Here is a 144179-nt window from a genome sequence, read left to right as displayed (position 1 = left end):
TACGTTTATTTTTCTTAATCTATAAAGTGCAGCTTAGATTACTATATACTGCATTTCTATTTCCTAATTCATTGTCATTTACAGAATTTCTGTTTCCTGGTTGATAAATATTTATTGTCAAAATAATACATATTAAGAAATAATGATAACATCTGTTTAAAAAAGCATCTGTATAAAATGTAACATCTGAGGGCCAGGAGTTGAGGAGAAAGGATTTCATGAAGAGCAACATATATTTGTATATGTCTTCCCCACCCACTCATTATCTCCTGAATGGATCCTTAGAGTACTGGAACTATTGTAAGGCAAACAATACTAATGGACTTGTGTTTGATAAAGTGGTAAAACTGCCAAGCAATGGGTGGGATTTTATTTTTTTATTATTTTTTGGTCAAAGCATCATACTGAATTTACTACATTCTGTTCTCAGTGCTTCATCAATGTCAGAGAACAGCAAAGGTAACTTAGCTTCTTGTCACTTTTATGAGTTCTGTTTATTAAGAAAGATCAGTACTTCCTCATGCTAGCTAATATGAACAAGAAAGTATGTTCTTTGTGCTGCAGTAGGGATTGATTGCTGGAATGGTAAGATGGGTTAGTATCACATATAGGAAAAAAAACAAGAATGAATATTTTTTTAAAAATCAGGCAGACAAATAGAATGTGCAAGAGGGAGTTGCTGATAATTAAGTGAACACAAATAAACATTGAAATGTTGATAAATCTTTCATAAATAGAATTTTGTCAGCGTTCCAGAAAACCCCAACTTTTACTAAAAATTCCTAACAGACAATTTCTCAAAGTTCCCATTTATTAGAGTAGGCTAGAGGTGAGATTCACAGGTTCTGAGCAGTTCTAGAGAACCAGTAGCAGAAATTTTGAGTAGTTCAAGAGAACCAGTAACTACCACCACTGACTGGCCCCACACCCATCTATTTTCTGCCTCCCGATTTCCAGCTGATTGGGACAAAATTGCAATTTTGCAGTAACTACTTTAATGGGAGGGAATGAAGATTTTACAATATCCTGCCCCTGGAATGGGATAGGAATGGAGATTTTATAGTCTGCAATGTCCACCAAGCCATGTCCACCAAGCCACACCCACCAAGCGACACCACGTCCACCAAGCGACACCACGTCCACCAAGCTGTAGTAAAATAATCTGGTAGTTCCAGATCTTCTCTCAGTAAATCAAAACCCCAAATCCAACCCCTGCACCCAACAGTCCATCACAGTGATGGACTGTTGGGTGCAGGGGTTGGATTTGGGGTTTTGATTTACTGAGAGAAGATCCAGTCAACATCTGTCCCAACCAGAGCCATCCTCTCAACCACTCCTCCTCTAGGTGTGGGAATACCATAACCTTGACTGAAAAAAAGAACGCTATTGTGTCTAACTACATTCCCTCTACTAAATCCCCCTTCCTAATTTCCCAAGCAGAAGGCAGTGTGGAAGCTTCTGATACTAATATGGCTCCCAAAACTTACAAATTTCTTGAGTATTGTAGAAAATACACAAATATATTCATCCTCTTAATATTACAGATTCAATTATTTCTTCCTAAGGTGTCATTTGAGATCAGGTTTGATACAGTGATTAAGGCACCAGGTAAAACCAGTTCTGCTGCCTTTTTGGGCATTAATCCAGCTAGGTGATCTTGAGACAATCCTTCTTTCTCAGACTGAGAAAGGAAACAAAGCAATCCACTTCTGAAAAACCTTGCTATGAAAACTCCAGGAGACAACTCTGACTCAAAGGAGCACAAATATAAAAAAGTTTCATGTCTGCAACTTGTTGGTGGCAATTAGGTCCAGGACACTAGAATTCATGGAATTTGAATAAATGTAGTTGTCCGTAAGAGAAAACAAAATTTTAGCAGAGTTGACTCTTTGTAATGTGTTTCCCAGCAGATGCCAGAATAATTTAAATTCCCCATTTTTATCTGGGTTAGGGTTAGGGATAGGGTGCATTCAACAGGATTTCTGTACTTCAATAATTAGATTAGAATTATTCAAAAATTCTGTGCAATTTATGAAGGACCTGTGATGGCATTGTCCAACTTTTTCTTAGGGACAAAATTTACATGTGGTTGACTTCCAGGAACTTGTTTTCTTCTGCACCATGACCTCCTTGGAAGGATTTATTCAAAACAAAAATATGTGATCCATATTCATTCTTCTTGTCCAAGACTTTACAGTCTTCAGAGATTCTTTAAAGGTTCATGTGAATAAAGGAAAATGGATATTTGTTGTTGGGTTTCAGTAATCATAATTTTTTTTAAAAAAAAAAATCTTCTCTTTGATCCTCCTGTTGAACTCCATTGCCAACTTTCATTGCTTTCTTTGTTCAGGATTAAAGCTGGACGGTATCATTTTGTAGGTTGCTTATAAGAACAGATACTACTTGTTACAAAGAAAAAGAGAAAAATACTATTCAATTTCCTATCAAAAATATTTTTTATAAAGTAATTAAAGTACAGTTTATCACTGTACTGTACTGTACATCTAATATGTAAGACAAAGACTATTAACCAACTACTAGAGTAATGATATTGGGTTTGTCTAATAAATAATCTCTTTAAAATGGTACTTAATAGAATGCATGATTTGTATTAACTGAATAATTTCAACAATGATATCAGTAAGGTGGAAAAAAGCAAAACAAGTATATATATTTAAGATAAATAGCCATAGTAATTAATATGTTGATAGAAAGAGCCTTAAGAAAACCTGATGGGATAAAATGTAAATTATTAATATATTAATTAATGATGTAATGTTTTAACAAAGTATATGTGTTTTTGTTATTGTTTTGTTCATGTTGTTATTGTTTTGTTTTTCTCTTTTTTGTATTGTTTTTAATGTATATAAATTAATACAAATTATTTTTTTAAAAAAATATAGGTCTTCAAATTTATCATTTTGGCAGGTTTATACATTCAATTGATTTTAATTATGCAATGTTTGATTGATCTACTTTACATTGAGTTCTGTTTACAGTCTTCTTTTCTGCACTGTAAATAATAATCATCCTATAATTGCAATTTTTATACAAATCCCAGTGATTACACAATTTTGATTATACAATTATCTTGATGAACACCAATATTTTGGTTTCCTTTGAATGGACATAGCATAGTAGTAAACCAAGTTCAACAGAGTTTAGGAGATATTAGGTAGGTTTTGATGAAGATCAGAATTGTAAATGATCATTGATATTTATGCTACTGAAGATGCAAGGTTTCAGAATTAGAGGAAGTTATACATTGATACTTTTCTGTTTTGAAAGTAAAGTTCTGAATCCATTATCTTTGGATTTGAAAAGAATAGGAAAAATAAAAGAGAGAGATGTAAGTAGTGGCACAAAAGAACACAAAGTGGCAACAATTCCCACAGCCGACTTACCGGCCGGTGGGGTTTGCGGCGATCGGCGGGGGATGGAGGCCGCCATGTTGGGGGGCGGAGTCACGGCACCCACGTCGGGTGCCGTGACCACGTGGTGCGGTGCGTGGGCACCGATTGGCCGGGCGAGTGGAGGCAGCCCTATAAGAGAGGGCTGTCTTGTGGCGCAGCAGTCTCGCCCGGAGCAGCGTGAGGCGAGGCTGCTGCGGTCTTTCCCCCCAGCGAGCTGCGTCACAGGCCTGAAGGCCTGGTGCGCAGCCGAGGAGCGCCGGAGCGTCAGGCCTTCGAGGCCAGAGGAGCCGCGAGCGGCGGCTGGAGCCTTAGTTCGCTTCGGCGACACCCCCCACAGGGTTTGGAGGCGCATTGGAACAGGGAGGCATGGCGGGGGGCGGACGTGGTCGCTCGGGGGCACGGCGGCGGGCCTCGGGGGGGCAGGCCGGAGGGCTGGGCCCCCCCCCCCACGGAGCCCCGCCGCACCGGAAGAAGGAGGGCGCCCAAGCGGGCGTGGAGCGAGGCCCCAGGGGCAGGGTCTGCCGGGAGGCAGGATAGCGAGGATGGCCCCAGGGGGGTGGCGACCCCCAGGGGGCGCTCGAGGGGCCGTAGGGGAGCTGCAGTTGGGGCGAGGGGGCCCCGCCAGGGCCGGGCCCCGCCCGTGGATCCACTGGGGGCCCCAGGGGAGTTTTCCAGCGCTGAGGAGGGGCCTCTCAGTGGTAGGGAATCAGGTTTCTCTGAAGCAGAGGCTTCTGCTTCACGGCCTGCCAGAAGGGGGCAGGGGGCGAGGGATTCGCTTTCTGTTTCCTCACGTATACTGTCTTCATTACTCGAGAAACTGGAAGAGAGGCCAAAGAAGCGGGGCAGGTCTCGTCGGGGCCGGGCCACGCCAGCTGCCGGCGCGGATGGGGCTCGGAGCTCATCGGAGTCGGCTGGGAGCCCGCAGAGATCCCACGAGGACCGGCATGCGCAGTCAAAAACCAAGCGGAGGAAGGCCAGCAGGATGGTATCCGGCTCTGAGGAGGCGGATGACGACTCCTCTCACTGGGGTGAGTGCCCTATGCCTAGGCACCGGTGGTCCCTCCCAAGAGGGCCTCGTGGCCGGCTACGGGCTTCAAAACGCACAACACAGGGGGGTCAGAGGACCAGGCGCTCCCGCACAGCTGCGCAGGTCTGGAGGAGGGGGCGTAGAAGGACAGTGGCTAGGAGGCACAAACGGAAGAGGGATACCTCGAGGGACAGCTCTGGGTCAACTACCTCGGGGTCTACCAGTACTTCTTTTGACAGTGATAATCCTTTCGCGCCGGGCCTACCAGACACTCCGCTCAGTATGCACATGTCCCAGTCCCTCAAGCGTAAAATTTGGCGGGGCGCTTACGTGGACATGTTTCAGATTTTGCTACCGGCAAAGTCTAAGAAGGAGAAGGATAAAGAGGGCAAGAAGGGGTCGGAGGACCCGAAAGGCACCAAAATGGACAAGGGAATTTTGTCGTGGGCGTATGCATTTTTGGCCTACCACTCTGTGGTGGTGGAAGATGATGTCCATAAGACGCATGAGCTCATCTTGTACATGAACATGATTCTGAGAGCGTATCAGGAGTTTGGGGGGGAGGCTTGGAAGCGATATGACGAGGATTTTCGCAGGTTCGCCGCCCACAACAGGCACTGGCCGTGGGATATGCGGCATAACGATTTGTGGCTTCAGGCCACGCAACAAGCGTCAACTCCGGCCAGTGGGCGAACACCCACAGGTCATTTGCTCTTAACAACGGGCAAGGAGGCTACTCTTCCCCGCCCGGCGGTGGGGACGGGGACCCCGGCCTCCGGCCAACGCAGCACGGCTGGGTCGTCCTTTCGAGGCCAGCCGTACTGTTACGAGTACGGCGCTAGAGGGGCCTGTTCCAGGGCAGATTGTCGCTTTCGCCACGCCTGCGCCTTGTGTAGTGGCAGACACCCGACCTCCGCTTGTTACAGGGGGTGCGGTGGGGCCGGCTCCAAGGACGCTGGGACCCTCGCCAAACCCCAGCCTGGGGGGAGCTCAAGGTAAGGGGCCCAACCCCCGTTAGATTGGACAGGTTGCAGCATTGGCTCACCGGGTACCGCCCCAAGAAGGGTGCGGATTTCCTGCTCGCGGGGTTTACCGCGGGTTTCGGGATCCCGTGTGGGGGGCCGCGCAGGGCCTGCATGGCGGACAATTTGAGGTCTGTGGCAGGTATGGGCCACGTAGTGCGGGACAAAATTATGAAGGAGGTGCGCGAGGGCCGGGTTTTGGGCTCCCTTTTCGGGGCTCCCCCTGCCCTTACTGCAGGTGTCCCCACTCGGTGTGGCGCCCAAGAGGGCCGCGGGTGAGTTTAGGCTTGTACATCGCCTGTTGTTCCCCCCGGGTGAATCGGTGAACGACCACATTCCCGAGGAGCTCTGCTCGGTGCGCTACACACCATTCGAGACGGCTGTCGCGATGGTCCGGGCGTGCGGAGTGGGGGCGTTGATGGGGAAGTGTGATATCAAATCGGCCTTCCGGCTTTTGCCCATTCACCCGGGGGATTTCGACTTGTTGGGTTTCCAGTTCAAGGGCGGGTTCTTTGTTGATAGGGCCTTGCCAATGGGTTGTTCTATATCCTGCTCGTTGCTTGAGAAGTTTAGTTCAATTTTGGAGGGGGCCCACGTTAAAAGTACGGGCTTTGTGTCTGTAGTACATTATTTGGATGATTTTCTATTCGCGGGGCCGGCGGGCGCTGTCGATTGTCAGCAGGGAATGTTGGGTTTCCAGGCTTTATGCGCGGATTTAGGCGTACCTTTGGCTCATGAAAAGACCGAGGGGCCTTCGACCAAACTGACAATTTTGGGCATCGAGGCGGACTCCGTTGCATAAACGTGTAGGCCACCCGATGATAAACTGACTAGACTCAAGGAAGCGGTGGGTGTCGCACGAGCCGCAAAGAAGGTGACTTTGAGTCAGGTGCAGGAGCTGGCTGGCCTGTTGAATTTTGCTCGTCGTGTGATTGCGCCAGGAAGGGTCTTCATGTTTAGACTGTACAGGGCAACGGTTGGCGTGTCAAATACCGCACCACAGGATCAGGTCATTGAGGAGTGTTAGGGAGGACCTCGTGGTGTGGCAAGGGTTTCTGGACGGGTACAACGGTGTGTCATTGTGGAGGCAGGATATGCTGCTGAAAGCGGACTTCCAAGTGAGGTCCGATGCGGCGGGCACGTCCGGCTTTGGAGTGGTGTGGCAAAGCAAATGGTTCCGGGCTGACTGGCCGCAGGAGTGGCGCGGCGGGGCCATCTGTAGGGATTTGACATTTTTGGAGCTATTCCCAATAGTAGTGGCCATTGAGTTGTGGGCATCCAGTTTTGCCGATAGGACAGTCCAATTTTGGTGTGACAATATGGCGGTTGTACACGTAGTGCATACTCTTTCATCTAGGAACGAGCCCAGGAGAGCATATCAGCGGGCAGGTAGGGAATTTTGGGCTTTTCGTCATGATGGGAGATACGATCAGCTCTGGCCGGCCCCGGTCGAACACCTGCTTGAATTTCGCGCCTTGCCCGCCGCTGTGGGTTGTCTGCCCGGACGATTAGGGGCAAGTTGGCAGGCCTGGCCTTCGTAGCCAAGTCTCGGGGCCTTGCGGACACCACAGGGGATTTCAGGATTAGACAGACATTAGAGGGTTGGATCAGGGAGAAAGGTCAGGCCCAGGGTGACAGCAGGCGTCCCCTAAAGCTCACCCACTTGATGGGGCTTTACGAGCTGTGGGGTCGGCTCTGCCGCTCTGCTTATGAGGCGGCGCTGTACCACGCCGCGGCGGTGACCTTGTTTTTCGGGGCTTTTCGGGTTAGCGAGGTTCTAGCAGCTTCCAGAGCCGATAGCTCCGGCCAGGCGTTCACCACTAGGGATATCAAGTTAGGTCGTAGCTCGGTGTCCTTGAGGTTGCGACGGTCCAAGACCGACCAGAGGGGTAGAGGTGTGACGGTCCAAGTTTCCCGGGCCAACAACCGGCGGGTATGCCCGGTGGCCGCGCTGGGGGCGTATTGGGCCCACAGGGTGTAGAGCTGGGTTTTTTGTTTTGGCATGTGTCCGGGGAACCCCTGACCAGGTACCAGTTCTGGGCTGTCACGTCCAAGGCGCTGGCAAGGCTGGGCTTGGACCCCAGACGTTACGGGACTCACTCATTCAGAATAGGTGCAGCGTCGTTGGCAGCAGTCGAAGGTTTCAGCAGGCTGGATATAAAGACAGTGGGCCGCTGGAGATCTGGGGCCTTCCGGACGTACGACCGCCCCTAGGTGAGTGGGGCGGGGCGGGGGGGGAGGCGCCGGGCCGCCAATCTGATGCTGCTCTGCTTCCTCCCTTTCTCTAGCCCGACGACTTGACTGGCGCCGCAGAATCCTGATATGTGGCCACAGCATGGTGTACTGGGCCGAGCGGAGGGCCCGTGAGACGACGCCCGGCACGAGTTTGGAGATCGATCGAGTGGTGGCTCAGTGGCTGGGCCGACGAGGCCTATGTTGGCGGGAAGTTCTTCCACTGCTGTTCGACAGTGGAAGGGTGCGAAGGGTGCCGGGCTGTTTGGTATTGCACGTTGGTGGGAGCGATCTGAGAGCGATGACAGGTGTGGAGCGGCTGTGGCACATTTGGGAGAGTTTGCAGGTGATCTGGGAGCGGTGGCCAGATACGTGTGTGTGGTGGTCCAACATCCTGCCCAGGAGGAGTTGGCGGCAGGCCAGAAGCCCTAGCGCAGTGGATAAGGCTCGAAAGAGGGTAAACAGAGTGGTTAAGAAGTGGGTGATTCAGGCTGGGGGTGGAGTGATAGATCATCCAGACATCAGGGCATCCCTCATAGACTTGCACAGGCAGGACGGTGTACACTTGACCGATAGTGGGAACGATAAAATTATAGCCGACCTGCAGAGGTGCCTGCACATATATGTGCAGGGGGGGGAGCAGGGGGAATAAATTAAAATTTCACCCCCTGCTGTGGCCGATAGGGGGCGGAAAATAAAATAAATAGCAACTGGTGAGCTCCTTTTGGGGCACCTCTACTGAGGTGAGGGGCGAGCTCCTTCTCGGATTACAGGGCTCGACCGGCCTGGGTCCGGGGAGTGAGTCGCTCCTGTGGCTCGCTGGCTGGAGTTTAACGTAGACCAGTAGCGAGCCATCCCACACGCCAGGTGTGGCGTAGTAAGGGTGCAGGGGGTAGGTGTAGTTTAACATGACCCGCACCCAGTTTCAAGGAGTTTTCGCCCCAGGGTTGCTGTCTGAATTGGGCATGTTATTCCGCCCCCATTTGATTTTGCACCCTGCAGGTCATGTGGGGTTAATGGTTTAAATAAGTTAATAAGTTAAGAATTAAGTTGTTGAATAAAAGTGACCCCGTTATACCCACACCTTGTGTCCGACTATTACTCCGCCTGCGCCGCAATTCCCACAGCCGACTTACCGGCCGGTGGGGTTTGCGGCGATCGGCGGGGGATGGAGGCCGCCATGTTGGGGGGCGGAGTCACGGCACCCACATCGGGTGCCGTGACCACGTGGTGCGGTGCGTGGGCACCGATTGGCCGGGCGAGTGGAGGCAGCCCTATAAGAGAGGGCTGTCTTGTGGCGCAGCAGTCTCGCCCGGAGCAGCGTGAGGCACCCACCCACCCTCCCTCTGTTACAAGGTGCATATGATGGGTCGCCCTTCGGGGGGCCGAGTAGGAATTTTTGCAGTCGCAGCAGAATTGGACGAGCTGCGATTGTTTTTCGCCTACTCCACTCTGTGCGTGGGAGTGTGGTTAGGGGGTGGCCCCACCATCTAGTGCCCCCCCCCCCTTAGGGTCACTGGGGGAGGGGAGGGGTGGCCGATAGGGGGCGGAAAATAAAATAAATAGCAACTGGTGAGCTCCTTTTGGGGCACCTCTACTGAGGTGAGGGGCGAGCTCCTTCTCGGATTACAGGGCTCGACCGGCCTGGGTCCGGGGAGTGAGTCGCTCCTGTGGCTCGCTGGCTGGAGTTTAACGTAGACCAGTAGCGAGCCATCCCACACGCCAGGTGTGGCGTAGTAAGGGTGCAGGGGGTAGGTGTAGTTTAACATGACCCGCACCCAGTTTCAAGGAGTTTTCGCCCCAGGGTTGCTGTCTGAATTGGGCATGTTATTCCGCCCCCATTTGATTTTGCACCCTGCAGGTCATGTGGGGTTAATGGTTTAAATAAGTTAATAAGTTAAGAATTAAGTTGTTGAATAAAAGTGACCCCGTTATACCCACACCTTGTGTCCGACTATTACTCCGCCTGCGCCGCAATTGAAGTAAGAAAAAGAAGTAATGTGGGAAGAGGAAAGAAAGTGGTATTTTTTAGAATAAATTTAATATAGATGAATTTAAAATAGTTTCAAAAATAGTTAACAGATACAAGATAAACCTTATATTTCTTATTTGAATGTTACTCTTACTATCCTTTCATCCATGTGAATATATTAGCTAAGTAACAAATGCATGATGACATCTTTATGGCAGCTACAAGCCATTCGTAGACAAGAACAAAATCATACACTGTTTTGTCCCATAATGACTTAGCTTATATTTCTTTGTCCCGTCAACTTCCCCCCCCAATCTCACACTCAGTTTGCAAATGCCTAATCATAACCTTTAAAAGTGCTGTTATACAAAACAAAACAAACTTATAACTATGCTCTTGATCTTCCTGAAATACCCACAGCTGTCAGTAACCTCACTCTTTCTCTTTTAGTGTGGACTCTGCCTAACAATAAATTTAAAAATATTTTCTAAACAAATCACCATCATCCTCTCCCCCACACAGCTATTTTGTGGACTGTTCTTTGATCTAATACTATTATGGTAAAAGCTGCAGTAAAACATTCAGATGTTTTCCAGTCTCATTCTGAGATCCCTTGTAAAACGGCAATCTTGTTGGCCCTATTTATCTTGTCTCTGCAGGTTTAACGATTTTCAGGAAAGAAGCCTATCTGCTGTAAAGCCAAAGTCCAATCAGACAACTATTGTTTGGAAGCAACTACACAGTCAGAAAAAGCAAAATGTCTGATTCTGTTTCATAGAATCATTACATATGAACACACAAAAGTCCTGCTGAAACACAGATCAGTGATCAACTGATCAATCTATTTGGCTTACTAAAGAGTAAGAAGAATACAGTAGTCCCTCGCTATACCGCGCTTCACCTACTGCGGCTTCACTTCATCGCGGGTTTTCAAGAAATGTTAATGAGAAAAATCATTCGCGGATCTTCGCTGGTTCGCAGGTTTCTGAGGAAGTCGATCGGCAGATTTAAACAGCCCGCCGAACTCGATCGGCAGGTTTTTCAAAAAATATATATCTAAAATTGTAAATACTGTATTTAAATACTGTATCTAAAATAAATACTGTGTGGGAAGGGTTTATAAACATTTACAACAATGAAAACTTACCAAACAATTACAATATAAATACTTAAATAAGTACTATCAGTCGATAAATTCCCCATCGCGGATTTTACCTATCGCGGCCGGGTTTGGAACGTAACACCAGTGATAGGTGAAGTCTTACTGTAAACCAAAACTACCAATTCTCAGGAACTGGTCTTAATTGGCAGCAACCAACCACTAGTGGTGTTGGCAGCAACCGACCACTAGTGGTCTTGGCAGCAACTGACCACTAGTGGTGTTGGCAGCAACCGACCACTAGTGGGGTTGGCAGCAACCGACCACTTGTGGGGTTGGCAGCAACCGACCACTAGTGGGGTTGGCAGCAACCGACCACTAGTGGGGTTGTTATTTAGATCAGCAGGGGTTGGAAGATTTAAGACTCAAAGAGTATTTGTAGAATCGTAAACACTAATTTCACCCTTTTCTCTAAAAAGTCTCCTGCTCAAAACATTCCCAATTTTTTTGTTTTCATTTACTGGGTTGTGTGATAAAACAAAGAAGCTACTGAATTTGCACAGCTGATGTTATACAAAATTGGCGCCAGAAATCTCTTATCTTTTTTTGCCAAAGATGCAGAAAATTATGTGTATTTGTATGGGAAGGGGGTGTTGTGGTTTCGGGTTTTGGCCTAAGAAGGTTCTATAGGAAGAATTGTAAGACAGTCTTGGGAAACCTGTTTTTTTAGCAATTGTGTACATGGTAGAACCCTTGGTGATTTCCCCAAAATTCAGAGCATTCAATTAAAATTTAATGACATTTAGTATTTGAAAGGTAACATACAATTGTCATTTGATGGATTATAAGAATTTATATCTGAAGAATGTCATATATTTTATGTTAGAAATATTTCATGTTTGATTAATTTTGAATTTTTTTTATTAAAAAGTTTGCTGAAACTGGAAGAACTATGAAATAAAAGCTGTAGATCATTCAAAGCAGCTCCATTTCTGGATTTAATATCTGCAGCGTAATGGTACACAATAATTTCCTGTAGGTATTAATTATATTACAAAGTTATAAAACACGTCGTATTTGATCAAGTAGTTTTGCTAATTTATAGCATAGTTTTATATAGTCCTTAAATGCCAAGTTAATTAAAATTAAAATTATCTTAATTTAGTTTGAATTCATGAGACTAGAGAAAGTTTAAAGGATTAAAGTTTAAATGATTAATGTAAGTGACAAAGTTGGATAGAATTTGAGGTGTGTGTAAGTGATTACACAATAGTGTTTTATAGTATCTTTCCAGGGGCTGACTGTTGAGAGATGCAATTCAGCAGTATATAAATGGCCAGTGGTTTTCCAAAACCATTCCACAGATACATAATAAATAGAATGGTCGACTAGTATGTCAGAGGAACAATAAAAATAAAAAATGGAGAAAATCTTTTTATTATATGTTGAGATCACAGAAATGTTATCAGTAGTTGTAAAATGTTAATAAAAAACACATCAAGAATTCGAAACTTTTGAATAAGCTTTCGAAAAAGAAATCTACTTTTCCTAATTAAAAGCAAACATAATGCATTAAGAATTTTCCATGTCTTCCAATCAATTTTTTCATGTACTTTCACCCATCTTTTAAATTGGTCATACAAATACAGATCTGGTCCATCACTCATTCACAGAATAGTTAATTTTTAAAAAGGCAATAATTGTATTTAAAAATATATTTTTTCTATTCAGGAATCTTTTCAGACATTCAACCTGATACATACATTAAATCTGTATTTTTAAAAGCCTAGATGTTCAAATAAGTTGTTTTTTAAAAGTTCCTTATCATTAGTTTAAAAATGACTTGAGAAACTTTTTTTTCTTTTGATGAATTTACCAGAAGTTATTACTATTCCACTTTTGAACATTGTGTAAAGATCAAATCAATATTCAATTCACTAAAAATATGTCAGTAAGCATTAGCTCCTGTGATTATAATTGAATAGATGTGATTGTAAAAATCCTATTTGAATTGTTGAATAGCAAAATTTTCAAAAATTCCAATGAAATTTAAATATTATTGCTCTGCTACCCAACCAGGTTAATCATTTTAAGATTTCATAGAGACTGCAGCACAAATCATACAAATATACATTTGGTATTACAGTAATACCTCATCTTACGAACCTAATTGGTTCCGGAAGGAGGTTCATCAGGCGAAAAGGTTGTAACACGAAACAATGTTTCCCATAGGAAACAATGTAAAAGTGATTAATGCGTGCAAGGGGGAAAAAATTGCAAAATGGCGCTCTGCTGGGCGCCGCCGCCCGGCTGTCACCTTTTAAAACAGCCGGGGGGCTTCTCGGCGTTCTCCCGAACCCAAACCCAAACTTTTCGGGTTCGGGAGGCCGCCGAGAAGCGCTGCCGCCTGGCTGTCACCTTCTGAAACAGCCGGGGGGCTTCTCAGCGTTCTTCCAAACGCCGAACCCAGAACTTCAGCAAAAGTTCAGGTTTGGGTTCCGGAGGCTGCTGAGAAGCGCCCTGCTGTTTCAGAAGGTTACAGCCAGGCGACGATGCCCGGCAGAGCGCCGTTTTTGCAATCTGCAGTGGCGTTTTCAGCCGATCTAGAAGCTGAAACGGAGGTGGGGAATCCCAATAGGGAATTCCATGGGCGGAGCTTTGACGTCACGAAGACGTCCTTCCTGGAGGCCACATTGTCTCTTTATATATCTTGTGAACTCGGGGTGGTTCACAACATATATAAAGAGACAATAGTAAAATCAATCCAATTAATACACAAAAACAATCCTTAAAAATCTACTTTAAAAACTTCCATTACCATTCATTCAAAAATCTTTGAATTGTTTTAAAACATAAATATATCAAAATCATGCAAGAACAGCAACAAATACCAAAAGGATTTTTTAATTTATTAATTTGGCTATTATTTATAATTAATTATATTCTAAATTGTGATGTTGTCTTAATTTTGTTTATAGTTAACATTGTATTTTTCTTTACACTTACTTGAGTATGTATTTTTTTAATTTTAACTTACAATACAGTACAATAAATTAAAAAGTAGCATAATAAGGGCGCGGGGTGGGACAAAAAGGACCAATAATTATTATGCCCATAGAGTGCTACAGCAGAATATGTTGTCTGAATTTCTGCTAATGAATAAGAACAAAGAAGCTGTCAACCTACAAACGATATGCAGAGGAAACTCAAAGAACTATGACAGTAAGTATCTCCTTTCATAAAAACAAAGAATGTTGTCCAGTCATTTCTAAAGAATTTGGCATATATGCTAAATATCTTGCCCAGTGAATAAACTGAACATCTCCAATAACAATTAGCTTTAAAAAAAAAACACCTTGGAGTTTCACAGCCTTTCAAGGTCAAAAATAATGATTAAAAAACCTGAATCTCAATTTCTAGGGAAAGTACATAACAACTCAGTCAAAACATTTGTATGACGTGTAACAATTATCTATCAACCTTTTAATCGAATATAAAAAATAAAACATGTCAGAACAGAATGCATGGTATTTGAGGGATGGGGGGAGATCTTAAGAAACAAACCAGGGTTTATTTAGGGGGGTTTGTTTGTTTATTCATACATGATATCCATGGTCAATACTATTTGCCAGATTTATTGTTAGATTTTTCAATAGGGGCAGGAGTTTAGTTTTGAGAATAACAAGTTGTAAGTAGATTCAAATTTTGAAGAAATATGTACAATTTTGAAATTAGATACTGTTAACTTGAAGCAAAATAAGAGTAAGTGTAAGTAGAAATTCAAGAGCTGCTGTAGAGTTAACTTAAGTGATTAGGGCAAGAACTAAAGGAAATATATTTGGACTAAGATGGAAAAATATCTAGAAAAGCAGAACCCCAAAGCCAGTGCCATAGCACCTGAAGTGGACATGGCTAAATCCCAATAAGAGATCTATCCTTTGCTGCCAGGCATGGGGAAATTGAGATATCTCCCCCGGGCCTATACAATTTATGTATGGTGTATATGTCTGCTTAATAACGGGTTTTTAAAAATGTTTTTAAATTATTAGATTTGTCATGAATTGTTTTATTTCTGTTGTGAGCCGCCCCGAGTCTACGGAGAGGGACGGCATACAAATCTAATTAATAATAATAATAATAATAATAATAATAATAATAATAATAATAGAGCTTACACAGCAGCAATAGAATGGTAAAGCAACAGTTTTTCTGTGAGTTAATTGCTTATCAGTTTTATGTCTTCGAACCTTCTTCAGGTGAGCTAGACCCTTTTGGGTAAGAATAAACAAATCAAACCCCTGCAGTCATCAAGGATAAATATGCAGATTGGAGAGATAACGTAGCTGGCATCTGTTCTGGGTTGGACAGTAATTTGACAGAGTGGGAGGGCTTCATATGATATACAGTATCTTGGGATATATATATATATATATATATTCAGTCTATGGATCTGAGTGATAGAATATTCCATAGTTTCAATTTTGCATCTGTCTAGGAGTGATTCACATCCTCTTGCCTGTTACAAGTAGCTAAATAAGTCTTAATATCTGGGTCTGAGAGATAATGTTTCATTGAGAGAAGCATGTCACCTGCTTTGAAAGTGGTAGTGCATTTGCTTTTGAAGAACCTTACCATGGAGACCGACATGTTTTGTAACGTTCACACTCCAGTTTTCCATTTTTAGGGAAGATTATAGTCAATGTGCTGGGAACCCAGCTACAGAAGATCCTAGAGTAAATACATTATTTTAATTTGATCCTATCCAGCTCAAGTTTGATTTAGCCTTCATCCTTCTGAAGTCAGTAAAATGAAGATTATTAGTGGGGAAAGCCTGATTTGTACACCTTTTAAAGAGTGCAGTAAGGAACTAGGAAATGGTATAAAAGTCTAAGTGCTATTGCTATTTGGACCTTTTCCAGGCCAAAAACATCAAATAAAATTTTACTAGTGTCAAATATAGTCTGATCAGCCAAAGCAGCTGCTGAAAGATGTCTGTTCCTGAGGTCAGTAAGGAGCATGCATAAGCGCATCAGCGTGCCTCCTGTCCTTGACCAATTGTGCCTCTTTTCAGTACCCATCTTATGTATATAAACAATGTTATATCTATGTATATTACAAAAGTGTCCTTGACAAAACAAACGAACAAACAAACAAATAAATACTTGAAGTGAGTTATATGGCAGGTTTCTTATGTTATGATATTCATATGTTCTATGAATATCATCCTTCAGAGTTATGCATGGCATAACATTTCCGTAGAAAGATTTTCTAACAAATATTTGTTCCCAATTTACTAGGCACATTTATCTTGGGTTGCTTTTCGGGTTTTGATCCTGTTGTGATTTGTGGGTGTATTTTTATTTTTATTTTCTATGTCATCAAGTGTTGTACAGGATTGAGATGGGGTATTAGACATATACACATGCACATACAGAAAAACAAAAAAATAGATTATCAAACTTGTCTTTCTTGATATTTATAAAATTCAAGAAGGTCAAATTTAGTTATTATTTGGATTGAAGATCCCTAGGAAATGTTAGAACTATACGCCAGACCGAGAAGTCAACTATCAATAGTACATACTAAAAAATGGCAATGGCAAATCACTTCTATGTTGCCACCAAATAACCTCTATGGAAAGCAAATCATAAATCAAGTATGTATTAGGATTGTTTATTATAACAGCAGTTTTGCTGAACTCTACATGAAACTAAGTAGTCATATGGGGAGTTACTTTTGTTACAGGATTTATTATATCTGTTATTATGACAGAAAATTTACTGACACTTAAATGTAACTAAAATTGTGTAACTTACTTTGTTTATGATTCATTACAAGTAGTCTTCAATTTATGACCACAACTAAGCCCAAAATTTCTGTTAGTGAGACATTTGTGAAGTGAGTTTTGTTCCATTTTAAGGGAGCAACATTCTAGTAAAATGGTATCTCCATTTTGGAGTAAAATGCTCCAGTATCTTTCTTGTAATAGTTGAAGTGAATCACTGAAGTTGATAAATTAGTAACACGGTTGTTAAATGAATCTGGCTACTCATTTGATCTTACTTATCAAAAGTTGCAAAAGGTGATCACATGACCTTGGGACCCAGCAATGGTCATAAATATGAAGAGGTTTTCAAGCATCTGAATTTTAATCATGTGACCATAGGAATACCCAGTGGTGGGCTATGAGCAGGAATGCTAAATTGAGCTCGCCGCCGCAGCTTGTAAGTTCTTGCGGGGCCAGCGTGATTTTACTTCCGCACCTGTGGAGGTGCACAGATTCCTCAGGTGCGCTCATGTTTTGGCATGTGCAGAAGCAAAAAACCTTGCTGAAGCACGGGCGCACCTGCAGCTCCGTGTGATTTTGCTACCTCCACACGTGCAGAAGCAAAATCTCAATAGCCCTACAAGCACTTGCAAGCAGCGGCAGTGAGCCCAATTTAGCGTTCCAGCTCGTAGCCCACCGCTGGGAATAGCTCAGTGGTTCTAAGTATGAAAAATGGTCTTAAGTCACTTTTTCAGTGCCATTGAACAGTAGGTAAATGAGCTGCAGTAACTTGTACCTGTAGTAGAAAAAAGTGGTTTCCTTTTTGTAAATTGTTGTAATTGTTATCATCCTTTTTTTAATATTAGAAATGTAGAGTGACAGCTGTCTGGCTATTAATTTGTTAACAAAAGATCTGTAATATTCCTCTTGAATCTCAGACCATCTGGTTTTTATTATTTCTTTTCTCATGCTTTTATATATTGTCATTTTTAATACAAAGTCTGTGTGGGATCAGATTGTTTCATACCTGCCTGCAATTGTTTTATTAATGTGAATTTATTTTCTTTTTTATTCATAATCTCCATAATCACAGGTTTCAAGATTTCTTAAATGATCCTATAATAGAGCAGAAACTCATATAACCAAAAAAACCTGCTTCAAATCCTACTACGGAGAATATAGTTGCTGTGACATATTTATTTTATGAGAAGTCATCATAGACCAGTTGACCAAACTGAAATAGCTAATTTTCATAATAATCAGTTGTTGGAAAGAATGAAATGATTCACTCGACCCTTTAATTTCATGTTGGAAAATTACTTTTGGTAATTTCTAGTTTATTGTACCCAGGACATCTCCTGTCAATCTCAATATCTAGTTCAGTGCAAGCATTCACACCACTTAATGCTGTTAGCAAAAATATAGTTTTAATGCTTTTTTAAATATCAGAAAAGACTTTACTAAACTGACTAAAATAGGACAAAAGAGAGACATCACTGGAAGAAAGATGAACAACATTATTAAAAGGACAGAGAATTTTGTCATTGTTATCATCATCAATTACATTCTCAAAATCAATATTTTCAATATCAAAGTCAAAGAGCTTTCCAATACAAACAATAATGTAGATAATTAGCATGGTTAGTCCTAAAAGAAGCAACCTTTGGTTTTCCCAGCTTTAAATGCTTTATGTTCATAACAGCAGCATAATAGAGCTAGCAGGGTGAGGTGCCAAACAGCTGACCAGAATGCCAGGCATCACAGCTCAGTTCTGTTTTCAATTTTTCAAAAATGTAACAATTGGCCCTTATGAGCCAGTGCAAGTCAATTCCAACATACTCCCTGGTTTAGGAAAAATTTTCACGTCCTCTGGCACTAAAGTTGCAGCAGACATCGACTGTAGCTGCAGAGATGGCAACTAAACTCAGCAACTGTTTACCTTTTGTCTTACAAAGTTCATGTGATCAGTAAAATTTACTATAGCCATCATGGTAACCTCACAACAGGTGCAAGTCTGTGATCCAGTCCCTTTACCGTTCTTTCTGGAAACTATTTGCCAGAAGTCCCTATTATGTAGAGGCCAAATACTTCTGGATCATCATCAACATTGCCTTATCATCAAGGGCACCACAGCCAGCTCATATCCTGCTGTGGTTATCATAAGTCAGCTGGCCATTACCTCTCCACCAGTTGTTACTGTTTCAATCATCAGAGTAAAGGAGATGACTTTGATAGAAGTGCTATCCTCAAACTAAACAAACCAAGAAAGTTTGCGGCGCAGGCGGAGTAACAGTCGGACAACAGTAATGGGTATAAATAGGGTCACTTTTATTAACTCAACTTAATTAACTAATTAACCAAATAAGCCCACGTGACCTGCAGTGGTGCATAAACTCAAATGGGGGCGGAATTAACTTCAACACAAAACTCAACTGAGCAACTTCAGGGCGAAAGCTCCATGCCTGGGTGCAGGGTCATGGTAAAATTACACCTGCGCCCTGCCCCTGGCTACGCCCCCTTGGCGTGTGGGATGGCTCGCCACTGGTCACTGATAATATCCATGCAGCGAGCCACAGGAGAAACCCCCCTCAACGAACCCAGGCCGGTCGAGCCCTGTAATCCGCGAGGAAGATCCCCCCTTCACCTCAGTAGAGGTGACCCTAAAGGAGATCACCGTTGCTGCTTACGCCCATTTCCGCCCCCTATCGGCCAACCCCCCCCCCAGTGACCTTGAGGGGGGGGGCACTAGTCGGTGAGACCACCCCCTAACCACAACTCCAACGTACAGAGTAGAGCAGGCGAAAAAACAACCAGAGCTGGGCCAATTTGCTGTGGTTGCAAAAAATTCCTACTCGGCCCCCACCGTGGGCGACCCATCATATGTACCCTGTAGCAGAGGGAGGGTGGGCGGGTGTCTCCAAACTGCCGGGCGAGGGTAACTGCGCCACGAGGCAGCCCCTTTTATAGGGCTGCCTCACCCTCGCCCGGCCAATGGGTGGCCCGCGCCACCAAACTTCGTCACTGCGGCCCCTAGGGATGACGAGGGGCCGCAGGCTCCGCCCCAAACATGGCGGCCTCCTTTCCCGGTCCCACGCCGCAACCCCGCGCCGGCTGGTGAGTCGCCGGCGGCATTGCGGCGCAGGCGGAGTAACAGTCGGACAACAGTAATGGGTATAAATAGGGTCACTTTTATTAACTCAACTTAATTAACTAATTAACCAAATAAGCCCACGTGACCTGCAGTGGTGCATAAACTCAAATGGGGGCGGAATTAACTTCAACACAAAACTCAACTGAGCAACTTCAGGGCGAAAGCTCCATGCCTGGGTGCAGGGTCATGGTAAAATTACACCTGCGCCCTGCCCCTGGCTACGCCCCCTTGGCGTGTGGGATGGCTCGCCACTGGTCACTGATAATATCCATGCAGCGAGCCACAGGAGAAACCCCCCTCAACGAACCCAGGCCGGTCGAGCCCTGTAATCCGCGAGGAAGATCCCCCCTTCACCTCAGTAGAGGTGACCCTAAAGGAGATCACCGTTGCTGCTTACGCCCATTTCCGCCCCCTATCGGCCACAGCAGGGGGTGAAATTTTAATTTATTCCCCCTGCTCCCCCCCCCTGCACATGAATGTGCAGGCACCTCTGCAGGTCCGCTAGAAATTTGTCATTACCCCTTTCTGACAGATGAACTCCGTCCTGCCTATATAAGTCCCGGAGGGATGCCCTAATGTCGGGGTGGTCTATCACCCCACCCCCTTCACGGAGTAACCATTTCCTGACTGCTCGATTGACCCTCTTCCTAGCCCCGTCGACAGCCCTGGGATTTCTAGCATGTCTCCAAACCCTACGGGGCAAAATGTTGGACCAGAGGATGCGGGTGTCCGGCCACCGCTTCCAAATAACTTGCAAACCATCCCAAATGTGCCACAGCAAGTCAACGCCCGTAATAGCACCCAGGTCGTTGCCTCCCAAATGCAAGACCAACCATCCCGGCACCCCCTGCACCTTCCCGCTGTTGAACAGCAAGGGAAGTAGCCCCGACCATCGTAGGCCTCTACGACCCAGCCATTGCACCCTAAAATGCCGGTCCAGCTGCAACTGCGTGCCTGGCGTTGTCTCCTGGGCCCGCCGCTCGGCCCAGTATACCATGCTGTGGCCACAGATCAGGACTCTACCGGCCCCCTGCACGTCATCTAAAAAGGGGGGGGGGGAAGAGACAAAAACAAAGTAGCATTAGAATCGGCCACCTGGGCCGCGCCCTGTCCCGCCCCTACTCACCTAAGGACGGATGTAGGCCCGGAAAGCCGTAGAACGCCAACGGCCCACCGCGCGTATGTCTGGCGTGCTGAAACCAACTTCGGCTGCAAAAGAGGCTGCGCCAATCCTGAAAGAGTGCGTCCCGTAACGCCTGGGGTCCAGGCCCATCCGGGCCAGGGCCTTGGTTGCCACAGCCCAGAACTGGTACCTAGTGAGAGGGTCCCCGGATGCATGGCAGAAAAGCGGGCCGGGGTAGCTTCCCCGGATGCCCCAATACGATGAGATTGCCCCCACCGGGCACACCTTCCTCTGGCTGGTCTTGGAAAGCTGGACCGTCACGCCCCGGCCCCTCTGATCTGTTTTGGAGCAGCGCAGACGAAGGAAAACTGAGCCCCGCCGAAATCGAATGTCCCTAGCTGTAAAGGCGCGGCCAGAGTGATCGAACTTGGAAGCCGCCAAAACCTCGCTTATACGAAACGCACCAAAAAACAACGTAACCGCAACCGCGCGGTAAAGGGCTGCCTCATACTGGGAGCGACACAGCTTGTCCCACAAGTCACCTAAAACCCGTAAATGGGCCAACTTGAGGGGGCGTCTCCTATCACCCCGGGGCGGGCCCCTCTCCCTGACCCACCCCTCCAATGCCTTTCTAATCCTGAAGTCACCTGTGTTATCCACGAAACCCCTGGACTTGGCTATGAAAGCCAGGCCGGCCAGTTTGCCCCGAATTGTGCGGGCCGACAACCCCCGGCGTTTACTAAGAGAACAGAACTCCAGCAAGTGCTCCACCGGGGCCGGCCAAAGCTGGTCGTACCGCTTATCCTGACGAAAAACCCAAAATTCCCTACCTGCCCGCTGGTAGGACCTCCTGGTACTTGCTGCTATGGACAGGTCGATTGCCCTGTTCACGTCGGCTCTCCAATCTGCCACAGGAGCGGGGGGGGTGCCTCCGGTTGTTCCGCGGCCTGTGGGGCAAGCAGCCGGAACCTAGCCAACTGCCCCCTTGACAAGGCGTCTGCTACCCCATTCCTGATCCCCGGGACATGGTGTGCCCGGAAAAGCATGTTCCGGGCCAAGCACCTAACCACCATGTGACGCACCAAACCCATCACTCTCTCGTTCTTGGAAGAAAGTGTGTTGACGACATGTACAACCGCCATGTTGTCGCACCAAAAATGTATCGTCTTATCGGTGAAGCTAGGGGACCATAGCTCGATAGCCACGACAATTGGGAACAGTTCCAAAAACGTCAAGTCCCTGCACACTGCGGTGCCCTGCCACTCTTGAGGCCAGTCTGCCCTAAACCACCTATCCTTCCAGACCACCCCAAAACCAACTGCTCCGGCTGCGTCGGATTTCACTTGGAAGTCACCTTTCAACATCATGTCCTGTCTCCAGAAGGAGACCCCATTATACATCCGCAAAAATTCCTGCCACACCCCCAGGTCCTTCCTTACGCTAGCTGTCAAGCGGATTCTGTGGTGCGGCTTGGAGAGGCCGGCCGTTGCCTGGTAAAGCCTAAACATAAATGCCCTACCTGGCGCTATTACCCTGCAAGCGAAGTTCAACATACCCGCCAGTTCCTGTAGCTGCCTAAGGGTCACCCTTCTTGCGGCCCTAACAACCCTAACTGTGTCCCGCAGCTTCGCTAGTTTGTCGTCCGGAAGCCGGCAGGTCTGGGCAACCGAGTCCACCTCAATGCCCAGGAATGTAAGCCTGGTGGTGGGCCCCTCGGTCTTCTCCTGCGCCAGAGGCACGCCGAGGTCCCCGCACAAACCCTGAAAACCTGCCATTCCCCGCTGGCATTCGTCAGAGCCCGCCGGCCCCGCGAAAAGAAAATCGTCTAAGTAATGGACCACTGACCGAATCCCAGAACTCCTCACGTGGGCCCATTCTAGGAAGGAACTAAACTTCTCGAACAATGAACAAGAAACTGAACAACCCATCGGGAGGGCCCGATCAACAAAGAACCCTCCCTCAAACTGAAAACCTAAGAGGTCGAAATCCTCGGGGTGAATCGGCAAGAGCCGGAAGGCCGACTTGACATCGCACTTACCCATCAGGGCCCCCGGACCGCACTCTCGAACCACCGAGACCGCCGTATCAAAGGAGGTATAGCGCACCGAACACAGGTCATCAGGAATATGATCGTTAACTGAGTTGCCCGGAGGAAAAGACAGGTGGTGAATAAGCCGGAACTCCCCCGCCGCACGTTTGGGCACCACTCCCAGGGGGGATACTTGCAGAGAAGGCAGGGGCGGCTCCGTAAAGGGGCCTAGCACCCGGCCCTCCCGCACCTCCTTCATAATTTTCTCCCGCACCACGTGTTCCATTCCGGAAACTGACCTAAGGTTCTTAGCCAGGCAAGCAATCCTGGGCCCCCTGTACGGAATTCTAAAACCCTCCGAAAAACCTGTAAACAAGAACTCGGCCTCTTTCTTAGGGCGAAAACCCCCAAGCCTGTCTTTCAACCTATCCAATTTAATGGGGGTTGGCCCCCTTGCCCTGAGCTCCAGGCACCTGGGCCTTAGCCAGGCCAACTGCTGGTTTGTTGCCACCTCCCCCCCTGCCCCTATAGCAGGCTGATATCGGGTGTCTGCCATTACACAACGAGCAGGCATGGCGAAAGCGGCAAGCTGGCCTGGCACAGGCCCCTCTGGCGCCGTACTCGTAACAGTACAGCTGGATCCGAAAGGGCGAACCCGTCGCACCCCGCTGCGCCGAGCCCTGGGTCCCCGAGACCGCCCCCGGGCGGGGGAGGGTAGCCTCTTTTCCCTGGGTCAACAGCAGGTGGCCTGTAGGCGTCCGCCCGCTAGCCGGGGTGGCGGGTTGCTGTGTGGCTTGAAGCCACAAATCGTTGTGCCGCATGTCCCACGGCCAGTGCCTATTGTGTGCGGCAAACCTCCTAAAATCCTCATCGTATTGCTTCCACGCCTCCCCACCAAACTCCTGGTAAGCCCGTAATATCATGTTCATATATAGGATAAGCTCATGGGTCTTGTGAACATCGTCTTCGACAACCACTGAATGATATGCCAGAAAGGCGTATGCCCATGATAAAATTCCTTTATCCATCTTGACATCCTTTGACTCCACAGCCCCCTTCTTACCTTCCATGTCCTTGTCCTTCTTAGATTTTTTTGGCAACAGAATCTTAAATATATCGACATAGGCCCCGCGCCAAATCTTTCACTTAAGGGCCTGTGACATGTGCATGCTAAGCGGAGTGTCAGGGAGGCCAGGGGCAAAAGGGTTGTCGCTGTCGACAGTGGAGGTATCAGTGGACTCTGTGGTCGAGGACTCAGAGCTATCCCTTGAGGGGTCCCTCTTTTTCCTGCCCCTCTTTGTCCTCCCGTGTTGTCGGCCCCTCCCCCATACCTGGGCCGCCGTGCGCGAACGCCATGTGCTATGTGATTTATGTGACTTGCGTTTGACCGCCCGTACCCTGCCTCGTGGTCCCCGTGGCCGGGACCAACGATGCCCGGGCACCGGGCACTCACCCCAATGTGAAGAGTCGTCATCAGCCTCTTCCGAGGCAGAAGCGGCCCTGCTTCCACGTCTCCTCTTGCGCCTTTTCTTGGCGCGCCGGTCGGAGCGCACCCTCTGAGATCTTTCTTCAGATTCCGATGAGCTTCGGGTCCCCTCTGCGCTCATGGCACCCCTGGCGTCCTCGTGCCGGGATCGGCCCCTCTTCCTTGGCCCTTCATCCAATTTTTCAAGTAAGGCAGAAAGTAGGTGTGAAGATACAGAGACTGACTCCTCCCCTGTACCCTCATTCGCAACTGCCCGAGCCATGGGGGACCCCTCATCAGACCCACTCGTTTCAAATGGGCTGGGTTCCCCCTCCCCAGGGTCAGTAAACTCCCTCCTGTTGCCACGTGGCCCTCTGGATGGGGCCCTCCCCTGGCGGCGGCCTGCTGCCCTAGGGGTTACCCCCCGGCGCCTTGTGGCCCGCCCCCTAATGGTTTCCTCCCCCCTGGAGCTGACCTCCCCACCTGGCCTAATGGCCTGCCCAGCCCCGGGGGCCTCCCCCCAAGTCCTCTTGGGGGCCCTTCTCCTACCCGTACGGCGGGGCTCAATGGGGGGGGTGCCCTGAGCGCCGGCCTGCCCCCCCGCTGCCCGCCGCCGGGTCCCAAATTTAGCCCTGCTGCCCCTCGCCATGTTTTCACCCTCCTCCAAACCGGGAGAGGCCCGACAAACAGCCGATGCCTCTGACGCTGTCGGCCCGGGCCTCCGAATGCCGCCCACGCGACCGCTTAGGCCTCCGGGCCTATCCGCGCTGTCTTCGCCGGGCGCCGCCGGTCTGAGCCTCGAACTGCCGCCCCAAGCGAGCACGCCGGCCTCTCGGCTTGCCGGGCTCCACACACAAAGCGGGCTGCTGGCCCGAGCCGCGCTCGCCGCCCATGCGCTCCGCCGCTTTCAGGCCTTCTTCCGACGTCCGGGAGCAGCAGGGCTGTCTCCAAACTGCCGGGCGAGGGTAACTGCGCCACGAGGCAGCCCCTTTTATAGGGCTGCCTCACCCTCGCCCGGCCAATGGGTGGCCCGCGCCACCAAACTTCGTCACTGCGGCCCCTAGGGATGACGAGGGGCCGCAGGCTCCGCCCCAAACATGGCGGCCTCCTTTCCCGGTCCCACGCCGCAACCCCGCGCCGGCTGGTGAGTCGCCGGCGGCATTATACTGGGTTTTTAATATAATATAATTAAAAGGAGACAAATAATTTGTTTAATGTAATGTCTGCATATGTACTAATTTTCTGAAAATAATCTACCATACCTCTTTGAATTGTTTCAGTGAATTGTCTTCACTTTACTAGATACAAGGACACTCAGTGGTCTGGGAAATCGCATTTTAATCTTTTTTCTCATGACAAATTTATATTGTGGAGTAATCAAATCTTTTAAATGTATGTTTGAATTACATATCTTCTGCACAAAATAGATGGCTGTATAATGGAATGAATTATCTGTGCCATTTCTCTTGCTAAAAAAAATTGGTTGTGGGCATTTTAAAGATAAATTTGTGGGCAATAGCATGAGGTTGTTTATAGAGTATGTGCTAACTTTATAATGAAATATGGTGATCATTTATTGAAACATTTATGTAAGACTCTGTATACATGCATACTGCTACTGTTTGTGTGTGTGTGTTTAACAAATAAAATAAAAATGGGTGGGAATTTGATTTCATACTCATATCTGCCATTTTGTCTTTATTAACACATGCATGTTTATGCAGCAAATATCTATTTGTTTAATTTTATAATAAAATTACTGGTAGTACTTGTTTTATAAAATTGTAGCCAACTTCCCATTCAAAATAATCTTGGAAGGATTTCTATCAGTAAAATGTGTGGTTCAGACTGACATTTTATTTGGAATCTATCCACATTATCAGTTACTTTTTTAATTAAAAGAAACAAAACAAAACAAAATGGAGCCTTGGGTCACACATTAGTGCCTTTCATAAGTCACGTGTATAAATGTAACATATTTAAACAAATGTTTTAAAATATCTTAAAATGTTATTGTGATATTCAGCTGGTTACTTTGTTGTAGAGCTTTTATTTGCTTTCCTTTGGAAGTTAAAAGCCAACCCAGTATTCACATTACATTATAATTAAATAAATAAATTATTTTGTTAGATATGTATCATTAGTTTATTCACTCTGTAACTGAGAATAGCTGCTAACAATTTATAGCAATTATGATTGCATTACATGAACTCCAAAATATATCAAATGTACTCAAATGTTTTTATTATTTTGATTTATATTTTGATATAGTTCATCCATGAAAGCTAATGTACATCACCTTTTGTCCTGTTTCAGACCTAAAAGTGACAGTATAACAGAGTTGGAAAGGACCTTGGAGGTCTTTTGATCCAACTCCCTGACCCTATTGTCCCTTCTCGTGTTCTCTCTCTCTCTCATTCTCTCTCTCTCTTTCTCTTTCTCTTTCTCTTTCTCTATATCTGTCTCTCACACACACAGTTTCTAGGGTGTACTTGGTTTTGAGAATTACAACAGTACCAGGCCAAAGTTTATAATACAATGTTCAAAAATTGCAGTAAGTAGAGCAATTGTTCAAAGCAAAGAATTACTTTCTAGCAGTAAAATAGAGCCCAACATGGTGCAGGCAATTATTGACATTCAAAAGGAGTCATGTGATCTCTTTCTTTGTGCTTTTCACTCAACCCTATATGTCCTAGACTGATAGAAGCAGTCCTCACCATAGATCACATGATTGCATGGCAGGCATTCAGAAACCAGCCTGTATTGTCAGCTATTTGCAACATTCTGCAGACACACGAATACACTTTATAATTTTTTAAAATTGTTTTTATTACATTTATATGCTACCCATCTTATTGTCTTGAGTGACTCCAGGCAACTTATAACATTTATTTTCAGATTTTGGACAAAATGATCCACTATTGGTTTGCTTTTGACTGTGGCATTAATTCTGCAACTTTGATTTTTATTTAACTATTGTTATAAAGCAAACTGCCCCAAAAAATGTCTTTAAAATTAATTCAGTTATATGGTCATATTAGAGGACTATCTGTAGTTGTATCTCATTTATATTATATGTAGTGGTCATATTTCTAACACGAATCCCAGCGACCGATTAGGTCCCACAGAGTTGGCCTTCTCTGGGTCCCGTCGACAAAACAATGTTGTCTGGGTGGACCAAGGGGAAGAGCCTTCTCTGTGGTGGCCCTGGTCCTCTGGAATCAACTCCCCTTGGAGATTAGGACTGCCCCCACCCTCCTTGCCTTTCGCAAACTTCTGAAAACCCATCTATATTGCCAGGCATGGGGAAATTGACATACCCCTAGCTGTTTCAACTTACGTATGGTTTGTCTGGATTGTATGATTGTTTTTTATAAGGGTTTTTTAAAATTGTTTTTAATATTGGATTTGTATATGTATTGCTTGTTGTGAGCTGCTCCAAGTCCTCGGAGAGGGGCAGCATACAAATCTAATAAATTATTATTATTATTATTATTATTATTATTATTATTATTATTATTATTATTACTATTATTATTATTATTTCCATTAAATGTGTTAGAGACATAATTTTTAGTCAACAAACTGTGACACCCATAGTCCATTTAAAGACATATAGAGAAAAGATGAAAAAATTAAAACGCTAACGCAACTTTAAATTTTTCTATCCTTTTCATTTCCTAGCACACATAGCAAAAGTTTTAGGTGATGTATTTACAAATCACACTGTCCTCATGGAGCAAGACCTGTAGTTAAAGATCCATCCTTTTGCTTTTTAAGTGTTGTGAAATAAAATGACAGTTTTTAAGTCCACTTCAAAAGCATAACATTAGGGTGGTCTAAGGTCATAATAGCAGGCTTCTTGTTAGAGCAGTTAAATGAATTTCTATAGCTGTTGTCTGTTAAACCTCAGTTATGTGAATTAAATAACTATAGAAAGCTCAGAAAAATAAGTAAACAAACATAAGAGACTGGATCTGGATGCTATTGTATTTCAAGCCACCTTAGCTCTCCTGTAAAAGAACTACTGCAGACATATACAAAGGATAATATGAATACAGCTGGAGCCATCTACCTACAGCACAGAAATGTGATCTTTACTGTTCAAATGTGGTTGAAATTTGCTGGAACTGGAGAACAGATTAGTTTTTCTTAAAAGAGCATCTCATGAATTTTTTCTGCCTATTGCTTCTAAGCAATTGGAGGTGTAGTTGAATAGAAATATTTTCTCTTCACCAATTTAATGCCTTTAACATTCTTCCTCCTGGTGAGCATGATTTTTTTTTTGTCACAAATATATTTTAAAGAAAAAAAAGTATAGTAATGAAAGAAAAATAATATTCATCTGGATTCTCTCATGCACAATGCCCAAAGATAAGTTTCAAGACAAGAGTATGGTAGCTTTAATTCACTGAAGTTACAAAAGCTCTTAAATTCTTTATTTTTAGCATCTTTTATTAAAACTAATTTGTGAATTGTGTTAAACAGTATAACTTTAGCAATTAAAGTCTTAAGCAAAGATATACTTTAATCTCTCGTTCTTTCTGAGGACAAAACAATAAGAAAATAAACATGAAAAATTAAAAACCCTGCTCATTTTGATAATAATCTAAACTAAATGTGTATTCCTACCTGAACCTTTCTGAATTTTTCTCAGAATTTTCATAGTTATAATTATACAAGATGTGAGTGCAGTTCTAGGTTTATGAGCCATATGAGTTTTAATTCATTTTTTTTTAAAAAAAGAATTATTTTAGTATGAGAAATCAAAAGTATAGTTTGATTGACTGCTGAGCATGAGAAAACAAAGGTGAGCATTAATGTCTAGCACCAAAATAGGCATAGTAGAAAAACACTGTAGGTCTTATTTGCATTATTTTTTCTTTGCAAGTTTTGATTGATCCTGGCCTTGAACCACTTGATTGAAGCATGTACCATAGATCTGCCTGCATCAGAAATTAATGGACATTTGCAATAGCCAAAACTGTAGATGGATAGGCCAAGATATTCTACTATAAAGGCCATTACAGCAATTCAATCCTTCTGCTGCACGAACCCTAGCGACCAATTAGGTCCCACAGAGTTGGCCTTTTCCAGGTCCCGTCGACTAAACAATGTTGTCTGGCAAGGCCCAGGGGGAGAGCCTTCTCTATGGTGGCCCCGACCCTCTGGAACCAGCTCCCTCCGGAGATTAGGATTGCCCCCACCCTCCTTGTCTTTCGAAAATGTCTTAAAATCCACCTCTGCCGTCAGGCATGGGGGAAATGAGCCATCTCCCTGGCCTATATAATTTATGCTTGGTATGTTTGTCTGAATGTATTGTTTTAAATAAGGATTTTTAGATATCTTAATTATTAAATTTGCCATTGTATGTTGTTTTTTATTATTGCTGTGAACCGCCCCGAGTCTGCGGAGAGGGGCGGCATACAGATCTAATAAATTGAATTGAATTGAATTGAATGAAGCTGTGGATTATAATTGCTAAATTGCATTTAAAAGAAAAGTGACAGCTTTTACTATGTCTATATTGATGGTTGAGTAATATGGTCTCCAAGTTGCTGGGATAAACTCAATACTACAGTGATCCCTCGATTTTCGCGATCTCGATCTTCGCGAAACGCTATATCGCGATTTTTCAAAAAACATTAATTAAAAATATTTTCCCACCCGATGACGTCACTCTCTTCCTTTCTCATCTTTCTTTCTCTCTCTTTCTCTCTCTTGCTTCTTCCTCTCTCACACTCTCTTCCTCCCTCTCTCATCTCTTTCTTTCCTTCTCTCTCTTTCTCTATCTCTCCCCCTCTTGCTCTCAAGCGGCGGGCGAGCGGCGGGGGGGCAGCAGCGGGGAGCCGAAGATCGGGGTTTCCCCTTTGCGTGGGCGGCGGGGAAACCCCGATCTTCGTCTCCTCGCTGCTGCGGCGCTGCCGAGCAGATCAGCTGCTGGGCGGCCGAAGGAACCTTCCCTGGGTCTTCCCCGCCGCCCACGCAAAGGGGAAACCCCGATCTTCGGCTCCTCGCTGCTGCGGTGCTGCCGAGCAGATCAGCTGCTGGGCGGCGGAAGGAACCTTCCCTGGGTCTTCCCAGGTGCGGAAGTAAAAACATCATCTGCGCATGCACAGCCATGGAAAAAAGGGCGTGCATGCGCAGATGGTGTTTTTACTTCCGCACCACTATATCGCGAAAAATCGATTATCGCGAGGGGTCTTGGAACGGAACCCTCGCGATAATCGAGGGATCACTGTATTCCAAAAATTGTGGGGAAATTATAGTACAGAAGGCTCTGAATGGAATTATATGTAGTTAGACATCAACTTTCTGGGTAATTTTTGAAGTACAGTGATGCCTTGTCTTAAATACTTAATTGGTTCTAGGATGAGGTTCTTAAGGTGAAAAGTTTGTAAGACGAAACAATGTTTCCCATAGGAATCAATGGAAAAGCGATTAATGCGTAGAAGCCCAAAATTCACCCCTTTTGCCAGCCGAAATGCCCGTTTTTGTGCTGCTGGGATTCCCTTGAGGCTCCCCTCCATGGGAAACCCCACCTCCGGACTTCTGTGTTTTTGTGATGCTGCGATTTCACTGAGGCTCCCCTCGCTTGGAAACCCCACCTCCAGACTTCCTTTGCCAGCGAATCACCCGTTTTTGCACTGCTGGTATTCCCTTGCTGGGATTCCGCTGGAGCATCACAAAAACATGGAAGCCTGGAGGTGGGGTTTTCCCATGGAGAGGAGCCTCAGGGGAATCCCAGCAGCACAAAAATGGGTGCTTTGCTGGCAACGGAAGTCCGGAGGCGGGGCATCCCAGCAGCGGCGGTGGGTTTGTAAGGTGAATATAGTTTGTAAGAAGAGGCAAAAAAATCTTAAACCCCGGGTTTGTATCTCGAAAAGTTTGTATGACGAGGCGTTTGTAGGACGAGGTATCACTGTATAAGCATATATCAAGTAAAATTATTTAAACTTTGTTTTTTATAATTCCATTTAATGATATTTAATATAATATAATATATATTGTCTCAATAAAACTACAAAATAAATACAAATACAAATAATTAACATAAATATCAGAAAAAATAAGTGTCACAAAAATCAAAACTGAACATCAACAATCAAAACACCATAGATGATTTTTTTTTTTGGAAACTACAGTTAGTACAGAATGCAGAAGTGTGATTCAAGACAAATCTACATAAACCTACTCATATTTTAATCCTTTTTCTAATCATTGTACGTCTAATATTTTACCAGGTGACTAAAGTGGCAGGATGCTAGTACTGATTATTTAATTTTAATATCTGGAATTATGTCCAAATTTAGTATCCAGGCAAAACAGAATACACACACACACACAAACATGATACATGATACAATACAAACACACACACACACAAAATTCCCCACTAAAATATGGCTTGAAGATGAGGTACTTGCTTTCTTCTATAGTTTTTAAATTAGCACTGTGGTTTAAAGAAAAATAAAGTAATTGTTCAAGTATATTATAAGAACAGACGAAATCTGACAGCTGGCATTAATATTATAAATTACATAATTATATTTAAGATGAATTGCATGGCCTTGCTAAAATAAATCATAGAAATTGTTTCCAATCACTTTTATAATATGAATAGACTTAACAAGGAATATGAATCTTACATAAAGTATTGAAAGTCAAATTCCTGTTTGTTTATATATCAAGTCTGGGTTGTTATAGCTGAGTTTGAGCCCGTTCCAAAAGTGTTTAGCTCTTAGTATGGGTTGTATTATATAAATGTTAGTATTTAAAATTAACATGTCTTCAAGGTTTTAGAAAAATAAAATCCTTCTCTAAAGACAAGTATTGTAAGTATTGTATATAATCATTAAGAAAAAATGTGTTTTGAAAATTTTGACAACTTTTTTAAAAAAACATTTAGAAAGAAAAAGCTAGGAAGATCGGTTTTTCATATTATAATGACAAAAAAAACCAAATCCCTTTTATTAATGTATCCAAAGTAATATGATTTAGGAAGCTATCCTACTATTCAGTAAGTCTTGGAATTTTCTTTTCTTTTATAATGTGCTTATCTTCATAATGAAGTTAACTAACATTTTTTTAAAAAAAACATGAGGTCAAAGGATGAAGATAAAACCTGAAATATTTTATGAGTGAAGGATGTATGGAAATCCCACAAAGCAAGGATTCTTTTGCAACAGGAGTTCCATTCCAGTACGGGTAGGCAGTATAACCCTACTTGCTGTCAGCTTCATTCTGTTGGCCTTTTATATTCACTCTTTTCATGAAAGCACAAGAACCAAAGCATGGAACTATATGCATATTGCCTTCTATGTGACCAGACGCTGCATCAGTGATGGGCTCCTACAGTGATGGGCTCCTACAGGTACAGTCAGGCACGCAGAACCGAAAATTTTGGTCACGTATGCAGAACCGGTAGAATTTTTTTTCTTTTTTTCCTCTTCTGGGTTCTGGGTATGCTTTTCCTATTGCAGTAAATGAGGTTGAATGTGTATAATTTTAGAAGAACTGTGTGTGTGTGTGTGTGTACAAACACATACTGTACAATTTATATAATATATAATGTATATTTTTGTGTGCGTGTGGAATATGTACAGTATGTACACATATGGCATATATACATAGAATTAAATTGTATATTTTGGAAGTTCAGTAATAGTCCACGGAGAGGGGCGGCATACAAGTCCAAACAAACAAACAAACAAATAAACAAACAAACAAACAAATAAATAAATAAATAGTAAATGGATAGGGAAATTGTATCTCTTTGAGGAGAGTGGAGGCTAGGCACCCTAATCCCAACCCTTGACGTGAGTGGCTTTCAGTTGGCCACCTTTAAGCCAATCACATGAGCTTTAAGCCACCCCCTGGTTACATGATCATCAAACCACTCCCACCTGATCACATGGCTAGCAAGTCACACCCACAAAATAAGCCTGGCCCACAGTATGGTAGTAAACATTTTTGCAGCCCTTCACTGCTCTGCATTGTCTGTGCCCTTCATCATAAGGCTTTCTTTTCTGCAGAAATAATATTATTATTATTATTATTATTATTATTATTATTATTATTATTAATAATAATAATTTATTCATTCATTCATTCATTTATTTATTTATTAGATTTGTATGCTGCCCCTCTCCGCAGACTTGGGGCAGCTCACAATAATAATAAAACAATGTACAGAGAACAAATCTAATATTTAAAAATATCTAAAAACCCATTATTTAAAAGAACATATAACACAAGCATACCATACATAAAACTATATAGGCCTGGGGGAGATGTCTCAATTCTCCCATGCCTGACGGCAGAGGTGGGTTTTAAGGAGTATGTGAAAGATAAGGAGAGTGAGAACTGATAACATTTGGATACTGAACTTCATCATGAGTCCTTTGGGAGTAGGTGGCATAGAACACATATTAAGTAAGCAAGCAAGCAAACAAACAAACAAACAAACAAATAAATAAACATATATGTTGAATGCTTCATATTGATAATATCTGAATGGGGTTAAGATAAGACTACTTTAAAAGAGAAGGGGCTTCCCATAGATAGAAAAGCAAAAATAGCCACTTCGTCTGACTCAGTGTTTATCTATTATTTATCTAGCAGGATAGGTTTGCTTAAATGGCAAAGATAGTTAGAAAGTATAGGAAGCCCATGACTTATTATATAAAAGGAAAGCACACTAATTTCCAAATTTAATCTGAATACTTTTTTCCTTCCTAAGGGATTGCCAATCTTTTGAAATAATGAAGCAATCTAATGACTTGTTTAGATATTACTCTTCTTTTCTAATCAATGGCTAAGAATTACATGTTGTTAATTATCTGTTTAACATTCAAGGTTATCTGGTAATTAAAACTGTTACCCAGAAATATCTGCTGAATCAATCAGTAAAATTCAAGCTTATTATGGGACTTGAAAAGGGGGGGAAAGAGACCAAGATTTGAATAATATTTCATACTTGATGTGATTTAAACAGAAGACAAGTGAACTTAATTCAAAGTTTTAAAATATTTTTGTCTAATTAGAATACCAGATTTAAACATTAGAGGAATGGTAAATTTAGATGGTAAATGGTAAATTTAGTTATTTATCAATGATTTGTTTGAGATGCTGTTACATGCTTTCATAGAACATTGGTTAAAAACTATTTGATTTAAATTCTTACTATAAAAACATGCTTACTACTTCAAGACCATTTTTAATGCTATTTCCACATTATATCTTGCACTTTTATCATATCGTCGCTTTATTTTGCAAACATGAAAATAAGAGATGATAAGTTTGCAGATTTGTTTTCTATTCTGATTCTTTTCAGACATTGATTTCATTCAAACAGCAATTTTTAAATTGATTGCACTTTCTATTTACATTGAAAGTTCAATCATTCACATTTTACAATTGAGTCCTTTCACATTTTACAATTGAGTCCATGAAATTTATTAATTATAGCTCTCTAGGAAGCTTAAATTATATTATTAGTCAAGTTATACTACAAATATCCTGGAAACCAAATATACAATTTTAACAACTGTGAATCTGAAGGTTAGGTAACTGGATAGGGAATTGTACCAGGCCACTTAAGAATTAAGGAATTTGACTCAAATGGATGTTATGAAAGGATATGTTTGTATACATAGCCTGATCACTCAGGGAGGGAAAATATCTGCATTGCTTTAATCGGCTACTTGGTAAGAAAGAAAAGCAAATTTGATCTTTTCTAATCAATCAACAGCGGAATGTCTATTGCTGTGATGGGCACAGTTTAGCATTGCAAACTACCACATTATTACTGCTTGTCAGCATGGATTGGTTCCTGATTTACCAGTTATTGCTGCTGGGAAAATATGAGAAGGCCTCATGATAGCAGAATCAGTTTATTCTGGCAATCTAGTGTGGCACTGGTGTTTCACTTCCACGTATGATCAGATATGCTGAAATATTTCCTCTAATAAAGTGGCAAAATCCAACCCTAAGGGGCTTCTTCAGTTTAGAAGCATGCATTCTTCAGCTGCGGTAGCATGCATTCCTCCACGCTTTGAGTCAATAGAAAAGCATGGCAGTAGAATTAAGAGGCAGTGTAATTCAGTAAATAATCCTAAAATGTGTTGGGGAAAGATGAAAAACAATACTTTGTATTTAGACTACCTCTGGAGCATGTTGAATATGTGACAAAAGTAGCATAATGAGGATATTACCTTTTAAAACATGCAGGCAACTTATGTCATAGCCCTATGAGCTGAAAGAAAGAAAGAAAGAAAGAAAGAAAGAAAGAAAGAAAGAAAGAAAGAAAGACAGGAGGAAAGAAAGGAGGAAAGAAAGGAGGAAAGGAGGGAGGGAGGAAGAGAAGAGAAGAGAAAAAAGAAGGGAAGGGAAAATAAAAGAAAATAAAAGGGGGGAAAAAAAGAAAAGCAATCCTATTTATTAGGACTACTATGTCTGGGCAGCAAAAATTTAGACCATACTAGATGATAGCAAAGAAAGTTTCCTGCAGCCCACCCTTTTAAAAAATAATTGTTACTGCTTTGAATATGAGATCATGGATTAAGAGACTAATTATATTAACATACTGAAAAATTGTGTTTCCCTCTTTGTCCTGACCTTTGGAATTATATGTAGTTATAAAGGTCTCCAAGGCTATGATGTCCTGCTTATGGAATGTTCTTCCCCTGAAGGCCTGGCTGGCATTTCAGTGCCAAATAAACTGCAGGATAATTGTAATAGAATAGAACTTACAGTATGTGAGGGCCAATATTACATAATGAAATGTGCAAACTTTTATAAGTCAAAGCTTTTATTTATTACATTTAACAAGTACAAAATGATATAATGTAACAATTATGAAAGACGGTATAAGATACCGAATCCAAGTCAGTTTCTAGAAAAACCTGGTATCCAACTATTTATTTATTATTATTATTTTTATTAATTGGACTTGTATGCCGCCCCTCTCTGTGGACTCGGGGCGGCTAGCAACACATAGCACCTGAATTCATCTTATATAATTTTATCTAAAAACAGTGTTTTCTGTATATGTTAATGCCTTCTCTCATATGGAAACCCTTATTTTTTATTATAACTGTTCTTTATTTAGTAAGTTTAAGCTATTCAATAAATTCAAACTGTTGTGGGTTTGTTTTTTTTTGTTTTTTCTGGGTTGAATTTACTCAGAGTTGATAGGGAGAAGTAATCCAATCTTTGGGTCCTGTTATGGGGAGTACTGTATGGTTTTACTGCTTTTTTTCTACATGAAACATCAGATTGGGTTGAGTTATTATCAGTATAATGATAAGACTTAGATTTAAAATAACTTTATTGATACTTTGAGTGTACACTAAACAGCATACATTTCATTGCATACAGGTTCCAAAGGGTCTCCCCTCTAATTTTCACTACACACATGACAAAATATATAGGTCCAGTTATATACTGTATTTGCACACAAGTTCATATGAATAATACCATGGAATCCTATTTCAGTATGTGAAGGCCATGGAGGTCTGGATAGGAAATGAAGGGCTTCACCAAAACACTAGTAGGAATGAATGGTTTACTGTTTACTGTTCAACTCAAGGCCAATGAACCATGCCAATTCCAATTCAAGATGGTGTACAGATTTTATAGACAGGTTTGATATCTTCTGGACTCAGGGCTCTTACTTAAAGTGGCAGCCATGGTCAGAGTGCATTAATGCAACATTGTGATCTATGCCAGTTGCACCTGATCCTGAATCAAGAGGTCCTGCTCAAAATCACTCATGTTTTAGATACCTCTAAAGAGAGCTATTGGCGTGGCCAAGAAGCAAAACATTCTAAAGTGTGTTAGAGCCACACTTTATAAATTAATTCCCCCCACATACCCCAAAAAATTGGTCTTGGTCTGACCCTGCTAGGTTTTTGGCTTTGTTATCAAGTCCCTATAACATAACGGAGCCATTGCTTCATTTGGTTATGCTAACTGGCTTTTCAGCTATTATTTTATGTTATTTCTGCTGTATTTATTTTTTATTACTATTTTGCTTTTAAATTGTTAGTTGCCCAAAGCTGCATATATGAGATTAGAATCTGTATAAATTAAAATAAACCAGTAAAACTTCTGGCATCAAGATACTCTAATACAGTGAATATAAAGGAACTTAAATTGCAATTTAAAACCCTCTTTAAAATTAAAGTTTGATTTCTTTCCTGTATCTCCCCCCAACCTTTTTTTTATTTTTTGCTTCAGCAGTGGAAGTGAGATAGATCATGCAAAACCTGATGTCAGATGCCTACAGATGACTTACAGATGGTGGGCATCATATGGAAAGATTCTCCAAGACATTTTCATGGCTAGCATTCATTGAAAGAATCTTGCTATTACAGTGATCCCTCGAGTTTCGCTATCTCGATCTTCGCGAAACGCTATATCGCAATTTTTTAAAAAATATTAATTAAAAAAAAACCACTTCCGCGTTTGGCTTCGGGAGTCAGCTGGGAAGCGGCGTGGCTGTTTTGAAAGGTCGCAGCCGGCCTGGGGGGCTTCCCAGCCCCCCCAAACCCCCAACCCGGGTTCGGGGGGGTGCTGGGAAGCCCCCCAGGCCGGCTGCGACCTTTTAAAACAGCCGCACCGCTTCCCAGCTGAGTCCTGAAGCCAAATGCCAAAGGTGAACTTCCGCGTTTGGCTTCAGGACTCAGCTGGGAAGCGGCGCGGCTGTTTTAAAAGGTCGCAGCCGGCCTGGGGGGCTTCCCAGCACCCCCCCCGAACCCGGGTGGCCGGGTGAGCAGCGAGCAAACGGTGGGTGGCCGGGCGAACGGCGGGCGAACGGCGGGCGAACGGCGGGCGAGCGGGTGCTGGGGGGGCGGGGGCAGCCGACATTCAAAGCAATCTGTCGGCTTCCGCACTTTCATCGCTCCCCACTCCACCATCTGTGCATGCGCGGCCATGAAGAAAAAAAGGCGCACATGCGCAGATGGTGTTTTTACTTCCGCAATCCTACATTGCGAAAAATCGATTATCGCGAGGGGTCTTGGAACGGAACCCTCGCGATAATCGAGGGATCACTGTATATTGAAGCATATGTACATTTTTTGATCTGTCTGCCCTTTTGTGCAAGTGTAGAACTGTGCATCAGGCTTCTCAGTAATCTTCCTGATCTTCCTAGGCACCCTTTTAGCTCCAATCTCCTCACTGCATACCAATATTATTTAACAAATGTTTTAGAATATCTACATATGTCTGACCATAGAAGTTGATGATTTTCCTGCACATACTTGGGGGGGGGGGAATTATTCAATCCATAGTCATAAGTACACAGCAGAAATAACTGCTGAAAAAAGTGGCAACATTTCTCACAAAGTCTTACTCTTCAGGAAGAAAGCGAAGTTGCTGCACATGTTGGTCTATTGATGTAATGCCCCGTTGCATGGTATTACCTCAATAGATCCACTACATAAAGAAAAACACAATTTTCTTAGGTCACAGAAAAGAGTAGTTTTGGAACTACAGGAGTAGTTTTGGAACAGAGAAATGACAATTATAGAAATCGATGAAACTACATCTTCTACTGTAGCTACAAAGGATATGAACTATGATCCAATTAATTCTGCAATAAAGCTTTTATTTATAATGCAGACAGTACCATTCAGGGTTGCCACACAAAAAATAATTGCTGTAAATATTCACATGTTCATCATAAATAATTATCACTAAAACACATGTGTATGTACTGTATATGTATGTACTGTATATGTACTGTATATGTATAGGTGTATGCAGGGGTGGGCAGGTGTATAGGTGTATGCAGGGGTGGGCAGCAGATCCAGCTGACCGGTGTCAGTCACTTCCTGGATTACCAGTCTCAGCTCACCTCTCTTTTTTCCCCCTCCTCTTTTCCCCCTTGCAAATCCCTCACTCCGCCTGCAACTGAGATGAAAAGGCATCTTGCAGCAATAATAACCTTGTGACTCTCCCTCAGCTTTCCAATATTTTTAAATCCCGTCCTCCCGTCCTCCTTGTCCTCCTCGGATAGCCGCAGGAAGACCAGCACTGAGATCCTTTTCCTCCCCCATCTTTTCTCACCAGCTGATCGGCACCCATTTGCCTAGCTACCCAGCCTGAGGCGGGGGGTGACCCAGAAAATAGAGGGTGGGAAACGCGAAGCAAATTGTCACCCCAGCGAGTGACACTGGTGAGGTTGTAAGTCGAGGACTTAACAGTTCACTTGAACGATGATGATCATTCAAGCCACTCCCACCTGGTCACATGGTTGGCAAACCACTCCTACCCAGTCACATGACCATCAAACCTTACCCACAAAATAAGCCAAACCCACAGTGTGGCAGTAAAAATTTTGGCTGCCCATTACTGGGTGTATGTATGTATGTATGTATGTATCTATGTATGTTCATATATATAATTCATAGAGGCTTACGCCTGTTTAACCCTATATATAAAACCCTTTTCCTTCAGACTCAGGTCCTCTTGTATTGGTCTCTATTGTATTTTTAAAAGTTTCATAAATAATTTTAGTTATTTGAAATTGGAAAATAAAACTATAAAGTCATCATTCTTCAGTTTAAGGAATTTTTATTTTCAAGAATGCTTGAGAAGGGTTGATAGAAAATGAGTAGTTAGTTCAGTGGATTTTCAAGCATTCTTGAAAATAAGATTATGCTTGATAATGACACCTTTATTTGTAGCCTGATGGCTTTATATAGATTTCAGAAAAATCTGAGAAAATAAACCTGACAGGGCTGTGACAGAATTGACTTTAGAGAATTGTCTTTGGCATGCTCCCAACTCTCAAGAAAGGCATAAGCTGATTTAGGCAAGGGCAATATGGAGCTAGAAGGATGAAGAACAATTTTACCAGCTCTCTTTCTAGTAAAAGAGTATATGATAGCATTTTCTGTATGTATATGCTAATGATGTTATCTCAAAAATCTATATAGATCCAATCGTGAAGGAAAGTTAGAGCCCTCATATGTTGAGTCTAAAGACATGAACGCTCTTGGCAGGATCAATGCCACATGCAAAATAGGTTGAGAACACAATTAAACCCTAGCTTGCTTGAATGAGTTTAGTGATTAGTAATCTGAATAGAGTTAATGGCTAAATAAGTGTACAGGTACTGCAGTTTGTTGTCAAGATAATCTTTGAATGGAACATTACTTGAATCCTTATATGAGGACTAAACTGTATATTCTTATTTATGTATAGCTGACTTTTTGTTCAATGATTTATTTTACATTTAAAATGTATCATGAGTCAGACTGTGGTGGCAGTAACTTTTTAGGACATTTCAAACAGTAACTTTATAGAGTTTTTTTTAAAGGAAAGATCATATGCATTGGATATATAAAAATATATTTCCAAATTCTCTTGAAAGTATAAATATTGAGAAAGTTATTGAGGAGTTAAGATGTAAAACAATAAGTTTTAAAATGTGTTATTTTAAAATAAGATATAAAATGGTTTAAGAATTATTTATATTTCATCAATATGATGAATAAAATGCTTATGCTTATCTTCAAAATTCTCATTTTTAAGATCAATTTGATAAGATCAATGACTTTTAAACCATAACAGTTGAGTTAAAAGAAAAAATCTTATAACTACTGGAAGATGCAAGGTGATTATGTAGTCATTTAAATGTTCTGTTTCTTGTAAAAAAAGAATTATTTTTCTATTTCTTGTACCTAGGACCATCTCTGGTTGAAACTCAGTGCATATAAAACACTATCATATGTACACCTTAATGAGAAAATGAAATGTAATGTTTGAGGATTCCTTGTTTAGTCCGAAAAGTATAAATCACGGTGGATTCAGCAGTATTTGATACCAATAAACACAAAGGTTGACTGTCACTTGTTAAAAATGTATTCCATGTTTGTACAGTTGTTGCATAATAATGTAGCAGTTACAGAAAATTTGTATTTGTTATATGTCAAGTAAAGCATACACAGAACATCGTTCAATTTTAAATAATCACAGTGTTAAAAATTACTTTTTTTCTACTAGTTAAATATTTAGGTTTATATTTCCACTAGTTTTGTTCTTGAATTAATGTAATTATCTAAATCTAATTCCTCCAAATTATGTGTTTTTGGTTTTTTAAAAGCAATGTTGAAAAGCTTCTAAAATAATTCAAAGCTTCTTACCGGTAGTACCATTTGCATTATTTAATGTTATGGGTGTCTCCAATAAACATGTGGATCTACCAGCTGTTGTTCTGAAACAGCATTCAAACAACATTTGCACATTCATGGATACCACTTTAATCCTTTTTCATAATAGGGATATTTTTTATTAGAAATATCATACTTGCATTCCAACAATTAATTCCATTAATTCAATCAAGAAATTAGTTACCTTTAACATGTTGTAGTTCCAGCTACTTCCTAAATTCCCGTCTCTTCCTACATGCTTTTCTTTTTTTGCCCTGCAATCTATGTAGATTTACATAAAAGTTCAAAACCCTATTAAGCCCCTTATTCTAGATTATTGAAGAGGAGAGAAAATGAGTTATTATTTATAATATAGTCCAATTAGTATTTCAGGAATCATATTCACATTACATGGTAATTTAATCAAACAAGTGTTTTGTGTAAGAATACACAAAATTTAGCTGCAGCTGAGCTCTAATTGATATTTTTGAAATTGGATAAAAAGAATCTATTTAGCTTTTTTTCCTGGTCCATTCATTTTGAAACATGTTAGTAGTAACATCACTGATTTATTACAGGGTCAAGTTTTTGTGTACATTTGGAAAGAAACCTCAGAATCTTTCAGATAAGCAACTTGATTCACACATTCTGTTAAGCAATTTATCTGCTTCAAGTTAATGTTTTATGAAGCCTGCCATTTTGTTCTGTAATCCCTGGCATATGGCTTGGTGCTTCATTTGCTGTATTTATTCAGCACACTAAGTTATCTTCTTCAATCTATGCATTAAAGGTTGCATACTCCCAACAATGCCATATTGCTTCAATAATGCATTTCATTGTTCTCCTGACTGTCTATGATATTCTCAAAAGTCCCTTCCCACACCAAAGTTGAAAAGCATCAACACTTTTTTTTTTCAAAGTCCAACTTTTGCTTCCATAAAGTGTTACAGGTTTCAGGGTTCTAATCTCTGTTGGTACAGACATATCATGGTATCTGAATATCTTTTTAAAGACCTTCAGGGCTGCTCTACCAATGTTAGTCTCTTATGTATTTCTTGACTGCCTATTCCTTGATATTTGATGATTTATTTACTGACCCCTCACATTCTGGACACAAATTGTTTCAACTCCTGCCCTCAAAACGTCGCTACAGAGCACTGCACACCAAGACAACAAGACACAAGAACAGTTTTTTTCCGAACGCCATCACTCTACTAAACAAATAATTCCCTCAACACTGTCAGACTTTGTACTAAATCTGCACTTCTATTCTACTAGTTTTTCTCATCATTCCTTTCACCCATTTCCTCCCATGTTGACTGTATGACTGTAACTTGTTGCTTATATCCTAAGATTTTTATTAATATTGCTTCTTCATTGCTTATTTGACCCCTGTGACAATCATTAAGTGTTGTACCACATGATTCTTGACAAATGTATATTTTATTTTATGTACGCTGAGAGCATATGCACCAAGACAAATTCCTTATGTGTCCAATCACACTTGGCCAATAAAAATTCTATTCTATTCTATTCTATTATAAAAGGCAGAAGCTACGTATCTATCACTTCACTATATCATTAGCTCTGAGGCTTGTTGTACCTGATAGCATTGCTTTGATCTTGTTTATAGTTAATTTTAGTCCCATTTGTTTCACTTCTTGAATTTTATACTGGAGCATATAGGTTCTTTGAAATTTGGACTAGTGTAATTACCCAGCATGCATCAGAAGGCAGATTAGTAATCATTTTAAGCAATGTTTAAGCTTATTTAATCAGGATTTATGTAATGAAATTATACTTATTTAACTTATTAGTGACATTTTATAATAGCAATTAACACTGAATTGTGCAATGCCCCATATTGAAAAAAAAATCATTATTATAACAAAAGAAAACAATGTCAGAATAAATCTAGCAACACATCTAATATAAAGATATGAAAAATGTAAAACCTTTTAAAAAAATCTCTTAACTCCATACAAATAAGGATTTCACTTTGTACTAAAAAAACCAGCATGTTTTATTTTCTTTTGCATGCAGATATTTGAGAATTTGTTCATCTTACTGATAAAGATAAAACCCCTAAAGACCCCATGATTTGCTTTGTGGGGGATTAAGTACTTCTATAAAATAAAAGGTAAAATTGAATTTAGTCTTGTTTAAAAATGCACAATATAACTACTAGACGTATATTTGAATAACCTGAATATGATTTGAAATTCCAGTTGCTATTTAGTCACTTTTGCTATGTGTTCCCAGAAGGTTCCAAAATATCTTTCGGTGTTAAGATTGTTATCATAATATGCAAGCACTTGTAAGATAGATGTTAACAAAAGGCCATTTCTTAGTGTACCTTAAATTGTACTGTCATTTATCTACAATTTACGAAGGATCAGATTGTCAGGTCTGTCATGGCCTTATCCACCATCATAGTAGGCACCATCTGTTCTGCCTGTGTGTGCTAACCGCCCTTAATTACAGGTTAATTAATCCAAGCAAACACACACGATAGAAGGAAAATAAATGTTCTTTATCAACAGAAGAGAAGAAAAAACTCCCTTTTAAACTTCAAAGGGATTTTTTGTAGCAACAAGGCACAGTTGAAATACAGTACAAGAACGAAGTCCAATTATTAACTCAGTAACTGTGAAATTGGGTCAAACAGTGATAAACACTCACAATGAAGTATAATCCAAAGTCCAGGAATCCAAACACAGTCTTGAATACAATCAGGAAACAACAATTCACCTTGACAAACTACAACAGCCAAGCCAGCACGCTGCTATTTTTATCAGCAGCTCTAGTTACTGGAGCCCTACCCAAACACAGGTGGCCTCTCTTATCTCCTGTAATATTTCTTAAGTTGTTCTCTCCTATGCATAACTCTATGCATGCGTGGGTCAGTCATACATTCCTGATCTGAATCCAGCGAAAATAAAGATGATTGATCTCCTGAATTGTCTGCCAAAACCGCCTCTTCCATGTCACCCACACTTCCTTCGTCAGAGGATAATTCGCTGGCAGATTCTGTCAGGAGCAAAACAGGCTTATGGCATGTGGATGTTTCCCCCACATCCACCTCCACATTCCTTGGGGCAGAGCTAACCGCAGCACCATCTATAGTCTATATTAATGATAATGCTATCTCAATATTTTAGGAGCCTAAAGAACTAAATCAAGTAGGGAGATATGCGGTGAAGCTCCTGGAGTAAGAATGATAGAATATTCTAGGAAGCTTTTGCTTTTGTATTAATATTGTACAGCTCTTTGAGATGATACTTCAAGGAAAGTTCAAGAGAAACATCCCTTAAAATAGTAATGTAAAATATAACCTCTGATTACGTTCCCCCCCCCCCAAAACCGATGTCTTATCTGCAGCATCACCCAGCACTTTCAATAGCCAGTCCAAGTTTCTGCAATGCACTAAAATCTCTATCATGTCTTTCAGCTTCTAGAGGCTTCTAGAGAAGATTGCAAAGTGACACATCAGGTCAAAATTGTTGCTTTGTAGGTAGCAAAATAAATCATAAGCTTCACAAATGACTGCATTTTGCTGATTCAGATTACTTTTTTATAAACATAACAAAAGATTATTACAATACTACATGTTCTTTCACAGAAAACCATGGCAAGAAATGTTTTCACAACAAAATATAAGGGAGAACTGACTAAAGCATGACTTTCCACTTCCTCAGTTTTCTGGACATGCTCAGTAAGCACTTCACTATGATTGGCTGACTGAGTCACCAGACAGGATTCATTGATTAACCATGTTCTGATTGTCTCTCCCAGTCAGGAACAAATCTCAACAAAATTGTACTCCTTTTCCTCAGTGAGTTGTACTACATTACCTTTGTGAAAATAAGAAAGTTAAATCTGGTGCAGCAGGTTGAGTGAAGTACTGCAGGCCACTAAAAGCTTCAAGCAGTGGTTCAGATCTCATCACCAGCTCCAGGTTGACTTAGCTTTCCATCCTTCTGAGGTGGGTAAAATGGGGGCAATATGCTGGCTCTGTAAAAAAGTGCTATTGTTAACATGTTGTAAGCCACCCTGAGTCTAAAGAGAAGGTCGGGATAAAAAAACCAAATAAAATAAATATAGCACTAGCTATTTTAAGCCAAACATAACCCTGGATTCCAATTTTTTTTTAAACTAGCAGATTTTTTTAACCAAAAGATACAGCATAAATAAATGAAACAAATGTGGTAGATAGCAGACATTTTACATTAAAATAGAGATGCCTTGTCTTTATATGAATCCAGCATATTATTTGTCTATTGGATGTTAAAAAGGGAAATGCAATAAGCAATTAAATTTAACACTTGCGATATATTAGTGTTAAGGTTGCTCTACAAATATTTCTCCAATTTGGTTTTGTATATTGCTCAGAATATGTCATTATGGAATATTTTAGCAGTGAAAGAAAATGTTATAAATAGATCTTTTTATATATAAATTTATCTGGACCTCCAAGCAAAAGTTTGGTTTGATGTAATCTTTCCTAATCTTCTACTGTCGAGATATATTTAAAACACAATGTCCATAGTTCCTAAACTGGATAAACTGGAGATACGTTTTGCAACATACAAGTAATATCAGTGTTTTTCAATCTTGGCAACCTGGAAACAATACTGATATAGATCAGTGTTTGTCAACTTGAAGATGTGTGGACTTCAACTGCTAAGGGAATTCTAATAGTTAAAGTCCACACATTTTCAAGACAGGCATGGCTGAGAATCACTGTTTTATATCAATATTCCTCAACCGGTAAATAGATCATATATACACATATATCCCAAAAACATGTCCATTAAGTTAAGGAATTAGAGTACTGGGATAGGGTTGAAAGCATAGCATGGCTTGTTAGTTTCTTGGGGGAAGGACATTTAAAAATAAGTACAATAGAAAAACATGTTTTATCTCCTTTTAATATCAATTTTAACATTTGATTTGTCAGCCAATGCAGTAGATATGTGTTTTCTTTTATGTATCTAATTAAATGTATGTCTAGTTCTTGTTGGTATAAATCAACTGATCCTATTAACAGTTTCTTTGCCACCCAACCTAATATAAATGTCAGAAAATCAATAGTGTGATTATTAAAAATGGCTCTAGGAACAACTATTGGGTTCATAAAAATAACTGCAGCCATTTAGAGAGAGTGTTCAATTTTAGCAGACACAAATTATTTCCTCTTTATATATAATTACTTTTATTCTAAAAAGCAAATACAAAAGAGTTACCGTATTTTTCGCTCTATAAGACGCACCTGCTGATAAGACGCACCTAGATTTTAGAGGAGGAAAATAGAAAAAAAATATTTTGAGCCAAAAAGTGGGCTAAAATATTTATTACAATAACAGAATAACTTAACATGAACAATAGCCAACAGCAGCATTAAGAACCATCATTACTGTAAAAGATAAGGTCTCTAGTCATTGGGAAATCCCAAAAATTCCTCACAACTGTCCGAACTTGTCACGCTCAGTGGCTCACTATCACTGGTGTCAGGGTCTTCATAAAGGACATCATCCTCTGAACCATCCAAGGCATTACTGATGCCACATTTCCTGAAGGAACTTACAACCGTTTCATCCTTCACGGCTTGCCATGACGTTTTCACCCACTCACAAACTTGAGTGATGGTGGGCCTTTTCATTCTTCCAGTGGGTGTCAGGTCATGATTCCCAGCAGCCATCCACTTGTTCCACTCCTCTCGCATGAACACTTTAAATGGCTTGTTAAGTGAAACATCCAGAGGTTGCAACTGGCTAGTAAGCCCCCCAGGAATGACAGCTAGATGGGTCTTTGCTAATTTAAAGATTTTTTTTGTGTTGTCACTGATATGTGCCCTAAACTGGTCAAGTACTAGTAGGGCAGGTTTCTTCAGAAGCCCTCCAGGGCGTTTGGACCACACTTTTTCTATCCATATTTTCATTCCACCTTCATCCATCCATCCTTTCTCATGAACATGGACAATAACTCCACGTGGGATCACCTCTTTCGGCATGGTTTTTCTTTTGAAAATTATCATTGGAGGCAACTTGGTGCCATCCGCGCAGCAGGACAACACAACAGTATAATGGGTTTTCTCATGTCCTGAGGTCTTCACAGTTACAGTTTTTGCACCTTTCACATCAACAGTCCTGTTTGATGGAACATCAAAGGTTAATGGGACTTCATCCATATTTCCAATCTGCCCTATTTCAAAGCCATTTTTCTTTCTTGCATCAATAACAAATTTATGGAAAGACAGAATCTTGGATTCATATTCTTTAGGCATTTTTTGCGCAATTCTAGTTTTGGTGCGCATAGCAAGGCCAGATCTTCTCATGAACCTGTAGCACCATGATGCTGATCCAGTAAAGTCGTCAATGCCTTTCTCTGCAGCAAGACGCTTGGCTTCATATCTTATCATTTTCGTGGAGACTGATAATCCATTGTTCCTGTGATGTATGATCCACTCTTTCATTTCCACATCTATCTGTGGCCATTTTGCAGTATGCCCACGAAAAGTGTGTTTGCTTTTATCTGCTTTTTGCAGTGCTTCCTCCTGTTTCCTCCATTCCCGTATCATTTTTTCAGTTGGAGGTGGCCCAAACTGTCTTTCAGCTGCCCTGTTTCCATGTTCTTTGGCGTATTTTACTACCTCCAGTTTAAATGGGATTTTATAGCTTAGCCTTTTCTGCTTTGACATCTTTGTAAAATTGGATGCAGCAGGAGACTACGGTAGTGTTCTACAACAAAAATGTAATGAAACAACTGTCATCAAGAGCTGCCATCTGCCCAAGGCACTATTGTGAGGGCTGGGTACTGTATGGGACACTAATATGGGGGCTGGTTACTATATGAGACACTTGTGGGGGGCTGGCTACTGTATGAGACACTTGTGGGGGGCTGGCTACTGTATGAGACACTTGTGGGGGGATGGCTACTGTATGAGACACTAATATGGGGGCTGGGTACTGTATAGGACACTATTGTGGGGGCTGGGTACTGTATGGGTTCGAATATGGGGGGGCTGGTTGCTGTATGGGACACTACATGTACGGTACATGTATGTGGGGTTGCCCTAAAGTTGCACAGCCCCACATACATGTACATGAATGTGTTAAACTGTCACTGAGTGATTCTGTGTAGTGACAGTTCAGACAATTCATGTTGTGTTTTATGTTGTCATGTTTGTGAGCTGGAAAGGACAAGGGGAGAGAAAAAACAGGGTACCAGCAGTCGGGCAGGTGTCTTGAGGGGGCACTCCCATCTGGAAGGAACGGAAGAAAGGCGAGGGCGAGCTATGAAGGAAGGAGGGAGGGTGGAAGGAAGGAAGGAAGGGTAAAAGGGGCGATCAAGAGAGGAATGGGTGAATGAATGGACGGAGGGTGGGAAGGAAGGAAGGAAAGAGGGAAGGGACAGGAACAGAGGAAGGGTGCAAGGAAACTTATGAAAGGGGAGAGTAAGAGAGGAAGGAGTGAAAGAAGGGAGTGAGGGAGGAAAGAAGGTAGGAAGGAGAAGGAAAGCAAGAAATGGAGGGAGAGAAAGAAAAAAAGAAAGAAAGAAAGAAAGGGGAAGGGACAGAACAGAGGAAGGAAGCAAGGAAACTTATGAAAGGGGAGAGTAAGAGAGGAAGGAGTGAAAGAAGGGAGTGAGGGAGGAAAGAAGGTAGGAAGGAGAAGGAAAGCAAGAAATGGAGGGAGAGAAAGAAAAAAAGAAAGAAAGAAAGAAAGGGGAAGGGACAGAACAGAGGAAGGAAGCAAGGAAACTTATGAAAGGGGAGAGTAAGAGAGGAAGGAGTGAAAGAAGGGAGGGAGGGAAGAAGGTAGGAAGGAGAAGGAAAGCAAGAAATGGAGGGAGAGAAAAAAAGAAAGAAAGAAAGAAAGAAAGAAAGGGGAAGGGACAGAACAGAGGAAGGAAGCAAGGAAACTTATGAAAGGGGAGAGTAAGAGAGGAAGGAGTGAAAGAAGGGAGTGAGGGAGGAAAGAAGGTAGGAAGGAGAAGGAAAACAAGAAATGGAGGGAGAGAAAGAAAAAAAGAAAGAAAGAAAGAAAGAAAGGGGAAGGGACAGAACAGAGGAAGGAAGCAAGGAAACTTATGAAAGGGGAGAGTAATAGAGGAAGGACTGAAGGAAGGGAGGGAGGGAAGAAGGTAGGAAGGAGAAAGAAAAGAAGAAATAGAGGAAGGGAAGGTAAAAGAGAGAAAGAAAAAGAGCAAGAAAGAAAGAAAAAGAGAGAAAGAAAGAGAATGAAAGAGAAATAAAAATAGAGGGGGAATGAAAGAAATGGAAGGAAGGAAGGAGAGAAAGCAAGAGAAAGAAAGAGAAAGAAAAAAGAATGAAAGAGCAAGAGAGAAAGAGAGAAAGCAGAAATGAGAAGCTGAGAGCTGGCAGTCCAGGAGCCTCGCATGTGCTGTTGGAAGGGGGCTTGGTGGTCCTGGGAGATGGTGAACATTGTTCCTTCTTCCCTCTCAGCACAGAGGGGTGGCTTCCTCCTGCAAGGAGAGCTCTGCTCACCAACCTCTCCCACAAGTTTCAGATGAGAAGCCTCACCTGGGTTCCCGGAGCTCCTTAGAAATAGAACTTCCCAGCAGCGAGGGGGGGGAGGCAGAGTCAAGAAGGGCTCCGCCCTGGTTCCCCGCTGCTCCTCCCCAGTGCAAAGCGCAGGACTGCCGCCTCCCCCCAGGATCTCGTGCTTGCGGCTTGCGGGGAGCGGCAAACGATTGCTTGGAAGCGGAACCGCCGGAGAAACAACAACGAGAGAGCTGGCAAGCGGGGGGGAGGGGAAACGGGGACTGCCTTCCGCGAGAGTTCGGGGGGTTTGGGGCGCGCAGGGGCTGGCAGGCAGGGAGGAAGAGAGGCGCCAGCATCGGACGGAGATGTCGAACAGGCAGCGCTTTCGCTTTGGCAGCCGGGCCGTTGAGAGGGGCGTCCAGAGCGCTCCAGGAAAGGCTCTGAGCCGCTAACGCTCCTCCGGCGACAGAGGCGGCGGTCTCCAGATGAAGACCTCCCCTTGGCGGCGATGGGAGACAGAGGCTGTCCGGGACACTTTTGTTGACTATAACGCCCCCCCCTCTGCTCCAGCGCCTCCCCCCCGCCCTCCCTGCCTGCATCTTCGCTCCATAAGACGCCGCTGATTTTTCATCCTCCTTTGGGAGGAAAAAAACTGCGTCTTATGGAGCGAAAAATACGGTACTTAAAGGTGGATTGTAAATCACTCTGTCAAAACAGAGGTACTTTAAACACAAATAATGGAAATCTTTATACCTCACTAATCATAAGCATAATGTTTGTTTTAACATTTTATGCAATAATGGGGGGAAAATATATATAATATATTAAGTAAAAAATTGTTTACTACATTTTTAAAAGAAAAATTGTGTCTAGAACTTCCAACTGAAGTCTGGAAGTCCTTGTTCTCTGGCTTGGGGGATATGTATGTAACTCTATACATTTTTTGTGACAAAACAAACTCCCCTAAACATAAAACGCTGTACTTTTTACCCAAAAAACTGTATAGGATGTTCAGTACCTAGTATGGTGTCATAACATAAAACCATTGTAATCCAGTCTGTAGCTTTTAGGTTTGAAGTTCAGTTTCCTGAACTTCCTAGTGCCTGGTAACTAGTAACATTTGTGGAAAGTTGATTCACAGGTGTACATAGATAAGGGATAGAAGAGACATTTAACTGCAACTTTATATAGTGTGAAGTTATCAGATTGCTGATAAAAGAGAGCATCTGTAGTTCAGAGTTGAACTGCAGAGTCCTTGATATTCTCTAAGTTTGATTGTTTTTTTGCAGATCTTTTATTACAAAACTAGAAAACATCAGTGCTAGTAAGGAATTGGGTTTATAATAGTTGCTATTCTGGCTATCAGAATATAAATATATACCATATATTATTAATATATAAATATATGTTAGTTTATAACAGTGGTTAAATCCATTTTTTTTACTACTGGTTCTGTGGGCATGGCTTGGTGGGAGAGGCTTGGTGATTGTGGCAAGGGAAGGATATTGCAAAATCTTCATTTCCACTCATCTTTGGGGCCAGACAGAGATGGTATTTGCTGGTTCTCTGAACTACTCAAAATCTCCGCTACCAATTCTTCAGAACCTGTCAGCACCTGCTTGATTTCACCCTGGTTTATAAATATATGAATAAACATGATCAAATCCAAAAATACTAGGGAATTCCTGAAAACCTAGCACTCAGACAAATCAGCCATTAATGGGCACATACCATTAAAAAGAGACAATTTTAAAAAGCCATAAGGGAAAAATATAACATTTATCATCATTAGTCAATATCCACATAACCAGCAATTAACACAAAAATTAGCCTTACACTGGTACCTCATCTTACGAACGCCTCTTCTAACGAACTTTTCGAGATACGAACCCAGTGTTTAAGATTTTTTTGCCTCTTCTTCTGAACTATTTTTCACCTTACGAACACAAGCTGCCACTGCTGGGATGAAGGGGTTTCTTTTTTTCTTTTTTGAAGCTTGGATAGAGTGAAAGATCTTGCATTAAGAAAGCAAGGAGAACTGGAGTGCTTGCAGAGGTAATGAAAGGGTGTATTTTGAAGAAAGAAAAGGGAGCGGTGGCTTGGAGAGAGCGAAAGAGTTTGCATTAAGAAATCAAGAAGAACTGGAGTGCTTGCAGAGGTAATGAAAGGGTGAATTTTGAAAAGGGTGTATTCTTTCTTCCCACTCACCCTTTCCCCTAGCCTTGCTTCTTCTACCCGCCCCCTTTCACTGCTCCTCCCTGCCCTCCGTTCGCCTCTCTTCTAAAGTTTGGGATTTTCCTGAAGGATTTGTACGCATTATTCGCTTTTACATTGATTCCTATGGGAAACATTATTTCGTCTTACGAACTTTTCACCTTACGAACCTCATCCTGGAACCAATTAAGTTTGTAAGACAAGGTATCACTGTATACTAATGATCAAGAAGCAAACAAGACCCCAATGAAGGAAGTACCTTGAAGTTTGCTTTTTAGCAAAACAGACTAACCACAAACAACAGCTGAATTGAGGAACCACCGAGACCACTCTCATCAACACTGACAGGAGGGCCAATAGTATATAAAATGAGAACACATTTGATTCTTTTCTAGTATTGATAATATAACCATAAACCCTGAAGCTGGCCTGGCTGAAGCCATCTTGGAACGTTAATCCTACCACATCAGAGTTGAGGGATAGGGAGTGAGAACTAGAGATAGCTGAGGTTGTTTAGTCAAAATAAAATACTTTCTCTTGGGAACCAAGAACGTTCTCACACTTGGCCGGAGGAAGGAGGAGTGATGACACCAGACCAGCAACCACTGCTTTGATCAGGCCATGTTTGAGATTGGGGAATGACTTTCACTTTTAATTAGTGAAAAGTGAGGGACAGAGTCAGTTTTCATCAAATATGTGTCAATATGATATTTCCAACGAAGCTATTATTTGATTAATCTACCTGCCTCAGAGTTTTGCTTGCTATCTATGGATCTAACCTAGTTTGGTATTGAAACATCTACAAGAAAACAACCAAGCACAGAAAACATGAAGAATGCAGTTATCGAATTTATTTTTATTTGTGATGGAAGATAGGAAATCACTTCTTTACATAATTCAGTTTATTTATCTTTTTTCCTTTCTTAATTTTTTTCTTCTTGCATTCACTTTTTCTACTGTAATTAAAAATAAGAATTATGAAAAAAGAATTTTTTTTATAAATTTTGTTTTGTGAACTAATTTGCATAAGCCTCTGAACTAATTCATAATCAGTTAATTACAGATATCTGATAAGAGTTTTGTGCCTTCACTGGTCTGATGAAAGTATAAAAAGTATACACTTTGTGTGTGTATATAATAAGGAATGGTCAAAGAGGAGAGAGTCAGTCAGTGCATGTAGTCTGTAATCTCAATAAGAGATTGATAAAATGTATTATGAACAGGCAATATCCCGTTTGGAGGGACCCAGGGGAAGAGCCTTCTCTGTGGCGGCCCCGTTCCTCTGGAACCAACTCCCCCCAGAGATTAGAATTACCCCCACCCTCCTTGCCTTTTGTAAGCTTCTTAAAACCCGCCTCTGTCATCAGGCATGGGGGAACTGAGATACTCTTTCCCCCTAGGCCTTTACAATTTACACATGGTATGTTTGTGTATATATTTGGTTTTATAATAAGGGTTTTTTTTAGTTGTTTTAATATTTGATTGTTACATGCTATTTTTTATCACTGTTGTTAGCCTCCCCGAGTCTACGGAGAGGGGCGGCCTATAAATCCAATAAATAAAATAAATAAATAAATAAGATATTTATCTTTTATATATTTAAATATATTTATTTCAAGAAGTAAAAATGTATTCAATGATCAGCGCAACACTGTAATAATTAATTGGCAGATTAGCAACTGATCTTATACTATGAATCTGTTCATTGTATGAAGAAGCATCAGCTTTCATCTGTGATTGTGGAGTCAAGTCTATTTTTGAAGGAGCAGGGAATGAAGTCCACATGGCAAAATGTGGGGATTCCCAACCTTTCTCCTGCAGAAATTGCTGGATCCTATTGCTCTCCTATATCTCCTATATACCTTTCCTCTATTCCTATATCTCTTCTTCTATTCTTTCATTGATATGTTCTATTCCTATATCTTCTTTTCTATTATTTCTTAGATATATTTTACTATGAGTATCTCCTCTATAACCTTCATCATGTATTTTACTATGTGTATATTGATATATACCCACCAAAACCCTCATTGTGTATTGGACTTTTATATCCTTTCTTTATATATAATAACTCATGTCTATCCTCTTCAATATGTATTGTGCATTGGACAAAATAAATAAATAAATAAAAACATCCAACTCACCTAGCTGCCTTTTAACAAACAAACTAACAAATTATTTGTTTATGGCTGCCATTATTATTTTCTTCTTAAGGGATGAGATTACATATTATTACCTGACATCTTTTTCCTTAACCCTAGTATGTAGGATTTATACAGATGGTCCATTGCAAACATTTACTCAAGCTACAAAGATGATGGCAATGATGAAAAGGGGAAATTTACTTTTTAAAGTAACTGTTTTGTTAACCTTGTCAAAATAATAAGTAGAAGAAATAGATTTTCCAAACAATTAGCATGATTTAGCTTTTGTCACCTATTTGCTCTGCTTATTAATGCACTTTTAACATTCCTCAATATTTTTTCCCTCACATTCCTTGGGAGTGCTATGAATAATCACCTCAAAATTTAAAATGAACTGCCAGCAGATTCAATATCATGCATGCCAGAGAAAACATTGACTTTATTTTTACATCAACAAGAAAAATGACCCTGCATATTTTGTATAAATACAAAAGGTTTGTTTGGGTATTAAATTTTCTTTGCCAAGACTGTGTAAATAATGACATGATTATATTAAGTACTTTTTAATATTTAGAGATGTTGACTTATACTTTTGTTTAAGGCATATATCTCCTGCTCAAAATTTATTTTTACAAACATATACTGTATACATATGTGTGTTTTCCAAAATGCAATATATTTCACTTATGAACTTTTATTTTCATAAAATTATTACTTGGTCTCCTTTTGGCAACTGGAAAAGGAATATAACAGTTTTATATACACATCAGTTCAAACAATTGCTTTATTGCCTTATTGTCTCAAAATGTATTGTCTATTGGTTCTGCATCTATATCTGTCATTAAATTAATTTATACTATAATTGCTGGTGTTCAGTTTGAAACTTCCCTTAGAGGAAAGTAAATATTATACAACTTCCCCGAAAAAAAATTAAGTTAAAATATTTTATTTATTTATTCTTCTCTGTCTTAAGAGGATGGTAGAGATTTCTCTCTTTCAAGTCTTTTTCAGAACCTAAATAAAATTGCTATGTGAAAAGGTGCCTGTAGAAGTCTTTCTGAAATGCTAATTTCCTAATTTTCCAGGCAAGAACCTCCATATAAATTCTGGAGAACCTGTGTGGAAGAGAAGAGATTATTAGAGATTTCCTCTGGAGTTTTCTATCATATGTACAGGTAGATTAGGGTCCCAAGACAAGACTGCTAATTTCTTCTCCTGTTGAATATATATATTAAGATACTAACATTTACTAATAATCAGTCCAGTGTCAAATTGGCAACCCACATGCCAGATGCCTCCTGTGCAAGCCACACCCACTCCAGCACTGTAAATGGGAACAACATCATGATGGCAACTTGATGTGGCAAGTTTGACACCTGTGGTGTAGTATTCATGCAAACAAGTTTTTATACTCACTATGCTGAGAAAAATAATGCAATATATTTTTGAAATATAAATGTCTGTTCCTATCTTTGTTACAGCAACATGCTCCCCCTTATCAGTACCCATCTTATAGATATAAACAATGTTATATCTATGTATATTATTAATACGTATTTGACAAAATAAATTAAATAAATAAATAAATAAATAAAACAGGTATTTTGCTATCACAACACATGTTTTTAGTTGCATCTAACAGTGCAAGAATGTAAGCACAGAGTTGACTTCATAACACACTGAGATATATTTATTTATTTGGCCTTATCCTTCTTTTCCTAAATACTATGATTTCACTCCACAAAATAGATAGTGAATTAAAAGTTTTCAAAAACAAATCTAAGAAGTGCTTCTGACATAGAAGAAGATCTTCTTCTATGGTAATTCCATTGAATTTAATGATGTTTAATTGCAGGCATTTATGATTCCACATCTATATTTTTAATTGACTGATGGGAATGAGTCAAGTGCCATCAATTCATGCATAATGATATATGAAATATGATTGAGACTTCAAAGCTGGAGAGAGGTCAGTGAAATTTTATACACATATGTTTTGGATGAGATTTTGTCTACTTTACTACAGGCATTTTCAGAATGTACATAGAGAAAGTGTTGGCAACATTTATTGTACATCCTGTCTGCAGGTTCAGATAAGAAACAAAACTGGTTCCTAATGTAAAGCTGCATTTTAGAAGAGAAAAGGGGAGGAAGGTGAGGGTGAGGAAGAACCTAACAATGATGAAACTTTGACATAAATTTGGAGAAAAATAGAAAAATAAAAGAAGACTATAAATCAAATCCTTAACTCATGAACTAAGCTTTGAGTGAGTATTGCTAAATGTTTACTTTCATTATTTAATATGCCAGTGGATTTGAAACACCAGTGAGCACTTCCTAACTTTGCAGATCATTTAAAAGCTTAAAAGATTATCAAACCAGTAATTTAAAATGACATTTTCACTGAACAAATGTTTATCTATTAAATAGCCTGTATGTCACAAAACCTGATCAGCCTTGGCAGTGTTATAAGATCTTCACACACTTCAAACCCCACTGTTTGCTCATAAAGCTGTCATTTGATGAACCATATACAAACTCGGTAAAATGCCATATCCCAGCAAATTAATTCATTCTGGCATTTATTCTGTGACTTCTATTAAGATTTATTTTTCTGTTAATTTATCGTTTTAGTTTAATTTTAGTTTTAGGAATGGCCTACATTTTTTCCAAAGTCTTCAGGAAGTGAAACCTAAGGATATGTTTAATATTCAAACATCCAACTGTTCTGGTTATAAAAAAAATGGAAACCTGCTGAATCTTTATGATCTTATATTTTAAAAGGCGTATATTTGGGTTTTCAATGAGTAACCAAAGCTAAAGCATAACACTCTTTCTCCCTCTTTTTGGAAAAATGATGTGGGAGAATAACTTTGTTCTGCTAAAGCTTAGTGTCAGTTTCATTCCTCAAATATACAGTTTGATCGGTGGGAAATATGAAGTTATATGTAAATTAGAGATTTTACAACTCTGTGCAATATTTCTTGAACTTGGAAAAAAGTCATGAATGTATCATTGATTTATGTAGACAAAAATGGAAAGGAAAACACTTTAAAAATAATAAGTATCTTATAAAAAATTGAAAAAAGTCCATATTTTAACTTATTTTGAATATCAAGCATCAATTTACTACCCAAGCAAGTCATGCTGTAGACATATTCCTGAGTCACTGCTCCAGTCCTTCTGTTGCCCTAATGCTTAAATGGCAAAGCAAACAACAGCAGGGCTGCTTGGGACTCCTACAGCTTTGCATTTTATGCATGTAACATCAATTTTTCTCTGGAGATTTTAGCATTTATAATCTCAGTTCCTGTAGAGAGAGGCACTTCACTAGAGAGTAGAACATATGATTAGGACAACAATTTCCAGGAAGGAAACTGAATTTCCATTATACTGTAGCTCTGAAAAGAGAGCCTTTTTCCTAACAGAAATGCTGCATGAAATATTTGCTTCCTCTTGCATATGCTTGAACTTGCACCATTTTGTGGAGGACTATTCTGTTAGAATCCCATTCCCACCTCACACTTTATTATTATTATTATTATTATTATTATTATTATTATTATTATTATTATTATTATTTATTAGATTTGTATGTCACCCCTCTCCGAAGACTCGGGGAGGCTCACAACAGTAATAAAAAACAAAATAGTAATGGAACAAATCTAATATTAAAAAACATATAAAACCCTATCATTATTTTTTAAAAACAAACAGCACATTCATACCAAACATAAAACAAAGTATAAAAAAGCCTGGGGGAAAGGTGTCTCAACACCCCCATACCTGGCGGTATAAGTGAGTCTTGAGTAGTTTACGAATGACAAGGAAGGTGGGGGCAGTTCTAATCTCTGGGGGGAGTTGGTTCCAGAGGGCCGGGGCCGCCACAGAGAAGGCTCTTCCCCTGGGGCCTGCCAAACGACATTGTTTAGTTGATGGGACCTTATCGGTCACTGGGATTCGTGCAGTAGTAGGCGGTTCCAAAGGTACTCTGGTCCACTGCCATGTAGGGCTTTAAAGGTCATAACCAACACTGAATTGTGACCGGAAACTGATCGGCAGCCAATGCAAGCCACAGAGTGTTGAAGAAACGTGGGCGAATCTTGGAAGCCCCACAATGGCTCTCGCGGCTGCGTTCTGCACGATCTGAAGTTTCCGAACACTTTTCAAAGGTAGCCCCATGTAGAGAGCGTTGCAGTAATCGAACCTCGAACAGTTACACTGGTTCTCATTCTGGACCTCAGGGAATGGAAGGAATTGGTAGAAATATACATTTGGCAAGAGCCTGGAGTCCATAGAAATATTTATTTCTAATATATGTGGAGAATAGCCTCCCTTTGTATAAGTAGTAGGATACTTATGTATTCCAGTTGTAGGATACTTATGTACTGCAATTTCCTCTATTAAAAAAAACTAGCTTTTTTTTTCAGTTCAGGACTTGGTCATGTGAATTATGAAGGCTAGATTATAAGGCAATATAGACATATATTCTGAATAGCACTTGATCATGTACTTAATGAGTGAATATTCATATTCTCTCTGCTTCTATTTCCATACCTAATATATATTTCCCAATTAACACATGGAAAATAATGTTCCTGACATAATATATTTAAGTATGTTAAAGATACAAATAATAGAGATTGCATGGATAAACACAATTAAGGATGGTACGCAATTAATATTCTCACCAAGATTTAAGACTATTTTAGGGATGATGTGAATACAATCTGTGAGTGATTGATCAGTCTACAGGAAGACAAAATTAATGCCTGTGGCATGGCTTCAGCAAGCATCTAAACAACACTGTTCTGCACAAAACTGGTTTTAACTTTGGATTCTTTGTAGACTCAGAACCTCTACTTGATGAATAGCCATCAGATTTGGCTAAGAGGTACATTCTCTTCTCTACCTTCTGTTATGCCGGGCTCTTCACTAATAGCCCCCCAGTGAGTTAGGAATGCAAATTCAAACACACGCACACCATCACAGAAGAAAAATGGAAATAGTTTATCCAAAACAGTTTTGAAAGCACAACTTTAAGAAGAGCCAAATTTCTCTCACACAGATAACATTCCTGGCCAAAAGCAAAAACAAAAGAGAGCAATTAAGGCAGCTGTGAATCCTCACAGCCACCCCCTTCTATGAGTCCACAAGAGTTAGTTAACTGTGAAATGTCCAAAAAGTCAGTAGAAGTCCTGGAATAATCCAAACATTAGCAATGTCTTTCTCCAAACAGATAAACACCCACATGCACACTCCTCAATGCTGTAATTTATCACCAAACACATTAACCTAATTGCCTCAGCAACAGGTGTTCTCCCTTATCTTCGACAATACCTACGTGGCTGGTCCCTTCTTGTCATGAGCCCGTGCATACGGGCATCTACCAGCAGATCCTCCTCTGAGTCTGATGTCTCATTAATGGGAGCATTAACTGATGGGCTGGCTGTACCCATCTCTCCGTCTGATTCCCCTCCCACACTTTCTGACCTTGGCAATGAATCTTCACTATCAGAATCTTCTGGCAATAACATACATCTCTGTGAACCCGAGAATTCTCCTGAAGCAACGTCCAAATTCTCCATTGCAGAAGCTGGCCCAGAGCCAACTACAACACCTTCTGTACCTGTTTGTTTGTTTGTTTATACTTCTATGCCGCACTTCTCAAGCGACTCAGTTATTTGTACAGCTTTGTCATCTTTAAAGCTGTTCATAGTTTATTAATGAGACCAATTTCTTTCAATGACATCTGACTATCTTGATAAGCCTGAATAGGTTGGGGCTCACTCTGAGTCCCATTTTTCAGGGATTTCCATCTGCAGAGACTTTAGAAGCATGCCTTTTTATAAGCACCAGTCTCTCCTGGAATAATTTCCCCCCAGATATCTAAATGTACCCTTACCTCTTCGCTTTTACAAAGTCTGTTCTATCAAGCCACAGGAGATTGACTGTTATGATTGCTTCCTCTGGTTAAGAATTGTTTTAATTTTGATTCCATTGATTGTGGTATTCTCTTTTAACTCTTTTTCTATTGCTATATTATTATTATTATTATTATTATTATTATTATTATTATTATTATTATTATTTATTGGATTTGTATGCCGCCCCTCTCCGCAGACTCGGGGCAGCTAACAACAGTGATAAAAAACAGCATGTAACAATCCAATACTAAACAACTAAACAACTAAAAAAAAACCTCATTATAAAATCAAACATACATACAAACATACCATGCATAAATTGTAAGGCCTAGGGGGAAAGAATATCTCAGTTCCCCCATGCCTGATGGCAGAGGTGGGTTTTAAGAAGCTTACGAAAGGTAAGGAGGGTGGGGGCAATTCTAATCTCTGGGGGGGAGTTGGTTCTAAAGGGCTAGGGCCGCCACAGAGAAGGCTCTTCCTCTGGGTCCTGCCAAACAACATTGTTTAGTTGACGGGACCCGGAGAAGGCCCAATCTGTTATTACTTATATTGATATCTTTAATTCTTTTTATATTATGCACTTATGAATATGAAATAGTAGTAGCATTCTCAGGCCAGTTTACAAATTCAGCATATTGCCCACAACAATATGGGTGTCATGTCCCTTCATAGCCCAGTTCATAAGAAAAGGAGTTGGAACTAGGACTATCTAACACGAAAGGCATGCCAGGAGGTGAGGACAATGCTGTCCTGAGACCTCACCAGAGAAGGATCAGCTGCTAACCAGCAGTGATATTGATAGGTAGCCAATCTTCTCTGGTGATGAACAGCTGTCTACTCTACTCAATCCACACAACAAATTATCCATGAGTAGTGCTTTGTCTATACTTTATGTTACCCCTTGTCAGTGGAACCTTTTCTAAAATTGAAGAAGAGAAAGTTATAGCAAAAGAAACCCCATGTTTGTTTGTCGTTAGCTTGTGGCTTCTATCTCTTGCGGTCTTTCCTCTCAACACAAACCATAGCAAACCATGCTAAACAAAGCTAAATGCACATATTGCAATGTGGCGTGACAAGCAGCTGTAAGTATTTGCTGTGTGCATATTTGCAGTTTGATGTGACCTTCAGAATAATGAGAAATTAACTTAAATGTGGTCTTGTAAATTAGTAAAAATTTGTTTCTAGATGGTAAATTATTCTGCTTTGATCTTAAAATGAGATAAATTGTAATGTTTATTTAGGTATATTTCATGTTAATTGAACCTCAGAGAACGTTAGTTAGGGTTCTTTTCAGTTTGGCTGGAAATGCAATTAAGAAATGGGTACAATTAACTGAAATAAGTACTATTGCCATATTTTGAATGAATATTCACAAGATTTTTCATATGACTTTAGCAGAGTGTTACATTTTAGTAAAGAATATATTTTAGGAACAAAGAAAAACTATGGACTTTTCACAAATACAGAGTAAAAATAATAGCTATATAAAACTGTAATATGCAATCTGCTTTGTGGAAATATATTGTTGATATATCTTGGTGGTGCAGTGGTTAGAGTGCACTATTGCAAGCTGCTTCTCCTGACTGCTGGCTGTAGTTCACCAGTTCAAATATCACCAAGCTCACGGTTGACTCAGCCTTCTATCCTTCTGAGATGGGTAAAATGAGGACCCAGATTGTTGGGGGTGATATGCTTACTTTTTAAACCTCTTAGAGAGGGCTGTAAAGCACTGTGAAGCGATATATAAGTCTAAGTGCTATTGCTATTATGTTAATATTGGCATTATTCTTTTTTTCCCATAAAGAGACAAAGAAGAGAACTTTTGAGCTAGCACATCCAATGTTGGGGAATTATATCTATGAATTATCCTGTTTCAAACACATTATGCAAAGACCTAGTTCTCTAGAAAATAGAATAGAATAGAATTTTATTGGCAAAGTATGAATGGACACATAAGGAATTTGTTTTGGTGCATATGCTCTCAATATACATAAGATATGTTCGTCAAGTTTCAGTCATACAGTAATTAGTGGGAGGAGATGGGTGATAGGAACTGTGAGATTAATTGCAGTGCTGACTTAGTAAATAGTTTGATAGTGTTGAGGAAATTATTTGTTTAACAGAGTGATGGTGTTAGGAAAAAAACTGTTCTTTTCTAGTTGTTCTGGTGTGCAGTGCTCTATGGCATCATTTTGAGGGTAGGAATTGAAGAAGTTGTGTCCACAACTGTCTTTTTGACTCATGCAGTATACAGGTCCACAATGTAAGGCAAGTTGGTAGCAATTGTTTTTTATGCGGTAATTGCTATTATTATTATATCCCAAGGAAAAATGAAGAACAACACAGAAAACTATATGCTCAGAATTTAAATCAATATAAATTCTTAGTATTTCTAATGAATGATGTTGGAAAAAAGAAAGCCAAGATACTATAAAAGAGATAATAGTATATTCATTGTTTTTCTATAGAAGCCTATTATAATGTATCATTTGTTTTGCAATATATGTTGAAGAGAAAAGATATAACCAATCAGCCTTTCTATTGCTAAAATATGTTCTACAGCAGAAAAATAAATGCAGGAAAAAATTGTCATAAACATACTCAGCATTAATGCAAGCAGGAACAAAACAGTATTAGTGAATTAGAAATCAAAATTGTCATGGCAGATGAAATATGTCTTGAGCAAACCAGGTAGAATTTATTTTATTTATTTATTTGTGAAATTTATATGCCACCCAACTCCAATTGGATTCCTAATCAATGACCATTTTCAATAAATAAAAAGGAATCTCTCAAATGTAAGTATAACAAGTGTAGTTTGGAATACTATTTCTTTTTTTAAAAAAACCCTGCAAAAATGCCACCATGCAGATTAAACATTATATTTTAAAGATTTGTAGATTTAAACAAGGTTAGCAAGCTACTAGAAATCAAGGATTTTACATTCAAAATTTATTCCAAGCAAAGAGTCCCCTTAAAACAACATAGACACTGAGATCTAGATAATATATAGTATAAGAAAGGGTGAAATAGTTGTTTGCTAGTCTCATCATTATTCTCCAGCATTTTAATGTTTTACTCATTTTTAGATTTTAAGGGTGTGAAAAGAGTAATAATTCATGGTTTCATCTTCTAAGCATTCTGCCATATTTCCCAACAAATCCACTTATGCACCATTCTGTCTTTTCCACAGAAAGAAAGAACCTGTCTTTAAACCTGATCAATGTAAGTGTGAAAGTGCTTTTGTACACTTTTTTTTTAGTCTTTAGCAAGAATATTTGGAGTTTGGAGAAAAAAACAAAAGCAATTCTCTCCTCTTCTAATCCTTACCATGTGTTCACCAGGCACTTGAAAACAGCTGTTAACCCTTGTGTCTAAGTCTTCAGTTTGATTAGAAAAGATAAGTTTCAATTTTACTTTTCTACCGTAGGCATCATAACAGAATTTGTAGTTTTCAGCTGCAAGTTTTCAGATTCTTTCAAGAATGCATCTATGCAGATAGGAACAATTACCGGTAGGTTAAAATGGGTTAATTATGAACTTGACTCCTAAGACAACAGCCAAAATAAATAAATAAAATATGTCTCACTGCAAAAGCTTCCAAATATAACCAAGCATATTGGAAACAGCTCTGCTTTATTTCATCTGCCAGGTGACTGCTCAGGCAGCCAGCTTATGGCATTTTCCCTCCTCCCTCTGCTTCTGCCATTTCACAAAGACAACAAACTGACAGAAAACAAGCCTTGCCCATTTTGCATTTTTACAATGTCTTCTGTTTCAGAGGCCTCTCCTTTATTCCTAAAGTGGTACTTGTTAAAGGAGCTGTGACCACTCAGGCTGTTTTCTTTGAGGATGATAACACTGCTGTAGAAGCTTCATTATTATGCTAATCGAGCACAGTCTGAGCAGCTTTCATAACTGCCACATTAAATCATCTACCAAGGGGAAACCTCAAGAGCCATTTACATTGCTCTGTATGCATATTAATGAAGCTGGATACTGCAGAGTTATGGAAGGGTGTTTTTTGTTGCTTTTTTTGTTTTCTATGGGCAGGAAGCAATAGGCTTGGGGAGAACATAATGTAAGATGCCTTGGAAAATCAGAGGTTGTTAAACCTCAGCAAGGTTCACCTATGAAGCACTGTTATCTGTCTCGATTAAGAGAGAGGCTTGAGTAGGCAAAATTTAGCTAAAAGATAGCAGTGAATGGGTGCAGATCACCATGTAATCAATGGCTTGTTTTTCCTGAATTAGAGAAGATGGGCAAAGAGGAGAACAACAAAGGGAATGTCTGCAATCTTCTTTTGAAAGAACAGTATAATGCCTCACTCATTTGGCAAATCAAAAACCTAGTCAAGAGAACTGCACAGCCTTGTCCAAACAGTCACAAGGTGTCAACAAGGACTAGAAAGCACAACAGTGACAAATATAGGGATAGTTATGCCCTTATCTCTCTGTTTCCTATATAAATGACTACTAAAAGAAGTTATCCAAGTTTTAAAATTAAGTAATTCATTAATTACTAAAATTGAGTGGGAATGAAAGGCATTTTTCAATTTGCAAAGCTTTAGTTTCTGCATTGTTGTCTTTCACTTAAGCAGATGGCTCAGCAGAATGTGGAACAAATGGCACAGGTTCATGAAAACACCTCAAGGGAAGGAACAGGTCAGTGGCTTTTTTTCTAATTAGATCCCACCATCTTCTTTAAGACATTTTGCCATTATGCTTTTTATCAAGGGCTAGATATTAAGACATTCTTTTTGTTTGTTCTTACTACTGTTGAGTGTGCTGTTGAGTGTGTGTTGTTAGATTCAACTATATCCACACACTAAATATAATAGCTTATATTTCAGAATACATAGCTTTACACTTGAACAGGAGATTGGATTAGAAGACCTCCAATAGACCTTCCAGCTCTGTTGATTAGATTTTGGTTTATAGCTACCCATAATAAACCTTAAGGATAGAGTTTATACAGCACACAACATAAATAAATTTTAATAAAGCATTTGCAGAGAGAAAAGCCCTAAATATGTAATATTTTGTTATATTGTATAATATCTTGAAAGTCTGCATTTCATGCCTCGAGAACATTATTTTGCTAACAGTAATGAAAACTTTATAAAAATGTTTTCTAACAGCAACAACAACAACAGGGTGATTCGACACAAAATATGTAACCCTTCCCTGGTGCAGAGCTGAAAGGATTGGATACTGTAGCCTAGAGGATAATTCTCTGCCTTACAAGGCAAAGGTTGCAGGTTCAGGTCCCAGTGGGTATGGCTAGCTGATGAGGCCAAAATAAGGCTGAATCTTAGTATCCTTAATTTTCAAATTCAGCAAAAAAACATGTGACATATATATACACACACACACATATACATACATACATACATAATATTTTATTTATATATGTAAATTTAAACTTCATCTTTTATGCTGTAAAAACTAAGTCATATGTAGAGGTGCAAAATAGTAATAGCATTTAGACTTGCAGGTGAAACTCGAAAAATTAGAATATCGTGCAAAAGTTCATTTATTTCATTCATTCAATTTAAAAGGTGAAATGTAATATATGAGAGAGACTCATTACATGCAAGGCAAGATAGTTCAAGTTGTGATTTGTCATAATTGTGATGATTATGGGGTACAGTTCATGAAAATCCACCATCTCAGTAAATTAGAATATTACATGCGATCAATAAAATAAGGATAGCACATTGAACAATATCAGACCTCTGAAAAGTATAACCATGCATATGTACTCAGTATTTGGTTTGGGCCTCTTTTGAAGCAATTACTGCCTCAATGCAGCATGGCTTGGAAGCTATCAGCCTGCGGCACTGCTGAGGTGTTAGGGAAGACTGGGATGCATCAATAATGGCCTTCTTCTGCATTGTTCGGTCTCATGTATCTCATGTCTCTTGGTAATGCCTTATAGATTCTCTATGGGGTTCAGGTCTTGCTGGCCAATCAAGCACAGTAATCCATTGAACCAGGTTTTGGTGCTTTGGGCAGGTGGGCAGATGCCAAGTCCTGCTGGAAAATTGAAGTCAGCATATCCATAAAGCTCAGTTGCAGAAGGAAGCATGAAGTGCTCTGCATTGGTTGCCGATCAGTTTCCGGTCACAATTCAAAGTGTTGGTTATGACCTATAAAGCCCTTCATGGCATCAGGCCAGAATATCTCCGGGACCACCTTTTGCCGCACGAATCCCAGCGACCGATTAGGTCCCACAGAGTTGGCCTTCTCCGGGTCCCGTCAACTAAACAATGCCGTTTGGCGGGATCCAGGGGAAGAGCCTTCTCTGTGGCGGCCCCGACCCTCTGGAACCAGCTCCCCCCAGAGATTAGAACTGCCCCCACCCTCCTCGCCTTTCGTAAACTCCCCCGGCCCTATATAGTTATGTATGGTATGCTTGTGTGTATGTTTGCTTTTAATAATTGGGCTTTTAGTGTTTCTTTTAAATTATTAGATTTGTTATATATTGTTTATTATTGCTGTGAGCCGCCCCGAGTCTACGGAGAGGGGCGGCATACAAATCTAATAAATAAATAAAATAAATAAAATAGACGGCTGTGTTGACCCTGGACTTAATGAAGCACAGTGGACCAACACCAGAAGATGACATGGCTTGCCAAATCAACACAGACTGTGGAAACTTCACATTGGACTTCAAGCATTTTGCTGTGTGTGCCTCTTCATTCTCCCGCCATACTCTGGATCCTTGGTTTCCAAATGAGATGCAAAAGTTTCCACGGTCTGTTTTGATTTCGGAGCCATGTCATCTGCTGGTGTTGGTCCACATTGCAGATATTTATCTTCCAATGCATAGAGATACCCCTAAAGAGGAAGCGGTAGAGGTAGATAACACATACTACTATTCTTCACATTCTTTAATTATTATAAGAAAAGAAGACACCGTATGCCCCAAACTATAATCAGTTAACAACTTTAATGGTTTGTCACATCTTGTTAATAGAGCAAAAATGCAAGTAGCCAACTAATAGCTGTTAGGTAGGGGAGAGGGTTGGGGGAGAGGGTTGGGTTACATAAGTTTGGCAAAGATGTCAGTGATATCTGATGGATACACCAGTACAGTCTTTGCCAGAATGAATCGAGTGTGCCACTTGCTCACAAGTGGCTCATTTGAATGTAGCATGACAAAAGCCATGAAAATAGCCTTGGACTGATTTATTTTGTTTAATTGAAGAGGTAAAAGATGAATTTTGTTTGGTTTGCAATTTTTTTGACATAATATATGCTTCCCAAGCTAAAAAAAACAACAACAAACCAGGCCAAAATGTTTTTAAAAAGTCATTAAAATGTACACAGTAGAAGAAAAAACATGTGAAATGAACTCATTATTGTAAGAAAAATGCAGAGAACTTAACATGAGTTGAGCTTTTTGCTTCTTGCTTTTTTTTAATTGCAAGGAGCAGATGGAAGAGTTTTAGGAACAAATCTATAGAAATTGACCCAAGATATACCTTGTTGAAAAAAATGCCAGGGGAAAGAAGAAATAGAGAAAATACAATATTGTTTTGTCAGTATTAGACAAAAAATAAACTATCACGGATACATGTTCCAATCTTAAAGCAATTTCTTGACATGTAATTTATTTATTATATTTAGATCAAAATTTTCCTGTAAAGAGCTCAAGATTATATATATGTAGATTACCTAAAATTTTAAAAACTACTCTGTTGTTACTGCAATGGACAACATGATTCCTGGGCAGTTTAGAAACATAGAAGATTGACGGCAGAAAAAGACCTTGTGGTCCATCTAGTCTGCCCTTATACTATTTCCTGTATTTTATCTTAGGATGTATATATGTTTATCCCAGGCATGTTTAAATTCAGTTACTGTGGATTTACCAACCATGTCTGCTGGAAGTTTGTTCCAAGCATCTACTACTCTTTCAGTAAAATAATATTCCTCACGTTTCTTCTGATCTTTTCCCCCAACTAACCTCAGATTGTGCCCCCTTGTTCTTGTGTTCACTTTTCTTTTAAAAACACTTCCCTCCTGAACCTTATTTAACTCTTTAACATATTTAAATGTTTCGATCATGTCCCCCTTTCCCTCTGTCCTCCAGACTATACAGATTGAGTTCATTAAGTCTTTCCTGGTAAGTTTTATGCTTAAGACCTTCCACCATTTTTGAAGCCCGTCTTTGGACCCATTCAATTTTATCAATATATTTTTGTAGGTGAGGTCTCCAGAACTGAACACAGTATTCCAAAGGTGTTCTCACCAGTGCTCTATACAACGGGATCACAATCTCCCTCTTCCTGCTTGTTATACTTCTAGCTATGCAGCCAAGCATTCTACTCGCTTTCCCTACCGCCTGACCGCACTGTTCATCCATTTTGAGACTGTCAGAAATCACTACCCCTAAATCCTTCTCTTCTGAAATTTTTGCTAACACAGAACTGCCAATACAATACTCAGATTGAGGATTCCTTTTCTCCAAGTGCATTATTTTACATTTGGAAACATTAAACTGCAGTTTCCATTGCTTTGACCACTTATCTAGTAAAGCTAAACCATTTGCCATATTACAGATGACTCCAGGAATATCAACCCCATTGCACACTTTAGAGTCATCGGCAAATAGGCAAACCTTCCCTACCAAACCTTCCCTTAGAATATCCCCTTAGAATATCATGTCAAAAATTGTGTTAAATGAGGTTTTTTTAAATGAAATTTCTCTCCTTTAAAAAAATTGAACTTACTTCCATCCCTTCAAAAACTCAGCTGTTGTGATGATATTTTTACTATTTTACAATAACTTTTCAGAGAATTACATCACCATTCCATTTGAACATGTAATGATAAAAAAGGGGAATCATTAGCTGCTCTCTGGGACTGTTGGTTTTCTTGCAGATGTTGCAAACTTCACTCCCTACTAGCACTGATGACGTTATCTAGTTTGGTAATGAAATGTCTGCAAGAAAACAACTAAGCTGAGAAAACATAAGGACCCCACACTTCATTCCTGAACTATAAATATTAGCACGTATACTGTTCTCTGCCTTTTTGGTTGCCTCTTTATATGGCTAGTACTCTTTCTGTCAGCCCTCCTCTTTGCAACCATGCTTGTTGTTGTTGTCTTATTGAGATTTTCTGTAAAACTAACATTTAAAATGTTCTAAAATTAGGACACGTATTTGACCGGGATCTCATTGCAACTGCTGCCAACTGATTCCAACTGTGGAATCTGGATGCACTTGCAAGAGGAATAGATGGAAGGCAGCTGGGTCTATATTTTGCATTCTCTGTGGGTTTTCTTATGCAGCTGTGCTTGTCAATTCACCCTGTGTGGGCCCGCCATTATCACCAGCTTGCCTGGCCTTCCTGCTGCCTACCTAATTGTGTTTGTGGAGCATAGCAAACTGAACAAATTATTTTTGAGTTCTTATCTTTTTCTTGTTATTCAAAGGTAGCATGGTTCAGTGCATGCTGTTTAATTTTACTTACTTTGCTAGCTGATTACATGACAGAACCCAATAGGAACAGCTTTTTTATCAAGTATTATGTTTTAGAAAAATGCTGCAAAGTAGGACTGAAACAAATATCCTCAAATATTTGAAAGGTATGCAATTTGACTCTTTCATTTTTGCTACTCAGATGGTTGACTGAAAAAATACGAATTGATTTATATTTCAGTGATAGAATTGTACAATAATTATTTTAACTTCATTAGTTCATTTGATTGTATTTTTTATATTCCATTTATTACATACACATTTTGGTAATTTTCTTTCCCTACATTAGCTCTCTTGTGATATTTGTGTAGCATCAACAACTGCATTTTTAAATTATTTCCTTTGCTGACATTTTTTAAAACTGGAAATGTTATTAAAGTTATATCATTATTATTCATTGTTACATGAAATGCCATTTATCTTATACAAATGTATATAGAAAATGTACATAGAAAATAATTCCACCATCCCTTTGATACACCAGTTTTTAAGAACATTCTAAAAGAATGAAAAATGGGAATATTTTCAGGCAAACATTACACTGGTCAACATCTGCAGAACAGGTACCAAAACACAATTTGGTACCGCATCAGCTAAGTGCATTTTTGAACAAAAATGTTTCTATTTGTCAGTTTCCCTTTTCTGAAATAAAGATATGCCACCAATTCAATTATGAATTCAACTTTCCATTATTAAAAATCCTTATACATTCTATCTCTCTTTAATAATTACAGTGGGGGGGAAAGTATTTAGTCAGACCAGTTGTGCAACTTCTTCCACTTAAAAAGATGGGAGAGGCCTGTAATTGACATCATAAGTAGACCTTAAGAAGAAAATTTGAAATATCAAGTTACAACAAGTTAGGATAGAGAGAGGGAAGAAGAGAAGAAAAGAAAATAAGAAAAAGAAAAAGAAAAAAAAGGAGAAGACAGAAGAGGAAAATCACAGTTTTATACAAACTGTTGAACAGTCATCTCTGTTTCACCTCTAGCTGGGAAGTTCTGTCTCTTTTACATTTCTTTCAGCTCAGAAAGAAGAGTTGGAGAAAAAAGAAAAGTGGAAAAAAGTTCACATATTTTCTTCTTAAATCTTAAATCAGTCCAAGATCAGCCCAATGTCTGTATCAGTTCCATAATATGTCATCAGTCTTTAATAGTTAATAGTCAATCGACAATGATCAGCAATCAATAATCCAATAATCCAACAGTCTAGTCCATAAAAACAGGGGGAAGCAAAGTTTTCAATCCGTATACACTCCAAACAGTAGCGTGATGTCTTCAATGGCTGGTAAAATCTACAGGCCATTCACAGTATATTTTGTAGACTCTGGATTTTTGGCTTCCGCTTTCTGATCTTCGGCTTCCTTTTGATCTCCAAACTCCCCACTATAGCTCCAAAAATCACCTTCTCTTCTTGTTTTTAACCACAATCTCTAATCTCTTATCTCTGATTCCTGATCCCCGCTCATCTCCGTCTTTTGTTCCTCTCTGCTCACTCTGTCATTTAATACTGACTCACCCATGCACCACCATTAACTTCCACATTCAACTTTCACTTGTTATTTACAATCTGCTCCCCTCCACACAGTCGCCGCCTGGTTCAATCAGGAGACTCACTTTTATAGCTCCTTTACTCCAAAATTTTCTGCTACGATTCTTAGTGCAAGATTTAGCTGTCAAGATTGATTCCGCTGGTGCTTCACTCTTTCTCCACTTCCCAGATGTCAGTTTAGCATGCCATGTCTTTGGGCCGAAAGTAAACTTCAGCTTTTTTTTCTGTCCGATCACGGGGGTTTCATCTATTGCAGCGGGGGTTTATGCTTCCACCCGCTGCTATGAGCTTTCCCCTTTATTTAGCTCTCCCCTCCAAGGAGTTGCTTTACCAAAAAAGTGGTTTCAGAATGGAAAATCACGAGCGGAGTCCAGCAGTTGCTAGACATTGCACCGTATCGCAATGGCTCTGCCCCCGGAAGTCCAGAAGCCTAAATTTGTGATCGCATGTATACTTACACCTTGTAAGTAACAATATTTCCTAGCTTGGTAAAGTGAATTATTTTACAATGGGGAAATTTAGCAGAACTGGGATGCTTTCAATAATTCTGTATTCAAAAGTGTGATCTCATTAAACATCTGTTCAATTATTGATCTAAATTAGTCTGCCAAAATGCCAAATTTGGGCAGGAGGGCATTTGAATATCTCAATGTTATGCACCAATTGAACCGTGATCTCCAGATTAGAAGACCCTGCTCACAGATAGTTGCATTGGTACCTGGATGATAAATTGATGCTCACAATCACTTGTGATTTGATTTGATAACTGTGTTGTGCTCTGTGTGAGTTGCCCTAAAAGAGTATTCAGAAAAATTCAGTACCACAATAGTTGTGAGCACATGTCATTTAGCATATGTGATACCTCTCCTCTGGAAGTTGTTTACTTCAGCTGACAGGCATTGTAAGTTTTATCTATCCACTTATAAATTAATTTGTCAGCAAAATTCTTAACATTTTTAAAAATATCAAATGAAATATATGCAGTGGTGCCTCTACTTAAGAACTTAATTCGTTCCGTGACCAGGTTCTTAAATAGAAAAGTTTGTAAGTAGAAGCAATTTTCCCCATAGGAATCAATATAAAAGCAAATAACGTGTGCAAACCTATTAGGAAAGAAATAAAAGCTCTGAATTTGGGTGTAAGGAGGAGGAGGAAGAAGAGGAGGAGGACAGTCACTGCAAAAAGAAGGTGAAGTGAGGGGAATTTTAAAAATCCAAAACGTTAAGGCTTTTAAAAAAAGGACTCTAAGGCAATGAGGGGGAGCATGTGGCTCCCCTACATCCGGCATGAGGCTGCCTCCCATACATTGCACCAGAGAAAGAAACCCAGGAGAACGAGAGGAGGGAACCTCCTGCTCCTTTGACCAAAAGGTGCCTGCTGCTGCTGCTACCTGCTTCCTCTTCCTTCCCATGCTGAAGGGCTCCCCTCTCCTCTCGCTCGCTCGCTTTTTAGCCAGCACCGTTCCTTCACTGTGGTCACTCATCAGTTTGGCTGAAGCTGAGTTGATCCGGCTGGGGCAAAGCACCCCCTTTTGCCTTTCCACGCCCAGATGCTCTGGTACGCAACCTCGGGCCAGGTGTATGGGAGGCAGCACGAGGGAGTCACCACAGCGAAGTGGTTTATTCCCTCTCCAAGCACCCAGAGAAAGGAAAATGCTTCATTTGCTTTCATTTCAAAGCCTCCTTAAGTGCCACTGAAAGGCTCCGCTGGCAGCCCAGAAAAGACCGAGATGGCCGGGATTAAAGAGGGAATGCAGGAAATTGGGCGCTCTCAAATTTCCTGGGAAATTTTTCTGGTTCGGGTTCTTAAATAGAAAATGGTTCTTAAGAAGAGGCAAAAAAATCTTGAACACCTGGCTCTTATTTAGAAATTATCTTAAGTAGAGGCGTTCTTAGGTAGAGGTACCACTGTACTCCTAAAATATATTTTTTCTAGACAGAGCTATTATTTATATACTGCTGATGAAGCTGAATTATTTTAATAAATGCCTAGTTACATTGTTATCAGACTATAAATAAAGAATCTAATTATTTAAATATGATTACAGCAAATCACATAATATAATTTCATGGACTATATTGCTATAGCACAGCATTTTGAAATTATACTTTTTCACATAGTTTTAAAGTACAATTCCTATCTCATCTAGCATGTTTAATGAGAGATGGGAATATGAATTGCAGAGGTAGAAATTCTAATCAGAAGAAGCTAAACACAGCAAAGAGACCTTTTGGGGCATAGTTATCCTACATTTCACATACAAATAATATAGGAAAAGAGTCATATATGTCCTCTATCTCATAAATTAGATTCCTTTCCATGGATGCAATACTATCTGTGCACTGAAATAAAAATCAACTGCCAACTTGACCTAAAATAGATATTTACTGTAGGAAGCCCCTCTTCCTACAGGATCTAAAGTAGAATAAATATAATTTATTTTATGTCTGATTGTATTAAGATCTGTATTGCTGTACATAATGTTGCTGTATAGTTTTTCTGTTCAACTGGGATGTAAAAAGGCCACAAATACTTTACTCAACCTGAAGAAATTTTAAGTTGTACAAAGATTTTGAAGAGGCAGTCACCATATTTTTCAAAGTATAAGGCACACCTTTTTACCCCCCAAAAGAGGCTGAAAATGTGAGTGTGTCTTATATACCGAATGTAGCCCCACTCAACCATCCCCACCCTTTAGTGTCTGCCTCCCAGCAATTTACCTCCTTGCAGCAAGCAGCCCAGAGCCTGATTAGCACAAATCATGGTTATATGCCTCCCAACCCTTAGCTGATTGATTGAAGCTGCAAGCAAGCGCACAAGCTAACATGAAAGTGAAACAAGTTGTACGGAGGCAAATTGCTGGCAGGGAGAGGCAAAGCAAAATTTTATTTTCTTGTACTAACCAGACTGTGCTGAAACTAGTTGTTTGTTGTTTGCTACAAGGAGGTACCGTATTTTTCGCTCTATAAGACGCACCTGCTGATAAGACGCACCTAGATTTTAGAGGAGGAAAATAGAAAAAAAATATTTTGAGCCAAAAAGGGGAGAGGAAGAGAGGAAGGAGTGAAAGAAGGGAGGGAGGGAGGAAAGAAGGGAGGAAGGAAAAGGAAAGCAAGAAATGGAGGGAGGAAAGGAAGGAAGGAAGGAAGGAAAGGGGGAAGGGACAGGAACAGAGGAAGGAAGCAAGGAAACTTATGAAAGGGGAGAGTAAGAGAGGAAGGACTGAAGGGAGGGAGGGAAGAAGGTAGGAAGGAGAAAGAAAAGAAGAAATAGAGGACGGGAAGGTAAAAGAGAGAAAGAAAAAGAGCAAGAAAGAAAGCAAGAAAGAGAGAAAGAAAAAGAGCAAGAAAGAAAGAAAATGAAAGAGAAATAAAAATAGAGAGGGGGAATGAAAGAAATGGAAGGAGGGAAGGAAGGAGGGAAGGAAGGAGAGAAAGCAAGAGAAAGAAAGAAAGCAAGAGAAAGAAAAAAGAATGAAAGAGCAAGAGAGCAAGAGAGAAAAAGAAAGAGAGAAAGAAAGAAAGAAAGAAAGAAAGAAAGGCAACTTCAAAGAAAGGCTCACTGAGCATCTCTCACTCTCTCTCTTTCTATCCCTCTTTCTTTCTTTCTTTCTCTTCCTTTCTCTCTCTCCTATTCCTTTATCTCCTCTCTCTCCCTCCCTCTCTCTTTCTCTCCCCCCTCTCTCCCCCTTTCCCTCTCTCTTTCTCTCTCTCCCTCTCTTGCTATCTCTCCCCCCTCTCCCTCTCTCTTTCTCTCCCCCCCTCTCCCCCCTTCCCCTCTCTCTTTCTCTCCCTGTCTTGCTATCTCTCTCCTCTCTCCCACTCTCTTTCTCCCTCTCCCTCTCTTTCTCTCTCTCCCCCTCTCTCTTTCTCTCTCCCCCTCTTTCTCTCTCTTCTTCTCACTTTCTCTCTCTTGTTTTTTCTGTCTCTTTTGCTTTCTCTCTCTCTCACTCTTTCTCTCTTGTTTTCTTTCTCACGCTCTTTCTTTCTCTTGTTCTCTCTCTCTTGCTATCTCTTTCTCTCCCCCCCTTTCTCTCACTCTCTCTTTCTCACTTTCTCTCTATCTTGCTGTCTGTTGCTCTCACTCACTCTCGTTCTCTCTCCGTTCTTCTCAGCGGTGACACGCGCACGCCCTGCCCACCTCACCTTTGTCGAGAGCACTTTCGTCCCGGGCTCTCAGCAAGGGGGTTGTAGGAGAGGCGGGGCCGGCGGCAAAGGTGATATTCAATGTCGGGGGCACACGGGCGGTTGCATGCGCTCCCTATCTCCCTGCTAGCCCACTCGGAATATTCAAAATAAGAAAAACCTTCGCCGGCAAAGGCTTTTCTTATTTTGAATATTCCGAGTGGGCTAGCAGGGAGATAGGGAGCGCGCGCCACCGCCCGTGCGCCCCCGACATTGAATATCACCTTCGCCGGCCTCCGCTGAGAAAAACCTTTGCCGGCATTTCCTCTCGGCGTCAAGGAGGCGGGCGGAGAGAGGGAAGGGGGGCAGCGGCGTCCCTCCTGGCCTTGGCGGGCCGCCCGACCCTCCCCACCTCCTGCAAACGCGGCGGGCGGCGGGGGGAGAGCGAGGAGCCGGTTCCGGCGGGCGCGGGGCTTGGCTGGCTGGCTGGCGGGGGGAGCGCCGCTGGTGGTGCAGAGGGAGACCCTCCTCCGGGAGGGAGGGGGCCAGGCAGCAGCTAGCCAGCCAGCCGGCGGGATGGCGCTTCCGAGTTCGCAGCCTCCCCCCCTCCCTGCCTGCATCTTCGCTCCATAAGACGGGGCTGATTTTTCATCCTACTTTGGGAGGAAAAAAACTGTGTCTTATGGAGCGAAAAATACATTTATAGTCAATAACTATAAATGCCTATAGAATGTTTAAATTATTAGACTTACTTTAAAAAAACCTGTTATATTATTGTTCTAGACAACCTAACAAAATAAAGAAGCTCTTTAAAATAAATGCTTGATCTGAAGAAGCCCATTGCTATTGTATCTTCTTTTAAATAGTAGGGAATAACTATTCTTCCAGAAAGCCACATCGGTTTACAGGATCTGTAAAAGTATAATCTGAAATGTAGCAGTAGTCTGTTTAATATTAAGATAAGACAGCTGAGTTAAACCCTGACTTATTTAAATAATCTATTTAAATAATTGGGATGAGCTAGTATGACTACATTTGAGAAAACTTTCTGGCATTAATATACTGCCATAATGTACATTTATCTAATTCTTTGCTATTTCTATGGGCCTGACGCACAAGCATAAAAATACATAGCAAACAGTGACTATCATCTATGCTGTTTGCTGGTTCCTGGGAGGCAAATTGCTGGGAGACTGAGGCAGATTTGTTTTTTCCTTGTTTATCTCCCTCAAAACTAAGGCACATCTTATACTTCGAAAAATATGGCATATTGGCTGGTATGATTCAGATAATAATGATTTAAGCAGTCTATAATTATCTTAATAATCCTGTAGTTTTATAACCCAGTTAGATTTTACTTATTTTTTGTTTAATTTTCTTCCCAATATATACATACATAATTTTTAAAATATGCACAAAGCTATAGTCAGAGTTTTGCTTTTATTTCTCCACTGTGTATATTTGAGCTTTATACCAAATAATGCCTTTTCCTTTGCTTTTTATAATTGTATAATTATTGTATCACAATGAGACCCAACATACTGTATATTGGATACTATTAATAAAAACTACCATTATTGAAAGATAGCTTATTTGTTTTAGTACATTCACAATGAACTAGTGTTATGCACAGGAAAATCAATAAAGCTTGTTTATAAAATGAAGAAATAAAGTTATAAACTTTTTTTTCTCATAAAAAAAGATAACAACTCCTAAATGGTTCAATAAAATGAAGCAATAGTTACCTGGATGTAAAATGATAGATTTGTTTTCCATTTTATCAGGAGGTTGTCATTGATTTGATTGAGAAAATAAATATGTATATGTATAAAACATGGAAAGTACAGTACATGGGCTTGATATATTCATAGGGATTGTTTCCAACAGGATTTATAACGTAACTTTTGGTTTCTATCTGAGCAACATTTTTTAAATTAAATTTTATTTACATATATTTATATGTAAATATTGCTATCCTAGTCTCCCTTAATTTTAAAAATTCAGGAAAAACATGAGATACACACACACAAACAAACATACATACATACATACATACATACATACATACATACATACATATATAGAGAGAACATAGTTTGTTGTCTATGAATAAATTAACTGCCTTGAAATGGCCCTGGGTTGGGCCTAGAGGCAAAAAGGAGCTGTGACGTTCCTTCAATATACCAGGGTAATCCAACAGAATATATATATATATATATACATATACAACAAACAATGCAAACACACACATTTAAAAATTACAAAGAATAAAAATAAAGAATAAGGAATAGAAAGCGGGTGAGTGTGCGGCAAGTCTGTATAACGATACTAACTATGTACATTTTCTATTGCCTATTTTAAATTCCTTCTCCCCCCAGCCTTTACAATTGTATGCATGGAATGTTTGTATGTATGTTTGGGGTTTTTTGGGGTTTTTTATATTAAGGGGTTTTTAATTCGCTTTTAGTATTGGATTATTATTGTACACTGTTTATGATTGCTGTTAGCCGCCCCGAGTTTTCGGAGAGGGGTGGCATATAAATCAAATAAATAAATGAATGAATGAATGAATGAATGAATGAATGAATGAATAAATAATAATTACTGATTGAAAAGAAGAGTAATAATCTTAATTGGTATAAATATCATAATTTTCCAAATTTCCATTATATATTATCACCAAGTAATTTTTCTTTATACTTTAATAACTTAGTATACTGTGACGGTTTGGCCTTTCTCTAGCCAGTAGTAAATAAATCCCAACAGTTATACAATATAGATTCTTCTTTATTTTTGAGTATATGATTTTCTCCAAAATCTACTCCTCCTATGGTGTTCCTTCATTTTTCCAAATTCTGGCCGCAGTTGTTATATGGATGACCAAATATAGCTAGTTTTTATCCAGATGTTGGCAAAAAAATTCCAAGAAGGAAGCTCTCTGAAGTTTTTTCTAGTTTAACACCCAAAATTTCCTCAAGCCAATTACCTATTTCCCCCCAATTGGTTGTGATCTTTTCACACTCCCACCATAAGTGATAGTACGTACTATATTCTTAGAGGACTGGTTTTTGTCTATCTTGGCTAATTTGGTGGGTGTCATGTGCCATTTATAAAACATTTTCATCCAGTTCTCTTTGTAAGTTGTAGCTAGCGTCAGATTGATTGCCATTCCTCTGATTTTATCTCTTGTTTAAAGTTTTGGTTCCATTTTTCTTTATTTACTTTTATTTTTGTCGTTTCTATTTTTGGGTTTAGTAGGTAGCAATAAAATTTCTTAATTAATTTTTCATGTGTCCCTAATAGTATTTTGTCCAATATCTTTTCTTTTTCAATTCATGGATCTTTCTTTTTTTTGACATATTGTGTTTTGATCTGGAAAGTATTCCCACCATTCTAATTTTAAGCCTTCATTTTCTAATTCTATTCTCATTTTTATATTTCCATTTTCTTTTATCATATGTTTGTATCTTATTATTTTACCAATTTTTCCTAAATTTTAATGGTGCGAACCAAATTGGAATCCCCCTATAAGTCTGTTTTCTAATTTTTAACCAAACATTTAGGAGTGAATTTCTAATCAGATGGTTTGTAAAATATTTGTGTATTTTAGGTCTTTTGTCCCACAAGTATGAATGCCATTCTGACTGGAGATCATTGCCTTTTAAATCGAGCAATCTAGTGTTGTCTAATTGTATCCATTCCTTGACCCAAGCTAACACTGATGCGTTATTATACTCTTTCCAGTTAGGTAGGCCCAATCTGCCATCATCTTTTCTTGCAGATATTTTAGCCGAATTCTGGGTCTCTTGTTTTGTCATACGGATTTGTTAACAAGTCTATTTAAATTTGTAAAATAGATATAGATGCATAGATACATAGATATAGCATTGTTTATATACATAAGATGGGTACTGTTGATATTAGGACAGGGATGGTAGGCTGGTGGCTCAATTTTACCAGACAGCCTTCCATCCTTCTGAGGCGGTAAAATGAAGACCCAGATTGTTGGAGGAAATATGCTGACTCTGTAAACTACTTAGAGAGGACCGTAAAGCATTGTGAAGTGGTATATAAGTCTAAGTGCTATTGCTATCTGTCCTTTTTTAAAAAAAGAAGTGATTTATTTTCCAGGATCACCTATGCTACTCCTAGGAAGGGCATCACTGCTATAAAAGAGCTGCACATAAAATTATACATTTAATTGACATTCTGAACTGAATCTGTAGTTTGAATTTCTAATAAATACTTCATTCTCACATCTGTTTGCCCAGCCGGCAGACTTACCTGCTGGCTGGATTTGCAGCAGGGCCGGGAAATGCCGCCCCCAGCATAGCCGCCATCTTTCATGAGATCCTGAGATCCCGGCTAGTCCTGATGCCGGCACCGGCCTATGATGCTGCTGGGGGCGGGCCAGGCCAGCCCTTTTTAAAGGGCTGTGCAGGCATGGGGCCCTCCTTTTCGCCCCGGCAGCCAAAGGGTGAACACCCACCCGCTTTCCTTATCTTTCAGTGTGCCTGGTGGGTCACATTTAGGGGGCTGAATATGAATTTTTTGCGGTCATGGCGCTTTAGTTGTGACCAGTTTTTTGCCTATTCCACACTGCAGTGCGGGATGGATGGTTAGGGGGTGCTTCACATATAGTTTTGATTTGGTTAATTCAGCTTCCCTTGGTCACTAGGTAGGCAGGTTAGGGGTGGAAATTGGGAGGTGGTTAGCAATTCGTGTTCTCCTTTGAGCATCTTTGGAGATGATTGGCAGACTCTCCAAGAGCTCATGGTGTCATAAACTGGCCTGAGCGTTGCCCCACCCAATTGCCTGTTTGCCTGTTTGGGATTGGATGGCGAGACCTCCCACATGTGTGGCATGACTTGGATCCAGGTGAGGGTGTGGTCACCTTCACCTGGATCAGCAAAGAGCTATGCACATAGCTGCCCAGAAAGTTTATGACATCATTTCCACCCCAAAGTTCTCAGTTGACCTCTGTAGGTCCCAGTTTGTTGTTTAATTAAATAAAGTTATATTTATTTAATAAAAGTGACCCAATTTTAAACCCAGCTCTGTGTCCGCATTTTCACTCTGCTTCTGAGCGCAAAATGAAACTTGGAAGATGTATCTCTGTATTTAGTCAAATAATTTTCATAATTATTTTCAATTTATATATTTAATAAAGTTTAAGTATCTGTCCCAGTTCTCTAAACGGTTTTGCTACTAAATAGTAAGTAAAATCATGAGTAGTCATGATCATTGTTTTAATCAGGACTGTTTAACTTACGTATATTGGTTTAGACATGTCTTTGTCACGCTGGAAATTGCCAGCCACAGACACATTCAGCAATTAAAGAGTTAACATGTGTGCCTTTGCTATTAATCACTCCCATAGTTACGTCATATCCCACATACCACTTCCACCCACTTGAAAAAGTTTTCTTCCTCCGTATTCTTTTTCTCTCGATGCCATTATGCCTTAGCTGCTTAGATTATTTTGTCTCTCATGACACTATTTATTTTCTGTTTTATAAATAAAGAAATGCTTGTTTTTATTAACACTGCTTCGTTCTCATAACTTCATCGACCTCCGCCTTTATCAGAAAAGGTGACAGTCTTACCCGTTTCAACAGACTTTATTCCCTGGTAATTAAACTAGCTTCCATGTTGTTGTTTTTGTTTGTTTGTTTGTGTATAATTTTTTTCTTTATTTTTCTTCCAACATACAATTTATATTTAACCACAGTGAAATTTATTTTCAATTAAACACATTGAGTTTTAACACTGTAAACTAAATAAAAAATAAAATATTTTCTCAGTTGTTGAAGTCTCATATAATTGTGGAAATTTTTAATATTCCTCACACACCTAAGGACCTCTTAGTTGCATAGGGAATTATATTTTATGTGTTATTATCCCAATGGGCTATTTTAAACCAACTGTTTGTAAATTAAAGGATAGTTCAAAGCATTTTCTATGGTTTTCCTTAGTAATTTTGCTTTTTCCACCAAATTTTGGTGGAAATAGTCTAAAAAGGTTACCTTGGTGCTTATGTTAAATATTGCGAGAGAGGAGGATTTGCCATATAGTTTTAAATTCTTCTTCTTGAAAATTTAACATTGCTTCACAAAGGACAAATGTGAATTAAAATTTATAGAGTAACAAAAGAATCAAGTTTGCACATTCTTGATTCCTAGATTAGTTAACACGAATAGATCTTCAGTCAGCAGAACTGCGGCTTGGATTTGTGTCTTCTATATTTATCCTGCCAAAGATTTAGCATCCTAAATTATCTAGCTATGTGGCACAGCATAATTTCATTCATGCTAGATCTTTATTGGGTGGATGGAGGTCAGAGTAAAATAAATTGCATCAGTCTACTTCTGTGATCAATTGATTGCAAGGTCAAATACAGCTTAAATTCAGGGAAATGCTGGAATGCTAGAGACTAAGGAAATTTTCTTCAAATCAATGAGTACTTGAAAAGGTGTGATAACTAGAAGCTCTGGGCTATTAACATCAGCTGGTCATTATGGCCCTTGAAATTGTTATAGCTTTTATAACCTCTCTTATCTAAAGCAAACAATTAAACACTTTAATTACATTATAGAGATGACAGAAGATAATTGAAGTTATCAGGAAGGAATGTGGCCACATTAATGTGAGTTATCATGTCACTGTTTACCTATGAAGTTGCGGTATAGTTAACACAGGCAAGAGTTATTACCAGTTATTCAGTTAGAAAAAAAGAATGGCTTTTGTTTTAAAAAAAGATCCTGTGGTCTTTTCTTTTTGTTGCATGTATAGTAAATGCATGTTGATAACACTATAGGCTCTTCTCTTTGCATATACAATAAATGTAGTCCATTTGAAATGGACTTTGAAAGCAAGAGCCTTAAAAATAATTTAAAAATAATAATTTAAAAATAATAATGTGGAATGGAGATCAACTGACTGTTGCAAATCTCTTGTGCAAATTTTTTCAGTTCTTTGAATTTTAATTATTGAATTTGTTATTTAAAATATCTACATAGTATTAAACTAACAAGCAAAAGCACTAACATACAGTATACCATAGCCAGTGAAAATATGAAATTCTAAAAAACAAATATCACCTGATCTGATTGATATGGCCATGTATATAGATAAGTAAGGATTGAGGAGACACAGTTTTGCAATTTATTTATTATTATTTATTTTATTATTTGGATTTGTATGCCACCCCTCTCCGAAGACTCGGGGCGGCTCACAACAAGTGAAACAAATCATAAATAATCCAATTAATTAAAATATTTAAAGATTTAAAAAAACCCATATACTAACAGACACACACACAAGCATACCATGTATAAATTAAATGTGCCCAGGGGGAGATGTTTAATTTCCCCATGCCTGACGGCAAAGGTGGGTTTTAAGGAGTTTACGGAAGGCAGGAAGAGTAGGGGCAGTTCTAATCTCCGGGGGGAGTTGGTTCCAGAGAGCCGGTGCCGCCACAGAGAAGGCTCTTCCCCTGGGGCCCGCCAACCGACATTGTTTAGTTGACGGGACCCGGAGAAGGCCCACTCTGTGGGACCTAATCGGTCGCTGGGATTCGTGCGGCAGGAGGCGGTCTCGGAGATATTCTGGTCCGATGCCATGAAGGATTTTAAAGGTCATAACCAACACTTTGAATTGTGACCGGTAATATCCCTGATTTTCTTATAGAGAAGAGAGGAAAGAGAGGAAGAGAGGAAAACAAATAAATAACAAAAGAAGTAATATTTTTCTCTCTTCTTACTTCCCTATGTTTAATAGCATATTCTTTATTCCATAAAAATGGGTTTCTAAAAATTATGAGCCTACTTTGTTCAAATCACATGAAACTAATCACCAGGAATTGGTTATTATTCATTCACTTGAGAAAAAATGAATTAAAGAAAGAAAGAATGAAATGGAAATAGAAACAGAGAGACAGGGTTTAAGGCAGTGTTGGCGAATCTTTCTTGGCACCAAGTGCCAAAATAGAAGCATGTGTGCATGCTTGAGGAAGTGCCAGAAACTGGAAGAGCAACTCCCTGACACGCATGCCTATTCCAGAGAGTTGAACCTCCGGTTTCTGCTATGTGCATGTTAGCTTGTCACCTGGTCTTCCGGTTCCTGATGCACATGCATGCGAAGGCCATCTGGCTGACACATATGTGCCAGAACCTGAAAGAGCAACAGGCAATGGGTGGCATGCCCATAGAGATGGTTTTGTATGCCACATCTGGTACATAGGTTTGCCATCACTGGTTTAGGGAGAAGACTATTCTTGCATTCTTTTGTCTGTAGAATACAAAACTATCTTGGTGAAATGATATTAATGCTAGCTCTAATCTCTAGTCAATTCATGAGAAATTATAGCAACTATAGGTTAATAGCAAATGTTTCATCAGAGATGCCCTGTGCGTAAAACAAAACAAATAATATTCTGAAGCAAGAGCCAAGATGCTACATACTATTTCCTGTCTCCCTCCCCCAGCATTTTATATTTTTTTGGATGTACTTAATTCACAATTTACAGAAGCCTCACATATATTCATATACAGAGTGTCTGGAACAGTCTTTGTCAGGTTCTATTGATCATATATGTTTTTAGATTTTTTTCCCCATGATGATCTCTCCCTAACTTGGTTTTCCAACTGGGAACTCTTTGCCAGTGTACAATTGGTAGTACAGTGATCCCCCGGTTATTGCGTCCCCGACCATTGCGAACAGGGTAATTTGCGATTTTTCAACCCGGAAGTCAAAACACCATCTGCGCATGCGTGCCCTTTTTTCTATGGGCACGCATGCGTAGATGGTGCCCGGCAGATCAGCTGCTGGGCGGCTTCCCTGGGTCTTCCCCCTCTTGCTGGCGGGAGGGCGAGCAGCGGGCATCAGCAAGGAGTTTCCCCACTGCCCACACAAACTCCTCGCTGCCGCCCGCCCTTCGCCCGCCCACACCGTTCATTCTCGCCACTTTGGAGCTGAGTCCTGAAGCATATTCGCTTCAGGACTCAGCTCGAAAGCGGCGAGAGCGAGCGCGGACAAGCCGTTCGCTGGCGCTAGCTCTCGCCGCTTTGGAGCTGAGTCCTGAAGCGAATTCGCTTCAGGACTCAGCTCGAAAGCGGCGAGAGCGAGCGCGGACAAGCCATTCGCTGGCGCTAGCTCTCGCCGCTTTGGAGCTGAGTCCTGAAGCGAATTCGCTTCAGGACTCAGCTCCAAAGCGGCGAGAGCGCGCGCGGACAAGCCGTTCGCTGGCGCTAGCTCTCGCCGCTTTGGAGCTGAGTCCTGAAGCGAATTCGCTTCAGGACTCAGCTCGAAAGCGGCGAGAGCGAGCGCGGACAAGCCGTTCGCTGGCGCTAGCTCTCGCCGCTTTGGAGCTGAGTCCTGAAGCGAATTCGCTTCAGGACTCAGCTCGAAAGCGGCGAGAGCGAGCACCAGCGAACGGCTTGTCCGCCGCCTGCCTGCCCGCTAGCGAGGAGCCGAAGATTGGGGGCGGCGCGGCTGTTTTAAAACGTTGCCACCGGCATGGGGGGCTTGCCAGCACCCCCCGGACCCCCAACCCGGGTTTGGGGGGCTGCTAGGAAGCCCCCCATGCCGGCGGCGACGTTTTAAAACAGCCGCGCCGCCCCCAATCTTCGGCTCCTCGCTAGCGCTGCGGAAGTTAAAAACACCATCTGCACATGCGCAGATGGTGTTTTTACTTCCGCAGCGCTACTTCGCGAAAACCCGCTCGTTGCGGGGGGTCCTGGAACGGAACCCTCGCAACGAGCGGGGGATCACTGTAGTGTCTGCCAAAATTTGACTCTTCTATTTGAGTAACTAGAAACTACTCAAGTTATTCAGCTAAGTCATACATATAATTGAAAATTAGGATTTTACACTTTTTTTTTCAACAAGCAGAAAATATATGTTTAAGGGGCATATTTGTAATGGGTATATTTTTTTTCTCAAGCAAGGCAAACAACTCTCCGTCCACAGATCCCTGCTTTTTTCTAATCATCATCTCTGGATTTAGTGGATTGTCTATGTGCAGCCAATAAGCTTGGGGGAGCCAAAAAGCAGGCTTTGCTTTTATCACTCCCAGACATTTCTGATGGATGCTTTTAGGCTTTAAGCTTTCTCCCACTGCTCTTGCCTGGTCTCTGCTTGACATATCCTCTTGTTAAATCATTACAATTTGCAATAGGTCATTTATCTTCTCAGCTACTTCTGACAATCCTCCTGTGCATTGAGTCCCAATAAACAGGGAGACTGTGATGATAATGCCAGAGAAATGTCAAGGTCCAAAGAGTTCAGTAATCACCGCAAAATGACTGCATTGAGAAAATAATTTGTTTGGGGTGGCATTCCACTAACGTGTCTTTTTAAGCACCAGCAACACTTAACTATTTTACACAGCTGAGCTGACAGCATAGGCCTTCCTTCAGCATGGAATAAGTTAATTTAGTTTTTAAAAAGCTTCCCAGAGGTTAACTTTATATAAAAATTTCAGTGTTATATATTTTATATATTTTTCTGGAAGGAAAAATCCATGTACGCTTCTTTCAGAAGTTTGGCCAAAATTAATCTATATCTTGCTTTGTTTATTTTTCTTTTTAGTCAAGATTGATGAAGTGGGGTAATATTAGTGGACCATTAAAAAAAACCCCAAAGTATAATTAAAACACAGTGTCAGCGCTCCAAATAGCATCAGAAAAATATATCAGTTCCAGTCCATTTCTCTCACCCAAGGTTTGATTTATTAAGAGAGCCATGTTGGTTACACTGTAGCCATCCAGTACCCCACCCAGGTTAAGGTTTAATCCTCATCCTCATATCCACAAGTTCATCACAAGGACCAATCCAGTTGCAGGGACCACCTCCTTACATCCGCTGATGCAGAACAAAGAATGACCTTGGACTCTAAGAAAGGAATTTGTTGTGGCTAGTAACTTTCCCCCTCATGAAACTTGCCCTCCCAGTAACCATGATACTATTCTACTGTGGCAGGCCAAAGATTCTAACTCCAAATGATGGCTTCAGCCTGACACACATGGCTACTCATTTAAACAACATGTCATACAATAAAAGCAGCACCAATACATTAAATTTCAGTACCAGTTTCAAATATACCTCTTCCTTCAGTCATTTTGTTAACTTGGTCAGGTGTACTGACAGAAATACAAGTTGGATTCAGAAGAGGCAGGGACACTTGAGAGCACATTGTTAGGACCAAATAAAAAAGAAAATTCCAAGATGATACCTGTTTTACTTTATTAGTTATGCAAAGTTATTCATGCAGCAGAAGACGGTCCTGGAGATATTCTGGTCAGATGCCATGTAGGGCTTTATAGGTCATAACCAACACTTTGAATTGTGACCGGAAACTGATCGGCAACCAGTGCAGACTGCGGAGTGTTGGAGTAACATGGGGATACTAGTGCAGGGAAAGCGCCCCAGAGGGAGATCACATCTATGATATCCTTCGGAATGGACATTATCAGCTGGAAAACCTTCATCTCTGGTTGTTCTGCTTGGGTGCTAAAGGTGCAGCATGTCCTTCTCCATTTCGAAGAGACACTTGTTCGGCAGGCTGAGGCAAAGAGGCAGTCCCAGAACCACTGAAATCTGAGTGCCAGGCAGGGGTCAAAATGTATTAGCCCTCAGTGTGAAAGGGATTGCCACTCTTGGAGTAGTCTTTTTTTAGGAAATCTTTCCAGATACCATAGTCTTTAAAGACTAAAGTATGCCAATGACGAGCTTAGCTTTCACGTAGGCTAAGAGGGAAACATTGGTGAGAAAAATGTTCTGCAGTTCCAGCTTGGAAAATGCTGCATTGCCACAACTCTAAGTCACCAGAGGAGCATGCTATTCTATGGAATTTTTTTTTTTAAAAAAATTATACATTGTGCTCATTAACGCAATCAATATAACAAGAGAAACATATGTGAGACATATTAATAGAGGCTTCAATTTGAAAGGCAGAGAAATAATAAAATGATTGAAGAACAGTTAGGAAAATGTTGGCCATCTACTAGGACATTTCTTTGTGGAAATGTATGTGGTTTGGCTCCTATCCTAAAATGGCATAAAAACCAGATTAAAAACCCTGTATTATAAAATACCATTTTACGTAGTGAGGAATTCTGCATGCATTATGGCTAAGCTTTTCCATTTAGGACAGGATGCAAAATAATCCCTGGAAGGGAGAGTCTTTGGGGATCAAAAGAACTAGTGCACACTTGACTAATTGTTGTTTGGTGCAGCGCAGGGGAGGGAAATTGCTGCTTCCCTCCTCTGTGCTTGGTGGTTGTTTTTAATTATTTTGTTCTTCTCGAAAAGCTTACCTAATTACTATTTGAGAACATTCTTTGTCTAATAATGTGTCTAGATAAAATAGATAAAAATACTATCTACTTTCATGTTGATACGCCTTAAAATAGGAAATGGGCTAGGTCAATACACATCTTCTCCAGATTTACCTGATCATGGAAACAAAAAAATAAGGTTTAAATGATATTTTTTTTCTCACTGGAGAAGTGCAATTCCTCTTGAGTTTAGAAGAATGTTAAAGAGATCAGAATAAGATTATGACTAGCGCAGTCATTTATTAAGAAAGAAGCACTGAGTTTAAAAAGCAAATTTAAAATTATGATTATTTCCATTTTTAAAAAAAATCACGTTATATAATAATACATTATTAAGTATCTGATGATAATTATCTTCCTCTTGCAACCATTTATTTATTTATTTATTTATTTATTTATTTATTTATTAGATTTGTATGCCGCCCCTCTCCGTAGATTCCATGATTAACTATGATTACCCTGCACACCTTACAATATTTTATTTTATATATATCTTCCAAATGGTCAAATAATAATGGAAAAATTCTATTTATCCATAATAAATAGTAATGGCTACAACAATCATCTTAAAAATGAAGCCAGAATATTATTGCCTACTCAAAGGCACACATTACAACTAGATATTCTATTAACCTGAACAATAAAGAATGGTGGAATAGTTTACTTGCGCATAACCCTAAAAATTTGATTTGATTTGATTTGATTTGATTTGAATGCCGCCCCTCTCCGTAGACTCGGGACGGCTAACAACAATAATAAAACAGCATATGACAAATCTAATATTAAAATAACTAAGAAACCCTTATTAAAAACCAAACATACACACAAATATACCATGCAAAACTTGTAAAGGCCTGGGGGGAAAGGAATATCTCAATTCCCCCATGCCTGACGACAGAGGTGGGTTTTAAGGAGCTTAGGTAAGGCAAGGAGGTGAGGGCAATTCTGATCTCTAGGGGAAGCTGGTTCCAGAGGGTCAGGGCCAGCACAGAGAAGGCTTTTACCCTGTGTCCCGCCAAACGACATTGTTTAGCCGATGGAACCCGGAGAAGGCCAACTCTGTGGGACCTAACTGGTCGCTGAGATTCGTGCAGCAGAAGGCGGTCCCGGAGATATTCTGGTCCGATGCCATGAAGGGCTTTATAGGTCATAACCAACCAAAAATAGTCGGACATATATATCACCTGCCAACAGATAACATACTTTAGTAGAAGAATTAGGCAATTATGCTTAAAGTTATGAGTACAATATCTGTACTGATTTTTATTCTTAATAAATGGCTGAAAATGCCACAATCTGAAGCCTGTTAGAAGCAGTAAACTGCACTGAATATCAGATTTGTTATATTTCTATTGTCACAAACCCAGAAAGATTAAACTTGATTCTGATATAAATCCCACTGAGAGTTTATTCAAGTATAAATGCAATAAATAAAATGTAAATTGAACAGCTTTGTTGGATACAATTTATAATGGATAGAATCCATGGTATATTTATATCTGAGAATAAGCACTACAAAACCCGTTGGGTTTTCTCTTTATCATAAAGCCAGGCTACACAGATTTCCACTGACTTCTTCCACAAGTGTTACCTACTTTCTGTGCTTATTCCATCTTTTTCTTCATCTTCCTATTGAAAAGTGTTAAGATTATCTTCTAAACTTTATCTATTTTTATCATGATATTAGGTTGCTTTTTTGACTTTATTTCTGCAGTACAAGTCACTCTGCAGCAGTATCACATTAACAAAGATATACTTCCACCAATCCAGTTTTGGATCTTTTAGATTCACTTTCATCCCAGTTCTGTTCTCTTCTTATATATTATTTGAATAATTGTATCTCTATCTCTGGATTATGGGGCTGCAAAAGAGTAGCCATATTCCTCTTTTATACACAAAGATCACTAGTTTCCTGAGGAATCTGCCTGCCTTGCACTTTTCAAGGGCTTGTCAAATTTTGAGGGCTTCTTATGTTCAAAGAAGCCTAATCTTGTGCTTTATAGAAGGTCAATTTAACTAAGAGAAATCAGCTTTGTCAGATATGTGCACTCTTTACCCTGTTTCCCCGATAGTAAGACACTCCCGATTGTAAGACGTATCGGGGGTTTCAGGGGGGTCGGCTAATATAAGCCGTACCCCGAAAGTAAGACATATGTCTTACTTTCGGGGAAACACGGGGGTATTGCCGGGGGGGAGCCCGATGACGTCGCTTCCAAGCTCCCCGCACGCCCCTCGCCTTCGCCTCGCCGCGGCGCCACCACCTCTTCCCCGGCTTGGCAAAGCGAAGGACGGAGCTGGTCCGAAGCGAGCCGAGCGGGCGGCGGCTTGCAGCAAAGGTGCTCGTCCCAGCAACCGAGTCCTGCGGAGGCTCGGCTGCAAGCGGCCAGCGAGGCTGACCGGCTCCGAGGCGAGCGGCCGGAGCTGTGCCCTCCTTGGTGGGGCTGCCCAACTGCGCAGAGCGGCTCCTCCCCTCCAGACACACGCTTCCCCGACATGCGTCTGCAGCTCCACGCGTGCACACCACTTGGAGCCCTGAGGTTGAACTTGGAAAAGGGCTCACGAGGCTCCTGTCCCGCGGCTGCCCTTCTGGACTCTGGGGAGATGCCTTCGGGAACGCGACCCTTTCAATTTTTTTCCAATGTAAGACATACCCCGAAAGTAAGATGTAGTGGGGCTTTTGGGGGTAAAAAGAAAGTAAGACACTGTCTTACTTTTGGGGAAACACGGTAATACCGCATATTATAATAGTAAACCAAAGCATAACTCTGTTATTATATACGACCAACTTAGATTTGGCACATTAGCTGTAGCTATACAAACCTTGTCATGGTTACCATCTGAAAATTCAGTGACATTTATAATCAATGTGTACTCCTAAATTACAAAGTTTCACAACCTCTTCCAGAATAAGTCTTATCTCGAATTCTTTCTAACCAAAGTACTTCTTTGTTTAATTTTTGTCATATATTTGTCAACCACACATGCTTGACATGATCTGAACCAAAAAAGTTTATCTTGGTGTCCTCAGACCACAGGACATTGTTTCAGAAATGCATGTCCTTAGTCTGCTTGTCTTCAGCAAATTGTTTGCAGGCTTTTTTTGTGCATCATCTTTAGAAGAGGCTTCCTTCTGGGACAACAGCCCTGCAGACCAATTTGATGCAGCATGCAGTGTATGGTCTGAGCACTGACAGTCTAATCCCCTCCTTCAACCTCTGCAGCAATGCTGGTAGCACTCATATGTCTATTTCCCAAAGCCAACTTCTGGATATGACACTGACCACAGGCACTCAACTTCTCTGGTCGACCAGGGTGAGGCCTGTTCTTAGTGGAACCTGTCTTATTAAACTGCTGTATGGTCTTGGCCACTGTGTTACGGTTCAGTTTCAGTATCTTGAAATCAGATGATTTCATCTCAGGATCTTGAAATCAGATGATTTCATCTCAGCTCATCTTTCAATGAGCCAGGGTGGCACAGCAGGTAGAGTGCTGTACTTCAGGCCACTGAAGCTGACTGTAGATCTGCAGGTCAGCGGTTCGTTCAAATCTCATCACCGGCTCAAGGTTGACTCAGCCTTCCATCCTTCTGAGGTGGGTAAAATGAGAACCCAGATTGTGGGGGCAATATGCTGGCTCTGTTTAAAAGTGCTATTGCTAACATATTGTAAGCCGCCCTAAATCGGCATAAAAATCAAATAAATAAATAAATAAATAAATAAATAAATCTTGGCAATCTTCTTATAATCTATATAAGATAAGCCTAGGCCATCTTTATGTTGAGCAACAATTCATTTTTTTTCAGATCCTCAGATAGTTTATTGCTATGAGATGCTTCTTGAATTTGAGCAACCAGTATGAGAGAGTGAAAGTGATAACACCAAATTTAACACACCTTGTTAGTGCAGGGTACATGTGTGTTAGGGTTTGCCACTGTAAACTTGCACTATCACTTTAAATGTTACAGTTGCCACTGTAAAACTGTACTGTTACTTTAACTGTTAAATATTCTAGGCTGGTACGTCATTAGAGGGCACCAGTACTCCTTCCCTCAAATGACGCTGTGACGCACATTTCTGCTCAGTCATTTTTTTACTTTGCCTTGAGAGGGGGAGTGTAATTAGCTTTGTCCGCGGAGAGGGGCGGCATACAAATCTAAATAATAAATAAATAAATAAATAAATTATTGTATTTGCTTAGTGCTTGTTATGGAATTGTTTCTATCTTTTGTCTATATGTAAATAGTACTTATTAAGCATAACTACGTCTGTGTCTTTGTTTCTTTGGCTTTATCACACACCCACGCTCTGTTAAAATTCTCTGCTGTGTGTATGTCGAAGGTCTCATAGCCTAGCTATACCGAGACATGCCAACACACCTGCTCCCCCTTCAGTCCTGAGACCTTGTACCACTAATGAGTCACATGACACCAGAGAGGGAAAATGACTACTTAGGCTCCCTTTGGACATTGCCACCAGATTTAAAATTAAATAAAAAATACATAGAATGGAGATAGATTTATATATATAAATCTATCTCCATTCTATGTATTTTTAAATTAAATTAAATTTTAAATTAATTTTAAAATTAAATTAAACAATACATACAATGGAGATTGATTTATATATATAAATCTATCTCCATTCTATGTATTTTTTATTTAATTTTTCTGATTTAAACATGTTTAAAATGAATACATAGAAGTGGGTGAAGGAAACAAATGTATTTGCATTTAATGTAAATCTATATATTCCAATTACTAAAAGCAGTTTTATAAGCTATAAAGGCTTCTTGATCGAGGTATGGCAGATATGACAATTTTGACATATGTAATCATGTCAACAAACGATTTTGTGTAATTAGCCACTGTCATGTCCTGTGGCATTGTTTGTCAGATCCTTATAAATACACTCATGGATCTAGTAGGTTACAGCAGCACATTTGAAGAAAAATGAAAAATTTAGACAAGAGGCTATTTTATGAGATGACACAAAAAATAAAGTATTAACGGTAAATGATTATTCATTATGGATTTAGGAAGCTTCACTTTCTTATTTCTCTAAAATATAACAAATGGAATAACATTGATCAAAATGCTACTTTAGGAAGAAGCTGTGGCAGGTCCAGCCAAGCCAATCAAATAGCTCTTGCTGAACTCAGCACTTCCTCTCATTTAGCCAGATAAATGGCTCTTGATGTGGGCAATTTTGTGAAGAGAAGGTCTCATGATTAATTGAACTAAACTAATGGAAAGAAGGTTGGCTACTGAGCCGTGTCTGACATTTGCAGTGATTTTTGCAAGTAGTTGCAGGGGAAGACCTAAAATCAAAGTTTCTGACTACCTATTTTATCATTACATACGCCCATGTAGTTTTATGTATGGTATGTTTGTATGTATGCTTTTTATATAATGGGTTTTTTAGGTTTTTTAATGTAAAATTGTTATTTTAGACTTTGATATTAGATTTGTCATTGTATATTGTTTTTATCACTGTTGTGAGCCGCCCCGAGTCTACGGAGACGGGCGGCATACAAATCTAATAAATAATAATAATAATAATTAACCATTTCTCTTGGTTTAAAATCATGGAAATTCTAAATATGAGTGAGCTAATTCTGCTCTTTTATTTATTTATTTATTTATTGGATTTGTATGCTGCCCCTCTCCATAGACTCGGGGCGGCTCACAACAGTGATAAAAAAAAAATGACAAATCTAATATCAAAGTCTAAATTAACAATTTTATATTAAAAAACCTAAAAACCCCATTATATAAAAAGCATACATACAAACATACTGTATATAAAACTACTAGAACTGATCATCTTCCATTAAAATACATTGCCACATAATATTAATTAATCTATCAATTATATATATATATATATATATATATTTACAGCAGCACGAAGCTTACAACTTCAGCCTGATGATGATGAATGTGATTTCACTGAAACATCGCATAGACATGCAAAATATTACACGGGGCAAAACCCGAACTCAGAACAATCTACATATATATATGTATATTTGTTTTCGTAGATTTTCACGGGTATATGTATGTAGATTGTTCTGAGTTCGGGTTTTGCCCTGTGTAATATTTTGCATGTCTATGCGACGTTTCGGTGAAATCACATTCACCATCATCAGGCTGAAGTTTTAAGCTTCGTGTTGCTGTAAATATGGAATGTTTGTAACTGCCATTTCTTCCTTATATATAGTGTTGGGGGTGGAGATTTGGTTTGAATGTAGCAAATAGATTGGGTGACTATGTTTTAGTGATTTGATTGGTTGGTGGAATCACACTAACTTGAAAGATTGATATGGTGATTATTCTGATATGTTTTTTTGTTTAAGGCTGGTTTCCAAATCTCTGGTAGGCGGGACGTATCATCTATTTTATTCATGCATAGGGGGCGTTTCTCAATCTCTATAGCTTCTCTAGTAATTCTTCTGTATAAATTTTCTGTTTTGGAAAGTAATTTAGTTTTTTCAAAGTCAATTTCGTGCCCTGTTTTTTTAATGTGCTGGACAAGGGAGGAAGTCTTTTCTTCTTTTTTAACTGCATTCACATGTTCTGCAATGCGTTGGCTCACTCTTCGATTGGTTTGTCCAATGTATGTGGCTGCACATGTTTTGCAAGGGATTTCATAGATTCCTTGGTGTTCTAGTCAGATTTTATCTTTTGGGTTCCTTAGGATGTTTGATATTTTTTGGTTAGTGACAAATGAAGTTTTAATATTATGTTTGTGCAGGATTTTACCAATTTTGTCAGTGGTGCCCTTGATGTAAGGGAGAAGGGTGGTACCATTGTCCAGTTCTTGATCTTGATTTTTGGGGGACTGGACAATGGTACCACCATTCTCCCTTACATCAAGGGCACCACTGACAAAATTAGTGTGATGTCTATATTCACTCCACATGACAGGTGTGCTAGTTGTTTTTATTTTTGATTTTTTTTGTTTGGTAATTTTATGACTCAGGAAATTGTGAGATCTCAAAAACTGAATTATTTCAATATTTATTTCATTCATTCATTCATTCATTCATTTATTTATTTATTTATTTATTTATTTATTTATTTGTCCAATACATAGGAAGAAAAATAGACATGTATATATAAGGGTAAAGTGAACTTAGAGGAGAGGATATATGAAAGAAAGAAAATATATATGATAAGTGAGAGAAAGGAAAGACAATTGGACAGGGCACGAAAGGCACACCAGTGCTCTTATGTACGTCCCTTACTGGCCTCTTAGGAACCTAGAGAGGTCAATCGTGGAGAGTCTAAGGGAGAAAGGTTGGGGGTTGGGGTTGACACAATTGAAAGTAACTGTGAGACTACCTGATCTAAGAAATTATTTTTACTCCGAGATTCATACACAACTTTTTTTTCATTTCCTACCACCTTCCAGTGATTTGCGCCAAGGGAATATACAAGGAGAGTTATTCTGTGACTAAGCCAGTCTGTGAAGTATCTTTCCTCTATGATAAGAAAGCTTTTCTTATTTTCATTAGGAAAGCAGCTGAATGTCATCTTCTAACAGACCTTTGGAGGATAAAATGGTAGCTGCTGCCAGCTGCTATATATATTGTCTTTGAGAGTTACGTTTCATGGCAATTACCGGTATATGGATTTATTAGGCATTTTAGACTTTATCTTTTATAATGACTTTATAATATTTGTGCCTATTATGAGCTTACAAGAGTCTATGATTAAGGAAGCATGCAATAAATATGTAAACTGATTTAATTATATTATGAAGCTATTTACATTTGATGAATTTAACAAAGGGGACTCTTGTGCAATCTTTAGGATTACCTGTTCCCTCTTTCTTAATAGGACAGTTCTTCCTTGTGGACATTGGGTCTTCACTGATCAATTACATGTAATATGAATTCTTGCTGTCAATATTGACTAGATATGCCATCAAAACATTTGGCAAGAAAATCTTAAGAGTTGAGCATAAATATGAAAATCAAACTGCATTCAAGAATTGGGAAGGAGTTCTTATGTTTGCAAACATATTTTAATGGTTCAATGAGACATTTCTTATAAAAATAATTTGCAAGCCATATGATTGCTGATTCAGTTTTAGCTACTAGAAGAGAGCTTCTATATAACCATTTTGCACTTCAGAAATGATACAGCACTTATTTAGCTTATGTAAAAACAAATGGGGCTGCTTCAAGCAACACTTTCATTCCTATGGAACTAAATCCAGATAAATAGGTTTTAGTTATTTCTTCTTCCGCCACTCCAGGTGGTTCAGATAAAGAAAACATGTTTTCTGACCTTGGAGGGTATATAAGCAACAATAAGTGGATGCATGCTGGATTTATATTCTAACTAAGGGAAGGGGAAAATGTTTATTTGTATCCAGGCATTATGTGTTATTTAGGTATCCTACACTTCTACGAGTGAAAAAATGACTCTCAGCTGCTTAGTTTTGATACATTACAACAGTCCGCATACAAGCATTTGTTAATAGAATTGTTTTTTGCTAGTCAGAACAGCAATAGCTCTTGGAAAGTGTATGAGTAACATCAAGAGGGTGATTGTGATATCAGGTAGCTTATGGAAGTTGATGTTTGATGCCTCTGGAAACTACCGTATTAAGTAAGCCTGCACATAAAATTGACAGTTTTCAATATTGCCTGATCCTGTAATAATAATAAAGTTCCTCAGAGGTATCACTGGAAGAAGCAAAGTGCTGGACTGAGATGGAGCTCCTGTCTGATCTTGTATACTTATAGTAATTTTCTTATGGTTGAATAGAATTTGTTTACTAGGGTTTTGGTTTTTGCCACTGATTGATGTTCTATACTTACGATGCATGGTATGGATAAATAATACAACTATAGTGCTACCTTGTCTTACAAACTTAATTGGTTCCGGGACGAGGTTAAGGTGAAAAGTTTGTAAGACGAAACAATGTTTCCCATAGAAATCAATGGAAAAGCGATTAATGCGTGCAAAGCCCAAAATTCACCCCTTTTGCCAGCCAAAGCACCCACTTTTGCACTGCTGGGATTCCCCTGAGGCTCCCTTCCATGGGAAACCCCACCTCCGGACTTCTGTGTTTATGTGATACTGCAGGGGAATCCCAGCAGGGAAATCCCAGCATCACAAAAACGAGCACTTCGCTGGCAACGGAAGTCTGGAGATGGGGTTTCCCAGCGAAGGGAGCATCAGTGAAATCGCAGCATCACAAAAACGCCGAAGTCCTCAAAACCCCACCTCCGGACCTCTGTGTTTTTGCGATGCTGCGATTTCACTGAGTCAATGGGTACTTCGCTGGCAACGGAAGTCTGGAGGCGGGGCATCCCAGCGGCGGCAGTGGGTTTGTAAGGTGAAAATAGTTTGTAAGAAGAGGCAAAAAAATCTTAAACCCTGGGTTTGTATCTTGAAAAGTTTCTATGACGAGGCATTTGTAAGACGAGGTATCACTGTATTCTATAAATATAACTAAGTAGCAGAAAAATAAATGTGTACTAAGTAGCAGAAAAATAAATCAAGCAGTGACAAGAATAGCATGAACACAGATTTAGAGTTAACTCCTATGAACACAGTTTTAATACATCATCATTGCATAACAATAGCAGTAGCAATTAACAATAACAATAACAATAACAAATAAGCCACCTCTTTTTTATTAACCCATTAATGGGCAAAGTTCTCTAGGCCTAAGAAGGAGCGTATTAGCCATAGACTACTTGGCTGCTGTTGAATTTCCTTGTAATAAGACAGATGATTTAGGAATGATTGAAATTGTAAAGATGACAGTTTAATAGAAACTTCTTCTCTCTTACTGGATTCTGTGTGCCTTTAAATAACTAGGCTTACTATCTGCCATACTTACATTATTTTTGTCTCTAACTTTATAAAACTGTTGATAAGTGGAAGATTTTTTAAAATGTGTCTAGCTCAGCAAAATGCTAACATCTACTGAAATTTTTCATTGGACTCTGCAAAAATTGTATTCCAAATGGTTATAATTATTTCATTTGTGAACATCCAGTGAGAAACTATGCTGCTAAACAATGTCCCATTATTTTGTAGAATATATCCTCTTAAACAAGGTGACATAAGAAGAAATTTAAAAGCACAATATACGCAGGCGGCATGCTAAAATATACTGTTTAAGTTTAATAAGGATTATTTTGAGATTTGGATAAAGTTCTTTTTCTTTTTTCTCATTTAGGGAAGCACGATTCACTCTGATATAATCTCTTTGTGAACCCTGTACATTTCGATGCTGTTGTTTTTTCCTGTTGAAACTGACATCTCCATCTGGGTTTACTGTTCTTCCATGTAATTGAGAATGCATAAGTAAAACTCTGCCATAAACATGCTGTGTGTATTTGTGTGTGTGCTTTACTTTTTGCTTGGATTACTGGAAATACTTAAAACTAGTAAACGGACAAGCAATATGAATGGCTGCATAAAAATATTTCTTGTAGCACAGCATATATATTATTATGCTTCAAATCATGATATAGAATGGTAATCATAGTGTATTGATCATTCTTTTTTGCTTAGCAAAGGGATTATACAAAATTTAGAAAGCAAGTATTAATAATTAAACTCCTTAAAACCCACCTCTGCCGTCAGGCATGGAGGAACTGTGACATCTCCCCCTTGCCTATGTAGTTTTTATGTATGATATGATTGTGTTTATGTTTTTATATATTGGGTTTTTTTTAGACTTTATAATGTAAAATTGTTATTTTTGGATTTTAAATATTAGACTTGTTACCATGTATTGTTTTTTATCACTGTTGTGAGCCGCCCCGAGTTTCACTTAACAATAGAAATGTTGGGCTCAATTGTGATTATACGTCGAGGACTACTGGTATTGTTTAAAATGTTTGTGCACATTTGTGCAAATGTTTGTGCAATGGAAAAATATTATGTAAAATGCTGGCATATTGATTTTATAATTGTTATATCATTGCCTGATAGTTATAAAGTATAATTCTCCAACATCATAAAATATTTATTTCTAACACAAAGAGTTGGATAATTTCTAATACATATATTTTTGTCTTTTTCATAAACTTTGTGTTTAAGTACTGTATATTCTTGGTTTGCTGATAGTTTCGGTTCTACTAGATTTCAAACAAGCATCAAAAGTCTTCACAATTCTCCATAGCCACATGAACTCTTCAATAATTGCACATTTTACTACGTATTTTACAAATACTGACTTATTTGTAAGGCTCATTCTCCAAAATGATCAAACTGTTTCTGAAGAAGGTTAAAAACGATCTGGTTTATAAATCAAATCTGATATTGTAAGTACAATATTGGCTCCACAACTTCCAAGCAAGCTTACTTTAGAGAATGGGTATTTTTTACCTGATGGTATTGTATTAGATAAGTTTCTAGCGATGTACTCCTTATAATCACAAAGATCATCTCTCTATAGCCAGCCTAATAAAACGTTTTCTGTTTTAAAATAGTACAGGTTCCCTATACAGAATCCAGATTAAAGTGAAGAAAATGAATACTTCGTGATGTAATTATTTTTTCATTGCATTCTTAAAAAAGATTCTGAAGAATGATTTTAATGTGTATGGTTTACAGGCTATATTGTCTGAAGGAAATGTTTCATCAACATTTTGGCTAAAGCACCTTGACTGTATTTATAAACCTCCTTTGTGTTACTTGCATGTTATACATGACTTTGGTGATTCAGACAGAATACTTTAAACAGAGAGAATTGTCTGGGCTTAATAAATTCAATAGTAATAAAAAGAAAAGGTTAGCTCTTAAAAGAAAATATTTATATTGAAGGTAATTACAGCACCTTATATTTATGTATCACCTTTTAAACCCATGTTCCCAAAAGTACTTTAAAAATGTAATTAAGGAAAAAGATTCTGTGCCGAATCTTTGGTTTTATCTTCATCACCCCCTCTAAACTTACTGTGTGGCCTTTGACTATCTGCCTAAAATCTGATATTTATTCATTTGTAGAGCCTACTATTATACATAACTAAAGTTTGTAACCTTTTTAGACTAGATATTATAAAAGCATCCTATAGAAAAATTGCTTTAGTATCTTCTACACAAATGAAAATAAGAAAAGGCTGAGTAACACATTCCAAAATTATTTTACTATCTTTATCAAACATCCAAAGTGAGGCCAATAATTTTAGTAGCACATGGCCTGGAAATCGCCACCATTCAAAAAAAAAACCTTTTAGGTTTGTTTTCTGTTTGGTAATTGGATGAGAATGCCGTTACAAGAGTACAATCATATTTATGAAAGACAAGACACACTCCTTGTCTTTCGTAAATTACTCAAGACCCATCTATACCGCCAGGCATGGGGGAGTTGAGACACCTTTACCCCAGGCTTTTTTATATTTATGTTTGAGTATGTATATGTTGTTTCTTTTTTTTAAATATGATAGGGTTTTATGTGCTTTTTAATATTAGATTTGTTTTCACTGGAATATTGTTTTTTTTATTATTGTTGTGAGCCGCCCCGAGTCTTCGGAGAGGGGCGGCATACAAATCTAATAAATTGAATTGAATTGAAAAATTGAATTCCTTTAACTTTTATCTAGAAAAGTATTGCTAAAATATATTTTTTGTGCTTAGTTGAGAAATAATCTAGAATGTGAAGGAGATTATCATAGTGCCCTTCCCCAATCCATGTCAGTAGAATAACCAGGTAGACAAGACATCACTAATTTAGTAGTCCTCTGCTACACTGCAGATTTTATTTTCTCTTGCTTGTCTGAAGATGACAAAACATATAAATATATCACTGAAAAAAGAGAACGAGTCAGTAATGGCAGATACTTTCAAACTGTACCAGTTTTTAGAGCTAATGCACAGGACTGGATCTTTTTCCTACATAGCTGCTCAACAAGAATAGGAACACAATATTATTTTCTTCATGTGCAGTTAGGACTCTTAAAACCATACATTCTTATGCATTACCTAACAAATGGAATGGAATTGTTCACTGATCACAAATTTATTTTTAATATTACTAATCAGAATCTCTTATCTATTTCTATTATGAAAAATCAAAGCAAATCAAAAACCTGAAAGCTTTAAAGAATTTAAAGTCAGCTTTGGCATCTTTTATTTTTATTTATTTATTTATTTTTATTTATTAAACTAAATCTAAGCACTTAAGTAGATGGTATTACTGTAGTTTCCTTGAGAAAAAAATCTTTGTACAGTAGTACATTGAAATTTCTTGTCTAAGGTGTGAAAATAAATCTTTTGCATTCCTTACGTTGAACAGTTCACATTACTTCAATAATGTTATTGAGTCATGGGTCTGCACTTATGTCAACCAAAATTATTACTTTTTGCTCTTATATTTCTTCTGAGAATAGTGCATGTCCTTTTATATGAGCAAAATAAAATGAAAATTGAAAAAGAAGCATTTATGTATTACTGGGATGAATGTTACAGTAATTTTCAGCTCTCCTGTGTTATGTTGGCTACAAAATTCCTAATCATTTTGGAATTTATTTCCATAGAGTATTGGATCATATCAGGATTATTTTGGCTATCACTGACTAGCTTTGTAGATTGCTTTTTAAACTTTCTTTTTGCCTTTTTTAATTGTTGAGGAACTCTGCTCTCACATTGTTTATTTATTTACAGCCCAAGACCAAGTCACAGAATTTTTTTAAAAAAATCAGGGTATTATTAATATACGTATAAAAGTTTCTCTGTATGTGTTTGAGGCAGAGAGAGGGAGAGGGGAGAGGGAGGGAGGGAGGGAAGGAAGGTGAGAGAGATAGGGAGGGAGGTAAGAGATTAATGTATTTTATGTTTGTACCCAGGAAAATCAGAAGTTATTTTTAAATTGCATTCTTCTTTTTCTGCAAAGCTACTTTTTGCCTTATTTTCCTGATTTTTTCTTTAATTTTCATTTTGTCTTTAAATTTGCTTCTGTTGAAATTCAGCCAATTTTTAAAACTATCAGTGGAGTTTATCAGATAAAGAATGAATGTATTATTTCTGATTGCAAATGTGCATCCAGTGAATGTTGTAAAAGGATGCAAGAAACAGACTCAATCTCTATATTTCAGCAGATACGTGTTAAGGCTGGTATATCAATCAGCTGTCATCACCTTAGTGAAGGTCAGAAAAATTGACTCTATGCATCTCAATATTTCAGTCCCATAATCTCTAAGACTGTCCCAAAGGCATTTTCCAAAGGCAACAGGACTTCCTTGTGTGTTTTTTTTCCTTTGAAAACATTTCACAGAAGTTTCTTGGATGTTCTTTTAATCTTGAAGGTTTTTTAGTTGGACTGTTTAGTGTTAACTTGTTTGGCAGTTCCTTCATCAGAAAATTCTTTATTTCTTGATTGTTGGTCTGGTAATAATCTTGCTCATCTGGGTACTGATTGCTAGTGGGGAGGTGTTTTGGCCTTTTTGTTCCCTTTTGAGTTTGTCAATGGTATTATCACATCAGCAAAAAAAAAAAAGAATCAAAATATGACAATAGCAGTTGATCAGATCTACTACTATTGAAAATAAAGAATCAGATTTTCTTAACATTTCTGTTAGATTAAAACTACTGTTAAACAGGTCAGGTAAAGATTAATTTATCAGTGAATTTGCAACAAATCCCAGATTCCCAATGAATATTTGCCTACAAAAGTCTTGGGCTAATTCTTGAAACCAGTAATGGCTGCAAAAAAGTTAAACCGTATTACAAAATAGGAAAGTGTCTTCTTATCCAGAATATAAAAAGCTTTGTAAAGATCAATAAAAAATGGAAGAAAATAAGAAATGGAAATTCACTTTGGAGACATCTGAAGGAAATTATGTTAACATTTGACATTGTAGAATTATGGTGACTGTCAGCTAGATTTTCAGCATGGGTTTTTCCTTTGATACATGCTTACTATCAGCTGCCCCAGTAACAGAGAGGGGCCATGGCATTGGGATTTGGGAAATGAACTGGTGTGATGAAGGCCCGCATGAACAAAAAGGAAGGTTTATTTATTTATTTTATTTATTTATTTATTGAATTTGTATGCCATCCCTCTCTGTGGACTGGGGCGGTTAACAACAGTGATAAAAACAATATGTAGCAATCCAATAATAAAACAACTAAAAACCCTTATTATAAAAACCAGACATACATACTGACATACCATGCATAAACTGTAGAGGCCCAGGGGGAAAGGATATCTCAGTTCCCCCATGCCTGACAGCAGAGGTGGGTTTTAAGGAGCTTACGAAAGGCGAGGAGGGTGGGGGCAATTCTGATCTCTGGAGGGAGTTGGTTCCAGAGGGCCGGGGCCGCCACAGAGAAGGCTCTTCCCATGGGTCCCGCCAAACGACATTGTTTAGTTGAAGGAACCCGGAGAAGGCCCACTCTGTGGGACCTAATCGGTCGCTGGGATTCGTGCGGCAGAAGGCGGTCCCGGAGATAATCTGGTCTGGTGCCATGAAGGTTTGCTGTGAAGAATTACTGTGCTGCTGAATGGAGTTGTTTACACTCGTTCAAGACCAACCGTCTTAGAACTCCAGATGAACAAAAATACCTGAGGATGTGCTTCACATGTGGAGCGTGGATTGGAGCTTAGCTTGGGTCCCTGAGGATAGGGATTTGGGGAAACTTTCAATATGTAACTTTTGCACCTTTTAAATCAGATCTTGCTTTGTCTTTGCTTTTCAAACTCAGTAAAAGTACCCCTTCTCTACCTCAATGGAATCAGGGGTTTTCTTCCTTAGGTTTTGCATAAGGCAGGCCTGACAGTGACTTTTATTCTAATAATAAAAGAAATATTTTCTAATTAACAAATACTAACAAATTATTTCAGCCAAGAGTGGAATTCTGACCTTTTTCTACTAGCTACGGCAGTGATGGCGAACCTATGGCACAGATGCCACAGGTGGTATGCAGAGCCATATATTCTGGCACACAAGCTGTTGCCTTAGCTCAGCTCCAAAGTGCGGCACATGTGTGCTGGCCAGCTGATAAAACATCTGGGAGGGCATTTTTGCTTCCAGAGACCCTCTGGGGGGATGGAGAAGGGCATTTTTACCCTCCCCCGGCTCCAGAGAAGCCTTTGGAGCCTTGGAAGGTGAAACATGAGTCTACTGGGCCCACCAGAAGTTGGAAAACAGACCATTTCTGGCTCTCAGAGGGCCTCCAAGGGGTGGGGGAAGCTGTTTTTTGCCCTCCCCAGCCATTGAATTATGGTTGTGGACACTCGCACATGCGTGATAGTGTACATGCATACTCTTTCGGCACCCAAGGAAAAAAAGGTTCACCATCACTGAGCTATGGTGTACCTGACCTATCTTCTCCACCTTGATTCTCTTGCACTGCTGATTTAGCCAGTTGTCTATAGGGATCAAGCGCAAACAGATTAGCTTTATGTTTGAAATTATCCAGAAAATGCTTTTTTGTGAGTCAGCCTTTAAGTGGACAGTTTTGTGCATATTTTCTTGTTCTTCTAATCATGAACTTGTAAAATATGAATTCAGGACCTCTAATGTTCACTGAAAAGGAAATTAAATCTCCTTCAAGTCTCTTTTGAAAACTTATAAACCCAGCCATAAAGTTTCTAGGAAATAATGCAGAACTAGTTTGTTATTGATTACTTATGGGATTATTATTTTTTTCCTCCTTTAATTTCCTAGTGTAGTCTACAACCCTGCAATTTCCTGGTGGAATCCCATTTGAGCACTAACTAAGCCTGTTACTGCTTAGCTTTCAAGCCATAACAAGGTCAGCTACATGCTGCCACCTGCTGAGAAATTCATCTAACATACTGATGAACTAATTCCCTACCTGCATTACATTTCAAATCATATTTAGCCAATTTCCAACAACTTATTAACAATGTCCCAGAACTACAGTAGAAATGGATCCACTTAGTTCAGGTCAAAGGCCTAAAAATATTTTATTTCTTGTATACTGTTAACAAATGAATTCCAGTAATTATGACAAATGTTTCCTAAGAACAGGTCTTGGCAAATGCAGTTTTATTCTTTAAGTGCTATTTCACATATCTACTTCTGGACCCTTTATGAGTTTCAATCCAGATGGTAGCTCTGGGTATCCAGCTGTCTTTGCTCAAGAGCCGTAATCATTCTAAAATACTTACCCCAGAGCATTCAACTACCATATTAGCAGTGTTCACTTATTCACAACTAAAGAGCTCCTAGTCAAGCACAGAGAAACGAGAATTGTTTCCTTTTGTGGTTCTGTTTAATTAAATTTATTCCACCTTAATGTCAGTGTATATACTTAATCTTTTGCTATATAAATGAAAAAAATTACCCTTTTTTAAAAGAACAATGAGCGCACTATTTGAAGAAAAATTCCCTTTTGATGATTAAAGGAAATCTCAGTTGTATATGTTACTAAGCAAAAGGGTTACTCCCGCTAGCAAACCTCACAAAGCAAACTTCACAGAGGCAGATGAGGCAGAACAGGTGAGAGCCACCCCTCCGTAAGCTTGGTGCCTCCAACTTAGTTTAGAACTAAGACACCTTAAACAAGATCTAAGTATTGCCCACAAGATCATATGCTGCAACGTCCTGCCTGTCGGCGACTACTTCAGCTTCAACCACCACAACACAAGAGCACACAACAGATTTAAACTTAATATTAACCGCTCCAAACTTGACTTTAAAAAATATGACTTCAGTAACCGAGTTGTCGAAGCGTGGAACTCATTACCGGACTCCATAGTGTCATCCCCAAATCCCCAACATTTACCCTTAGATTATCTACGGTTGACCTATCCAGATTCCTAAGAGGTCAGTAAGGGGCAAGTACAAGTGCACTAGAGTGCCTTCCGTCCCCTGTCCTATTGCTCTCATATATCTCCTATACCTTTCTTCTATTCCTATATCTCTTCTTCTATTCTTTCATTGATATGTTCTATTCCTATATCTTCTTTTCTATTATTTCTTAGATATATTTTACTATGAGTATCTCCTCTATAACCTTCATCATGTATTTTACTATGTGTATATAGATATATACCCATTAAAACCCTCATTGTGTATTGGACGAAATAAATAAATAAATAAAAAATAAATAAAAATAAACTTCATTTTTCCCTCACACCATAGAGCAGAAGAAGAAGGAGGAGTTGTTCACAGACCTCAAGGAGTGAGCTATAACATGGAGCTGGGGAAAGACAGGGGAAGGAGCCTCTGAATCAGCCACGGGGGTATCTGCTGAAGGAGGGCTCGGAGCCTCTCCAGCTCTCTGCTCACACCTGCCATCTGAGAAGTGGCCTTGCTGTTGCCAGCCTGGGTTCTTCTGAGGAACCAGTTGGTTTCCTCCCCCGACCTGCAAATTGGCTGCTGAAGCAAATTGCGGGTCTGGTAAAAGTTTTTGAGAGAAACCGAGCTTGACAATCAATGGTGAATGAGCAGTGGGGAGCAGAACAAAGCTTGCCAACCCCACAACCTTTTGCCTCATGATTCACCCCTAGATGTGTCACAAGCTGACACGTGCCACAAGCTGACACCAGTCCGATAGGTCCGTACTGGAAGATGGAAGGAAATGGCAGCATCCTTCTTGGGTCAGGAACTGGACGCCGCCCATTGGAATCCAGATGGCTGGAAGGTCCCTGAGCCACCTAGGGAAATAGCTGGATTGCAAGTTGTTGTGATTCAGCCTGAGGCTGCTCAGGGACCAGCTGTGTCTCTGCTGGCTCCATGCCCGGAGGAGGATGACAGCGCAGAGGAGGGGGCTGAACAGTCGGACAGGGGAGAGGAGAGTCAGGAATGGGATGAAGGAGAACAGCATGAGAGCCCCGGGGGGGGGGGGTTTCTCCCCAGCCAGTAGCTTGGAGTCATTAGGTGATGACGCACAAGCTGTCATTGACATGAGACAGAGACGTTCAGAGCAACGAAAGGAACAGTTAAAGAGATATTATCACCATTGAATTAGAAGCAGCTGGGTTTGGGTGTGGTCCTCATCAGCAGGGTTTAAAAGGCAGGCAAGGCCTTGAAGCCATGTGGAGTGTTATCAATTGGAGTTGCAGTGACCTGTTTTGATTCTCAGCGTCTCTGATCTTGGCTTGTGGCCTCGCAGTCTGGAAGACTCGTGGGAGGAGTCTGTTTGATATCTACAGCTCCGTCTTGGCAGCAAGAATCTGGTATTGCTTCATGGACTATTCCCTTCGTGTATATATTTGAAGTTCCAGCGTTTTTCCTGTTTGTAAGGACATTTTCTGTTACCTGTGTTTTCCTTGAATTATATAAACTGCCTTTGCCTTTTACCAGTGTGTCTGGCTTCTCTTTTTGGGTTGGTATTGGTTTCTGGAGTGACCCAGACAGAGCACAAGTATTGCAGGTATTCCCATCTTGAGCCTTTAATGGGTATTTGTTGTTCCATTGGGAGCCATTAATGAGTTCCTTGCCCCACTCCTCATTTACTTGCATGCCACCACTGGCTTGTGTGCCAGAGAGCCTTGTCATGTCACAGAATGGACCATTTTTGATGTGCCAGGAGGCACTTATTTTGCCCCTCAGTTAACTTGAGTGGCTTTGTTCTTCTTTAGGTCCTTCATGATAGAGGTTGAAAGCATTTCTTTTTTAGAGTCAACCTCCTGCACAAAATTCTGCAAAATGGAAAGATTTTATATATAAAAGCTTGAGTTCAACTGGTAGATTAAATTACTATTTTTCAAGCCTGAATTATAACCATAGATTTTATTCTATTTTGTAGTTAAAATAATATTTGGAAGTGAAATCAGTCATCTTTATTTTGGGTTCAGTTATCCATAATTAAAAATAATTCTTCATATAATACATTCACAAATATTATGTGCCAGGGTTCCAAATAGCCTTGAAACCTAAATCAGAGTCCGGGGCAAAATACTCCTCAAAGTTCCAATTTATTAGCAGAGCCATGTTGGCACATCTGGGAGAAACCCAAATCTGAAGTCCCAGAGGTTTCTCTACCCAGTTGAAAGTTCAGGCTCATGTCACCACACTGCCAAGTTAATTATGCTGACCAATCTTCATCTGAAAACTTGGCAGAAACTCCCATCTCCTTCCGGGCAGGTGCAGGAGTAAAAAGACAAAGGATGACTTTGGAAATCTAGAAAGAATGTGTTATGGCTACATGCAGACATCCTTCATGCAATTACCACTCCCAAATTTCCACAACAAAGAATACATAAAGTGTGGCAGGCCAAAGATTCCAAGTAAAATAGCTTTCTCCTGACATGCGGCATCCCCTCAGGAAAAGACCATGTCTTACAAGAAAAGAAAGAGGATAACATAGGGGGCTAATACAGCATCCTTAGCCACCTCTCCCTCCCAATTGACCCTTGGTTTGTCTGGGTATTTATAGTAGAATTGTTTAACTTAGCTTGTCACCTTTTACATTTCAACTTTTCACCCAAGTAGCTTTAGAAGCTTACATTATTTTACTGAAAGAGTAGAAAAGATTATTTTACAGAAAATATTATTTTACAGAAAGAGTAGTAGATGCTTGGAACAAACTTCCAGAAAATGTGGTTGGTAAATCCACAATAACTGAATTTAAGTCTGCCTAGGATAAACATAACTCCATCCTAAGATAAAATACAAGAAATAGTATAAGGGCAGACTAGATGGACCATGAGGTCATTTTCTGCCATCAATCTTCTATGTTCTATGGACAAAGGGTACCCCTTCCCATGATTTAGATATTGTAATTGATCCCTAAACATCCTGGAGTCTAAATATTTCTTTACCTCATAGTGTGTCTCTCTTTGTATCACTACAGGGAAAGGTGGTGGTTGGGTTTATGGTCTTATATTTGACCCAATCACTGGTTTTAATAAGCTGCAGTGAAATACTGGCTGAATTTTTCCCAATATTCTAGGCAATGCAAGCTGCACAGTGGCTGGGTTGATAATTTTAACAATTGCGAGCAGACTCCAAAATTTTGGCCTAGCACTTTGCTGGGCATTCTCTATCAGATGCATTTCGTGGACGAGAAAACTTTATCTCCCACTTGGAAGGGGGCTTGGAATGATTGGTGCTTGTCTGCTTGCTTCTTATAGGCTTCTGCAGCTTTAGCTAGTGCTTTCTTTGTGTTTTCCGATCCTTTTTTCAGCATGTCCATCCACCCAGTCAGGAGCATTGAAGTGGGGGCCTCCAAGGTAGCTCAGGCATGGGAACCAATTCCATGCCACTGGTAACTTGAAAAGGAGTTAGTCCAGTGCTGTGTTGTTATATGCCACTTCTGCAAAAGGCAATGGCTCTAACTAATTGTCTTGCTGGTGATCTATGTAACAACATTTATTGGTCCACCATTGCATTATAACGTTCTGATACTCCATTTGTACTCAGATGGAAAGCCGAGCTGAGTCCTTGTGTGGATACAATTGATCTCAGGAACTCTCTCCAGAACTTGGGACACCATGCAGATTGTCACAAATGACCCGTCTCCTCTCAGTGGCTATGAGCTTCATTGAGATGAATGGCAGGGTTACTACTGTTTCCCAACTCACTCTTCTTTTTTTCTTTCTGCTTTCATTATGTAATATATTTTCGTTCTATTAGACTTTTTCCATTCTAAATGTTTTATCTGCCTGAGAACTAACCAATATTTGCCTCCTATAAAGAAGAGATGGGAAGTAAAAGGCTTCTAAATTCACCATTTAATTATGGATACAGGTTTTTTAAAAAGTGAAAAAAATTGCTACTGTTATGAAACTGAATGATTGACCAGCACTTTATTAATGATGTCAATTTTCAAACAATAAACTTGCCCATCAATCCGATAGCTGGATTTACCATTTGTTTGGACCTAAATCTTCCAAAAACAATTAATTTGTTTTCTTTTTTAATCAAATTCGTCACTTGAATTCCTGCTCCCTTCTTAGAAGACTTTTCATGTTTTGAAAGAGAAAGGCTGACCATTTGTGACAATTGGCCTTGAATTATAATTTGTTACTTGATATCATACTCTTGGGGGCAGGTTTGCATCATTCCAGTCAAGATGGAGAAGGGTTTAAAATGAAAACACTATAAGATAGAAAAATATTGATTTATTGTCATCAGTATTCTCCCAAATCTTCTCTTGACATCATATGAAATAATATAGTACACTGTTCCAATATTACTAGAAGTATATATTTTTCCTCAATGACATCTGTGCACTGTTGAGAATATGTGAAAAGTTCAAAGAGAAAGATAATGACATCTCAGCATTCCATCTTAAAGAGAGATATCAAATATACATAAAAAGAATGTTTTGTTAAAAAAATAAATCTTACATCACATATGTAATTATTGTTATTATTGATTTTTGTACTTCATGGTCTCAGGGTTTGCTTACATCACATTCACTATTTTTGCACCATATTCAATCAATTCTTACAATAAACCTATCATTGCTTAATTCAATGAAGGGCATTGTTTATCTGAATGTAAATAAACACAGAAGTGACACTGGAGAAAGAAACAACAAAACATGATTTAAGACTGGGAAAAGGAAGAAACTAATGTAAATATAAACTAGAAGATTTTAGTTATGTCTTGTAATTTTTTTTTTCAAAGAGGAAGTTCCATGCAGTATGAGGAAATGTCTTGGGCTTTGCTTGATAATGTAATCCGATTTAAATTGACTCTTTAGTATAAAAGGAGAGGGGAAACGTTTTTAGGCTTTCAGAGTTTTGTTGCTGTAACCTGTATCAATGCAGTTTTAATATTTCTTGTGCACTTTGTTTCCTGATCTGGCCCACATCAAAGCAGTCTGACATAAATACTGCATGGGGTAACAAGGATTGACTAGTCCAAGGTTACCCATCTGGCTTCCGTACCTAAGACAGAATGAGAACATGAATTGCCCTGTTTAGTCTTGGATTTTAATCATTAATTAATGTTGGCTCTCTTAGCTTGCAATTTATCAATCTCCACAATATTAAACTATTAATATACACAGTACATTCTATAGACATGTTCTATATACTGTGCATTCAATTTATAAGAACAGAGGGGGTTTTGTGATAATTTCTCTTCTCTCTTCCATCCATTCAATCCTTATCTGAAGACTTATTCAGCATAGTTATAGGCTTTCAAAGTATGTACAAGAACACATTTCCCTGTAGAATTCCACTCCAACAACAGAATTAATAGATACAACACATTGCCTATAAACATTCAAAAGTTATCTAGCATCTCTCTGGCACTCTTTCTCTCCCTCTTTGTAATCTGTCATCTATTGGTATCAGTGCCTCTGTGACATCCATCCATCCATCCATCTATCCCTCCATTGGGCATGCTACAAATATGATTTAGAAGAAATGCCTTAGGCCTTGCAGGAGTAGAGTTTCTTTCTTTAGTCATATCTCTAGGTTTCTGTAAGAAGAATGCCATTGCTTAATATACCCACACTTTTTATAGTCTCCCATAAAAAAATAAGAGATAAAGTTAGTATACTCTAAGAAATTGGAAAGAAGCCCTTTACTAATGTTTGGCCCAAGCACTTCTTATGAATGCTTTTTAGGGAAGGTATAACATGTAAGTTACATAGAATATTAATCTCTATTAATTTATTTTATTCCTATCTACAGAATAAGTAAAAGTTTAACTTAGAAAGGCAATTTTTCCCTCTGTATTGATTTTCAATAAATCTTGTTATATGTTTGCCTGTTTTGTTAGAAGCCAAAGAAATTGTGGAGTTCTTACACAAATTCAGAGAATATTTCCACAAATAGTTCTGTTGAAATTCTGGATGAATATCTGGAATTATTGTTGAATTTCTGGATGAATGTTAAGTATTATAAGAAAGTGGATCTTTGGAGAAACAGTCAAATCTTTATGAAGGAGAAATTTTATCTTATGAATGTCTACCTAAGGACGGTGTAGTGCTTTTGGATTCAAAAGGAAAAAAGGTGCTTCAATGCACACAGGTAAGCAAACAGTACCTGCCAACAACTTCTTATGCATCAAATGCATCATTCTTGGATCACAATTAGCTATAACTACATAATCCTGATAGAAGTTAAAACTTCTTTAAACAGTTGGCAATAGGTGTATGGGATTACTCACATCTGCTCTGAAAAACCTTTGTTAATTTAAACCAATGGGTTTATATTTTGCAGTAGAAGCGGAGTAACAACGCGGACACAGAGCTTGATTTAAATTGGGACGTTTTAATTAATTAAATAAACTTATTTTAATTCAAACTAAAATGGGACCCACAGAGGTCAACTAAGAAACATTTGGAGCAGAAATGACATAACAAAAACTTCCTGGGCAACTCAGGGCATAGCTCCATGCTGATCCAGGTGAAGGGGACCATGCCCTCACCTGGATCCCAGCCATGCAACGCATGTGGGAGGTCTCGCCCTCCAATCCCTGAAAGGCAATTGAAATGGGCGAGACACAGAGGCAACTTCTCCCCAATTGCTCAGGCCGGTTTAAAAGCCACCATGAACCCGGAGAGAGTCTGCCAATCATCTGCAAAGATGCCCAACGGAAGACATGCAGTTGCTAGCACCTCCCAATTTCTGCCCCAACCTGCTAACTCAATGACCAAAGGTAAGCCAATTAGAACTAATCAAATAACTAACACCCCCTAACCATCCATCCCACACCGCAGTGTGGAATAGGAAAAAAAATGGTCCCAGGTAAATGCCGAAACCGCCAAAAATTCCTATTCGGCCCCCTAAGGGTGACCCCTGTAGCACACTGAAAGATAGGGAGGGCGGGCGGGTGTTCGCTTGCTCATCGTTGAGGCAAAAAGGAGGCCCCAAGCCAGCACAGCCCTTTATAAAGGGCTGGCTGGCCATGCCCCAACGACATCATTGGCCAGCACTGATGACAGGCATGGCCGGGATCTCACGAAATCTCGCAAGATTCCAGGCAAGCAAGATAGCGGCTATGCCGGGGACCGCGTTTTCCCGGCACCGCGGCAAATCTGGCTGGCGGTGAGTCGCCAGCTGGGCATAATTGCAATAGAAAGGACAAATTCTGAACTGAGTCGGTGTCAAAATACACAATGCATCATGCATTGACATCCACACAACAGTAAATATAATAGCAGGAATCTATTATAAGGAACTTATATGAGAAGCTTTCTGGTCTTGTGAAGTCAATTCTCATAAATATACAATATACAATCATTTGTTAAAAATGTGTCACAGACAGTGCGGAGTCAAAGGTTTCACTATCAATTATTTCATTGTACAAGGAGGAGGAAACCCTAATTATAAGCACAGCAGATAAGTGGTCCCTGGAGTAACTTGAAGAAATGGAATTAATAGAGCTAGCCATGCTATGAAAATATTTAGACTTCCTGGAAGTAAAAGTACACTATTTTTGTGTTGTTTGTTGAAGCAACACATTCATTTAAACAGAACTAACTCCACATGATCCTAAATAAAAGATGCTATTGTCCAGAAAATATTAACTTAAAATCATTAACATTATTTTTCTGGCTCATATAGTGGAGAAATCTATTTTAATAAACTGTTTAGATGTACCATGTTCATTAAGAAGACCAAAGCATTTTATTAATTTTATTTATTTACTGCCCAATTTCCAACAACTCTGAGCCATTCACAAGTTTAAAATAATTAAATTCAGTTAGAACAATTAATCAGTGGAATAGCTTTCCTACAGAAGTTGAGAATGCTCCAACACTAGCAGTTTTTAAGAAGATGTTGGATAACCATCTGTTTGAAGTAGTAGTATAGGGTTTCCTGCCTAAGCAGGGGATTGGACTAGAAGACCTCCAAGGTCCCTTCCAATTCTGTTATTGTTGTTGTTTTTGTTGTTGTTTTTGTTATTATTATTATTTTATTTATTATTGTTTCGACTCCTACCCTCAAAACATCGCTACAGAGCACTGCACACCAAGGCAACTAGACACACAAACAGGTTTTTTCCTGAATGCCATTACTCTACTAAACAAATAATTCCCTCAACACTGTCAAACTTTTTACTGTCTGCACTTCTATATCTACTAGTTTTTTCTCATCATTCCTATCAGCCTTTTTCTCCCACAGTGTGACTGTAACTTATTGCTTTTATCCTGATTTTTATTAATATTGATTGTTTCTCCATTGTTTATTTGACCGCTATGACAATCATTAATGTTGTACCACATGTTTCTTGACAAATCTATATTTTCTTTTACAAACACTGAGAGCATATGCACCAAGACAAATTCCTTGTGTGTCCAATCACACTTGGCCAATAAAGAATTCTATCTATCTATCTATCTATCTATCTATCTATCTATCTATCTATCTATCTATCTATCTATCTATCTTTCCTTCCTTCCTTCCTTCCTTCCTTCCTTCCATCCATCCATCCATCCATCCATCTATCCATCCATCTATCTATCTATCAACTGTCAATCTCTCTATCTATCTCTCTATCTCTCTATCTCTCTATCTCTCTATCTCTCTCTCTATCTATCTATCTATCTATCTATCTATCTATCTATCTATCTATCTATCTATCTATCTAATCTTTAAGATATCTGGTTCAGTTCCCATGTGCACTTTGGAAGATTACCTGGATTTGAATGGGGAAGGAAGGGAGGGAGGGAAGGGGGGAGGGAGGAAGGGTAGGATGAAATAAGATACACTGATTAACTTATTTCATGGATTTACAATGCTACCCTACTTAAACAAGGGATTCTGGATAGCCCTATGTATTAGATTATGATCATTATTCCGTATACATTTAATAATTACCCCTTTGCGGCTCATGTTTCTTGTAAAGAGGGCAGGGCTGTCCTTATTGTCTACTTTACATTGCAAAGCCCAAACAAGTAGTTCCAGAAATGAAAGGCAATGGAAGAAAGAATGGATTCATGAAATAAATTGCAATCATTAAAAAGGAATTTCTCACCTGTGGCATTCAAAGTGTAAAACCAGAAGGCTACCCACTGGGTACTTTTTCACTTTGCACTTTTCTCTTATGCAGTTCTGGCAACTTGCTGTGAACAAATTAACTTAATTAATTACAAACATTGCATCCCAATGGGGAAAAATGCCAGAGGCTAGTTAATAGATGTCTCAGTATGAAAGGAAATAACTGCTAATTCTGTTGGTTCCTGTTGAACACAGCTGGCCCTGGTTTCCTTCCCTTTATGATTTGGGCTTTGTGTAGGTATTTTTGACAAGAGCATAAATCTGTATCTCCTGCTTCTACTTTGGCATAGGTGCCATGCGTACTCTGACACACAAAATCACTTGTAAATGTACATATACGGTATGTTGTAAGGTACAATATTACCCAGTTAATGTTGAGCAGATTCAATTTTTTTCACTACATAGGTTCAAATCTCTTGTTAGCCATGCAAGTCACTTTGGACTAATCACTTTCTCAACTTAACATACCTTGGGCTTGTTGTTGAAAATGGAGAATGGAGTATGTCAGTCCAATGCATCCAACGCTCAGGCTACCACATCAAAGAGAGGACACAGGGGTTGCTCTCCCATCAGCTGTATAGCATGAGGAGGCTTCTCATGGAGACACTGCTCATGGGGGCTCCAGTCAGTCTAACATGGGCTGCGTGCCAGGCTTTCCCCAGAGCAGTTTTAAGATGATATGGCCCCTGGTTGATGTGGGCAGTTTCAGAATGCCATGGGTGGCATGCCAACTTTCCCCCTGGTCAGCTCTGGGAGACTTTCTCAAACAGACTGTAGGCTATGTTATGAGCTCAGCAAGTGGAAGGTTCCTTAGTCAGGCATATTAGGGCATGCGGGATTAGCTAGAAACAGGATTGGGCTGCAATAATGATAGGCTGCAAGGATTGAGGTGCTGGGGTGCATGGGGCAATAGCCTTTGGGGGAGGGGGGGAGATGGGGAAACTTTCTGCCAGCCGCTTTGTTTCATCTGTGTTTGCATCTTTCATTGCATCAGAAATTGACAGCCTGTAGATTTCCTTAAGCTCCTGGAGGGAAGGTGGCTAGATATCTTGAAAAGAAGAAGAAAGAAAAGAACAGTGTGTTGTTGGATGGATAAAGATATACTGCAGACATCAAATGAGATATTGGTAGACCTGAAGAGATGCATGCAGAGATGTAGTTGTTCACCTTTTACTTTTCCATCGATCATGTTAATCCTTTGTTGTCAATTTAAAATAGCATGTTCATAAATTGTACTCATATTAGCCAACATCACTGAAAGCCTAAAACTTATTTTTCATGATTGATTTTGATTGTCACACAATTATTTTCTATCATATGATCATTTCAACATCAGGCAAGCATTTCAAGGGCATTAAGGCTAAATTAGTCAATGAAACTGAATAGGTCTAATTGAATTTGCATGCAAACTATTCAGTTTGTAGTGCGTTACTTGCAGTTTATAACACTTTCTACATTGAAATCCTTTAAATGTTTTTTTTAATTCTATTTTATTTTGCTTCAATTAATTGAATTTGTGATGATGCATTTTTGGCAGATTTTAGAAGAAAAAGTTATTCTATCTCAAAAATACTTCAGAAAAGCAGTTCTAACTAACTCTTCGGAAATAATATTCTGAAGCAGCAGTAATTTTCATAAAGGTGCATTCATTCTTCATTAAATCCATGTCTGGTAATTGCATATAACTCTAGTGCTCCATTTAATTTTCTGGATTATTTAGAGTAAACCTACAAATTATGTTAATAACATACAAAGTAATGAAGCTATTTCTTTCTAACTAGAATATGTGAATATGTTCCCATCTGAATTAGACACTACACACAAATTGGGTTGCGGTGGGAGTGGAGAAACTTTCGACCAGCCACTTTGTTTCAGAATTTCTCCTTGTGCATGACTTTCAAAAAAGAAAGACATTTTCTTTTGCTATCTGGTGGAAACATGTCATGTTCCGTTGATCTGGCAAGTTGTTTGAAGTCATAAATGAAAGCAACTATACATGTCCAAGGATAATGTTGCAGGTCCCAAAATGAATCTGTCATTAAGACCAGAGATTTAGTTTTCCAGCCTTTCAGATTCGTGTTGGAGCCCATCCTCAAAGAATGTTTCACTTTAGGTGTGTACTGACTGTTCTGTGCATAGTATTTATGTTGTACCTGGTTGTGCGCAGCTTTTAATTGTTAATTGGAATGTTGATGGCCAGCTATTAAGTCATTGATAGTTTACTGAGAGGGAACGTATTTCCCAGGTTTCAATTATTTCCCTGGATATTTTTGTCCCTGCTGAGTCAACAATCTTAGTAGCTGAGAAACTGAACATGTATCGTTGTTTATTACAATGTGAAGCTACCAATGAGTACAGGTCTCCTTGTCTAACTAGTCAGTCATGTTCTTGCAATCTGATGGCTAGTTGTCCTGCCTGTCCTACGAAATCACAGCAGCAATCCATAGAGGGATTGTTCTGAAGTGACCAAATATTTATATGAATTATACTGTATATTATATTATGTTATTTTTATATTATAATATTTATTATATTGTACTGTATTGTATCATATCATATCATTAGATTAGATTATAAGTAGTAAAATATATTTCTTTAAAACCCATTAAATATTGTTCCAATTGTTAATAACTATTATTAGTTAATTTAGACTTAGAGTCAAAATAACTTTATTATCACATTAAATGTATACTAATCAGCATGTATTGAAATGAAATTTCATTGCATATAACTTTAAAAGTGTCATCACCTCCAATATACACTACATAAGCATAATAAATAAATATATATTATGCATATACCCACATACTCACATATATTATATGACACAGAGAAACAAGACAGTCTAGTTCGGATATAGACTTGTACATGCCAAGAAATAATAAATCTTGAGTGTTTATGAAACAGCTGGTGTAGGGAACAAAGCTGTTACAGAATCTGGTAGTCCTGCTAGAAATGCCCGACCGGTGGCTTAAACCGCTGGCCGAAATTGCCTCCGGAGCCGAGGGGACGATGACGGCAGCTCTTTTGAGCTCCAAACTTCCGGGTTCCTTTGGAACCCGGAAGTTCGGCTTCTGGCAGTGCGCCAGGGAAGCGCGCTGCCTGCTGGTCTGGGGGGAGGTCCGAGATCCCCCTATTTAAGGGCGATCCGAATAGAACCTCCTCCTCTTTCCCTGGCTGCAGAAGCGAACACCCGCCCACCCTCCGCTATTAACAGTGTGTCCTATGGAGGTCGCCTCAGGGCCGAATAGGAATTTTTTGCAGCCTCCCTTATAGAGGCGGCCGTTTTTTCGCCTATTCCACACTGACGGTGCGGACTGGATTGGTTAGGGGGTGCGACGCACTTAGATATCAGTTTAGGCCTCCCTTTGGTCATTGGGGTTTGGCAGGTTAGGGGCGGAAATGGGCAATTAGAAGCGACTGCGCATGCTCCTTTGGGCATCCTTTAAAGGGTGATGGACCTCCTCTCTCCAGGAACAAGAGGTTGGAACAACGTCGGGGATTGGAGAGAGAATGTCCATGGGAATCACCGGATCCAATTTCCCATGGGGATTGGAGGGTGAACTCCTCCCACATAATGAAGGGGCATGGCTTGGATCCAGGTGAAGGTGGCTAACTTCACCTGGTTCAGCAAGGAGTTTTTGCCCAATGTTGCCAAGGAAGTTTCTGGTAGGAATTTCCGCCCCGTTAGTTTTGGCCTCTGCAGGTCCTTAGTTCATGTTTGAATTTAAATATTTAAATTTATGTATTCAAATTTATTTAAATTTACGGTAATTTAATAAAATGACCCTTATTTAATCCACAATACGTCTCAGCGTCTTTACTCCGCTTCCGGGGGGCAAATACTTTGAAACCTCCTCACAGAAACGGACAATAAAGTGGATATGCGGTATCTTTAACAATGCTTTGATTTCTAAGCACACAGCATTTATAAACAATATCCTAAATAACAGGAAGTAAGCTTCCTATGATCTTCTCAGCTATCCTTGCTACTCTCGCTATGGACCTTCTATCTTAAGCATTGCTATGACCATGCCAAACTGTGATGCAGTTTGTTAAAACGCTCTCAATCATGCCTCTGAAAAAAATGGCCAAGACAGGAGAAAGATGTGCTTTCCTCATCCAACACAGAAAATGCAGACACTGGTTTGCACGTTTCATTAAGGATGACAGGTGAAGAAACCAATTCAGATTGTTAGTTATCAGCACCCAAAGATACTTAATGCTGTTGACCACCTATATAACTGCATCCTTGCTGTAGCGGAGTATGACTATGCTGGCTGTGTCTAAAATCTACAATGATTTCCTTTGTTTTATTAACATTTAGAACCAGGTTACTTTTATTGCGGGTGCTGGACGAAATGTCCATCTTGGTTCAGTTTCAAGTGGGAAGAAAGACACTGAAAACATGGAGACTGCTTGGAAAGATGGTTTAATACCTTGGAACTCCTGCATGAAAAGGAGGATCAAATGCTTCAAGATGTTGGGTGAAGGAAAAAAGGGCAGAGATGTTCAGAGTGATTTGGTTTTATGCCCTCTATTGGGTCCCACCCCAGAGCCTCCCGCTCTTGTGCAAGAAATGAACTCTGATTGGCTGTCAGAGTCCCGTGGGGTTATGCAGGGGCAGCTGTGTCTGCTGTCCTGAGTCCAAGCTTACTTGATCTTTGCTGGCTGATGCAATCTTCCAAGATGCCATGTGCTATATAGCTTTTGATTTAGGTCGATATCTGAGCATAGCCTCTATAGTTATAATTCACAATTTATAATCTGTGGATATGATAAGTAAAATTTAGCATGCAAACAATGTGTACATTGTTCTCAATAATCTCAAGAAACAGTGCCCAGAAATTTAGAAAAATACTTTTATGTGATCTCTATCATCTATTTTGTTTAATGTCAAGTGAGGCATAATAACTGCATATTTGAGGATTATTTTGATTGCCACTTTTTGATTGGAATTTGCAATTGACGGGACCCTTTATAAGTCTGACTGGAATTTGATGCTACAAGTATTTACATTAGTATATTTCTGTTGAATCAGAGCCAACAAGTTAGTGCTTTAGAACATAGTCCATAGAAAACCTGTAAAACGTATTAGAAAACCTGTTTTTAGGAGACTCCCTTAAAACATTTTCATGGTTTCTGCCCTGAAGTCAGAGAAATCAATGGGAGGGCTGTGGGATAAATGATCAGTGAATTATTTGGCCCACCCTGAAACACATTTTGGATAAAAGCTAGTAACAGTCCAATAAACTCCGAAGTAATGTTTATACCAGCTGTGAATCTGGGCCTTGACATTTTGATTTTCTTTATTTTTCTTGTTCATTTTCATTAAAACCGGTTAGAATTTGATTAAATGTAAGTACTATGCCTGCTGCTGTGATATTACACTAAACGGCAACGGTTTCTTAACACATATAGGGAGGAAAAATCAATACCGAATAATTCATGTAAAGCATTATCTGTTTTGTGGTCAAATGTTTATAAAAGTGTTACTTTATTCACAATGGTTACCCCCAAAAAATCACTTTTTAAAAGTTGGCTGCAGAATACCTTTCCCCATGTGTTTTCTCTCAAACATACTTAATCAACTGGAATGTTCTGGCCATACCGCAGCTGCCTGTTTACGTTTTGTTCTTGTTCACATTAATGGTACATGCAGATGGATACTTGTATGGAACTAGTATCATATTGCTACACCCAGTGGAAAGGAGAGAGTATGCTTAAAGCTTTCCTTCTTCCTTTTCATGTCAGACTTAAATCTGGGCTGCTTTTTTTTTTTTTTTTGCATTAACAAGAAATGGTTTAATGTTTATTCATTTTAATTTGCAAACCTAAAAAAAAGGTTTGGCATCTATGAAAACAAAGCCAGGGGAAAGAATCACTGTTGACAATATTAATAGCTATGTTTTGTACAAGTTATCAAATGAAAGGCTCCTTGAAATAATAAGAAAATTTGCCACGTATTAATGTTCAAAGAAGCTAGAAGTCATTAAAGAATTATCTAATCATGTTCTGAATTATGATATAAACTACCCTGCTGGAGGAATGTGTGACTGGAATATAATTATTTACCTGTTTTAATGCTTTCCATATATTCAACAATATTCACAGATCATAAATATAAAGAAAATAAATAAAAAACAAATATTTAAATAAATATATATTTTAATGAAAATTTTTATTGAGACTTTCTTTAAAAAAAAATTAATGCAGACACAGGTAGAAGTAAATTAATGACTTTTGTAAAATGTACAAGTGACACATGGTTTCCATCCTCCCAAAGTTTCTTAGTCATAGGTATTTGATTATGTTATAGTCTCCATGGGTGTTCGTTCCCTGAATGCTTATCCAGAAGCTAGTTTGGAAGAGGAAAACAAGCTGGTCCCTGGCACTAGGGAATAAATAAACTAGCCTCGTGGTGCGACCAGAACAATCTGGAACTACACACTCTCAAAACCGTGGAAATGATGGTAGACTTTAGGGGAAACCCTCCCATCCTACCATCTCTTACAGTACTAGACAACACAGATAGAGACCTTCAAAATTCTAGGTTCTATCTTAAAATGATCACCTAACATAAAAATGTTATCAAAAAAGCACAACAAAGAATGTTTTTTCTGCACCAACTCAGGAAGCTCAAACTGCCTAAGGAGCTGCTGATAGAGCCCTATAGAGGAATCATTGAGTCTGTCATCTGCACCTCTATAACTGTCTGGTTTGGTTCTGCAACCCAACGAGACTGACACAGAATTCAGAGGATAATCAGAACAGCAGAAAAAACAATTGCTGCCAACCTGCCTTCCATTGAGGACCTGTACACCACATGAGTCAAGAAAAAGGGCTGTGAAAATATTTGTTTGTTTGTTTGTTTGTTTGTTTGTTTGTTTGTTTGGTTGGTTGGTTGGTTGGTTGGTTGGTTGGTTGGTTGGTTGGTTGGTTGGATTTCTATGCCGCCCTTTTCTACAGACTCAGGGAAGCTTACAACAATAAGAATAAAATACAATACAATGTGACCAGTGAAACCCAACCTAACACTAAAACTAATAATTAAAACCCCAATAGTATAAAGAAGTGTTCATTCAATAACAGTCACACAATCACATCTACAACCGGAGAAGATGTTAAGCTCAATGGCCCCAACTCTGCTGACAAAGATAAGTTTTTAAAACCTTGCGAAAGGCCAGGAGGGAGTTGGTTCCAGAGGGTCAGGGCAGCCACAGAAAAGGCTGTTCCCCCAGCCGCTGGGTACGTGAGGCAGATCCCTCACATCCTGGACTGTTTCAACTCCTACCCTCAAAACTATACAGCACTGCATAGTGCTGCCACTATACAGCACTGCACACCAAGACATCATTCTGCTAAAAAAATAATTCCCTCAACACTGTCAAACCATTTACTACGTCTGTACTATTATTACTACTAATTTCTTCTCATCATTCCTATCATCCATCTCCTCCCACGTATGTCTGTATGACTATAACTTGTTGCTTGTATCCTTAAGATGTTTATTAATATTGTTTCCTCATTGCTTATTTGACCTCTGTGACAATCATTAAGTGTTGTACCTCATGATTCTTGACAAATGCATATTTTCTTTTATGTGCACTGAGAGCATATGCACCAAATTCCTTGTGTGTCCAATCACACATGGCCAGTAAAGAATTCTATTCTATTCTATTCTATTCTATTCTACTCTACTCTATTCTTTCTATTCTATTCTATTCAGTGGAGTTATCCTTAGACTTTGGGGAGGGGTTTGGCTGAACAAGAAGCCGCTCCCTGCTCTTATCTCCTTGAGCCACTCACCATTTGGACTCATTGGGTCTATGCAGATTAGTGACTGGTTGGATTACAAGCTTGGACTTGTATTGCTCAAATAGCAACCAAAATTCCTGATTGTGGTCATAGGTCAAGGACTGCTTGTAAACTCAAAAGCTTCTTGACTTTGTAAGCAGATGAGTTCTAACCACAGTTTTATCGTTGCAAAACTCCAGTAGTCAGTCTGATATTTAAACAAAATAACATAATCATTGAGTGTTTCAGTGGGAAATGATTTTATGCAGCATTTTTTCCTAATGGTCAGCCCAAATTTTCTTTCTTTTAATTTAAACCTATAAAAATCCATTTACCTGGAAAACATTGTCTGATTGCGAATCTCATGTGGGCTGTTTTACTGCAGCTCTATATAAACAAGATTATTAAATGAGTTCTCATTTCATCACTTTCTGATCATTTGAATGGTTTTGAATGTGGCTTAGATCAATCAAATAAATGAAAAACTATCCCATTAAAATTATAATCTTTTCAACTGAGAATATATTAAGATATTATGCTCATGTTATAAATGTAATTTCTCTTCTTTTGGTAACATTAATAAATCATCTTTCAGTAATTAAGGAATTCACAAAGTTTGGTCTACATTTCAATTACATCATTAGATCTAAAGCTCTTTAAAGTTAGAGCATTCTGTGTGATGATAGATAGCTACTGCGAGATGTTCAACCTCTAGCAGAAGTATTTGCATTTGCTTTAGTTTAAGAGAACAGTAATTGCATTGAATTCTTTTGAAGAGAGGTGTTACTCAAGGGGTTTTTTAAAAGAAGAAAACACAATTCAAAAACTAAGTAACATGCAGTGGGTAAATCACTCTATTTGCGATGTTGTCTACACATCAACAGATAGCTAAGTAGGCTTACATTCTGTAGAGATCGATAGAATTCAAGAATACTATTTCTGGGCCACAATTTGTAGTTGTAAATTAGAAGTATGTAACTATTTCTTTTCTTGGTCAATTGAGTTATTAACCATTTAATATATTCTTAAATGCACTGCAGCTTCGGTGGTTTTAGTCAGAGCCAAGCTTCAGAGCCACATTTGTTCTCTGAGGAACTCTTGATAGAAGTCACTATCAAATTGTATTTCTTAGTGTAACAAAGGGAACAAAGTATTAATTACTTGAAATCTAGCTTTTCTTTTCAGGTCAACCATGTCTCTCACAAATATATTAGAAATATCAATTAAGTAATGAATGGCTGAGTATGACCTAAAACCAAGCAGTACATATGGCAAAATGTGATTGATTGACAAGTACATAAAGGCAGCACTTTGTTGTGGTTCAGCCTGAGTCAGATGAAAAACCAGCTGCGTCTCTGCTGGCTCCATGCCCAGGGGAGGATGAGAGTGGAGAGGAAAGTGACGAGGAAGAAAGGCCTGGGAGACCTGGGGAGGGTCTCTCTCAAGCCAGTAGCTTGGAGTCTCTGGAGTCATTGGATGACGAAGCACAAGCTGTCATTAGTATGCGACAGAGACGCATAGAGCAAAGGAGGAATCAATTGAAGAAATATTATCAGCGTTGAATGAGGAACACCAGGGGGTTGGGTGTGGTCCTCATTAGCAGGGAAGGGTTTATAAGGCAGGCAAACTCTTTCGGCAGCGTGGAGTGTTATCAGAGTGGAGTTGCTGTTATCTGCCTTGTCTCTCAGCATTTCTGTTCCTGGCTCGTGGCCCAGCAGTCTTGAAGACCCATGGGAGGTATATGTCTGTTATCGCAACAGCCTCGTCTTGGCATTAAGGATCCTGTGTTTCTGTATGAACAATTGCCTTCATGTATCTTTTTGGAGTTCCAGTGTTTTCCTGATTTGTAAGGACATTTTCTGTTGGCTTCTTTTCTCTTTACCATTATAAAACTGTGTTTGGATTCTACCGGTGTGTCTGGCTTATCTTTTTGGGTTGGTCATAGCTTCTGGAGTGACCCAGGCAGAACACACTTTAAGGATGATGTTATCACAATGTATGCATTGTAATTTAGGTTTCATCTACAAATGTCTCTAATAAAGAGACTTCCACATATTGACAACCAGTGTTCAAATTCCTTAAATTAGACTCTTGCTTATATAAAATTGAGCATTAGATATATCAGAGTTCCCCAGTGATTCCGGCTTTGTGGACTGGAGGAAGGGAAAGGGGATGGTTTTGTGCAATTGTCCGGAAAGCGCATACATGTGCATGCAGCTCTATGCACTTGCACCTGCTACTCATGTAAATGGAGCATTTGTCCTCTGCTCACCCAAGTGAGGGTGCACATGTATGCATGTATGCTCATTGGCCGTTTCTGCAACCCAGTTGTAACCCCTGGGATATACAGTGGTACCTCGGTATTCGAACGCTTCTCAGCTCGAACAAATCGGTTTTCGACCAGGAAAATCCAAAAACTTTTGCCTTGCAATTCGACCAAAGCTTCGGAATTCAAACAGCCGAGCCGAGCCGAATGCCTTTCATTCAGCAGGGAACGACGCGTCTTGCCTGCATCATCATTAGGAGTCAAGCTGTGCTCAGCAGGGGTGTGATCGGAGGGAGAGTGAACGGAGAGAGTATCGGAGGAAGCGTTTTCCACTTACAGTAAAGGGGAAGGGAATCGCTTGTGTGTTGCCTAAACAGCTGCAGTTTATTTCTTGTTAGTCAGGAATAAAGGGGGAGGGAATCACTCTTCTTGTTAGTCAGGAATAAAGGGGGAGGGAATCGCTCTTCTTGTTAGTCAGGAATAAAGGGGGAGGGAATCGCTCTTCTTGTTAGTCAGGAATAAAGGGGGAGAGAATCGCTCCTGTGTTGCCTAAACAGCTGCAGTTTATTTCTTGTTAGTCAGGAATAAAGGGGGAGGGCGGATCTCTCCCGCATTGCCTAAACGGCTGCAGTTTATTTCTTGTTGTTTCGGTTCTCAACCAAATCGGTTCTCGACCACACTTTTGGCACGGATTATGGTCGAATACCGAGGTACCACTGTATAATATATAAAAAAGAGCCAGGTGGCACAGTGGTTAGAATGCAGCACTGCAGGCTACTTCAGCTAACTGCCAGCTGTAGTTCAGCAATTCAAATCTCACCACTGGCTCAAGGTTGCCTCAGCCTTCCATCCTTCTGAGGTGGGTAAAGTGAGGGCCCAAATTGTTGGGGGCAATATGCTGATTCTGTAAACCGCTGTTTTACAATTTTATAATTCAACTGTTTTATAATTCAACTGTTTTTATTGTTGTAGTTTCCCATACATATTAACTTTTGCAGTATTACTCATGAATCGATGTTCACAAAATATCACAAACAATAGCAAATGTGTGACGTAAGCCCCCAAATTAGGAGCTTGTGAAAATAGGCTGGTGCATTAGGTTTATAAAATGAAAGCATTGAAAAAATGGTTGTAAAATATGATATTACTTCATGTAACATTATTTCACATTATCATTCATAAACTTCCATTACACATACTAAACACTAACAAACATTCATGAAAGTATTTTTTTTATTTGTTTTGCTTTGAAATTAAAAAAAACCTAATTGGATTCCTGTATTAGTGGGTTAGAAAAGAATATGTCAGAAAGAGAGTCATTAGAATAAAGCCATAAATGTTAATGCTATTAATATTTATATTAGGAGACCATATATGATAAAATTATTTTGAGGATTTAAAAATGCTACAGCCATGGAATGGAATGGAATGGAATGGAAAGAAATGGGATCGGATCGGATCGGATAGGATAGGACAGGACAGGACAGAATAGAATAGAATGGTTGTTCTTTGCTCTAAGTTTTATGAACTATCTCATTTTGATAATGGAAATCTATAATTCTATTCTATTGAATTAATTTATTCCATTCAAGAGGTTTATTATTTACAATGAAGGCCTTGTGGTTTGACGTGCCAGTATTTAATATTGAATAATTAGGGGGTTTATTATGTACAGTTCAGGGAATTTAATGTTCTGAAGGATTCAGAAAACTATATTTCTTATTTGGACCACACCAGTTTAGTCATATCAGAAGTGTGACAAAACAATTTCTGTAAATTGTTTATCTTTTTCAGATAATTTACCTCAAGATCTTCCTTGAGGTAAAAAGAAATTATGCAAAACCTACCCGTTTGGTCTCCAAATCATGCCAATCTAGCTATTTCTGGAAATATTATCAACGAATTTGAGCATTAGACTCATTCAGGTTCTTAGCTCTCAAATTTAACCAAGTTAATCAATACAGAAAATCCTATGACACTATCAATAAAATTAGCATTGAGCTTTTATTTATGGCAGAGCCTAAAATAGGGACAAATCAGGACAATCAAGATGGACTTGGCTTGTCTAAATTTTAAACTGCTGGAAAACATTAATTCTGATTTTTTGATTCAGATACTTATGGCTGCAGCCATCCAGAAAGTCAAATTCAAACATTAATATGCTGTCTCTGTGTAAGATATCTTAATAAGGAAAAAATGGAAAAAATATTGGATTCAAAGATCAATATGCTCATTGTCAAATGACCCATAAGATCAGATCAGCACCAGTTTTCATCAAATCACTGTCATACATGTGTGACAATATGGAGAATGAAGACAATAAATCCATTCTGCCTCTCTGAAGAGATCAGGAAAGGGCACTGCAAACTCAAGTATTAATCACTTTGTACTCCCAGTAATTATTGAGTGCTTTGAGAATACGAAGGAAATTAGTTAACAAAGTAACAGCTACAATCATAAATAGAAAGAGAGGTAGATAAAGAGATGACTATGGAAGTTTATTTCATTTTCAGAATAAGGTTTGAAGTTCAATTTGGGAAGAATTGCATGGCTGGTGGACTTACCCAGCGGCCAAAAGTTGCGCTGGAGCCAGGAAATTGCGGCTCTGGCGCTCGTGCCATTGGTGAGGATGGTGGTCCCGTGAATATCGTGAAGCTGTGAAGGCTGGGACAGTCCCAGGTACACCCTATAAATAGAGCGGCATCCTGGGCCTCCTCCTTTTCACCCTGGCCATCCTGAAGAGTGAACACCCACCCTCCCCTATCTTTCAGTGTACCTTAATGGGGTCGGGAATTTTTTGTGGCCTCTCTGTTTAAGTTGTGGCCATTTTTTCACCCATTCCACATTGGACATTGAGGATGGACTAGTTAGGGGGTGTAGTGCCATTTATTTACAATTTGGTTGATTTGGCTATCCCTTTGGTCACTGGGGTTGGCAGGTTACGGGCAAAAATGGGCAGCGGTAGCAACTATATGTTATCCTTTATGACATCTTTTGAAAGGTGATGGGCTGCGTCACCCCAGGAACTATCGGTCCGCACAACCTGGGTGATTTCAGAGGAGGCGCCCTTGGGACTCAGCTAATCCAATTACCTGAAGGGGATTGGATGGTGAGCTCCTCCCACATGCTTTAAGGATGTGGCCAGGAACCAGGTGAGGGTAGCTACCTTCACCTTGTTCAGCAAGGAGCTATACCCATAGTTGCCAAGAAAGATTTCTGCAATAATTTCTGCCCCATTAGTTTAATTGGCCTCTGCAGATCCTTGATTATTAGTTAACAACCATTAAAGTTGCTTTAATTTTAATAAAGTGACCTGTTTTAATCCCACCTCTTGTGTCCACGTTGTTATTCTGAATCCAGCGCAATGAGAATTACTGTTTCCTGAACAAATATCCCGGAGGCTATGAAAATGGCATTTCTACATTTTGGTAGAAATATAAAATTTCTAGAAATGTTGCAGTAATAAAACGAAGATGCTTCCCATCCCCCACCCACAGAAAATACATCTTGGTTGATTTATTAAATTAACTGGTTTGTAAAAAAAAATTAATAATAATAATAATAATAATAATAATAATAATAATAATTTATTAGATTTGTATGCTGCCCTTCTCCGAAGACTCAGGGCGGCTCACAACAACAACAAATACAGTAACGATAATACAAATCCGATTAATAAAAAGTAGAATTAACCCCTTAATATTAAAAACAATCAATTCAACACAGTCATACCATACCATTATATATTCAAGATTAAAATCCAGCTTTTCAGGAGTTAGGGTACAGCCAATAAAGTATGTCAGGAATTTCAGAATAATCTTAGGAAGCATACTTAAATTGTTTATCATTTCTTTGCACAATCATCCAGATGTTCAGACTGGTTTTGGCATTTTTGTCCACTTATCAAGTCCTTCCCAGGGATCTGGGATTGGCAGATGTGGATATATGATAGTATATCTGTTATTATTTAAGAATTAAATGTTATAAACAAAAAATGATTAAAATAATATATTAATAAGTAACAAAATATAAAAGCAATTTTTTTAGAAAAATTATTTTTTTAAAAAAGTCACAGTCAATGCAAAATAAAGAAGTAACAATTAACATTTTGATAATACTAAGATAAATTGAAATAGTCCTTTAATTCAGCCTTTAACCAATAGGAAATAGGAAGGAAAGGAACTTAAGTACATAGAATTATTTTCTTTCCTGCTAGAGGAATGAATGTTTTTGAATGCTAAAAATGAATGTTTTTAAGTCCAGAGTTCATGGACTACAATTTAGATTTACATAACTTGAAATCAACATAGCTTCTATTTTATTCTATGAACAAGAAACTATTTAGTTTACAGACCTTCTTGGTTATCACAAGTAAAGATTTCCTGCCTCATTAAAAAAAATAAGTGAAATACTAATTATTCTGATTTCATCATTGGTGACCTCATGAGTACAATATTTACATGAATTTACAGGTTATAAAAATGCTGAGTGGTATGTTGAAGAAAACTATAGCAGGGTAATGATCTGATGCAGTAATACAGACTTATAACTCATTCATAGACAAATTGAAATGTGATAATTAGGCATTCAGATTTAAAAGTAATAGTTAAGAATCTAATCCATGATTTTTGCCTATTAGATAGCAAATTGATTTCTAAATACTACCAACACAGATGTTTATGGAAATAAGTGAAATAAATTGGACTGGGCTCTGAACTCTGAAACGATCAAGAAACATTTTTGCTATTCAAATAATCCATATATATTAAACATATGAAATTTAAATTCAGAATAACCTTCCCAGACAGAGGCAACAGACTTATCAAACTAATACAAATAGAAAATGTCATTCACAAAAATTCAATTACAACCACAGTTATAAGATAAAATATGGCCACACTCCATTTCTTAGGGAGTATAGTACATAAATTGCAGAATGAATTTGTATAGGAGACACATACTAGTTTTTCAAAACAAAAGAATTTAGAGACACAGTTTCCAAACCAAGACAAAATATTAACATGCCATTATTTAAATGTTGCCTTATCTCATTCCTTGCTCCATGGGAAAGTTGCAAGGTGGATGCCATAATCAAATTATATTTAAGATTTTGAAATATTGGTGGCTTATTCAAACCCAAATATCTTTTTTTGGTATCTATCCAGAAGTCAAAATTACTAGATTGCATGAGGATCAATAGCAATTATGTTCTCCATTTGACTTCTAGTTCTGTACCTAATTATGAGGAATGAATGCAAAGTGAAGTGGGGATTGGATATTTTTTAAACTCATTGAGATGAATTTAGAGGAATTTACATGATGAACTGGCATTTTCTTCAGCTAAAATATGTTCCCTAAAAAAGATGACTTTGATGGAAATATACAGAAGCTAGGAAAAAAATGCTCAAACATTTTATAAGTCCAGAGCAATGAGGTGTCATCTGGAATTGCTTAAGGCAGACATCTCCATAAATCATTAATTATAACAAAGAGTAAGAGGCACAGCATAATCTAATTTTCAAGATTCTATTATAATAGTCAGTCTCAAAAAAAAAAAAAGTTTTATCCCTTCTATAGAGTGATTTCCTGATCTGGTCCTTCTAGTGGAACTGACATCAATCAGTTAGCTACTCCTAGTTTTGGGTTATAAATATGCATATTTCATTATCAGCTCTTCAACATCATCATCCATGTTAATGGTTGAACACCCCAGCCTAGACTTCTGTGTCACTCCATAAAAACTGCTTTTTAAGGTGATTTAGAACATTTTATTATTATTCTGTCAATATGATCATTTAGCAAATTATTAATCTAACAGATGAATTATATAATTCACATTTTACAATTTAATTAATATAGACAGCATGACATGTTTTGTGATGAAAAGGCAAACTTTGTCCATGGCATTCCTTTATTAGGATAGCAATTTTGTCCTAATTTTTTTTTCATTAGTCTGGCATGATTTGTGCACAACTATATTATGGTTCTCCTTATTATTATCCAGGTGCTCCCAAACTGGCTGTTATTCTTCAGCTTGAAGAATTGTCCATTGTCTCAGATCCTTAATGTCTTAGATTCATGATCTTTTTTAAAAAAAGAAAAAGACACTATCATTTATATAAGGACATATCTACATGAGTGGATAAAGATAATTCCATGCAAAAATGTACATGTTTTGTCTATATGGGTTGAATGTGTTTGTAGATTATGTTGTTGGTTTCATTTAGAATGTAGACATGACAATAGGTCAGGGATATGGAACAAAAAGAAATGCAGCTATTATAAATATAGACTTTCAAAATACCCTTATAACAATAAGTGGGAAACATTGCAAAATTTTGGTTTAATCAAATAGCTGAAATAGTGAGGTCATCTTCCCCTTCTCTTTTTCCACCCATATTCCACAATGTGGAATATGTGTAATGATTCACACATCCTTGGGGATGGGTATATTTCAACCAAACACACAAAACAACTATTCTTAAAATTTCAGTTTATTGTTGGTTATTTGCTTTGGTTGGTTCAGTAGACTGATCTGGGTGAAAGATATTTGCTTTGGCATCACAATGGATTGCCTTTAATAAATTGTGTTTGTTCTGGCACAGGCCATGCTTTGCCATCTGTTTCCAATGTTAAAATAGTTAAAGATTGGACAGACATGTCAACCCCCTATCACGTACAGGGGCAAAGCTGGTTTCCTACATGGAAATCAGTTGAATACCAATTAAGCAAAATTATGCAGAAATTGAAACAGAACATTATTATAATGATAATATTTCAACTTGTAGCCTTCTGAATTCTTTTTGTTTGTTTGTTTGTTTGTTTATTGTTTGGTGTTCATTTTTTATTATTTTTCCACACTTTATAGAGATTCAAATTCACATACCTTCAAATTGAAATACAATACAATATAATATCAATTGCCAAATTCTTAATAAAAGTTTCCTAATTATTTATCTAATTTATTCTGGTACACATCATTCATCTTGTGCTACCTCCTTTTCAAATTTTATCATCCGGATTTAAAAGATTATTTTCTGCTTTCATTCGAATTCAAAATGCTATCTTGTTATTAGAGATATCTATTTTTTTTAGTTTTATTATTTTGCTCTTATTATTATTATTATTATTATTATTATTATTATTATTATTATTATATTATTTTCAATGTTCTAAGCGGCCCAGAATCATCTGTGGCAAGACAGGTAGCAAATACATTTCATAAATAATAAACCAACAAATTGTCTGGTGTTCACATTGATTTAATTGTATTTGTTTATTTTAAGAATAAAATATTTTAATAGGCACATCAGCATCATAAAATATATGTATATATTGTGCTATACCGATTTTGAAACGTGACTATTTGGACATTTTTTTCCCTTTCAAAACTATATATACAAACTTCCCTTCAGTAGAAATAAGAAGAGATTGAATGTGGTAAAAGCTTTGAGGGGAACTTTGTTTCTTCCTTAATAACAGCATTTTTGTTGCTGAAAGGTAGGAGGTGATTTTACCCCTAATTATTTCAAGGCAGGGAAAATGAGGTGATGACACATTTCAGACAATATTACATGCTGGCCAATAAAGAAGAGAAATGAGTGCCCCTTTGAGCGAAGAGCCATGATTCTGATAAAATTCTTAGAGACAGCCAACATTGGGATCTAAGGAAAATGCTACCATGTGTTCTCCACTCACATAAACCTCAGTCACATATTTGTATTGTTTACAGATTTTATGTCTAACTCCAACTAAGGGGTTTGGAGTTGTAGTCCAAAACATATGTAGGGTACAGATTGGAGAAGGCTGTTCAATAAAATATTGTTATATGATATAACAGTGCTGAAAAAGTAACATGAAAGGGGAAAAGTACAGCTTCTTAGTCCTTAGTTCCTCCACATCACACCTCTGATAGGGTAAGCATGTTTCATTAAGCTTCATTGTGATTCTATTTTGGCTTAGGATATTGAATAAGCCAGCAAAGTGTGTATTATTCATAAAATCATGGCTATTAAAATGGTCACTTGATGGATTACGTTGAACACAAATTGTGTCATGACACAACATCACCACCACCCTATGGGGAAAATAGAAGGAGATATAGTGATCAGAAGTGCTGCAATAATTACCAATGCTAATTTTTAAAGCTAAAATTCATAGTATTAGTGAAAAACTTTTACAGATCCTTTCATAGTCTGGAAAATGGAACAATGCAATCTGTAATCATAATTAAATTATGAATACTTAAATTATTCACAATTTAAATATAAGACATTAATTTTATTCTTAATTGCCCCACGAAAGCTGTTATCTTGCACCACATATAGTACATACTCGCAGACTAAGTGGTACACTTTTCATTTGCTATCCCTCAAAGGAGACAGAAACAGTTTTCTATTGATAAAGTGGTTTAAAGTCAGTGTACCTATTATAATTTATTTATTTATTTATTTTGTCCAATATACAATACATATTAAGGGGCGAGTACAAGTGCACTAGAGTGCCTTCCGTCCCCTGTCTTATTGCTCTCTCTTATTGCTATACCTTTCTTCTATTCCTATATCTCTTCTTCTATTCTTTCATTGATATGTTCTATTACTATATCTTCTTTTCTATTATTACTTAGACATATTTTACTATGAGTATCTCCTCTATAACCTTCATCATGTATTTTACTATGTGTATATAGATATATACCCACTAAAACCCTCATTGTGTACTGTTCTGTCTGGGTTCCCCCAGACCTCAACACCAACTGGAAAAAACAGCCAGACACTCTGGTAAAAGCCAAAAGTATTTTATAACTGGAAAAAATAAGCACAGAGGAAAACCTGTTCTTCCCAACAGACAGGATATAATACGGTACAGCAGGGTCCTGATGTCCAGACAATACAGCAAGCTTCTTGCTGGCACCCCCCCCCCCCCCCAAGGTTTCAATAGTCAAAGGCACAAACCAGGATTCCAAGACGCCAAAGTTCACAGTCAGGTCCCACGACTCTCAAAGATAAAACTCCACAAGCCAGGAAGGGTGGGTCTGCCTTTTAGCCTTTCCCAAGAGCACCACACCCAAACCCAGCTGCTGCCACTTTAATGCTGAAAGTATTTAGCCAATTGATTCCGTCTCTGAGTAGCTCTTCGTTGTCGCAGATCAATTATGGCTTGTGCACTTTCCTCTAAGGAATCCAGGCTGCTTGCTGGGGAGAGCTCCCCCTGGTGGGACTCTGGCTGTCCTCCCTCTTCTTCAGCCTGGGATTCCTCCTCCTCGTCTGTCTGCACCTCCTGTTCCTCAGCCTCTCCCTCTGAGCTGGAAACCGACAGAAGGTCAGCCGTTCCCGGAGGGGCCTCAGACGGAACCACAACATGTACTGGACAAAATAAATAAATAAAAATAAATAGAACAATATCACAGTTAAAGAACATTTTTATTTTTAAAATATAGTTAATAACTAAGCACTATTTCTTAAAATGGACATCAGTTCTTCACCTTGCAGATCTAAGTACACTTTGAAAGTTTATAGCCAAGATACCTAAAAAACAATAATATGTTTTTAATTAAGGTTATGGACATATTAAAAGTGGGCAGCAGAAGTATGCCCCTTGGCCAATTTTTGGTCACAGGAAGCCGCGGGGATGCCAACTGGACCCAAAATAATAATAGGAGTGGGGTAGTCACACAGTGTGTGGGGCATGAGAGCATGGGGGATTGTATGGGCATGTGTTGGGGCAGGGGGATCATGGGGGTAATGTGCACATGTGCAGGAGGGGCCCACATTGCTTTATGGGTACTGGCACATGAGTGTGCTGTTATGCATGCATGTACTTTTGAAACTTGGTGACAAAAAGATTAGCCCTCACTGCTCTAGGGCATATGTCCCATTAACTTTTTCAAAAACGATTATAGGTCTTGGGACAACTGAAACATCTGGTTTTGCACCTCTTCATTAATATTGTATTTCAGTCTTAAATATCTTTGAACACATGAGACTATTTTTGACCGTATGTGATTAGTTACATAGAAACAATTTGCAATGCGGGTGATACTTTTAGATGTGGCTGGATATCATTATTGAACTTTGGACTTTTTCTTACTGACTCTCTTTATGCTTCTTAAATGATCCTAATCACTCAGTTATGTGTTGCAAGGATCACTTATACAATGTTCTATTTTCCATATTTAGCTGCAAATGTCTGCACAAATGAGATGGATTCAATGTTTCAGCTGCAAACATAAATAAATGCATTGTTTGCTACACCACAAAATATGTGATCCAGAAAGATTTTTGGATTGCTATTTTTTCTGAGTCACAATTACTTCCCTAGAAAATTAATAACAATGATGCCTCAGCCACTATTTTTCATGTGGTTAATTATTTTCTTTACAGGTTTGTATCAAAGTTAATTAGAAATTTCACAATCCATCATCCTATGAAAATTCCATCAAAGTGAAAATAAAGAAGCAGCATTCAACTTTATAGCTAAACTGCAACAATATAGACATTGGGATGCAGGAAATAGTTCTTAACAAGGCTATGTTTGTAGGAAGCCATATATGTAAAGGATATTCACAGTACGACTTTGGTTTAAGTCAGGCCCACAGAATTCAGAATAGAATAGTATAGAATAGTATAGTATAGAATAGAATAGAATTCTTTATTGTCCAAGTGTGATTAGACACACAAAGAATTTGTTTTGGTGCATATGCTCTCAGTATTATTTATAGATCATTACTTTTCATGAATAAGGCAAAGAGGAATTTACTGAATATTACAAATGTATTAAAAATAAATATATGAACATACAATACTATACATTTCACACAGCCCATAATTGTTCTTAATGATATAGGCAGCAATGTAAATTTGGTAAACAAATGAATACAAATATAATCCCAACACAACAGCAATTTTTTGACAGACTATTTAAATATAACTATCAGTTAAGAAGTCTTTGTTTCTTTTATTTTTCACATCAGAAGATTTGATTAAGTCTTACATCATGAGTTTCTATGAAAAACAAGATGTCATACCAGATCTTCTGATGTGAAAAATTCCTAACATTGTAAGACATCAGTATGTAATTGTGTAATTTTATACACAATTAGCTGGTAATAAATTCTTTTTAATTTTTAAAATTAATATATTGTAATAACTACCAGTAACAATGGGGAAAGCAATTCCAAGTCATTTCAATGTTCCTTAGAACAGGATTCAGACATAAATAGATTGATTTTACTATTTAGAATTGGGATTCAGAAAATATAATGATAGTCACAGCATCCATCATCATTGGCTTTTAGGGCTGGGAATTGTGGAGCTCCACAGGTTGTCACTCTTGGTTTAGTTGTTCGAGGCCAAATTAGGTGCATTCTTTGCTGAATAGCTGGAAGAGGAAAACTATTTAGAAGAAATGTCCAAGTGGAGATAATTCTTTATTTTTTAATTCCTTGATCCCATTTCTTAATCAATGTTTGAAGAAATTACATGGCACAATCACATCCAGTTTCGTTTAGCTCAGTGGTTTCCAAACATGTTCAGTCCACTACTTCCTTGGTGCTACAAATTCATCCTCACCGCCCACCTCCCTCAAGTGGGCATGACTCAGGTGACCGGTGAGTGTGGCAAACTTGTAAAATGTGGTGAAACTCATTTAACAACACTCTTGTTTAGCAATCAAAATATTAGGCTCAATTGTGGTCTTAAGTCTTTCTTTCTTTCTTTCTTTCCCTCTTCTTTCTTTCGTTTCCTTCAGCTGAGCCAGTCCTGTGTGGTGTACGCATAGATCTCTCTCTCTCTCTCTTTCTCCTTCCCCCGCCTCTCTCCCACTTCTGGCCAAAAGAGTACAAAGAGTGTTTCCCAGCCATGAGAAGAAGAGCAATAGCAAACAAGAGGGGGGTGCGCACACAACCTGTGGGATTAGATTGTCTCCTCTGGGCTCTGCCTACAGCAATTTGTCTGTGACAAAGAGGAGCATGTTTGAAAATGCTGCCAAGCCTGTCCCATGGGGTGTCATGCCGCTGCAGAAATTGGTGATAAATTAACAGCTTGCCACACTATCTATACAAGACCTGGTGTTGTGGGAGCTTGGAAAGAGTGAATTCCAGGAGGGAACAGATGCAAATATAAAGTATTTTTCAATCACATTCCACCAGGGCGGAAGTGAAGAAAAGACTGGTCACTTTGGCACACTCTGTATGGACAACGTGACAAGTTTGTAGGTGGGGGACTAGGGATGTGAACTTTCAACTGAGTGAGAAGCTCAGATTCAATGTTTTCATGCGTAGGTGCCAGAATGGTTCCTGAAATAAATTGGAGCTTTGAGGAATATTTTGACTCAGAGTCTGACTTAGTTCAGATGTTATCTGGAACCTTGGCATGGGGTGTGAACGTAGCCACCTCTTGATTGCTCTAGCTCTGTCTCTTTTGCACAGCAAGGGAGAGAATCAGGACAGGCAGAAGCTACTGGGTAAAGAGCAACCAGAATCCAGGGAATCCTCTTCCGCAACAGCCAAAAAGCTGGAATTTTGGGAAAGGAAGAAAGACTTCTGCTGCTTATGCTTTTTAGTGCACAGAAGGAAAGCAACAGAAGTCTTTCTTTCCTTCGCCCCAACTCTGGTTCTTCAGCTTCCAAACCCAGCCAGGGCAGCAGCTGTTCTGGACGAGTGTCTAGGATGGGCATATCATGGTGAGGAGAGCCACCAGATGCATGTCCTACCTGGAATTTGTAGCTCCATCGCATTCCTCAATGTTGTGTTCAGGGAAAGAAGCCCATTGTACTGGCAAAAGAAAACTTCTCGCAAGTTCAATCAAATTTCTCGAACTCATGAGAAACTCATGTCTTCCTTCATTGGACACAAACTGAAGAATGCTATGGAGCGACAAGTCCCAAGTAGGACACATGTCTTACGGTAGGGTGCAATTTGGAGGTGGCAGGTGAGGCTGGGCTGGATGGGGCCAGCCCCTGCCCCTACCACAGTTTGCTCCACCCCACCCAACCTGTAACCCCCAAACTGTTTCACGCCATGAGATGGGCATCTTATTGGAGTTTAACAGTTCCATGTGTCTATTCGCCAGTTTTTTTAGGGGGAAAAAGCTTGCAAAATACAGAAACTTTTTTCGCTGTGAGAAGTTGTGTGTCCAGTCCCCGCTAGGAAAAGTGGTGGGAAGAGTGGTGGAAAAGCGGCAAGTGGGTGATTGGGTAGACATGGGTGACAACGGAGGGACAGGATTGGTTTGAGAGCATGGCCAGCCAACTGTCGCCACTGGTATGACAAACCATCTGCCATTCCCTGGCCCCTCTTAGCATCCCCTGCTGCCACCCTTGCCTCTTAGTGCCTGCCTAAGTCATCCCACTATCCCCCCAAGGGTGGTACCACCCACGTTGGGAACCATTCTTTTAGCTGATCCTTGCTGAAACACTTAAAATCTATTCCTACAGCCCAGATTTTATGCTGAATACTTTTGCATTATCAACTTTCTGATGCTGCAATAGTCACCTTATGCAACTTAACTTGAAATTCATTTTTTAAAGTAAAATAAAATAAAAAGAATGATGGAGGTCTAATGGGAATTTTTCTCCCCAGTAGTTAACTCCAAAGAGTTACTCCAACATATTATGTTTGACTGAAGTGATATATGATTACAGCCTAATCTTATACTAATTTAAATGTCCCTGCCATTTGGTTTGAAATGTTTAGGTTATCCATTTATAACAAAACTGAAATAGGATAAGTTTCAGACATAAAATAGATGACTATGCTAGCCGAATAACTGTGTGATGTAATGGGTAGGTATATGAAACCAATAAGTAAACAGCGTCAAACACTTGTGTTTTAAAATCCATAATCTGGAGTTCTAATTTCAGTTTTTAAATACTTGCATAGCTCTTGTTTTGTATGTCACAAAGAAAATTGTGAACAATAGCCAGAACTTCCCTTCTTTTGAGACCTTTGGACTAATGGTTCAATCAATACCTAAAGAGTACTGAAAAAAAAGTTTTTCCAAACATGACTGACAAAAGTAATTATAACAGTAAATTGAAATAAATATATACTTGCCAATGATGGCAATGAGTTCCACTATCATTCATTTATGTGAATCAAATAAACCCTACTCCGTTTACAAGGAGGAGGGGGAGTTTTTGTACTGTTTTTGTTTAGTTTTAATTTAATTTATATTCTTTAATTTGATTCAATACATTGACTCCATGCCTTGGTCATCAGCAGCAGTCTGAGATCTGCTATTTCTCCCGTTGCTGGCATTCAAGTGAAGTGAAGTGGAATGGACGCTCCTTTTTTTCTTTCTGTATTGCCAAGGTAGAGGATTTGGCTGGCTCTACCAGTTGCCAGAGCATCATACTAAGAAGCTGCTCCTGCTATTCAGACAATTTTGCTGGCTTATTTGCCATCACTCACTCAGATTGGATTTCTTGTCCTTTGCTTTCAAAAGGAGGAAACTGGATAATTTTACAGTCTCTAGCATATTATTATTATTATTATTATTATTATTATTATTATTATTATTATTATTATTATTATTATTTATTGGATTTATATGCCGCCCCTCTCCGAAAACTCGGGGCGGCTAACAGCAATCATAAACAGTGTACAATAATAATCCAATACTAAAAGCGAATTAAAAACCCCTTAATCTTAAAAAAAAACATACATACAAACAAACATACCATGCATAAAATTGTAAAGGCCTAGGGGGAGAAGGAATCTTAATTCCCCCATGCCTGGCGGCAGAGGTGGGTTTTAAGTAGCTTACGAAATTTATATTTAATTGCTGATTTATTTCAGAGATGCATTTCTGATACAGGTTGAAGAATGTGCAACCCAAAATGCAAAACACTACAAATCTGGACTTTGCGACCCGCCATTGAATCAATTTAAGGCATACTTTGTTGGCTCTGGTGTCTGTTCCAACAGTTCTGATTGGTGTTCTCCTTTCATAACCCATTGAAATAAAACAATAACCATATTAAAAAACACAGTCACTGGATACATGTTATTTTTGATGCTTATGGATGAAAAAACTTGCTTTCAGCTCATACATATAATCCAGTTTTCAGAAAGATTAAAAGCAGTACTGCAGACTAAAGTGGACATCAATTGGATCACTGGGAAATTGACAGAGGACTGGAAAAGAGCTGATGTAGTTCCTATCCTCAAGAAAAGAACAAAAAACAGATTGAGGAAACTATCAGCCTGACCTCAATACCAAGGAAGAATTTGGAAAAGATAATCAAACAACGAGTCAATGAACACTTAGAAGCAAACAAAGCAATAACCAAAAGCCAACATGGCTTTGTCAAAAACAGATCATTCCAGACTAATCTTATAGCATTCTTTGACAAGGTGACAAAATTAGTGGACCAGGGGAATGTTGTTGATGTGGTTTACTTGGACTTCTAAGGCTTTGACAAAGTAGACCATAATCCACTACTAAATAAAGTAGAAACATGTGGGATAGACAACAACACCTCCAGATGGATTTAAAACTGGCTAACTAATGCCACTCAACATGTAGTACTCAATGGAACTACATTTACATGGAGGGATGTATGCAGAGTAGTACCCCAAGGCTTTGTTTTAGGCCAAGTACTCTTCATCATCTTCATCAATGACTTGGATGAGACGATAGATGGGGAACTCATCAAATATGCAGATGACAACAAACTGGCAGGAATAGCCAACACTCCCGAAGATAGGTGCAAAATACAGAAGAATCTTGACAAACTTGAACAATGGGCGCTATCTAACAAAATGAAATTTAATGGTGAAAAAAAGTAAGGTTCTACATTTAGGCAAGAAAAACAAAATGCACAGGCACAGCACATGTGGTACATTGCTCAACAGTAGTAACTGTGAGAGGGATCTTGGAGTCCTAGTATACAACCATTTAAATATGACCCAGAAATGTGCAGCAGCTGCTAAAAAAGCCAACACAGTTCTAGGCTGCATTAACAGAGGGATAGAATCAAGATCACGTGAAGTATCAATACCACTTTACAAGGCCTTGGTGAGGCCATACTTGGAATACTACATTCAGTTTTGGTCGCCACGATGCAAAAAAAGGATATTGAGACTCTAGAAAAAGTGCAGAGAAGAGCGGCAAAGAGGATTAGGGGACTGGAAGCTAAAACATATGAAGAATGGTTACAGGAACTGGTCATAGCTAGTTTAATGAAAAGAAGGACCAGGGGAGACATGATAGCAGTGTTCCAATATCTCAGGGATTGCCACAAAGAAGAAGGAGTTAACCTATTCTCCAAAGCACCTGAGGGTAGAACAAGAAGCAATGGGTGGAAACTAAACTAAGGAGAAATTCCCTGACAGTCAGAACAGTTGATCAGTGGAACAGCTTGCCTCTAGAAGCTGTGAATGTTCCAACACTGGAAGTTTTTAAGAAGATGTTGGATAACCATCTGTCTGAAGTAGTGTAGGATTTCCTGCCTAATCAGGGGGTTGGACTAGAAGTTCTCCAAGGTTCCTTCCAGCTCTGTTGTTGATGTTGTTGCTGTTGCTGTTGTTGTTGTTGTTGTTGTTGTTGTTGTTGTTATTATTATTATTATTATTATTATTATTACTTTAAGGATAGAAAGATCTTTTGCCTTTTATATTGATGCTGTACAATAAAAATAAACATTTTTTCTGGATGGAATGTAATAACAACAACAACAACAACAATAATAATAATAATAGTAATAATAGTAATAATAATAATTTATTAGATTTGTATGCCGCCCCTCTCCGGAGACTCTGCAGCTGTTAAAATAATATAAACTATTAGCCTATTAATCCAAAGCATTAAAATTAATGCAAATAAAGATATGACTTGATTCTGCAAGACAAAAAGTGTATTCAGTGTTAAACTGATGCTAATCCAATACACTGTACCACATTTAGCTTATGGTGCTTCCTGATTGCCGCAATATAAGATACTATTTTGAATAGAGAACCATGAAAATAAGGAAACCAAAACACGACAATTTAGCTATTTTTCCAGCTGAGTTTAAATTTAAATGGCAAATGTTGACAGATATGCAGAACTGAGCATTGGCATCCACAGTAGGGAGTAGGGTGGGGATAGTGATAGATAAAATGTGTGTTTTAACCATACTATGCAATTTACATGCCTGTATGTGCAATTTACATGCCTGTATGTGATATTGGACTGCAACTAAGAAAAACAGAGGTTGTGTTGTGTGGTGTGGTGTTGTGACATCAGAGCACATGTTATTTGCATAATTGCAGTTTGCACTAGATGCCTATAGGGCTAAATATTTTTATACTGCAATACAAAGCTTATTTTGACTACACTTTTTATATAAACTCTGTATATTCTAACTATGGTACTTTTGCAACCTGTAAACAGCTAATGAACAAGATGATTATTCACGAAGTCATGTAGTTAAGACTCATCTCAGGATGAGTCTTAAAGATAAATGGACTTAATTGTCTTATTTATTTATTTTTAAATCATTTCATGGAGATATAGCTTGGCTTAACATTGGAAAAGCTACTATAGTAGTAAACTTGCAAATTTAAATAAATAAAATATTGGAAACTTTTAATGATTTGGAATCAAATCAATTAACAAAGAGAACATTAAAAAACAGCATTAGAGTAGTAAAAGCCAGACTAATATTTGGCATTTGAAGTTAAAACTGGGAGGAAAAATTGGTATTTTAAGGGTTAAAGAGCTTCACTTTTTCCATATTATTTTTAGGATACTTTAGAATAGGTGGTGGCTGTGAAGTTTCTATACTACATGGATTGAAGTAAGATTTCTTGTCATTTTTTTTGCTTTCTGTTATACATCTGTCAACTGCAACCTCCTTTGCTTTTCACATTCCTCATCTGAAAAAGTCTCATGGGAGAAGTTCCATCATGACACCTTGTTTGGGGTTTAATTGAAGCATGGGAAGGCAAGAGGTGTTCAGTTTTAGAGACACCAATCTCTCAGAAGGAAGTTCTCTAACCAGTTTTTATGAGGTCAGGAAAAAGGTCAAAAGTCTAACATTAGAGGCATAAAAACCAAAAGGAAAACTTATAAAATCCAAAAGCTATCTAAAGTTAACACCAAAAGTTTTTGTATCAGACTCAAGAAATGACACTCAAAGGAGCCATATAAGAACCATCATACTGATGCCAGTGTAGCAATAGCTACAAGAGAAAAATCTAAATCTGCTTCTGGAATGAGTTCACAAATGACAGTAAATATATGTGTTCCAGGATCCAATTTGAGTTGGTCACTGGGACCAGAGGTTTCGTTTCTGAGCTTTTAGACTTGTTCAGTGAACTTCTTTCCAGCAGAGTGTGCTCCAATGGGCTCCAATACAAGTTCGAAGGTTTAGGAGAGGGCTGTGGTCAACTATCATGGTGAAATGGAGTTCCCCACACTCTGCAAGGGAATCCCAAACCTCTGTCGCCAAAGTGTTCTGATTCCAAATACTGTATGCCTAGACTTATAACTAAAATATACGTAAAATGATTGTTAATTGGGTTTAGATGAAAATTTAGAAAATTTAGCATTTATTTATTTATTTATTCATTTCATTCATTCATTCATTCATTCATTCATTCATTTATTGGATTTATATGCCATCCCTCTCCGAGGATTCGGGCCTAAGAGTTAGGCATAAGAATTAATTTTATCCATAAGGTTATTAATTTTGAAAATTTACAATTAGTGAATATATATTGTATCACCAAGAGGAAGATGGAAAAAGATTTAAAAATTGTTTTTTATTAAAATAGATAGGTTATATAATGGTTTTTAGTTATTATAAAAATGAATAAGGAGGTGTAGGAGGCACCACAGCTTAGTTTTAAGAAATTAGATATATTTTATTAAGCATCTGAAGGAATATTAATGATGAATTTAATTAGAAGACAATGGGTTTATCTGGATGACAAAACTAGAAAAGGAGGCAGCAAGAGTTAAGCTATATATACAAAGGCTTAAGAGATATTTGAATGGATATGTTATTTTTTCTTTTCTTTAATAAATAATTGTACTTAAGATGTTCAAATTGTATTGAAGCTATATGATGTTGTAAGCATGTTTTTATGGAATAGAAAAAAATAAAAAAACTTTTTGGCAAAAAAAAGTTCAAAAGTTTGGAAGACAAAACCTCTGGTCCAAGTGACCAACCTACATTGGATCCTGAGCTGCGTTCATTTGTAATCAGGTCTTTAAGTATTGGCAGTCGTTAAGTATTGGTTGTCTCTAAGTATTGGCAGTCTTAGTGGCTTCCTGTTATCTCATGTGGATGGATAACTTATGTTTCAAGCTATTTTTTTCTATTAATGCAGAAACTGAAAAAACATGAAATAAAATTCTAAGCAACATGACATGTGTTGCCTCATCCAAATAATAAAGGGGAAAGAAAGAGGACTTTAGTAGTGTGATAAACTATCCCTGAGAATTAAAGAAAAACAAAACATAGAAAACAAAAACCTGAAATAGAAAGAGGGGAGTGGGGAAAATAAATACAGGGAC

General features: G+C 39.1%; 1 long non-coding RNA gene across 1 annotated transcript; it reads left to right on the top strand.

The window, feature by feature from the left end:
- The first annotated feature begins 45266 nt into the window (after nucleotides 1-45266).
- Nucleotides 45267-98075, top strand: LOC139168484 (uncharacterized). Its single transcript, XR_011559300.1, has 4 exons — nucleotides 45267-45447; nucleotides 63447-63478; nucleotides 64854-64917; nucleotides 97962-98075. It is a non-coding gene; the product is annotated as an uncharacterized lncRNA (long non-coding RNA).
- Nucleotides 98076-144179: the final 46104 nt, after the last annotated feature.

The sequence above is a fragment of the Erythrolamprus reginae genome, chromosome 5 (assembly GCF_031021105.1).
Source record: "Erythrolamprus reginae isolate rEryReg1 chromosome 5, rEryReg1.hap1, whole genome shotgun sequence".
In the NCBI taxonomy this organism is placed as follows: Eukaryota; Metazoa; Chordata; class Lepidosauria; order Squamata; family Dipsadidae; genus Erythrolamprus; species Erythrolamprus reginae.
Note: the sequence above shows the minus strand (reverse complement) of the source record. Positions and strands in the feature narration are given on the sequence as shown.